The sequence below is a fragment of the Capsicum annuum genome, chromosome 3 (genome assembly GCF_002878395.1).
Source record: "Capsicum annuum cultivar UCD-10X-F1 chromosome 3, UCD10Xv1.1, whole genome shotgun sequence".
In the NCBI taxonomy this organism is placed as follows: domain Eukaryota; kingdom Viridiplantae; phylum Streptophyta; class Magnoliopsida; order Solanales; family Solanaceae; genus Capsicum; species Capsicum annuum.
The window spans coordinates 405,424-542,696 of NC_061113.1; the positions used below are offsets into that span (position 1 = coordinate 405,424).

Below are 137,273 nucleotides of genomic sequence, written 5' to 3' on the forward strand. Positions count from 1 at the left end.
TAATTTGATTTCTCATTTTACTTGTCTTTTTTTATTAATCAAGAAGAGATATTTTTTCCATATTTTACCTTTTGCATTAATTATTTTTTCTTCAAATAAAAATGTAAACATTATTTAATAGGAGTACTGTGTTAAACTAGCCATGTTATTAATTATTTTTCTTAATCAGAGTGTCATCTCAATTTGGGATGGGTAATTTAAGACAGAGGGAGTAATATCTTATATTATTTTATGGTCAAAGAGATGTAAAAAAGGACCCAAAAAAATTGTTGCAACGTAGTTAGGGGTAATTAATAGAACTCGGAACCAAAATAAGCCATAAAATTAAAAAAAAAAAAAAGTGATCAAAACAGGCCACCTATTTAAAAAGTTACAAAAATAAGCTAAATGTAATAAATTATTACGTGTTTCACTTTTTTTTCTTAACGATCAACACGGTCTGTAAAACGTAATAATTTATTACTTTTTCCACAAAAAAAAAATAGTGTGTTATCATATCTTCTTTATGTCAAATCATGTAGTTTGTAATAAATTATTACGTTTTACGAGCACTGTTTATAAAACGTAATAAATTATTACAAACTACAAACAGTGTATAGCTGCCCACATCATATCACCTTTACTTTTTCCACTTTAAAATTTAACCCACCCCACCCCCAACCCTGCCCCTTTTTTGATATTAGCTACTGATTAGTGTTTCGATTAAGATTTTGAAAAGACTTACATAGACAAATACATTTTTTATTACAATTAATGAAGTAAGAAATCACAATTTAAGTTACCGGTGTAAAAAAATCGAATCGATAAAAATGTTATTGATTTATGTTTATCGGGTTAATGATTTTTTTAAAAAATTATTGGGTTATTGATTTAGTTTTAATTTTTCTATTGAGTTATTGAATAAATCGATAATCGAATAAGATTATACGAAATTATTATGTTTTACAAATCATGTTGACCGTTAAGAAAAAAGTGAAAAACGTAATAATTTATTACATTTAACCTATTTTGGTAACTTTTAAAATAGGTGACCTATTTTGGCCACTTTTTAAATTTTAGTTCCGAGTTCTAATTAATGTTTTCATGAGTATATATGATCAAAATAAGTGAAAATAATCCCCAAGAATACTTTTCATGCTTAAATAAGAATAAATAAATCCAAATTTAATTTAATTGAAAGAAAGTTGGAGTAGACTTTTCATAGGAAGCTCCCAATGTTGAAAAATGGGACACATTTGGTAAACTTTGCAATTAAATGTTTTTTCAATCTTCTCAGCATAATTAAAAATAAATTTTTCAATGTCTTTCAATACTTAGCTTGTTCTCACATTAAATAGTTTGTGACAAGAAAGGAATTAAATAATATTCTACTATGACATAATTGAACCTCCTAAACTTTCATTAATAACAAACATATGGACTACTTCAATTGTTTTGCTGTCTTTTTTTTTTTTTTTTTTATCATAGTTGGGAAAATTTTCTTAGACAGTTGTGTTCCAAATTTTTAATTGCAAATTGGTCTTTTTATAATTAATTAAATAGTTGTAATAGTCTATTTTATTCATCTTATATGTACCAATTCCACTTCAAATAATCAATTATATTATTTTTTTATTTTGTATTGTTGATACAGATTGCATTTGTAATTAAATACCAATTTTTTATATACTTGGTAAGTACATTTAAACACTTACCTATTAACATTTGGTATCACATTCAATTGGACACCATGTTTCATTAATAATTTAGACTAAAAAATATTGGTATACTTTTATGAGAAATGGTAGCAAATCTGACTTTCCAAATGAAATATTTAATGAGATTAATCTTTTTGTGACATTTGATATAGTATAAATAGATCACCCATCTTCGTTTGTTAGTCGTAGATTTGTCAGCTAAAGCGTATTTTATATAAGACATATTAATCGAGTCAGTGAATTCTGAATACAAGAAGTTGTGTGTCGGGCATCTTCACTTTCTATCTTCTCCATTGAAATCTTTTCCATCTTCTCTTTCGGAAAGAGATTTCAATGGAGATGATGGAAGTGACAATGATAGATATGCAATGATGTTCGATCTTTGAAATTTGATGTGGTTGTTTGAATTCGATTTTGATTTGATTTGATTTTTTTTCTATTATTTAGAGAATACATAATTTCATACATCTGAAAATTAGAAAATGGATGTAGAAGAATACATTGAGAAGTCCCACATCAATAGATTCAATTAATCGAAATTAAGAAGTCCAGAAAAATTACATCTTAACATGCAAAATGCTTGTAAAATCATCATCACTTATTCTACCAAATAAATAAATAAACAGCAATAATCACAAAAAAAAAAAAAAAAGTTTTGCCTTCTATTTAGAAAACAAAATAAAGGAGTCAGAATAATAAATCAGAACAAGTACAAGAACCTTTCAGATTATTCGTATCTTTTGAAATTAGTAAAAATAATATAAATTTCGACAGTTTGAAGCATAATTATAATTTTTGTTTTGATATTTTACATAATTATTGAATTTTCAATTTTGAATTTGCTGAGATACATAATTAGCTTCCGATACATCCAATGAAGATGTATTTTTTCTTTGTAAAAATACATAATTAACTCCTGATACATTTATTTCGATGTCGGATTTATCAAGATACATAATACATCTAACAAAAATATATTTTTTGTCTTTATAAAGATACATAATTAGCTCCTGATGGGAGCGCCACCAGAATGAGTCCTGCAGTGTGCGATCCGAATTAGTCGGGGGGGAGGGGGGTCAATGAGGGTATCAAAAATTGGGTGGAAAACGAAAAAGAAAGAAAGAAAGATATATAATTAGCTTGTAATTGCTTTGTAAGGATGAAAATTTGTATAAATATAGTAAGTTAAGATGTATGTTTATGTTATTTTACTTTGAAGCTTGTTTCCAATAGCCCATTAATCTGGGCAAACCATATTTGGCCCAAAATAAATGTCCAAATGAGACAAAATCTGCACAACTTTAAGAAATAGCCACATCTCTCTCATTTGTATTATAGCCACCCGAAACAAGAAGTTTCCCTTCAAATGACCTTATAAATTGAAGGCAATTATTAGAAGTTCGTCCTTTGACTCGAACACATGAAGATATATATCTTTTTTTGTTTCCATACATTTTTAATGAGACGGAGAGTTTTACTTCAACTCTTATCTCTTTCAGTTTCATTCATAATTGCTCCTATAATTTCAAGAGCAATTCTACAACAATTCTCAAATGCACTAATATAAAGTGAAACAAATTAGATGACGAGATCATTTAAATGAATAACATACATATTGGACTTAAATATACCTCTCCTCGAAACTAGATGTTGTCGATTGATGAATCAAAAAATTTATTCATGTTTGGAAGCATTGCAATAAGGTTAAAAACTCCCCTTCGCGCTGCTTTTTCGCTATGTTTTTCTTTGAAATTGAGGACTATGTTTGAAAAAAATTACATATATCAGTATATTAGTAATTATTATACAACCCTTTTAATGAAACTCCACCACTCCTTACCAATTAAGTCCACTTGCACAACAAAAGAATTTATTGTCTTATACATAAAAGGAGATTGGTCGCTTGCATGAGACTTTAATATTCATCATTTCAAATAAAGGTGTTTAACTTATACGAAAGAATTCGAACACACAACTGAACCTTAGCATCACTCTCCATCCATAAATAGACGAACCAAGCCTAGTGCCCCATTAATACCGCTTGAGAACATGCGTGCTCGACTTTAATTAAAGACAACTAGAATGATCATTCGCCCCATCAGAATGCACTTAGAAGTTCGAACAATAACTATCACTCCACTATCAACTCGACTACATTTAAAATTCTGTACATTGAGTATTTTCATCAAACAATTGCGAATCAAATGATTTAAATTTGAATTCTTTCCGTTTTGCCCTTCTACTAAATGATTATAACTAAAATAATTTTTAATTCAATCAAATAAATAAATAAATAATAATTATTTTTTTTACTAATTTTAGCACTTTTCCGCGCATGGCACGCGGTTACTTCACTATTTCCCCATAACAACTTTGGAAAAGATTCCATATATATAATATAATAAAAATAAAATAATTTTATAGTAATAAAAAGGGATAATACTCACGAAAATAAATAACTGAACTTTGATCGAATTTTTAGGTTCTATTATCCTAAACTTTTTAAAGTGGATTTAATTCTCTCGAAACTCTATACCCAGAATCAATGCACGTGTCAAAAGTGGGTAGATATATGACATTAAAATATAAAAAATAAAATAAAATAAAATTTAAGGGTAATAAAACCCGCAAAATTCAGTATGCTCAACCGAAAATCCGATCAAAGTTGAAGTATTTTTGTGGTATTATCCCTAATAAAAATAAAATAAGGTTTTCTTTGCTTAGTCCTCGTTGTCTCCACTTTGACTCTTCCCCTATATAAAACCCACAAAAATATCACCTCAATTTCTACTATTACTATTATACTTTCTTTCTTTGTGCCTAAGCGAAAACAAACCCAAATTCCCTCTAACAATGAGTTACTACAATCAACAACAACCCCCTGTTGGTGTACCTCCACCACAAGGTAAAATAAACAAACAGTTTTTATTTTTGTTTTTGTAGCTGATTTGTTGATAATTTTTATGTTGTTTTGATTATTAGATCTGATTGAATTTTGGTGTTTATGATTTTTTTTTGTGATTTAGGGTATCCACCTGAAGGTTATCCAAAGGATGCTTACCCACCACCAGGGTACCCTCAACAAGGGTATCCACCACAAGGGTACCCTCCACAGTATGCACCTCAGTATGGTGCACCACCATCTCAACAACAGCAGCAATCTGGTAGCAGTGGATTTATGGAAGGATGGTATGATTTGATTTTAATATTGCTTAATTAGTAATTTATTAGGACTAGGTTGAGTATGATTAGTGATAATGATGTGTTGTTTATGTGTTTTTGCCAATTTGCTTGGTTTAGATCTGTGTTAATTGTTAAATTTTTTGCTATTTCCTGATTGGAAAAAATTGCAGTAGATTATTAGTTTTATTATTCAAGTATTTTGGCACCCGTGGGTGTGGTCTAGTGGTCGATGAAGTGGGTTGAGAACCTGAGGTCTTAGGTTCAAATCCCAGCGGAGACGAAAAATCGCTAGGTGATACTTCCCATCTATCCCAGCATTGGTGGGACAGAGGTAACAATGTTGGTGGAGAAAGTTACCTGGTATCTGATGAGTATCCCGTGGATTTAGTTGAGGTGAGCGAAAGTTAGCCCGGACTCCATGATTATTAAAAAAACACTAGGTGATTCTTCCCATCTGTCCCAGTGTTGGTGTGACCGAGCTAACAACCTCGGTGGACAAAGTTAACTGGTATCTGATAAGTATCCCGTGGATTTAGTTGAGGTGAGCGGAAGTTAGTCCGGACTCCATGATTATAAAAGAAACACTAGGTGATTCTTCCCATTTGTCCCAGCGTTGGTGGGTGGGACAGAGGTTGCACCCTTGGTGACAAAGTTAACTGGTATCTGCTAAGTATCTCGTGGATTTAGTTGAAGTGAGGAAAAACTAGCCTAGGCTCCACGGTTATAAAAAAAACACTAGGTGATTCTTCCCATCTATCCCAGCGTTGGTGGATGTTCTATTACGATTTTGTTTACTTTTCTTTGGTTACTATTACTTGTGGGTGTCGTATTTATGTTATGTCATCTTGTTCCATACTTTATTATGGATTTGATTATTATTCCTTGTTTTGAGCCGTGGGTCTATCAGAAACAACCTTTCTACTTCTTCGGAGGTAGTGGTATGGACTGCGTACATCTTACCCTCCCCAAACCCCACTATGTGGGAATACACTTGGCTTGTTCTTGTTGTTGTTGTTGTTGTGGGATAAAGGTAACAGAGGTAACGACCTTGGTGGACAAAGTTACCTGGTATCAGATAAGTATCCCTTGGATTTTGTTGAGGTGAGCGAAAGCTAGTCCGGACTCCACGGTTAAGTGGCATCAAATCCCAACAGAGACCAAAAAACACTAGGTTATTCTTCCTATCTGTCCCAGCGTTGGTGGGGCAGAGGTAACAACATTGGTGGACAAAGTTAATAGGTATCTGATATGATAAGTATCATGTGGATTTAGTTGAGGTGTGCGAAAGCTAGCCGGGACTCCACGGTTATTTAAAAAAATTGAAATATTGCGGCATTGTTTGCTTGCGAAGTTTTTCCAGTAGTTGAAGGATCAACTTAACCCTTAAAATGCTCGGTGTAGACTTAACATGTGTTGCTTATAGACAATAATGTCCTCTTAGCAAATAAATCAGAAGCTAAGTTTTTTGCAAAAAACCCACACTGCCACCTTAGTGGTTGCTTCCTTGTGTTTAGAACACGACCTTTGATAGGAAGTTTTGGAGTGGGAGGATTACGGTAGAATTTAGTAGGATTAGTATTGTATTCAGTATTTTTATTGTTTTAGCAGTTTACTATATTCGTAATTTTGTTATTTGTCTATTACTATTTGTTGTCTCGCTGTCCTGCGATTGCTCATGTCTTCTTTGATGATGTGTTTTTGCTTCTGGAAACAACCTCTCTACCTAACAAGGTAGAGGTAAGGTCTTACTCTACCATCTCCATACCCCACTCGTGGGACTATATTGGGTATATTGTTGTTGTTTAAAACTAGTACACCATGGAAAATATCCTATATTGATGCTCCTTTCCGTTGTAAGAAAGCAATTCAGTGATCTTGCGAAAGAAATCATGTAATCGTAATATTGATCAAACCTTACCAAGAGTTGCCGTGGTGCCTGAACCAATTAGACAATTACCCTTGAATTCGAGGTGTTCTGGCAGCAGCGTCTTTAAGTCCCTCAAATGTAGGGCACTTTTAATCACAATTGCTTGATGCAACCCTTCCTCGACAGCGAACTCTTCTCTTTCCTCCACTGTAAACTTGAGTGTGCGTTCACCATGAATATATTTGACTGGTTTTTAGTTGATTGTTTGTCATGTTTTGGACAGCTTTTTTTGGATTTAGTAACTCTGAATATGATGCTCATGGATTTAGTAAACATCCGTAGGCCGGGTAGAGATTGATGCGGCCATGACTGCCATTAATCTCCATTAGAAGTTTAGGAGAGAGAGCCGCGTAGATGTGTTCTTTTAGTTTGATTTTTCTCGGGTCTAACCACGAACAAAACAATCTGTTTATGATGTCCAATCAATCGATAGATCAACTACGACTCCAAACCCAAACTAGCTGGGAACACCTTATCATTTGTATCCAATCCATCCCACTATATTCAGATCCAATTTCGTCACTTGTAAATATCTTACATCGATCTGATAATGTATTACATCTCTCTTCCCTTTTAAGCAACTCCATTGTATTTGCACTTGCTGTATTTGTAATCGCCAACTAATTATCGGTTGTTGTATGTCTTTTCCAGTTTGGCTGCTCTGTGCTGTTGCTGTCTGTTGGATGCATGCTTTTGATTTGCTGTAAATGACCTGTGCAAGTGTTGATGGCAAGAGATGGATGATTCTTCCAATTATATCATAGTCTAGACTTTTTCTTTATGTGTTTTGTCCTTGTTGCCTATAAAGAATTTGATTTTAAGTATGATGATGCACCTTTATGTGTTGGAGTATTTTTTGTTTTGGACCTTATTATTATGTGAATGCCACCTTGATTTGATGCTTGGAGTGTCTATAACCCAAGCTTTTACTTTTGTGTTGAGAGCCCCGTTGGTTAATCATATTAATAGCTTAGCTTAGCTTGTTTGTCCAAACTTCTAAAAAGTAATTTCGGAAGGTAGCGTTAAGTGTGTGAATTACTTCTTGTCAATATTAAAACAGTACTTCCTCCGTTTCAAAATAATTGAATTGTTGGAGTATTTTTTAGTGTTTAAAATAATTGAACGGTTCAATATTCAAGATAAATGTTGAATTTTTTTTTTTTAATTTTATCCTTCATTAATTAAATTTCCAAGGTTGAGTATTAATTATCATTACTAATGTTTTGGAGTTTGAAAAGGGTAAAAATGAAAAAACATGACTAATTTATGTCTGTCTTTTTCTCTTAAGATGTGTTCTATATTTCAATAATTCAATTAGAGGAAGTAATTTATTCATGATCAAAGTTGTTGAGATGTTTTTGGTAGTGTCTTGCAGGTTGGCCCAAAAAGGTATAATTATGCCATTATTGGTATGGTGTTCAAATTTAGTGGGGGGGTGTCGTAAGAAACTTATCAAAACTTTTTGGCCAGTTTTATATAAAGGGGTGAATTTGGTGGGGGGTGTCGTAATGAACTTATCAAACTTATATTGGGCAGTTTTATACTAGAAAGGAATATATTTACTTTGAAAATGATGTATTGGGACATACTCCTCATGTCCATCTTTTACTTGTATCATCACCCTTTCGTGATAACAAATTTTACTATATCACCTTTTGACGATAATAAATTTAACGCTTTGAAAAATGTATTGGGTAATGACTATAGTTAATAACTAAAGGTAAAATGGACACAAATGAATAAAGCGAGTGTGCAAGTGCAATATAAAGGAGTAGATTTTTTGATCAAATTCGAGGGCAAAAGATAAAGACCACTTCAAAATAGGGACGTTTGTTTGTTCGATTGACCGTAGAGATTTTCTTCAATAGATGACCCATCAAGTATGTTGGTTTGGGCCTGAAGTGGACTTGGCCCTTAGAATCTACAAAATGTGTGAACCCAATTTCTGAATTTTCTTAAAAGTTTCAATACCCAAACACCGATTGTTTATTAGCTTTGGTGGTTTTGCTCTTTGCTTCCATGCTCATCAGTTTAAACTACATCATAGATCTCGTTCGAATTTCATATAAAATGATTCAATAGTCTCCACAAAATCCTGAGATAAAATGTTATTTGAACAAGTGATAGTTTTATCTTCGTAACCGTTACATATCAAAGATAGAAAGGCCGAGCTACTAGGCACGATGAGCAAACCCCATGTTGTTCAAGCAGCGCCGCTGGGTCCAATTTGCAAGTCAAATGGGCGAAACGACGCCGGAAGTTTGACAACTTTCGATGGGTGTTAGCTCATGGTTCGGGGGTGGGCTCGGGGTTTGGGCTCGAATCTAGGCGAAATCGACCGGCGGACCCCCGACGGGTTGTGAAGCGAATCTGAGTGGTTCGGCGGCGCCGCTGGGTCCATTTTGCAAGTTAAACGGGCAAACGGCACGAACGAGCCATTTTGGACGACTTTCGGTGGGTGTTAGCCCATGATTCGGGGGAAGGGCTCGGATCTATCGACCGGCGGCCCCCTAACATGTTGTGAAGCGGATCGAGGTGGTTTGGCGGGGTCGCTAATAGGAGAAACAACGCAAACGGTCTATTTTTGGCGACTTTTGGTGGTTTTAGCCCACGGTTCGAGGGTTGGGTTGAGGGCTCATGTCACGCCCCAAAATCCCATCGGGCCGGACTGGCACCCGAAGCCGAGAAGGCCCGGGAGAACCCGTTCAAATACCTGTACTTTCACTTACATGTCACCAAAAAAAATTGGACAGCACTTCGTTGCATATAGAAAGGTCTAATTACCTGTATCAGCACAACACGCGCAAATATATATATATATATATATATAATACCTGGCCGTCGGGGCCACCACATATACAGATATAACATCACTATATAAACTTCCATGACTTTACCCTTCCTTATGTCTACAAAGCCTCTAGGATATACATGACATAACTAGGGTCGGGACAAACCCCCGCCCACACGTGACTCATGTACAATAACAAAACATAAGGAACCGACTCGGAAAGCTCCGAAGCAAACTGGAGCTCACCAACAATAGCTGTATGACCTGGCTCCTACTTGTGCGGTGTATGAGTTGAGGTACCTGTGCCTGCAGCATGAAATGCAGGTCCCCCGTGAGGGACGTCAGTACGAAATATGTACTGAGTATGTAAAGCTGTAAATAATCACATATGATATAGGAGCTTAATAGAAATCAGAAACAAGTGAATAAGTTGTAATAGGAGTGGACCACACTTACTAGAACTTGTGACAACCTGTACATTGTATTTATTCAATCACTTTACCTTCGTTCTTATCGTCTTTGTAATCATTACTGTACTGTACTGTGACCATTAGGATGCCTCCAGTACATATCAACTGGGATCGACCCATGCTAGGCTTATGCCCCTGGGATACCACCCATAAACACATGAAATAGGGATCGACCCATGCTAGGCTTATGCCCCTGGGATACCACCCGATAAGAGAGAACTCCCATCACTTAGTTCAATTAATCTTTGGGATTGTTATTTCGGTCGCCTCCACATTTTTAATACTTTGAAACAATGATACATCAATAGGAACCAAGTAATAGACCTTCTATACAATAACGATGTAATAAAGACTCATTGGTACATCAACAATGTGTTTCAGAATCATCAATATCACAACAATGAAATAAGAGCCTTTTGGTATATCAATGAAACATTTTGACACTTTATAGAATGGAAACAACTTCGTTGGTAACGTAGAACAATACATGTTTTAGGACAACCTCGGAATCTTACTTGATGGAACATTGGTGTTTTCATGCCAAAGAACATTGTTAGAGTATGCTTTACATACCTCGTTGTAGATTCAGATACCAATTCAACACAACTTCCCGCCTTTACAAATCACTTATCTACAATGAAATATTTGGCATTTAATATTAGCAACCCAACACCCCAATTCTCTTCCATAATTCCATACTACCAATATTTGCAAAACATTCCAAAAACCAACTTAAACAATAGGTTTATGTGTGTATATGTATATAATCATCATTTCAATACCACATCATCAATACTACATCATCACCCCAAATTCCTTCACAATTTAACATAATCCAACCATGCACAAGAATAATCCAACACCATTTCCAATCATCTTTCAACAACAATCAAATAACATACTTCTTATGCTCACATGCATATATATATACATATCCATATAAATAACACCAACATAATTTACATCCTTACCAAAAAAATGGCCCTTTTGATTTCGAAGTCCTGTTGGCACAAATAAGGGGTGCTTCTCGAAGCCCTTGAGACGGTGAACACAACTACGGAATCAATTTGGATTTTCTACGGTTGAATCACAAGATAATTGGAGTTGAAATTTGGCTAGGGTTTCTTATTCTTCAATGATTTGGATGATAAATGGTGGATATAAGGCTAAGTATATGTATATAATGACCAATTTTCGTCCATGAGGTGATGGAAAATGACCATATTGCCCTTAAAAATTTAAGTAAATCCGAATCTGTCCATGGTGGACTGTTTTGATAGGCTAAAGTAAATCGGCCATAACTCTTTGCTCCGATATCGGATTTGGGTGAAATTGGTATCGTTAGAAAGATAATTCAAAGGTCTTTCATTTAATATAAATTAATCCACCCAGTTCGTCCTGTACAAGTAGTTATGATTGTTTGAAGTTGACCCTAAAAATCTGTTTTGAGAGGCTGAAGTAAAACGAGTATAACTCCTTACTCAGATGTTGGATTTGGATGAAACCAATTTCATTGGAAAGAAGACTCAAATATCTTTCTTTTTATATATGGTAGCTCAACCAGTTCATTATATTGAGAGAGTTATGATCGTTCAAAGTTGACCCCAAAAACTGGCAGGCCTCAGTAGTTTCCTGCACATTTTACTGTTCACATCCCGGCCACCGTTTTAAAGTTTCGAACGAGCTCGCTTATATCCGAAACTTATCCGTTTTTGGAAATATTTATATCGTTGGAAAGCTTATTCAATAACCTTCGTATGGAACCATCGACGGGAAAATTCCGATATAAATAAAGTCGATTCCTATACACCTATAATCAAACTATACACTTGAAACCATCTCAAAATAATCAATACTCATACTTAAACTCATATATACCTAACTTAGGATCAATACATATACCCCAACACATATAACAATGACTAATGCACGTAATTAAGTACGGGGTGTTACAGCTCAGGCCCGAATCTAGGTGAAAATTAATCGGCGGGCTGTGGAGAAAATCTTGGTGGTCCGACGGGGCCACTAGGTCCATTTTGTAAGTCAAACGGGCAAAATGGCGCGAACGGGCTATTTTTGGCGACTTTCGGTGGATGTTAGCCTGCGGTTCGGGGGTGGAACTGGGCCCGAATCTGGGCTTAAATTAAGGTGCAGCCTCCCAGCGGGCTGTGGAATGGATATGGATGGACCGGTGGTACTGCTAGTTCCATTTTGCAAGTCAAACGGGTGTAACAACGCAAAGGACCATTTTGGCGACTTTCGATGGGTGTTAGTCCGCGGTTCGGAAGTGGGCTCAAGGATCAGGCCCAAATCTGGGCGAAAATCCACCGGTACCCCCTTTCGATGGCCTATGGAGCGAATCTGGGTGGTCCAGCAGTGTCGTTAGGCCTATTTTACCGCAAGTCAAATGAGCAAAACAGCGCAAACACTTTATTTTTAGTGGCTTTCAGAGGGTGTTACACCATGGTTTGGGGGTGGGCCCGGGGCCCTAGTTCGAACTGGGCAAAAATCGATCGAAGGCCCCTCGACAGGCAGTGGAGCGAATATGGGTAGTTCAGCGGGGCCACTGGGTCCATTTTGCAAGTCAAACAGCCAAAACGACACGAATGGGTCATTTTTAGTGACTTCTTATGGGTGTTAACCAGCAGCTCAGGGGGTGGGCTCGGGGTCCAAGCTCGAATCTGGCAAACATAAATCGGAGGCCCTCCGGCGGGCTGCGGAGCAGATCTGGGTGGTCTAACGGGGCCGCTGGGTCCAATTCTGCAAGTCAAACGGGCGAAACGATGCGAATGTGCCATTTTTGGCAAATTTCAGTGTGTGCGAGCCCTCGATTTGTGGGATGGGTCTGGGGTTCGAGCTCAAATCTGGGCAAAAATCAATGGCGGCCTCCCGACGGATTGTGAAGCAAATTTGGGTGGTTCGACGGGGCCACTGGATCTATATTGCAAGTCAAACGGGTGAAACGACGCAAACGAATCATTTTTTGCGACTTTGAGTAGGTGTCAGCCCACAGTTCGGGGGGTGGGCCCAGGGCCTAGACCCGGATCTAGGCGAACATCGATCGGCGACCCCACGAAGGATTGTGAAGTGAATCTGGGTGGTTCGGCGGGGCCGCTGGGTCCATTTTGCATCAAACGAGCGAGACAGGCAACAACTTTTCGATGGGTGTTAGTCTATGGTTCGAGGGGTGGGCCCGGAGCCCGAGCTCGAATCTAGTTGAAAATCGAACGGTGGCCCCCTAGCGGGCTGTGGAGCGGATCTTGGTGGTCGGGCGGGGCCATTGGGTCCATTTTGCAAGTCAAACAGGTGAAACGGCGCGAACAAGCCGTTTTTGACAACTTTCGATGGGTGTTAACCCATGGTACGAGGGGCGGGCTCGGAGCCCGGACCTGAATGTGGGCAAAAATGACCTGCGCCCCCCAACTGGCTATGGAGCGGATTTGGGTGGTCCGGCGGTGCCGTTGCGTTCATTTTGCAAGTCAAATGGGTGAAACGGCACGAACGAGTCATTTTTGGTGACTATCAGTGGGTGTTAGTCCACGGTTTGAGGAAGGGGATGAGTCAGAGGCCAGGTTCAAATATGGGCAAAAATCGACCGGCGGCCCCCGACAAGCTGTTACCCCTCTAATTTTTTGTTTTAAAAAATTCCCTTTGTTAAAGGGAAGAGGACTAGTGGAACTAAAGAAAGAAACAAAAGACAATTGTCAGACATAATTCAAAGTTTCAAAAGTAAAAAGTTTCATTAATCAAAAAAGAATTAGCTAGCTATGCCAATATTGAGGGTGTCCACACATACCACAGCCAAACACAATCAGCCAAACAATAGATCAACTTAAGGCCAAAGCTAAAGTGGAAAGTGTTGGCAGCAAATATTATCAAAGATGTAGGGGTAAAGTTGGAAAGGAAAGAAGATTTCTAATTTCATATAATATGTGAATAGTTTTGAACAACAAACAAATATGTACAATGTTGGAGCTAACCATAATTAACTGACAAGAATCTAGTGGCATTAATTGTTAGATTCCCCTTTAACAAATATTTAGAATCTGTACAAAAGATTAGTTATATGTCATGATTAATAATCTAACTGTTTCAATTTAAGTGATATATAACTTGAATCAACGATAAGAAATTTAATAATAATAATAAGAAAGAAAATAGTGTCACATGTATAAACTTGAACGAAGAAAATATGCAATAAATTTATATGTATTTTTTTGCCGAACTCTATAACTTCAATTGTAGATTCGCCTGTAATTAATTAGCAAACGTTAAATATATTGTCTTTCAAACTCTAAAGAGACTCGTATATCTTGAGTATTTACAAAGAGATCAAGATATCAAATATTGTCTTTCGTAAAGAAAAATGTCGCCAGACATTCATGGTAATCAAACATATCACAAGGAGGTCCATATATATCATCTTATATATTCGAGAAATATGCTGCTAACTTCGCTCGAATCACGAAGAATATTTAGAAGAGAAGAATCAAGAAATATATGCAAATTTATTATCACAAATATTCATCAATAAAACCTTATCTAATCATATTTTTTATATATATATACCAACAATAGATATTGAGGCAAATGATGCATACCTTTCATTGATGTTGTGTGATTGTGTGGGCATATATATTGAGGTGCATGTGATGAAGTATTGTGTACATCGAAGGTGACAAAAACTCACAGATGGGAAATGAAAATGAGTCACAAGATACCCATTCTTCTTTTTTTTTTTTTTCTTTTCCATTCAGTGTCCGATACCCGTATTGAAGTCCGACTAATCCAAATTTGCACCGGGTAGGACCCATTCGGGAGGTAGCTTTTCCTACCAAAGAGTTTTCCATACCAGGGCTCGAACCCAAAACTTCTGATAAAGAGAGGAACAGTTCCATCCACTGCACCACATCCTATGGCGGTACCCATTCATCCCTTTTTTGGTTTCTCATCCGGTGGCCGATACCCGCATTAGAACCCGACTAATCCAAATTCGTGCCGGGGGTGGCACTCCCCACAAGAATTTTTTCATATCCAGGACTCGAACCCGAGGCCTCTAGTTAAGGAAAGAACAGTCTCATCCAATCCACTTCACCATATGAAGGTGCCCATTCTTCAATCTTCATCATCACCTATACATATACAACAACCAGCCATCCCTCTTAGATTCTGCATGTATTGTAAGTAGGAAACTAGGAATAATCCATTCACCAATTATAATAACCCCTCACATATATATGTCACACAATCACTAACAAAAATATTGGAATTAAACTATGAATGCTCGTAGCTAACATAATTTTGTGATAATTCATCACTAATATGTCGCTAAATAGGATTAACAACAGACTTTGCTATTTAGTTATAAAATTTATTTATTGCTAATTTCTATTTTTCTGTACTCCGTGAATAGTATAATTTTTCGATTACGAGAGTTCAATAACATTAATGTGAGATTATAAGTTTGCATGGAAATTGAGGCTAGTTTGACATAGGTGTTTTTCAAGATTAATTTAAAATTTATGAATTTTTACGACGATAATTAATAATACAATAATACATGGTAATTGTTAGCATGATTTAATAGTTATAAATATTTAATAGATTTTATTGAATAAAAAAGTTTTTAAATTTAGGTTTGAGGTTTGAACTAATGAACACATACGTGATTAGATGTGTCTCACTCTCACCGATCTGTACCTTTAAATGACAATTAAATTAAAGTAAATCATCTCTGAACATTAAAGAAAAAAACAAACAAATGTTACGTTTAAAAATAAAAAAAAATGACAATTAATTTTGATGTGATGTTTTCTCTTTAAAAAATGTAACTTTTCGACCATTATTTTATACTACAGTTATCAATATATTATAGAGTTAAATTTATGGGTTCACCTTAATTCATATACATACTTTATCAAAATAAAATAAAATTACGTAAATGGTACAAAAAAGTGTATTATAAAGCATGCACCTCTTGACTAAAACTACATATATGGTAAGATGAAAAAGGGCAAAAAAACGTATCAAATTCTTCTTCCGTTTAAATTTATTTATCTGATTTTAACTTGATGTGGAGTTTAAAAATAAAAATAAAACTTTTAAATTTTGTGATTTTAGATTAGAACCATGTGATCCTGAACAAGCCAGAAAGTTAGAATATAAAATTTTCCAAAAAAGAAAATATGCGTTCTCTTTTGAAACAAATTTAAAATTAAAACGAAGGAAATAAAAGACGTTCTTTAGATATTTCAATCAATTCGAAATTTAGGAAGATGGATTAATAATAACGATGTATACCGAGGAGTCATTTGAGATCGTTAAACAAGAGTTATAGTGAAGTCGTAGTATTCTTTCATGTTTATCCGAGGTCTTGAATTCGAGTCTAGAATATATATAAAGTGTCTTTATTATGAAGTGACGGGTTCAAGCCTCGTGCGAGTATATATATATCTAAAGTCGTCTTTATTATGGAGTTCTCTACTTTACCTTTCTTACGTAGAATATCTCAGCATAAATTCAAATTTAATCGAATTTTCATACGAATATCGAACAATATATCTAGTCTTTAGCTTCCTAATTAGAAGCAAAGTCAATAGTAATATTTTTTGAAGAACAAATTAATTAAATTACAATAATAATTTTGGAGAAGATGATAATAGCAAAAAAAAAACAAAAAATAGGACCTACCAACTTTCAGTGTCTTTCACAGTCAAAAATTTCAAGTTGCACCCGTGACCCTCATTTGTTTCTTGTGATTATGTGAAAACTATATTTTATTTTTTTAATTATATGATTTTATTTTTTAGAAAGAATAATATAAAATCTAGTAATTTCTTTATTTTCTGTTCTCACGCAAAACCAAGAGCATGTTTCACAGACCAAAATATTCTCTTTAAATAAAAAAAAATATTTTATTTAAAAGGGAGTCTTGGAGTAACTAGTAAAGTTGCTGTCATGTGACCAGCAGGTCACGGGTTCAAGCCTTGGAAACAGCCTCTGGCAGAAATGCAAGGTAAGACTGCGTACGATATACCTTTGTGGTGGGGCCTCGGACACCGCGCATAGCGATAGCTTTAGTACATTAGACTACCTTTTTTTTTTTTTTAAATTATAATTTTTTCAAACCGAGTATATATATATATATATATATACACACACACACACACTTAGCATAATATATAAAATTATAAATATACATTTAAATTTGGTCTTAACTTGCAAGTAATTAATTAGCACTTAGAGAGTGTTTTTCTAGATAGTAGTGAGTAGACACCTCAACTTGATCTTAACTAGAAACTAAACACTTTCAACTCGTCCTAACTATGTCTCGTGGGCATTCAATACTGATGTGACACATATATTTTGGAGGTGTCAAATAATCATACATAGATTCGAGTGTTCAACTGTTGTACTGGAGACGAATCGAGGGTACACATATATAAATGTAATACTCAATGTTGGAGTGGGGGTGAGACAAGTTTGAATGTATTCATATAGATGTTAATAAGTTACAAAAAGGGATGTAAGTAATTCATTTATACACATTTTTATTTAGGAAATTACTGCAATTTATTGCATAAAAAGCTAAGAATCACTTTATACATTTATTAGTATATAATTTTAATTTTGACATTTATCAATAAAGTTATTTGTTGAATTCTAATAGATGTTCAAAGGCTGATCACGACAAATAACATGTTTTAGAAAAAAGTAAAAATTGTTTATTTCATCGAAATATGCTCTAAAAGTGCAAATAATATTCAAATTTCAAATAGAATTTTCTTGGAAGTGAAACACAACAAATGAAATGACTTTGGGATTTTCCTTATTTTTGAAAATTATTCACATAGAAAATAAAATGACAAAGCAATAGATGCTCTAACAAAGGACACATGGTTGAGAAGCCCTAAAGAATAATCCAAAAAATTTCAAAATACATAAAAAAATATATATATATATATGTTTTTTTATCAAAAAAAGTAGTGAAAATCAAGGCGGACTTATAGCTAAACTTTTGGTACTCCAGCACCATTAAATTCGATGTAAATTTAGAAAAACACCCAGTAAGCCAAGAGGATAGCTGGTGCTTTAGTTTTCAGATATAACCTTAAAATTTGGACGTTAAAATATGTGTATTTGAATCTTTCGTACATTCACGATCCATAAATTCTGAATCCGCCACAAATGAAAATTACTAGGATATTGGAATTGGTGGGGGAATGTGTCAGTTGGAGTTATGTATTGGATCATTTTGTAGATTGTCTCATCATTTTTTTCACAGCTTGCTGACTTTTTTCGTACAACATTCTCCTTAGATTCCCATTTATCTTTCCTCTTTCCATTTCAAACTTTTTACCTTCTAAAAATTATTATTTGCCAATTATTACATTCTTTTTTTAGATGAGCATCCAGTATCCGTTTAAATTATGATCAAAGTTGCTACGACATATTTCAACTTTACAGGGGTCCTATTAGCCTCTGAATTTAATTTTAGCGTATTTTTATCACTCTTTTATGCTGACGTGACATCTTTATTACATAAAATGAGACACACGTCAAAGGTGTCACGTCAGCTAAAAAGATTAATAAAAATATGCTAAAATTGAGTTCGGAGGGTAATAGGACCCTCGGAAAGTTGGAAAGTGTCGTAACAAATTTGGTCATAGTTCAGGAAGTACTGAATGCTTTACTCGTTCTTTGTTGTTGTTGGTTTTCTATTCATTTTAAAGCCTTAAAATTTTGATTAATTTGAATTCGTGTCTGCATAAAATCTATTATAGACAAAAATGGTACCTGCTTTGAGGTTTCATCTACTTCAAATACACATCGTATAAGGCTCGTTATAGGGAGAAATCGGTATCGCTTTGAACAATTATTTTGAATTTGCACCACCTAAGTCCCATTACAGAAGAAATTGACAAATTTTATTTGTTTTCTCAACTCGTATCTGAAACCTTTGATTGAAGTCGGAGGAATTTTATCCATCTCACCATAACTCTAGGTGGTCCAATTACATTAATGTTCTTGTCTTAAACTATCCATAATGCAATGAGTGTGTGCATTTTCATTCTTCTCAAGTCATATTTGAAGTTTAAATTTCAAACTTCAAGTGAAAAATACAAAATTTTACTTCTTTGCAATATTTATGTGACTTTTACAAGAAGTTGCACCACTATTTAAAATATATATCTAGGCACAATACCTATATTAGTATATAGTTATATATATGATTTTTTTTTTTTTGGGTAATGATATTTGATAATTTAATCTTTCATTTCTTACCCAAAGCTAGTAAAAACAAAAACTCTATTTGAGACAGAGAAAAATAAATTGTTTTAAGTTATAATTTTGTCTGTTCCTGTTAATTGTAATTTGAAAGCTAATAATGGCTATGTAGAAATTAAACTTCTTAAGCTAATAAAGTTCAACTTGAAATAACTTATATATACATATCTACTAACATTCTTATTTTATACGGTCAACAATATATCCAGTGTAATTTCACCAGTGATGCTTGAAGAGCGTACTGTGTACGCGGCCTTAACACTCTAATAGATATAACTTACTTATTTTATACGGTCAACAATATATCCAGTGTAATCCCACAAGTAAAATTTGAAGAGTGTACTGTGTACGCGACCTTAACACTGTAATAGTAGATATAACTTACTTATTTTATACAATCAACAACATATCCCGTGTAATCCCACCAATGCGATTTGAAGAGCGTACAATGTACACAACCTTAACACTTTAATGGTAGATATAACTTACTTTCTTACTTTATATGGTGAATAATAACATAAAGCAACCTTAACACTCTAATGGTAGATATAACTTACATTCTTATTTTATATGGTCAACAAACATATTCAATGTAATTCCACAAGTGGAATTTGGTGAGCGTAGTATGTATGTAGTCTTAACACTCTAATAGTAAAAATATAACTTGCATTCTTATTTTATGCGATCAACAATATATCTAGTGTAATCTCATAAGTGGGGTTTGAAGAGCGTATTGTGTACGCGACCTTAACACTCTAAGGGGTCGTTTGGTAGAGTGAATAAGACTAATGCAAAATATGGTGTCTTAGTTAATACTTGTATTAGTAATGCTTGTGTTAGCTATGCTTGCATTAGTTATGCTTATATTTTTCTTATGCAGTGTTTGGTTTGATGTATTAAAAATAACATGAATTAAATAATTTCTAATTTTTTTTTGTTTTTTTACAAAGATACCCTCCATATATATTGTTGGAAAGGATGAGAATTTTTTTTTGAGGGATAATAGTGTCTTTAATCATGTTAATGCATGCATTGGATCCATTGCAATGCTAATACCATAGATTTTGAGGTATTAGTAATATATACGTCAATACACAATAAAGTGACATGGGGTGAAAAAGTATACCAAACAAAGTATTTAGTAGTACACATTAAACTAATGCATGAATTAACTTTCCAATACACTCTATCAAACGACCCCTAATAATAGATATAACTTACTTTTTTACTTTATATGGTCAACAATAACATAGCGCGACTTTAACACTCCAATAGTAGATATAACTTACTCATTTTATACGGTCAACAACATATTTAGTGTAATTCCTCTGGTGGGGTTTGGAGAGCGTAGTATGTACGCGGTCTTAACACTCTATAATAGTAGATATAACTTACTTATTTTGTACTGTCAACAACATATCTAGTGTAATCCTACAAATAAATTCTAAAGAAAGTAATTTATACACGGTCTTACCCCTACCTCGCAAAGTCAAAGAGAATAATCTAACCCTTACCTTACTCTCACTCCCCCTCTCTCTCTTTCCAAGAATCCAATTATAGGGGCAGGGACGGATCCACCTTTCATCTAGGGTTCATCCGAACTCACTCCGACTGAAAATTATACTATTTTTACATAGTTAAAAATATTTTTATATATATATATATAGTAGAAGTTAAACCCCCCTTCGGCTAGTTCATATTTTTCCTTTTGAACCCCTCAATAAAAATCCTGACCCCGCCACCGATAGAGGGTGGGTGGGTGGGTGGAGGACTAGAAACCAAAAAGGAAAGAGGAAAGATAGCTTTTTTGAGCACCTTTTTAACTCACAAGGACCACAACAAAACTCACAAGCCCCATCAAACTACCAGTCTTAAGTCTTTATTTTCTCTATCTATCTCATGTGAATATAGTTACTTCATTCTCCTTTCCACCTTGTACACATGAATATCTAACAATAATCCCAAACTCCTAACTATTCTAAAAAGCCTTTGTTTGCTTCTCTTGTTGTAGGAACTAAAAAACACCATCATAAAAAATGAAACTTTTTAGTCCTTTTTTAGTTTTAATACTTCATGTTGGTTTGTTGTATGGATCTTTATTTGCTGATGATACTACTATGCTGATTAATGATGATGTTTTAGGCCTCATTGTATTCAAATCAGCACTTCTTGATCCTTACTCAAAACTCTCATCATGGAATGAAGATGATAACTCTCCCTGTGCATGGGAGTTCATTCAATGCAATCCAATTGATGGTAGAGTTACTGAACTCAACTTAAATGGCTTCAGTTTATCAGGAAAGATCGGTAGGGGGCTCGAGAAGTTGCAGTCTTTAAAGGTATTATCTTTATCAAACAACAACTTCACTGGTGCAATTAGTCCTGAGTTAGCCTTGTTGACAAATCTTGAAAATCTTAATTTTAGTCATAATGGCTTATCAGGGAATATCCCTGGATCTTTTTCGAATATGACCTCTTTACAGTTTCTTGATCTGTCTGAGAATTCGTTATCTGGACCTGTCTCCGATACCATGTTTGATAACTGTGGTGATTCGCTACGCTATCTTTCTCTATCCGGGAACTCTCTTGAAGGTGCATTTCCTAAAACAGTTTCCAAATGCACTAGTTTGAATCATCTCAATCTTTCAAGAAACCATTTTTCTGGTGACCCCGGATTCTCCGAGGGTGTGTGGGGATTGACAAGGCTTAGGACATTAGATCTTTCACATAATGAACTGTCTGGATTAGTACCAATTGGTGTTTCAGTGTTACATCAGTTGAAAGAGTTTTGGTTACAAGGGAATCGTTTCAGTGGAGATTTACCAGCTGATATAGGCTTTTGTCCACACCTGAATACACTAGATTTGAGTAATAATCAATTCACTGGACAAATTCCAGTCTCACTTCAAAAGCTGAATGTTCTTTCTTTTCTCAGTTTATCAAACAATCTGATAAATGGAGATTTTCCTCAATGGTTAAGTAACATGAGCAGCTTGGAATACTTGGATTTTTCGGGTAATAGTTTAGAAGGAACATTGCCTGATTCAATAGCGGATTTGAAAATGCTGAAGTACTTAAGTTTATCTGGTAATAAGTTGAGTGGAAACATTCCAAAGTCTGTGATGTATTGTACTAGTTTATCGACTATCCGGTTAAAAGAAAATGCATTGACTGGTAGCATACCTGAAGGACTGTTTAGTATAGGATTGGAAGAAGCAGATTTTTCAAGAAATGAGTTAACTGGTTCAATCCCTCCTGGTTCAGGCAAATTGTTTGAATCACTTCAAGTTCTTGATCTATCAGGAAACAATCTTACCGGGAACATTCCGGCTGAAGTGGGACTTTTCTCCAAGTTGAGATATTTGAATCTTTCTTGGAACAATTTTCAATCAGGATTGCCTCCTGAAGTTGGATACTTTCAGAATCTAACGGTGTTGGATGTTCGACACAGTGCATTAGTTGGCTCAATTCCTGGTGATATCTGTGATTCTGGTAGCTTGGGAATTCTTCAACTTGATGGAAATTCATTCACTGGTCCTATTCCTGATGAGATTGGAAATTGTTCATCCCTCTACTTACTGTAAGTATCTTTTATTCTGATTCATCTCATTATATAGTGCAGTCTTGGAGTAACCGGTAAAGTTGCCTTCATGTGACCAGGAGGTCACGGGTTCAAGCCTTGGAAACAGCCTCTGGCAGAAATGCAAGGTAAGGCTGCGTGTAATACACCCTTGTGGTGGGGCCCTTCCGTGGACCCTGCGCGTAGCGGGAACTTTAGTGCACCGGGCTGCCCTTTTAGAGTGCAGTCAGACGACTCTATAACAATCATGTTTTCTGTGGCACCAGTCTTTCATGTTATATTATATTATACGTTCTCTGTAACAACATGGCATCACTTTTTCATTATTTGTTGTTGGATTGAATGTCAAATTTGTTAAATGCAGGAGTTTGTCACATAATAATTTAAGTGGCTCAATACCAAGGTCCCTTTCAATGTTGAAGAAGCTAAAGATTTTGAAGCTAGAGCATAACCAATTGAGTGGTGAACTACCACAAGAACTTGGCAAGTTAGAAAATCTTCTGGCTGTTAATATATCCTACAATAGGCTCGTTGGACGCCTTCCGATGAGTAGTATATTCCAGAACTTAGACCAGAGTTCATTGGAAGGAAATTTGGGTATTTGTTCACCTTTATTGAAAGGTCCTTGTAAGTTGAATGTGCCAAAGCCTTTGGTTCTTGATCCTTATGCTTATGGAAACCAGATGGGAGGTCAAAACCGGAGTGATGGAACTTCAAGAAGCAATGACAAAAGCTTCAAGCACCATAGATTCCTCAGTGTTTCATCCATTGTTGCAATCTCTGCTGCAGCTGTGATCGCGGTTGGAGTACTGATAATAACCTTACTAAATGCTTCTGTTCGAAGGAGGATAGCATTCGTTGAGAATGCGTTGGAAAGTATGTGTTCAAGTTCTTCTAAATCAGGGAGCTTAGCCACTGGAAAGCTTGTGTTATTGGACACAAAATCGTCCCCAGATTGGACTAATACCAGTCTTGACTCAGTCTTAAACAAGGCAGCTGAAATCGGTGAAGGTGCATTTGGGACTGTTTACAAGGCGCCATTGGGAGGGGAAGGAAGAATAGTCGCAATCAAGAAACTTGTGACGTCAAAGATCCTTCAATATCCTGAGGACTTCGATAGAGAAGTACGAGTTTTAGCAAAAGCAAGGCATCCAAATCTGATATCCTTAAAAGGTTATTACTGGACTCCTCAACTGCAGCTTTTAGTATCAGAATATGCACCAGAAGGAAGTTTACAAGCCATACTACACGAAAGGCCGCCTTCGTCTTCATCATCCCCTCCGCTATCTTGGTCCACTAGATTCAACATCATGCTCGGAACAGCCAAGGGACTAGCACATTTGCACCACGCGTTTAGGCCAGCAATCATACACTACAACATAAAGCCTAGCAACATCCTCCTCGATGAAAACTTTAACCCGAAAGTATCAGATTTCGGTCTGGCAAGGATCGTGACAAAGCTGGATAAGCACATGATAAGCAACAGGTTCCAGAGTGCACTAGGCTATGCAGCACCTGAATTGGCATGTCAGAGCTTAAGGGTGAACGAGAAGTGCGATGTTTATGGCTTCGGGATGTTGATTCTTGAAATTGTCACAGGGAGAAGGCCAGTGGAGTATGGAGAGGACAATGTGTTGATACTCAATGATCATGTGAGAGTTTTGCTTGAGCAAGGCAATGTGTTGGAATGTGTTGATCCAAGCATGGTTACTTATCCTGAAGAAGAAGTTTTGCCTGTTTTGAAGTTGGCATTGGTGTGCACTTCTCAAATACCATCAAGTAGGCCTTCAATGGCTGAAGTGGTTCAAATCTTGCAGGTCATCAAAACACCTGTTCCTCAAAGAATGGAAGCATACTAAAACATGTTTTACAAACTTAATGAATTTCCCTTTTCTTTTGACTTTCTATCATCATTTTGTTTCCTATAAATCTATTGTTATTATGTTAAACCTCCTAAGTTGATGTTTTTGGACTAGATAGTGATAGAGTGAGTTTGGTACTTACCTGTCATTTGATGAAATATATGGGAGGTACAATGACTTCAATCTTGTTTGTTGTTCTTTTATTTATAAAAGGACAGCCCAGTGCACTAAAGCTACCGCTATGCGCGGTGTTCGGGAAAGGGCTCCACCATAAGGGGTATTGTACGCAGTCTTACCTTGCATTTCTGCCACAGACTGTTTCCAAGGCTTGAACCCGTGACCTCCTAGTCACATATACAAATTTTTTGTCTTTGAAAGTAAAGTTAGTGGTATATACTCATGAAACATGTTACAAATTTCATGAATGTTTTGTATACGAATGTTCGTTATAACGGAGCTAGAACTTTCACATAAGGGACTCAAAATATATAAAAGTAAATAGGAAAAGACATCGTTTCCACCTCAAACTATACCCGAAAAGTCTAAGTCATATCTAAACTATATTAGTGACCTATTACACACCTTAACTATAAAAAAGTGATACTTTTTACACCCTGTCAGGCATTACACCATTTGCATGTGGTGTGGTGTTTTACATGCGCTGCTACGTCAGTGCCACATTAGCACCACGTCAGCATCTTCCGAAAAAATAATAAATTTATTATTTTCATAAATTCTTCTTTTTTCTTTCTTCTTTTTAATTTAAATCCTTTTTCTTTCTTTCTTTCTTCTTCATAATTTTTTTTATTTAAATAATTATCTTTTTTTCTTCAATATCTAAAACCATGGAAGTGTAGGTATTCTTCAGTGTTCAAAATCATCTTCTTCAATGTTCAAAATCATCTTCTTCAATGTCCAAAATCTTCTTCTTTTTCTTCAATTACCAAAAAGAAAAAAAAAAATTAACGGGATCATATTCTTAATGGGAAGATGATATAAAATCAATACACCCAAGCAACAACTACATTCAAATTCAATGTCATCTTCTTCTTCTTTTCTTCAATTTCTTCAATGTTCAAAACCATCGTCTTCTTTTTCTTCAATTTCCCAACAACCATAATGTCGTCTTCTTCTTCCATTGTTGATATAAAATCAATACACCCAAACAACAACTTCATTCAAATTCAATATCATATTCTTCTTCTTTTTCTCCAATAAGTTTTCTCCAATCTTTACAAGTCTTATCAAAAAAAAATTTTGATCGACTTTTTTTTTCAATTTCAATGATTTTAAATAAGATGAGTAAAGAATTTTGAAACTACAAGAACAGATTAATTTGAAAGTACATCAACAAGATGAATTTAATTTAGAAAACAATAGTTCGATTGCGTTCGGTGAATCTTCTTCTCACTTCAACACGCCGATTCAACTTCTCTTTTTCTCTACAAAAATTACTATGGAAAAATCATTTTCGTCAACCACAAGGAGCATGGTTGTGAATTGAAAAAAAATGAAGAAAAAGAAGATTGAGAGAGAAATAGAAAAAAAATAAAAAATGGGGTTGAAGGAGAGAGAATGTGTGGGGCTGGGTGGTGGGATGGGGGTTCTAAAAAATAATTTTGGCTTTAGACGCGTTTTTTTTTTTTAATTTAATTTTATTTCCACATCAGATCTTGGGTGTAAATAGTTTCACTTTTTTATAATTTAGGTGTATAATAAATCACTAGTATAGTTTAAGTGTGGCTTCAACTTTTCGAATATAATTTAAGATAAAAATGATGCCTTTTCCCAAAGTAAATACACGGAAAGAGTCAAAAGAATTTCAACGTTCACTATATATACATACAAGTCAGTTTGAACCCTATACATAATAAAAGTTTCCCCTACTCATTGACAGAATCACTTTATGCTTTTTTTTTTTTTTTGCTATTAGCAGCATAAAAAACATTGAGATTTTGGTGCCACATAGTCCACGATTTCGTGGGTGAGCTCGGGGTCCAGGCGTGTTGTGAACCAAAAATCGTAACACATTTGATCATATATCTTCATTCAGTTGACAATACCTTATGAAATTCTAAATAAATTTAACACTTTGAATGACAAATGATACTAATTGTGAAAATAACGTAACATTGAGATTTTGGTGTCCTAATCATCCTTTGACATGTATAATACATGCAGGTTCTATTGTCTTTTCTATGTGACACATAACTTAGTGCCAAGACATCACAATTTTGAATACAGTAATTTTTTGGCCACCTACTGCATAGTCAAAAAGGAAAAAGGTAAGGTAGTCAAAAGCACACACAGACAAACAAATTGATCAAGCCTCTTTTTTCCTCAAAAATATGTTAGACTAATGTAAGAATCTTGATGAATTTTGAATATCAAAACTTCTAAAAGTGTGCACAAACAGTCGATCATACGAGATGAAGCAAATCATTTTCACTTACTGCAACAATGAGGGTATCAGTAGATTTTCAATCTCTACTTTCAGACTATTGATCAAAAAACGATAAGATCATCGATACAGATATATATATATATTGCTCCTTTATAGAGTGGATGTAAATCTTCACATTTAGAAGTCTGACTATAATCTGGAAAACGTAAGATAATTGGCATTTAATTTCATTTCATCGGCTTGTAGGCTACACTTGATTACCAATCACAGAAGAATATCAAAGCAAAAACTAAAGAAAGAACAAGACGCCTACAAGGAAAAAGGTCATCTCCTTTCTCCATCAACTCAGTACGTGAAAGAAAAACCGGCACAAAATCTAAGGTACAGATTGCCACTCAAAACTTGCTCAGTTCTCGTGCAGAGCCTTCATCAGATATAGTCTACTGAAGCTTTGTCCCGCAACTCTGCAGAATCCACATACAAAAGTTCTTATCAGAAGAAACAAATTATTTCCCACTTTTTAAGCTAATCAACAATTGTTTGCAGTAATTTGGCTCCAGTAAGCAAACAAGACAATAACTTACCCATTAATCTGGTTGCAGTAATTTGCAATTTGATTAGTTATGAGAAAGCTATCCAACCGCGAGGGCTCTGGGAGTGGCTTAAAGATGGGATTAGAGGGATCCTCTTCCGGCAGTGGCTCCTCTCCTGCAGCTTTACGGTTCATGTTCTCACTCCTGTAAAGGATAGAACCCAGATTAAAGGGATATCAATTAGATGTGAACAATGGAGGACCTCTAACTATACAAACTTCACTGGAGCATAGCTCAGCAAAAGATTCAAGCTTGACTACAAGATAGATTAAAAACATCTAAGGATCTAAATAACAAATCCCAATATCAAATTGTACCGATTGGTAAAGGCCTCTCTTCCTATCCCTATAAAATCTGTCTGCTAAACTTGACCACTAATATTTGCTAAGTAAATAAATGTCTTTTTTGAGAATGGTAACAGACCTAAGTAACTAAATATTCCACCTCAAGAAGTGTCAAATCTTCTTAACCATTGGCTGCATATGATACCAAAGTGGATGACTAACTCATTCCTAGGAGCTCTCTTGATGAGAGACTAGATCATCGACAGAGTCCACTAAGCTTAGCAAAATTGCTGTAACCCTCTTCTTTATAACCCAAAACTTCTGTAACCCTTCTTGCAAAATGTCCTAGAAAAATGACCTACTACTCGAATATGCCAAAATCAAAAAGATACCTCCTCTTTTGAAGCCAGGCTTGTTGCTGAGCTTGTTGACGAGAAAGATTCCGGTAATAGAATTGGAACTGCAAATGAAGTGTTAATCTTAGCAAACCACCACACTTTTGTGTACACAAGAAAAGGAAAGATTTGACCAGGAAGAGGAAAGACAAACCTTTTGTTGTTCCATTGACAAGTCATCCATGCATTCAATCAAAAATTCCACATTCCTTTCCAAATACGGATTGGTTGATAACTGTAGGCGTTCATAGTCACACTGATACAAGAAGGGGAGAAAATATCTGGGTTACAATTTAGCAACTTATATGGATATCCAGTATTCGGACAAACTTCAGTTACATTACCTGAGTTACAGGTGTATCTGGTTCCAGTTCAGTCATGAACGCACTAATGAGCGCGGAATTTGAAACTTTTATCTGTCAAAAAATAGGAAATTAACTTACTGCAATAAAATTGAAGACTTTTGCTGAATTCCTGACCTAGGAACTATGTACCTATACTAACTGCAGGAGGCATGATCTTTACATGATATTACTCAAAACAATGTGCAATTCCAAGAATTAGCGTGGCAGCAATGCAAATGTCAAATCTAACTTTTAGGAGGAGGACGACGTTTTTGAATATCACAGAAAGGGGAAAATGGTTCCCTTGGGAAAAATGGCTAATAGACCAGAACTTTATTTCTATATCTCATACAACTTATCATCAATACACTGTATTTGACATGCAAGACAGTAACAGGCTATGAAGCAGATAATGTGCTTGACAAAAAAACTAGCACAAAAAGAATCTACATACGATGACATAAGTGCCACAGAGTAAACAGGACAAGAAAGGTTAGAAGCATACTGGTATTTCTTCAAAGATATCAACCCATGAAAGATTCTTTTCTCTCAGCCTATAACAAAAAGAATTATCAGGAATTAAAACAAGTTTACTTTTATTTAAACTAGTACCGTAACCACTATCTTGAGAGGGAAAGTAGAAAAGGATCAACTCAAGAATAAACATACTTCTCTCCTGTAAAGTTGTTGCTCTTGTACAGTTCCATGAAAGAGTCAGAAAGCTTCAAAGCTTTCAAAGCTAAGACACCTTGGTTGGATCTCGAAGGATCATAGATTATGCAGACACAGCGTTTGATATTCTCCTGTAATCACAACAACAGAGTCTGAGTATAATGAATTGTTCACATCAATAGCAACTAATGAGAAAATTAGAAGCACCTAATCAAAGTCAACATTTAAGAGAACATATTAAGAAGAATATCAGCAAGGAAACTTATTTCTTTATAATAACAAGTGTTTCATATTTCAAATAATCAAGAAATGACAAAACGCTAGTATGTTCGCCATGCAAAAGATAATACATAATTAAAGCAAGAACTAACAAGTAACAACTTGTGCTGTTTGACACGAAAATCATCTTCATGGATGTTCATAACTCAAGTAATTGATCAGGAGTTGACTTCCAGTATCACTTTGGTCTCCTTGACTTCCTAAATATGTTACATTTATCACGTTTTCTTTAAATAAGGGACTCAGGAGGGTAATAGGGTACGCAGACCTTACCCCTACCTTGGGAGGCCGAGAAGTTGTTTCCAATAGACCCTCACCCTCAGCTCAAGAAAAAGTACTTCAAAGCAAATTGAAGAAAAGAAGAAATTCTGCGGATACCCACACTCTAGTTATCAACAGAGAAACAGAACAGAAGCAAGAATAACTTCACTGCTGAAACAAAGAAGCTCAGAATCCAACAACGAGAGCTGAAAAAGGATACCTGGTAATTCATGAAGGTTTCTATCAGTTCCACAGTCTGAAAAGAACCAAACAAAGTTGATTGATACCTGGAAAAAAACCACCAATGAGATTCCATATTAGGACAAATTAGTAAGGAAGTACAAGTTAAAGAGGACAATAATGTATTGGAAAGAGGAGGCATAGAGCAAGTTTTTCATGTCTTTTTTCAATATTGTGTATCATGTAAGACAGTTTCTTTTACTGTTAACATGTGCCTCTTACTCCCTTATTTGATATTAACTTTCTCTTCACTCCCCTGGAACTGACAAACATTAAAAGACTGTAATTTAAACAGCAAAAATGCAATTAGACCATCATATCTTGTACATTACCACTTCTCAATTCCAGGTTAAAGATATAAATATTCTAAGGATTCAAAAAGGATTTTTATGAAAAAAAATCAAATGTAAGTAACACATTGGTGGAAAAGAAAATTTAAATCACACAGTACCATCTTATGCTGCCTATAGCAATAAAGTCTTTCCTTTTACGAATCGAAGGAAAAACAACCGACGGAAAAAACAAGCAAGGGGGATGTGAGACTCAGCAGTAAATTTAATGGAGCAACTAAGCCAAATACAAATTTGGTGGCAACACAACCATTTTTTGAAACCAGTCCAGAAAGATCGGGCAACCGGGTTTACTTACAGCCTGGGCATGGGAATCACTATGGCTGATAAATCAACCCTTCCCATTTCCCATACCTGTTACCATAGTCCTAACAATAAAACCAAAATCATTGACCCTTACAGCTTTACCAGCAGCCTGGACACATGAAATCTTATCTGTGAATAATTCTTTAAGCAACAAAACCTAGTTAGACTAAGAGTTACACCCTTATGTTATCATCCTTACTTAATTTGATCCACCAATAACTTTAGAATCGTGCTGATAAGTGTAGTGAACATTAGAACAATCCTTTGAAAATCACATCATCATATCCATGAAATCACATGTCAGAGGAGCTTGAGTTCCTTGCATAACAGTCATCACCAGATAAAACTCAAGCGGGGAGGGGGACAGAAAAGATGGGGTGTCTTAACAATTACAATTAAAAACCATGCACATTTTCATCATAGCAGGTGCAACATACATACAACATAAACATAAAACAACCAGCCCAATGTAAGAATGTTTTCTTGAAAATAGACTCATTTTCATTGAGAACAAAGAAAAAGCAAAACTGGTTCTTGCTACTTCGTTAATTAAAGGCAACGGGAGTATTAAAGAGAACTAGCCCAAAAAAACACATTTTCTTACTTAGAAATAAGGAACCTCATAGTTCTGCCCATGTTACATAATGTCCTAATATTCAAAAAGCTCTCTTACCAACCAACGGTGTTGTTGTCAACATTAACCTCCCTCAAGCATCGCATCATTTCAAGCTGATAATTAGCTCCCTCGGCTTCAATCTCCTCATCTTCCTCCCGAGCCTGAGAAAATGGATGTGAAAAAAAATGTTAAAAATAATTTCCAAAAACATTTCCGTATAAATAAGAAGAAAGAGAGAACAGAATTCACCTACCGGAAAGGGAAAACAGTTGGTCACTTCAAGAACACTCCCAACATCCAACCCAAGGAGTTGCCCAGTGACCAAAGCCGGTGAAAACTCCTGGCAATGCTTAATTATTTTCAAAATAACCTGTAGCACAGAGTTCACTTCAGAAAACTGCACATGAAAAGGCAGACTATAGATGCAGATATACTACAACAAAAAAGGTGAACAAATCACTTTTTCCCCACCCATCTTTCGCTGTGTGCTTCACAGCTCTTGGAACATTGTAATACAACATAAGGGTATGCATACAAAAATACACATATCAAGGAGGGTATACATAAAGATAATGTTTATGAATCCTTTCTACACGTCCTGCTATCCCCAAAGTAGTGTCCACTGATACAAAAGGAAAAGATTTGATGCTCCACCTCTCTCAATTGAAGAAGATGCAAAAGCCTAACATCAGTAGAAGGGAGAATTTCTCATGCACAGGAGACTCCTGAAGTTCTACTAGGCTACAAACTTTCACAATGATGTTAAAAACCATATCTTAGACAAGTAACGTCTAGTAATTGCAACAGAGTTAATACCCACGACCTTGTTCCTTACATGAGTTGGATTTTTCACCTTGATTTTGTTTTGTGAGCCTCTTGTACACCTCTAACTGTGTTTGGGATGACTACCATTCGACCAACTATGTGGGTGCAACGTATGCGTGCAAGGTATGACTTGTTTGATGATGCTTCCAAAGAAATTATCTAAATTCTTTGGAAGGAGAACATCGAGGTTTAAGGTAAGGCAGCAATTGATATTGAGTATTAATTGCACAACTCACGTTGAGACGGAAACTATTCTTGCCAAAGGGCAAACAATAAGAGAGGGTATTGATGCGTACAAAACTGGCCCACAAAATTTTAGGCAGATGTAAACAATTCACCTAGCAATCTTTGTTCTGGGATTTGACACTTGGTTCCCAAGGGGATTCCAAGAGATCACTCAGTTCTTTTCCTTTTGTTCTCAGTTCTTTTCATTTCGTTTCTACTGTTGAGTTGGATTTCTGGGATTGTCACTGAACTCAACTATGAAGCTCTTGAGCTTCAATTGAGCTCTTGACTTCTTTATCTATGATTTCACAGGCTAATTATACATAAAACAGAAACAAATAAAAAGAGAGATAGTGCACCTATAGGTGAAATCTAGTGATCAATAAAGTGTGTTGGGAACTACCAGGTCTAAGGTTCAACTCTCGAAACAAAAACTCTTAAGTGGTAGGATGCATTACAGAAAACCAAGCATGCATCTTCAACTTTCGAAACAAAAACTCCAAGTGGTAGGATGCATTAGAGAAAACAACGCATGCATCAGCTTTGTGTATTACTAATATCTTGTTTGGTACACTTTTTTCAACCTATGCAAAACTTAGGTATTATGTTATGTATAACTACCACATGGAAAACCATGGTACTAGCAATGCAAGGACTTCTAATACATGCATTAGCATTATTAAAGGCACAAGTGCCTCTCAAAATCTTCTCCACATCATATCCACGGTATTTGTGGAGGGTATTTTTGTTAAAAAATAATCTTTTTAGAAATTATGCAATGCATTTTATTTTTAATACATCAAAACCAAACAATGCATAAGTAATAATCTTATACTTAATCTCACCATAACTAACACCTACATAACTAATACCAACATTATTAATGTCAGCATTACTAATACACCCTATTCAACTCTATTCTTATATACCCTACCAAACAACCACATAATGATCCTTTCAATTTTGACCACATCGTATCCACGGTATTTCTAGAGGGTATTTCTTGTTAACCAATCATTTTTTCACAAATTATGCAACGCGCTTTATTTTTAATACGTCAAACCAAAAAGTGCATAAGAAACAATTTCATTATAACTAATACCAACATTACCAATGTCAACATTACTAATACACCCTATCAGTGGCGGACCCAGGATTTAAGGGCCGTGGTGCTCTCGAGGTTCAAACACATATTAACACCCAAAGTTTTAATGTTCCACCCGGAAATCAAAACACCAATCTATCTTCTTGGTTTCATGGGTGCTTTTTTCCATCTTATACCAATTTTTATACATTTACTTATATAATTATACCTATTCTGCATCAGGTTTAACGGGTGCCAGAGCACCACATTTTTTAACCTAGGTTCTCCCCTGCACCCTATTTAGCACTAGTCTTATACGCCCCACCAAAACAACCCCTTAAGTGATCAATACAACCTTAGAAGAACCACACCTCAAACACTAGCTATAGGAGAACCGATGTGCTACTTCCTGCAATAGGATCATAAAATTGATAGACCAAGTTACCCGCAGGAGCTAGCAGGTATCCCGCCAATAGAATCACATGTAAACTGACCCGGACAACAGGAATATACATTTAAAACACACACACACATACCCCAACAGAATCACATGTAAGCTGACGCGGACAACACAATTATACATTTAAAACACACACACACACACACACACACACACACATATACACACACACACGCAACAGAATCACACGTACGCTGACCCGGAAAATACGATTATACATTTAAAACAAACACACACACACATATGTCAATAGAATCACATGTAAGCTGATCCGGACAACACGATTATACATTTAAAACACACACACACACACACACACACGCCAATAGAATCACATGTAAGCTGACCCAGACAACACGAATATACATTTAAAGCACACACACAAAAAAAAAAAAAACACATATGTATAGTAAATAATACCAGTCCTTCAATCTGAACAACTCTGAGTGGCGGCGCAACAGCTTCCTCTGTAGCTGCAACTTGCAAAAACGACCTTCCTGTTGCTGCATCATTCAAATTTAACCTCTAAATTCCTAAGACACACATACTACACCCAAAAAAAAATAAAAAAAAAATAATAATAACTCGGAAATCATCAAAAGGGAAATTATACGTACGATTTGCCATGATAATGAGATGAATTAAGCTGAAAATTGACTGAATCCGAAGCTTGTTAATCGGCTTCGGAGCAATAAGAGAAAAAATATTTTGATAAACAAAACCCTAATTTTGATGGAGGAATTTGTGGAGGAGAGAGAGCGGTAATTATTGTTAAATGGGCCGGCCCAGTTCTAGTTGTACAAGGATTGGATTTGTTTGGGTATAAAAGACACTATCATTTAATTTGTAGGAATATTTTACATTTTTAAAAGGAAAAATATTGGATTTTTAGGGCAAAATTCAGAAATAGCAAACTTATCCCCTTAATTATAAGTTTCATAGCAACAGTTTCATAATTATATAATATAGCAAGTTGTATTTTGTATTTTTACAAATTGTTGCTACAAAAATACAAATACATATGATTTTTACTGCTCTTATGATCGATATGTATTTTGTATTTTTGCAAACTGTTGTTACAAAAATACAAATACATACAAATACATATGCTGCAAAATTTAATTTGATAAAGTGTTGTTATTTTTTGTAATTTAATAATTAAGTATGTTACTTTATGTATTTTTTCCAAAATAAATATGAACATACACCTTAACTTATTATATAAATACAAATTTTCATCCTTACAAAGTAATTATAAAATTCTTAGCTAATTATTCATCTCGTTGGATGTATCGGAAGCTAATTATGTATCATGACAGACTCAAAATTGAAAAAAATGTATCGGAAGCTAATTATATATCTTTATAGTTTTGTTGGATGTATTATGTATCTCAATAGACCCAAAATCAAAAAAATGTATCGGGAGCTAATTATGTATCCTTATAAAGAAAAAAATGTATCTTAATTGGATGTATCAGGAGCTAATTATGTATCTCGGCAGCTTCAAAATTGAGATTTTCAGTAATTATCTAAGATGTTAGATTTTTTTGTGATTAAGCTTTAAACTATTGGGATTTATGTTGTTTGCCCTTTTAAAAAAGGAAAAACTGGACAAATATCGGTGTCTAATCTATATAGCCACACCTAATTTTTTTTTTAAAAAAATATTATATAACAACGCGTATTTTTATATGTACGGATATGTGTAACGATAAATATTCCTTTTTTTTTTTTTCTTGTGTAGAACGTGTATACGAGGATACATGATCTAAGCTGATGTATCTGAGATACATGACAGAAACTGTAATTTTTTGAAACTTATGTTGCGCTCTTTAATTGTAGTCTAAAGCTACTACATTTTTGTGATTTGGCATTTGAAAAATCAGTACAAAATAACCAAACAAAACATGTGTTGCGTACTCATTTTATGAAAAGTGAATTTAAATTTGAAGACATTGGTAAATTATTGTTGTTGTTAAATGGTATTGTTAGATGTGTTATTGTCTTCATAAATTGATGATTGATGTTTGTTCTTTATAATATTTTAGAATTTGTGCTTTAAATTTAAGTATGCTTGATTGTTTTAAATTTGAATACCAAGGTATTGTTTCTATCCATAAATGTCTATACTTCAATCCATATGTGGTTGACGTTTGTGAAACAATAAGGGGTGGGCATGCTACTGTATGTATCCAATCGAAATTTTTGATACCTTGATTTTATTACTATGGTATTTGATATGATATATGACACGGTATTTATAAATGACATATCGAACTATCAAATACCATACTGAAGTATATAGTTAGATAAATAACTTCTCTCTATATATAATAAAATATTAACAAATATACTACTTAGTATTAGTATAAAAATATTTAGACATTGGAACTTTCATAACTCTATCTTGATTGTAATGTCTTTTTTGTGTAATTGACTAACAAAAGTAGTTATTTGTACTTCTTTTTGAATATTTCTACATGTGTAATGTGTATTTACGATATAATTGAGACGTGCTTTTGAAAAGTCGAAGTAATAATACTCTATTATACGAGTATATATTGTCAAAGCTGAACAAATTATAGGTACCGATTACCATACAGCAAAATATCGAAATCGAACATCAAAATACCGAACCACACCGAATAAATATGGTATGGTAATAAGAATATAATATAATGTTTTTAAAAACCGAATACCGAAATTACCATATCGAAGTTTCAAATACCGTACCGTACCATACCATGCCCACCCCTAGAAACGATGGTGATTATAGAACTTCTCAATCAATATACTTTTTTTTTTTTTTTTTGGTTTTTCATCCGGTGTTCGGTGCCCGCATTGGAGCCTCGACTAATTCGGATCGCGCGTTGCAGGGCCCATTAAGGTGGCAGCGCTCCGAATAGAGTTTTCTCAATCAATATACTTACTTAAATACAAACATATAATTTGCAATTACAAGTATGTTACATAAAAATATTAGTCAATATTTAGCTAGCTTATATCTAAGCTAGGAATATAACACAAATGAAAACTTACTATATACTATTTGCTTTGTGTAATCAAAATATATGCTTCAATATTCATTATAGATTGAAGACTTAAAAAGAGAAGCAAAATTATAGTTCATTATGAACATCATATTCTTCAATTTTCTTGTCATTTGAGTTTAGACATTCTGCTTCTGGATGAACATAACCAGCTATAACGCCCGTCGCGGAGTTGCAGTATACCTCAGCAGTGCCATCTCGAGCAACCAAGTTGACATTGTCCAGCGTAATGTCTCTGCAAGGCACGGTGTCACTACACGCGAATTTCATCGCCTTTTGGCTCTTCGATGTCCCAGTAACATTGCGATAGAGTACTTGACTTATTTCGACTGCAGATGTCTGTAGCGTGAAAAGAAACAAAACACATACTATGTCATACTTACATGTTATGTATCCCCTCTGTTCAGTTTCTTTGTCTGGTTTTAAAAAAGTAAAGAAGACTTCTGAAATCTTGTGGTCTTAAACTAAATATATGTCGAATGTATCAAAATGTGTAACACCCCAACGTAGGATAAGGAGTCCACATCGGCAAAACACAGGAAGAATGTTGGGTATATAAGTAAGGAAGTCTTACTCCCTAGTGACGTGTTTTAAAACCGTGAGGGTCTGGGTCCAGAGCAGTGGCGAATCTACACTCAAGTTAGGGGGTTCATCTGAACCCCCTTCGGCGGAAAATTATGCTATATATACATGGTTGAAATTATTTTTTATGTATATATATATTAGATATTGAACCCCCTCGATTAGTTTTTATATTCATTTATGAACCCCTTAATGAAAATCCTAGTTCCGGCACTGGTCCAGAGCGGACAATATCACTACTGGACGGGCTAAGGGGGGTCTCTCGGGGCCTTCATGGCTCGGGATGCCCGTCGCAACGGCTTGGGTCGTGACAAAATGCCCTCTAATCTTGTGGTGTTACACGTGTCATGTGTCAAGAGTTGCCAAACGGAGGGAGTACCGTTATCAACAACATAAGCACACAGAAGTTAACCTGAGAATTATGTAATGTATACTCCTTCTGTTTCTATTTGTTTTCAAGTTTTGAGTCTCACGGAGTTTAAGAAAGTAAAAAGGACTTTTGAATCTCGTGGAATGTATCAAAATATCCTTTAATCTTGTGGTTTTAAACATGTCACACGGAATGTTAAGAGTTACATATTCGCCAGAAAAGGAGAGTGACATTCTTCTTGGAACGGACTAAAAAGGAAGTAATACAAACAAACTGAAACAGACGGAATACCTGATTTTGGCAAGGTTTTTGTGAGTCGCAATAGAATTGATCGATGATGATTGGGTTCGAAACATCATCCATTTGAACATTTTGGAATCGGACTGTTCGGACATAGCCTGATCCTCCCTATGAACATTAAGGACTTCAACATGAGTCTCTTTCAAACTAAATGCAACATGAACAAGACAGTTAAGTCTTTTTTGAGTAGTTACCTGCCATGTTTTGATTCTGAGGCCATTTGAGGTACCTTTGATGAATGCTGTATCCAGTACAACTCTATTCACTATACCGATAGAATCGTCCTTACCAAGGCTCCCAATGCTAACAGAAATAGTATAGAGAACATAAGTTTGAATAATACTTCATCGAATTCTTTCAAAATTTCTCAGTATTGATAGACTTTTAGTAGAATCAACACGCGATTGTGTTTTCTTTAGACTATAGATGATTTGCTACCATGTGACCAGGAGGAGGTCACAGGTTCAAGCCTTGGAAACAACCTCCGGCAGAAATGCAAGGTAAGATTGCTTAAATTGCAGTCATGTGGCCAGAAGGTCACAGGTTCAAGCCTTGGAAACAGCCTCCGACAGAAATGCAAGGTAAAACTACTTAAATTGTTGTCATGTGGCCATGAGGTCACAGTTTCATGCCTTGAAAACAGTCTTCGATAGAAATACAAGATAAGGCTGCGTACAATGCACCCTTGTCGTGGGGTCCTTCCCCGAACCCTGCGCATTGCGGGAACTTTAGTGCACCGGGCTGCCCTTTATATATGAGTATTCTTAAACGAGATGGCCTAAAGGGAGATAGCTATGTGTTTCTCTTTAGAGCCTCTTCTCTTATCAGTTCATTCAGTCAGTTCCTTTTCGATTAACTACTTAGGATGAATCACACAGAAGGCGATCTTGAACGTGCTTTACTGAGATTATATTAAGTAGATGAATACACGAACACATGCATAATCGACTACCTGATTCCATGGCCAGGACCACAGTAGATTGACTTCATCTTGATATTGGAACTAGCATTGACAATTGATATACAATCATCACCTGCATAAATCACAAAAAAAGTTAACCATATTCATTTACTGGGATCACACAGGCTATGTTGCTCGTACTCTTCAAAAATGTTGTTGCACCCTGTCAGATCAACCAAAATGCACTACTTTCGGAGGATTCAAGTCGCATCTAACACGACATTTTTGAAGAGTTCGAGCAACATAGCATGAAGAGGAAGATTCACAAAAACCTGTCCCAATTTTGCAGTCTTGGAGTACAACATTTGTTGATTCACTTATATGGATTCCATCAGTATTAGGACTATCTCCTGGAGAAGAAACCTTAACACCATTTACGCGTACAGAGTCCGATCGCGATATTACAAAATGCATCTGTTGGCTATTTTGGAATGTAAGGCCCTTCACCCTTATACGTGAGCTTGAGTCTATGGTTAATGCCTGCAATTCCAAGTTAATTTTCTCATTATAGGCTGGCTAAGAGTAATAATAAAAGAAACAGTACTAAAAGACTACAGCAGTATTGTGCTTACTCTTGGTGCTGACTTGCAAGCCTGTTATCAACATACAAACAAAAATAAAACAAAGAAAAGACAGTTAGAACATCACCTAAAAATAGTTTTGTCGATCGACAGAGGCGGATCTAGGAGCTGGAGTTAGTGAATTCAGAATCTTGGCCTACGTCATCCCTTCTTGAAATTATATGTATATATATATATACATAGTCGAGCTTAAATCAATGAGTACTTCAGTTGAACATGCAGAACCAACCCTAGATTCGCCTCTATCAGTAATAAATTAAAAGAAAAATAGTTTTGTCTATCAGCAGAAGCGAATCTAGGAGCTAGAGTCATTGAATTCAGAATCTAGGCTTACGTCATCCCTTCTTAACATTATACGTATTTGTATATATATATATATATATATAGTCGAGCAGAAATCAATGAGTACTACAGTTGAACATGCAGAACCAATCCTAGATCCTCCTCTGTCGGTGATAAATTAAAAGAAAAATAGTTTTGTCTATCAGCAGAGGCGAATCTAGGAGCTAGAGTCATTGAATTCAGAATCGAGGTTTACGTCATCCCTTCTTAACATTATACGTATATACATACAACTAGTGGAGCAGAAATCGATGAGTACTTTAGTCGATCATGCAGAACCAGCCCTAGATTCACCTCTGTCAGTAATAAATTTAAAGAAAAATAGTTTTGTCTATCAACAGAAGCGAATCTAGGAGCTAGAGTCATTGAATTCAGAATCTAGGCCTACGTCATCCCTTCTTAACATTATACGTATATACATACACCTAGTGGAGCAGAAGTCGATGAGTACTTCAGTTGAACCAGCCCTAGATCCGCCTCTGTCGGTAATAAATTTTTAAAAAATAGTTTTGTTAGGTAGCATTTTATTATGTATGTTACATTGGACTTATTCTTTTTGCATGATGCTGCCCACCATTTACTGCCTGATCCATCAATAATTCCATTTCCTTGGAATGTAACTGCAGTCAAATTGGAAAACACAAGCCAAGCCTTTGGACTCTTTGGATCCCAATCCTCTGGATCACTTGGTGCTACAATGGTTCCATCAACCTGTTAACAAAATAAATTACTTTTTCAAATTTATAACAAAGATAATTTATAAGTGAGTAAAGCATCTAGTACACACTTGAATTATGATCAAATTTGTTGCGACACACTCCAATTTCACAAAGATTTTATTACTCCTGAACTAAATTTTAGCGTATTTTTATCGACCTTTTCAGCTGATGTGGCACCTTTTGTCTTATGTAATAAAGGTGGCACTTCAGTGCAAAAGGGTGACAAAAATATGCTAAAGTTGAGTTCAGGAGGGTAGTAGGACTCTGTGAAGTTGGGATGTGTGGTAACAACATTGGTCATAGTTCGAATCGACACTGGATACTTATCACTTTATAAGCAAGAACATCTGGTAAAATGTAAAAGCTATAGTAGGTAAATGCTGTCGTTTTTCTCATGTCAATATGATGAAAAAAATACTAGTCAAAGTTCACATAATTTAAATCTCAAGAAGAGGAAAAGATAGATAATTTGGGACGGAGAAAATAATAACTTTTGTTGCTTTACATACACAATAATAGCGGGAGTTCATTCCTAAAATCAATTCTTTACAGCTCAAGTTTGTCCAGCTGACCATCGCGTGAATACACGCACACCGAACGCGTAAGGATCTGAAGTGGTTCATCTGGAAATAATCTAGGAAGGTCAAAGACCCATGCAAAGTTGAGGCGTGCTACAAGAAATTTCGCTGAAGTTATTTACGACTCCTTTTCCTATTTATTTATTTATTTCTTATTAATGCTAATTAACACAGTTCTAGTCGTTTAACATGGCATATAAATGTAGTTTTGTGAGTTTAATTTTTTTTGGTTTCCAAAGTATCCCCACAGCCAGCAGTCGTAAGACTAATCCTTTGTTTTTCTGTCAGCGCACTAAGCGGTAGGAACTGACCACAGAGTTTGCTCCATTAGGCAGGGATCGAACCCCCGACCTCTATTGTTATAGTAAATAAAATTGAGTGATCACACGACAAATTAACCCGATACTAACCTGGATGGTCAATCCATTGGCACAAGGTCCATCAAACTTGGTTGCATTTATTAGATAAGTTCGTCCTGAAGGAACCATAAAAACTGATCTTCGAGTTGAACAAGCTTGTTTCCATGCGTCTTCAAATGCCTAAAAATTCCGACAGTTTGGAATTTAATTAAAGAAAATTTTGATATTTTGCATAATTATTGAAAATTTTAATTTTGGGTCTTGTCGAGATCCATAATTAGCTCCTGATGCATCCAACGAGGATACATAATACACAATTAATTTTTGATACATTTTTTTGAATTTCGGGTCTGTCGAGATACAAAATTAGATAGTTGTAATTACTTTGTAAAGATGGAAATTTGTGCAAAGATGATAAGTTAAGATGTATGTTTATGTTATTTTTTCTAATAATAATACTAATTTTAGAAATTGAAATAAGGGCACGACTTATATTGCTCGGATCCTAAAAAATACGTCTGAATCCTTCAAAAATGGAATATTTTTTAAAAAGATACACTATGAGTGCCGCGAAATTTTTGAGGGATCGGAGCAACATAGACCACAAATACATGATAGATATTAGAGTGTATATATATATATATATTGGCATTTGTACTACAAAAATTAGAAAATGAAGTGTTATATCAATTTGTAAGTATATTTAATCGTTAGATTATCTAGTTCGTAATAAATATTGACCAATCACATTTTTTAATTTCATGTATAATACTTCAGAAGATCCCAAAAAATGCTCAATTAGATTCTTATCATTGAACTCATTGTATTTACCTACTATTATTACAATTTTAGTAAATTTTTATGCATAAATTTATATTTTATGTCGAAAATACTAGAGTATGTGAATCCAATACCATAAATTAAACCACATGACTATAAATTATCGCTGATCAAAGCATATGCTACCTACTAAGGGTTGGCATGGTATGTATATGATATGGTATAGTATTTGAAGCTTCGGTATTTGGTTTTTAAAAATATTATATCATTATCATTATCATATCATATTAATTGGTATGGTTTGGTATTTTGATGTTCGATTTCGGTATTTTATGGTATGGTAATCGTCAACCATAATTTGTTCAACTTCGACAATATATACTGGTATAATAGAGTATTCTTACTTCGACTTATCAAAAGCGCGTCTCAATTATATCGTAATTACACATTACACATTAAAAAAAATTCAAACAAAAGTACAAACAACTCTTTTTGTTAGTCAATTACAAAAAAGGACATTACAATCATGATAGAGTAGTCAAAGTTTCAATGTCTTAACATTTTAATACTAATACTAAGTTGTATATTTGTTTTATATATATATATATATATATATATATGCAACTATATACTTCGGTATGGTATTCAGTATTTTGGTATGTCATTTATAAATATCGAATATCGTATCATATACCAAAAAAATTTAAAATGTATACCACATACCATATCAAATATCATAATACCAAAACCATTGTATCAAAAAATTCAGTTTGGTATAGTAATTTGGTGTATACTATACCATACCTATCCCTACTACCTACTATATATAACATGTTAAAAATTCTTTATATCGTCGATGAATAAAATAATATTAATTGATTACCTTAGTGTCATCTGTAGTTCCATCACCAGCTGCACCACATGTATCTACATTAACAAGATTTTTATTGCCTCTACCATTATTTCTCCATACATCAAATATTTCATCTTCATCTTCATTATAAACATCATCAAAATCATCGAACTCTGAAAAATATATTTCTTCAAGAATATTTTTGTCATCATCATATGCACTTCCAAGAGACTCCAATAGAAAAACAAGAAACAAAATGAAGATTATCTTTGTCTTAACCATTATGATATTTAGTATTATTTGTGTTTTTTTTTTGTATGAGTGTGTGTGTTTTTTTTTGTCTATGATTTTGGATAAATCAAGTGAAAACCATGGTATTAATATTTATATGAGGTGTATTTAGTGGTGAAAATTGGAGGATTTAGTGGAGGTATTATATTGCTTGGCTTGAAAGTTGATAAATGTTGTTGCAATTTTTCTACATATCCCTACTTTAAGTGTAAGATTAAACTCTCTCTTTCTTTTTTTTTTTTTTTGGATATCTTTGCTTTACTTCTCAGAATACATACATAATCCACTTTGGTATTCATTATTAGTAAAAGTGGTTAGTTCCCAAAAAAAATGTTTGAATGATTAGTCTTGAAAACAGTGGCGAAGCCATGATTTTTACGAAAGGAATTCACAAGTGAATATACTAACTAACCAAAGGGGATTCGACATCTATTATATATACATAAAAAATAATTTTAACCATGTATATATAATATAATTTTTCATCGAAGGGGGTCCCTATCCAAAGTGTAGCTTCGCCCCTGCTTGAAATTAAAGTTGACACGGTTCAAAGATCCATTTAATATCGAAAAGTTCTCTTATTATATACTGGTATATATTAAATTGTTTGGTTAGATTATATGTAGTAACGAAGACAAACATTCTCCTGGTTGCATAAGTAATGACCTGTATGAATGGTGTAACGACTCCCTTGTTTTTGAAATGGATCTAGCTAAATTAATTTTTTAGTGAAAATGTGAAATGCTAACGACTAGACGATAGATTTGATGCACGTTAACTATAGCTTCACAGTGATAACCTACGTGTAGGATAGGTGCGACTTGGGAGGTGATAGATTAATGGATTTAACTTAAACGTGAAGAGAAAGATATACGGTGTTTTTTCATGCAAAAATTAATATTTCATTACACTTCTTATAAATTATAATGCTATATATAAGTTTCATTTTGTTGCAAATTGAGTTTTCAACTTTCGGTTGCCTTTCTATTAAATATTGACTTTTAAACAGTGCACATAATAACTTAATTTTAAATAGTGTGCAAAAAAAAAAAAAAAAAAACTTCCTAGCAATGTTAACTTTGTTGCTATTGCATTTGATTTCCATACTTATTTTTTGATATGTATTCCTTGAATTGAGAATTTATTAAAAATACTCTGCTTTCATAAGGTGGAAATAATACGATTCCAGATGAGTAAACATTCTCTTGCAAAAATACAAATAAGATTGTGTATAACAGATTCTTGTGAGTCAACACTCCACACATAGCGATAGCTTTTGTGCACCGAATTATCCTTCAAAGTAGAGCATAGATTCTTGTGAGTCAACGCTCCACATGCAACGATAGCTTTTGTGCACCGAGTTGTCTTTTAGAGTAGAGGTACAAGGTTGATCTTGGAACCAAGTACCTTTTCCCTCTAAAAATTTAATGAAACATTAGATCAAATGTTTGAATACGATCGTTAAAAGACACATGACAACTTAATTTTCCCATAAATTTTAGTCATATAGCAATTGACTCATTAATTTAAAAACATCTTGATAAATAGTGAGTAAAAGTTCAGGAAAAGAAAAAATGCAAACACCTAATAGTAGGAAACTCGCAAAAACTTTTAAGTATGCTTTTGACCATTATCTTTTTAAAAAAAAATAAAAAATCCAACTAATTCCTTTAATTATCGCGTGAAGTGCCATTAGGCACATTTTTTTTAAAAGAGAGATATTACACCATGCACCGTGAAATACTAATCGTGGCGTGGTTTTATAAAGGCATAGTAATAAACATGTCCTTTTTAACTTTTAACTTGACCTCGATGGACAACTATGCCCTCCAACTTTAGACGTACACAAATACGCAGTTAAACTTGAATAGAAATAAATAGACACAAACATTCTACGTGGTATAGTACATGTCGGATATGAACCACCGCATAGGACAAATATCAACTGATTCAACTTTATATTTTTTCATATCTAATTGAACAGACCCAAAGTTGGCAGGCACAGATGCTATAGCTGAAACCAAGCTAGAGGACACGTTTCTATATCATGCCATTCACCAAAAAGTGGTACTTCCAAAGGTGTTTTGACCATTATCTCTTCAACAAATCAACTGATATTAGCTATCCAATCTTCTGGTATTAATAGCATGCTACTTTAATTACAGTACTCAAACTAAAAGCTAAATAACTAGGAGCAAACATATTGTATCTACTAGACAACACATTTCAACACACACATTTACATAATCATGTTTCACTGATATTCTGAATGTGAGAAATAAGATGAACAGAAGAGTATACTGAGAGTTGGAAACGAAGAACAATATCTTATGCTTGAATCATTTTCGATACACGTGGTTTTGTTTCCCAATGTGGGATACTAATACACACTAATCCTATATTACATCAATGTGTAATCAATCTACTTACAGAATCAACACTCTCAAATTGATGGATATTGGTGTGTGTGATATCCAGGAACATATGAATGATATTGTCTCCATGAGCAAATTCATCTTTCCTCTAACGTTCTTCGAGTCGCCATACAAACTGAAGAAGTTAACATTGTCAAATACAAGGTTTGGTTGGAGTTGGACAAATAAATCATGCACTTGAGGTCCAAAAGCTGAAACGAAATGCATTTGACAGAATGGGGATTTAGATCTTCAATTTCAAAGACAGTACAATTAAAGTGATATATGTAGTCTTCAAGAGATGATGTTAGAGAACATAATTAAGGCGATGAACTATACAAAAGCAATCTAAATGAGAAGCAAAGGATATGCATCAAGAATGCATACAAAAAGCAGAAGAAATATTGTTCCACAGATACTGAAGACAAGTTAAAAAAGACTCGAGATCTATAGGGTTTAGCAAAAGTGTTTCTTGAGCCAACGGTCTATCGGAAATAGTTTTCACTATGTTTCTCTCCAAGTGTTTCTCGAGTCAGGAGTCAGGAGTCCATCGGAAATAGTATTTCTACCTCCCACAAAAGTAGGAGTAAGCTCTATGAGCACCCACCCTCCACAAACCTGTAAAGAATGGAATCTTAGGCGTAACTCAAACACTCATGAGGGAATGATTGTCCAAATTCATAAAGAACACCAAATGCCCATCCCTTTTTCGATGTGGGGCTCTTAACACTTCCCTGCACATTAAGACGTCGTTAAGTGGAGCGTGAACATATAATATAGGGCCCAACATCAGGAACAAAGAATTGGGACAAACACGGCTCTAATATTATGTCAAGAAATGATCTTGAGCCTAACTCAACTCCAAAAGCCAGCTCATGAGGGGAGGATTATCTAAAGTCTACATAAGGAGACCAATTTTTGTTTTTGATAGCCGTGGTGTCTGGGTCAGCTTGCGCGCACCTCGACTAATTCCACGGGATACCTGCCACCTCCCAACAACAACAGGTATCAGGTAACTATGTGCAATCCCCCATGTTTTCAGCTCTATACCCTCGAAAATATAGACAATCGAGTAAGCTTTCCAACACTAGTCTCACCCTTATTCGAGGTCAGGGTAAAAAGTTATGGGCAAATTAGTGAAGTGCTGTCAAAGCTACCAGTGATAACGACCCTAATAACGACTCGTTCTCAGACATAATGAGTCGACAGAGGAAGTCGTTGATAGTGAAGAAACCAAATTTTGATCACTTGACGAGTCCAGGGTACAACTCATTGTGTGACATAATGAGTCGTTATGAGGGACTCGTCACAACAGAAGTTGCCAAAGATTTCAAGCCCTGACCACAATCACGACTCATTGTCAGTGTCACGAGTCGTTATGAAGACCCATTGTCATAACAGGGAAGGAGCCGGTCATGGACCCTCATGTCATGACTACAGGCCACGACTCGTGGCGAGACGTAACGAGTCGTAGCCTGAGTCATTATGACTGATACCAAAAAATTCTTGCGTGTTTAAAATAAAGGTTTTTCGGTTTTTTCTTCTCTTTAAACTCCCTATCCACAACTTAAATCATCAAATAGGCATAATTTGCCCTTTCTTAGTCAGTTACCAAACTATTCCACTCTTCACTCCCAAGAGATAAAGAGGTAGGGTTTCTTCCAAGAATTCACGTCCCAAGGCTCCAAATCCAAGCTTACACCAAGAAGTAAAGAAATTCAGGTATATGGGGATTGAGGATACTCTTTCATCCTTGTGCCCCAAAGTTAAATTTTTTATCGGATTTTAAATCAAGTGATTTACTAGTGTTGGATATCCATTTTCCTATGCTTTCAAATATTGATGTTTACTAAAAGGATAGCCCGGTGCGCTAAAGCTACCGCTATGTGCGGTGTCCGGGGAAGGGCCCACCATAAGGGTGTATGGTGTATAGTACGCAGCCTTACCCTGCATTTCTGCCAAAGGCTGTTTCCAAGGCTTGAACCCGTGATCTCCTGGTCACATGGCAGCAACTTTACCAGTTACTCCAAGGCTCCCCTTCTAATTGATGTTTACTCATGAATAGAATATTACTTTGCATATGAGTTCATGTTTACTTATGTTTTGAACCCATGAAAGTGATCTTGAGTATTGAGCTTGATATTTACCATGAGATAATGAATGATTTCAAGTTTTAAGTACAAGTTATGAAGTTACAAGACGTTTAAGCTTATATGTTCAAATTACAAGCATTACGATATGATTAAGGTTCAATTTTGATCTTATGATCTCAGATAAGACAGGAAATCCATAATTTTTCCTCATGAATACAGTTTTAAGTAAGAGAAGCACAGTTGATTTTCAATTTACAAACCCTAATGCTATTTTAAGGTGGATTTCATAAGTATGAGTATAGAAGTATATGATTTGGGAGTAGTATTTAACACCGAAAAGGGAATGTAGGTTTAGTTCATCCTATTTTCCAGAAACTACGTGCCCCCATAGGTTTAAGGGACCTCGCTTGAGAGTGCCTCCTTGCCCCACTTGAGAGTTAAGTATAGTGATCGCTTGAAGTTAAAGTTCTATTACGATGGAAAGGATAGAACAACCTTTCCCAACGTGGGTAAGACATTGGACTCCATGATAGCTCACATGGTTTATGTCGGGTAGAAGAATCTCCCACAAAGAAAGATAAGAGTAAAGATTTTAGAAACTAAGTGTAATGACTCACTAAGCTTACCAAATTATGCTTTATTGTTCATGTTTTATGTTATTTCAGCTTCCAGTTTTACCATAAACAAGGTGAGTCTATCTACCCTCAGCATGCATATTTTTTATTTTTTTTTGAGATTTCACATTAATCAAGTTTTACCTATGCATTCAACCCCATATACACTGTGGATTCCAGAAGTATTGACCCACATATATGTCTATGTGCTACATCGTTTCATAATGTAGGTTCTGGTGTTCGTCCCCACGATTAACCCCCGACACCATTTCCCACATCCAAACAGTTGGTGAGTCCTCATAGTTTGAGGGCCAAGTTTATGATGTTTTCAAATGTTCAGTACTGTTATGCTAGTTAATTAGTTTTCAGTCCGGGTCAGCTGGGGTCTGTCCTAGTGACTCTTCAATCATCAGAGTAAAGGCTTGCCAAGACTAGTTGAGCGGTGTTTCTTTTAGTACTCCAACGATTTGGAGATTTCTAATCTACAAAGTTTTAGTTGAGATTATGCATTTTGTTTGCTTTTGCTTAAAGTTTCGTTTATGTTTTGAGTTTATATTTATGAGAGTTCAGTGCCGAGTAGATATCATGGAATAGCTTGGGATTATTCGTAGTCTTAGGCACCGTGTGACATCCCGCGGGTATTCTCGGGGTGTTACAAACTTGGTATCAGAGCCTAAGGTTTTAAAGAGAACTAGGGAGTGACAAGCCGTGTTACGTAAAGTCTTGCTCATGAGTGTGAAGCGCCACACTTATGAGAAAGAGGCCACAAGACACATTAGGAAACATCCCTTCTTTTGTGATCTCTATCGTGCATGAAGTTATCTCCATCTACCCTAATTCGTGATTTGTGCTTTCAAGTGATAGAAAATGCCTCCTCGTCAAGTTCACATACGTAAAAATAGGGATCAGCCACCACCACCACGTACTGATTTTCGGGTTGCCTTCCAAGTTCTAGCTCAGGCTGTGAATGCGGAGCTATGAATGCAAACATTCAGGAAACCAGCCAGCAACCGTCCCACTCCATCAAAATGATTATTTAACTGCAGCCAGAATTCGGGACTGTATGAGGATGAACCCACCTGAATTCTTTGGGTCAAAGGTGGATCCTCAGTTCTTCATTGATATAAAGTGAAAAAGATTACACAGATTATGCATGTTACTGAAGCAGAAAGTGTGGAACTAGTGTCTTACCAATTGAAGGATGTTGGTTATGATTGAGTTACTATGTGGAAGGTTGGTATAGGTGAGAATGCGGCTCTTATGAGTTGGGATGTGTTTCAAACTACTTTTCTGGATAGGTTCTTTCCTCGTGAGATGAGGGAGACCAAGAAAAAGGAGTTCATGAACTTGAGGCAGGGCTCTATGTCAGTGAAGGAGTACTACCTTAAGTTTACCCAACTAGATAAGGATACCCCAGGGTTGTTACCGGACTCTAGAGCCCGCATGAGTAAGTTTGTCACTGGAGTGTCTGATTTGGTGGTCAAGAAGTGTAGGACTGCCATGTTGATCAGGGATATGGATATTGCTCGGTTGATGACTCATGCTCGGTAGATTGAGGCGAAGAAGTTAAAAAGGCGAGAGAGGCGAAACAAGAGGGCTAAGACTAGGAGTAGACAGTTTGAGTGCAGTCAGCAGAGATCAGCAGAGATCAGGAAGGGGAAATGGTTCTCAGTTACAGGGTTACCATCCAATGCCTCTGCACCCAGAAACCAAGCAAGGGTAGTGGGGCAGAGCTCCGAATTCGAGATCTCAGGGTAGTGTTGCCGAAAGGCCCACTTATCTGGCCTGCGCAAAGTGTGGTAGGACCATCCGGGCAAGTGTTTAATGGATAAAAAGGGTTGCTATGGTTGTGGTAAGACGACCCACATGAGTAAGGAATGTCCGTATGCAAATCAAGGAAGTAGAGATGTTCGTCCTCAGACTCTGTCCACAAATTCAGCAGCTCATCCTGACCGCTGGCCGCCCAGCTCCTCCGCAGGGTGCATCATCTAGCACCGATGGCGGTCAACATCAGAATTGATTTTATGCTTTACCATCTCGTCAGGAGCAAGAGAGCTCTCCCAAATGTTGCCGCTTGTATGCTACGTGCCTTTCACCTTAATATGTATGTGTTGTTAGACCCGAGATTAAACCCTTTTTTGAGACCCCGTTTGTTGCTGTAAATTTTGGAGTAAGCCATGAAAATCTTTCTCAACCCTTCTGAGTCTCTACCCTAGTGAGTGAGTCAGTTATTGCTAGACGATTTTATAGGAAGTGCCCTATTACCATCCTCCATAAGGTCACTTTAGCATATTTAATAGAGTTAGAGATGATAGATTTTGATGTTATTCTGGGAAAGAACTCGCTCCATTAATGTTATGCATCAATCAATTGTCGCACCCGTATGGTGAAGTTTCAGTTTTCTAATGAGTCGGTCCTTGAGCGAGAGGGTAGTTCAATATCTCCCAAAGGTCACTTTCTCTCTTATCTTAAAGCAGAAAGTTAATATCAAAAGGGTGTATCAGGGTAAAGGCTTGTCAAGACTAGTTGAGTGGTGTTTCTTTCAATTCTCCAAAGATTTGAAGATTTCTAAGCTGCAAAGTTTTAGTTGAGATTATGCATTTTGTATGGTTTCCCCTTAAAGTTTTGTTTATGTTTTGAGATTACATTTATAAGAGTCTAGTGCAAAGTAGATATCATGGGTTAGCTTGGGACTATTGGTAGTCTTAGGCACCGAGTGACGTCCTGGGATACTCTCGGGGCATTACACTATGTCCAAGGCTAGAACAGATGGAAAAGAAATCACCTAGTGTTTGCCTATTGGAAATTTCGGTTGATCTCAAGGTGCTTGATTCATTGAACCACTAGACCACACCCTTTAAGTGTCATATAAGAAGACTAATTGTCCATCCATTTCTCAATGTAGGAATCTTAACAAGACCCTACTTGTGAAACCAACCTGGGTATTATGATATTTTGTTTTACACCAAGTAAGATATATTACTAGTAAAGATTAAAAAGTGGAAAAGCAAGAAGTGTTAGGCACCTGAACTCAAACTAAGGTTCGTTGTGACTATTACCATAGGCCATTCATAATTTAAAAAGTGTAAAATCAGAGAACGCGTTAATGCCCGATAATAGTGATGCAGGTCTCCACTTAGTATGTTCCTTATGAGTTAAAAATCAATGGGGTCAAAACTATGTGACCAAAAAGTTGAGGTAATCGAGCGAAGTTGTGGCAAACAGAACAACATATCATGGTGGCTTGGGCCATTCATTTATCATGTTAAACATGGGTTAACATGAAATGTAAGGGCCAAAAACATTGAGGTAGCCTAGAGGAGTTGAGCCAAATCGGCCACCGACTATCAAGTATAACCATCGGCCAATCACTACCACACTAACCAACTCCATCATTAATATAATTAAATCCTATGCCGCCACCAATCCGGCTAATCCCTACTACTACCCACTTCTATTATTTCAACTAGCACCACTGACAACTACCATTAATTCCATTATAAACCACCAACACCAACACAATCAACTACTAACATCAATCAAACCCACCACTATCAATTGTCGTCATCGCGCTAGCCACTACATCACCAACCATCTCCACCATCACAACTATCACTACCACCATTATTAGCCATTAGCTCAACCATCTCCACTAGCAAACATATATATTTCAAGTTTTAATCAAATAATAATTTTATTTTATTAAACTCATAAGTTCTTTAATATTTAATTATTTTTTTATTAGAATTGCATTTTAGTATGTTTTAAAATAGAGTAAGTACATAATTACCCCACTGATGTTGGCCGAGATTTGCAAAAAGACACCTAAACTTTGAATTCGACCTATTACCCCACGATTCTTAATCCATTTCAAATACACCATTTTTCGCTGAATCTCATTCACAAAAAAGAGAGTGGATGCACGCACCAATTAGATGTTGCCACGTGTTAAATAATTTAATTTCATATTTTATTTATATTTTTTAATAAAGTTTTCCCTTTTAATTTATTTATCACCCCAGCCCCTCTCCCCCACCCCCACGCAACATCTCCCTCCCCCATTCCCCCCGCCCAGCAGGTTCCCCCCACCCCATCAGTTTCATATATTCTTCCCCCCACCCCATCAGTTTCATATATTCTTCTTACTCTTTGGATTTCAATGTTAGTTTTTGTGGTTTCCAATTTCATGTTTATTTTAATTTTGTATTGCTTCCTAATTTTGTACCATCAAAACTTCATTAAAATGGAGCTTTATAGTTCTTAAGATATATATTGGGTTTTATAAAATTGTTCAAAATGTAAGAAAAAAACTGAAATAAGAAGTTGAAAATTGAAGAAAGTAAACATGGTGTTGGTAAAAAGTGAGTAGAATTATGGTGATGATTGAGAGGATTGAAGAGAAAGAGAGTTATGGTGATGATGATGTTGTTGTTGTTGCTCTAATTGATGTTGTTATTGTTGTAAATGATGATGTTGTTGATGTAATTGATGTTTTTGTTAAGTTACGGTGATGAAGAAGAAGACAATGGGGAAGAAGACAATGGTGGGTAAGGGGTTGCGGGGTGGGGTGGGGTGGGGGTGGTGTATGAAATAAATTTTAAAAATAAATAAATATTGATTTAAAAAAAAAAGTCAAATTTGAGCCCTTTCAAGTGTCTATTGGTTCAAAATAGTGTATTTGTAACGGAATAAAGAAGAATCGTGGGGTAATAGGTCGAATTCAAAGATTAGGTGTCTTTAAAAATCTCGACCAACATCAAGGGGTAATTATGTATTTACTCTTTAAAATAAATAAATAAATAAATAAATAATGCATGTTTAGATGTCAAAATACAAACCATTCAAATGTGTATTCAGATTCAGATGTCTCAATCTTAATAAAAACAAATGCGGCTTAACCAATCCTCCCAAATCCCAATTATCTCGTGGTACAAAATGCAAGACGAAAAGTCTATAGCTTGATAATGGAATTCATGAAAACTATATAACCTTGAAGAACAAAATAATTGTGAAGGAGACAAACATGCATATTCTACCCAACAAAACACACAAATCATATAGATACAGATGCAATCACTTTCTGTCATGGCTTTAGTTCAACATGACTTGTATTGTACCATTCTTGGCCACCTAACACTTCCTTCGAAAAATCCTATATGAGATCAGCCTAAGACTATTGTCATAGTGAATCACTTTGGGTTCAGGTGCAACACCCATTGGCTATGAATATGGACATACATGTGAGAAACATAATGATCTAAAATCACGTCAAGGGGGCACAATAAACTGAGCTTAAATTTGAAACACTTCAAGAGCTTACCTCTCATTTTCTCATCTTCGATTATTATTCCAAATTTGCTCTTGATATATGTTCTTGGTGCATCTCTTGCTTTCGAGGGGAGGGGTGTGCAGGTCTAGAGGTCGGATATTTCATGATCTCAACTTTAAGATTCGTAGATGTGGATCTAGATATGGATACTTGTGCTAGGATTCGGCTAAAATAATTCAAATATTTAAAAATCGAATTAAAATACCTAAATTATGAGATATGATGTGGAAAATTGGAGAAATATTGATCAAGAAGAAAATCTAAAGAGATGAAAAGAAAGGCGGTAACATAAAATTTCTATATAGAAGGTATTCCATTTTCTTCGGTTTTACTTAGCTTTTATTTTGATTACTGAAATCATTAAATCTGTCAGGACTTTACATGTCGATTTTGGTCAAATTATCCAAAATTGATTGACTAGATCGGGTACAGACCCCACACTCACACCCATGTCGTGTCGACACGGGTGCGGCATCAAAAGTGGAGAGTTCATGTAACTTACTATTTGATTGCTTTGTTTGTGTTGTCCAATGTTATCACGTGCAAGCTACGCATGTCAACCGACTCAATTGGCACATCCCCACACCGATCGCAACATTTAAAAAGGTACTCAAGTTTTTGAAATTGAAGATTGGTAACGTTCTAAGATTTTAGGTTAGCCTTTCAATCCACAACACTTTGAGTTGGTTAAATCTCCCATCTTCGGATCCCAGTCTATTTGTGACTAGACCCGACAATTCTGTTCCTGAGACTACTGTAAGTTGGTTTATTAACGCTCCGTGGGATAGTCATAGGTACACAGTTGTCCGCGCAACTCGAAACTTACAATCAGACCTAGACAAAGAAATATTGATCGAGAATTGATGGGATGAGCACACAACTGGATAAACTACCATAGATTCTAACAACTTCACCTTCTAAAGTCATATGGATCAAAGTTTACGCTTCTACCAAGACAAGGGAGCGTTTTAGATCCTAAAAGATAATAGTCAGTTATTGCTAAGTTGAATTACCTCACAATGACTAGACCTAACATATCTTGTACCATGTAAGTTGATTTATAGACGATCCATGTGATAATCATCAAGATGCCTTCATCAGCATTCTTCAATACTTTCAGTCAACTGCAAGCAAAGGACTATTGTTCGAAGATCGAGGCAATACAAAGATCGTTCAACATGCAAACACTATTTCGACAACTTCAACCACGCGATAGACGTTCTACGTCTAGAGAGAGTTAAATAGGAGGTAATTTGGAGTCTTGAAAAAGCATGAAATCGAGAAAAATTGTTTAATCTAGTGCAAAAACAAAATATAGAACAGTGCCTAAGGCAACATGTAAGCTAGTTTGGATCAAAAATTGTTAAGAGATTTGAAATTTAGAGAAATCAATCAGGTGGAACTTGTGAGGGATAATCAAGTTGTCATTCATATATAGCATCAAATCTGAAGGACTGGACACATTGAATTGTAATGACCCTATAGGTCATTTTTCATATTTATGCTTATTTTCGCCGTTAGAGCTTCTCTCTAGCTGCCCCGAGTCATTTATGACTAGCTGGAACTGACAATACGGTTACCAGACAGTTCATTTGGTTTTTAAAAGTCATTTTCCTGTTTTGAAGTCTTCACTGGTTCCAAACGGTCACCGAGCGAAAACTTCAGTTAAACAACCTCAAATGCAAATTTTGACTGTTCCAGCAGCTCCAAAATATCGATTTTAGGCTAGGAGGACTCTTGATTCGAGTCCCGAGGCACCCGGGCTCATTTTGACCTATTGGTCGAAGAGTTAAGAAATTGAAAATTGGGTGTGGGACCCACATTTCATCTAAACGACCTCATATGAAAATGTCGACTGCGCCATTGAGTTCGGAACGTCGAATTTGGTATGGTTACATAATTCGTTGCGTATATGGGATTTTGGATGAATCCCTAGTGGTTGGCGGAGACTTGAAAAATTCCAAGTCTTAGTTGTGATTTGGTGCACCTGCGATCACAGCCTTTGGATCGTGATCACGATCTGGAAACACCACCAAGTGCCGTGAACGTGACTCCTTTGGTAATCGACCAAAACCCCAATCGTGAAGGTAAATGTCGCAATCGCGACTTCTGAGTCTGATGACCTGTATCGCAATAACAATGGTCGATTCGCGATGGCAACTCCCGAGAACCTGGTATGGGTATAAATACCCCCATTTTTACCCGACTTTGCCATTCTTCACTCATTTTCTTGAGAGTTAAACCCCAAATAGTGAGATAACTAGGGATTGAAGCTTGTGGGTGATTTGGGAAGCTTGATTAATGATTATTTCTCGATTTCCCTTTAGATTTGAGGTAAGATTCCTTTAATTTCATGATAGATTTTCCCATTTCTTGTTCAAAAATTCCAAAACCTTGAGGGCTTGATTCTAACCCCAAATTAGCTCGAATTTCACCCATTCTTGAGAGTAATGATTCCTTGAGCATGTGGGAACGTTAGGTCGGTGTCGGAAACATGATTTTTCCGTAAGTGGAACCTATATGAATTTTTTTGTGATTTTTGGACCCAAAGCACAATAGTGCAATATGGGTATCATCATTCTTGTATTGATGAGTAAAATGTGATTTTGATAGCTTAGCATCTAGCGGAAACTTCTCGAAAGGGAAAGCGTTGATTATCGAATCGTTGAGCTTTCTTCAACGTCCAGGTAGGTTAGGTTTTACCCCTTGTTAGATTAAGTTAGTTCATAGTATGTTTATAATATTGTGTTAGATTTAGGATGGGCTTTACGTGTTGGTGTGATAAATTGAAATACTTGGGATTAGTTGGATCATTGGCATGATTAGCCTAGCTATTCCTATCTTATGTGCAATTGACCTTGCAGGCTCTAGTTAGGATGGAATTACCTTAGTTACTCGATAAATGAAGAGATTTCTTTAGGCGCCATCATGACACATAAGTCGAATCGTGACAAATTGAATTGACTATCACTTCGTCAGAGAGAAGATATTCTCAGGAGATGTTACAAAGTTGGTGAAATCAAATGATCAGCTTGCATATATTTTCACCAAGTTTTCCATTGATTCTCGTATTAGTTACATCTGTAATAAGCGCAGTACATATGACTTAAATACACCAATTTGAGGGCGGGCAGGTGTTGTATACTGATGTATAGACCATCCACAAGATAAGAATTATTATGTATTCTAGAGTTTAACTATAAATAGGCCTTGTTGTAATTACATAGACAAACATGCTCATAATATTTTTCTTTCAGCACTAGTTGCAAAGTAATCTACTCCAATTGAGCCAAGAAGCACAACAACATTCAACAAGAGAAGGTGACATCATGTTTAATGCGATAGGCATGATATATTGAAAAGTCGCAAACTATACCATGCATGTAGATGTGTGACTACTCCAACAAAAATGCAACTTCGCAGCATATAGAAAACAAAAGAAGGAACAAATCAATGTGCATCAAGCAAATTTTCACCAAATTTTAATGCCATATAGAAAACAAGAGAAGGAACAAATCAAGTGAATGCATGAAAAAATTGTCTTACATTGCAATCTCCTACTTTTTCATGTATTTAGTACGTTAATTTTGAATCTATTAGAATATGAGTAGGAATAGTATAACATATGGAATCCTATTTGATATTTAGAAAAGATTAGAATGTAGTGTCTATAAATAGGGTCTCAGAGTGATAATGTACGTGCAACAATTCAATAATATTCTTCACCTACATTTCTCACAGCGGGTGGCTATAACCCATATATGTCGCTCATCTGGCCAATGATCATGTTGACAAAAAATTAGGTCATCGTGCTTTTTTTCGATGACTACTTTCTCATATCTTTGGATAGCATCGTGCATCTTTTCAGAATGCTTTCTCATATCTGAGTTGCATAGCACCGTGCGTCTTTCCGGTGACTTCTCAGATCTAATTTGCGTAGTTCTGTACGTCTTTTCGGTGACTCCTCAGATCTGATTTATGCAATCATTCCGACCCGACCAATATTATTTTCTTTTTCAGTTGGCTCATGTCGTTGGATTTTAATCGTGCTATCATCTGACCCTACCCATATAATTTTCCCAGATTGTGACCACTTTTCAGCTAATAAATCTTATAATCCAGTGCATGAGCATGTTTCGACCCATTTTTCGATGACTTTCTTGTTCATGATCTACTCATCTCTTGATTTCGAGATCACTCATATATTTTATACCAGTTTCCAGCAACTTTTCAATAGCTAATAGACTCTCCGGCAATGTTTACTACTTTTTCGACCACTTTTTTGTTCCTTTTCAACTGAAGTCTCCCAAGCGTCTAAAGCAGTCCTTATCAATTCTCTTGCAGATATCTTCGCCAAGTTCCTTACTGAACCTCGTATTAATTACATCTAATAAACTTGGTACATACCTTTATATGCACCAACTTGAGGGGGAGTGTGTTAAAATATAAATATAAATAGCATATAGAATACTACTTGAAAAAGGATTAGAATGTAGTATCATATGTGTAAAGATTTAAAATGTAGTGTCTATATATAGGTCTTAGGGGTCGTTTGGTGTGACGAGCTAAAGCGAATAATCCCGGGATAAAATAATAATCACGGGATAAAAAATTTTAATGCATATTTGGTTGGCAATATTCGGGATAACTTATCCCGGGACTAATAAATAGTACCAAGATAAGTTATCCACTCAATTGGTGGGATAACAATCCCACCATAATTTATCCTTAAATACCCTCAAACCCTATGATTTTCATTTCACACACATATATTTTATTTATGAATACATTATACGTTAAACTTATTTGAATAATTATTATGTTTATTTATATATTTTAATTTCTCTAAAAAATAATAAAAATTTCGACTCCGTTGTTGAATTACATATTTTAAATTAAATAATTTTTTATTCACTTGAAAATTGATATTGTATAAATCAATTAAAATGAATTTTAATATTCTTTATTATATGAGTGATATGTGTTTAAATGAAGTGACATAAACAACAAATCATCTTTTACTTTAACAAACTTAAGTTGGAAGTTTTTATTTCAAACTAAATAAGATGTAGTAGGATTTTTTTCTAAACACAAGGCATAATCATAGGAAGACACACGCAAAAAAATTAAAGCTAAATAAGATATAAGTTTTATTTTTACATACGATATAATAATGAAAATGCACACAAAAAAAAAAATTAAGCTAAATAAGATGAAAAATTTATTTTTAGAATAAATATTTAAAGCTTGAAGAAATATATAGAAAAGAAGTTAATAAGATGGAGGGTATTTTGACAAGCAATTAATTTATTCCAAGAAACTATACCATGCATATTACTCTGAATATGACAAACCAAACACTCAATAAAAAATAAACCCAACATAACTACAACAACAACAACAACAAACCCAGCATAACTAATTTCAGTATAACTTATCTCATCATAACTTATCCCAGCATAACTAATCTTAGCATAACTACATTCCCAACCAAACGACCCCTTAGTGTAATAACATAATTAAATCTTACAACAATATTCTTCACCTATATTTCTCACAAAACCTATTGCTCAACTAGGAATATTTAATTTAACCTTATCATCATAGATTTATATGCGAGTAAAAATACAAAAAGCTCCCAATGTTGTTATTATTTTATCTAAATTTAACCTATTTCTCACTTTTATTTTTATTTGATATGATGATGACATGAGTGGAGCTTAAATGGAAAAATATAGCTGATGAAGATTACTACAGCCATCTCCAACTTTTTTCCGACAGGCTTAATAATTGTAGTGATTAAATAAGCTACTTAGACACACTTTTCAATACTACATGCATGTCTAATCGATTTACACAAATTTGTGATAATTCACCTGAGTATATGAACAGATTTGAGACACCCATGCTAGAGTCATTTGGTTCAGATTCACCTTGTGGCTTAAATCATGGATGTTCTTGAGGCTGCATCAGGAGTTTGATCCTAATCAGAACAAAGAAAAAGATAGAAATATGCGAAGAGAGCAAATTAAAACCCAAGTTAAAATTTAAATAACAAAGAATGCAGCTATTAAAAATTGTTGTGAATAATAACCATGGGGATTTTGGATCCTAGGTGGTCAATAATCCAATCAAAACCTACTTTATTCAGTAACTAATACATCTTTAGGTGACTTCAGAAGTGACCCGGAAAATCAAATTACTTTAGCAAATTGGGCTTTGGGAGAAAATAAAATTGCACACATGGAAATATTGACCATAGTTGAACATAATAGAGAAGTCATAAAAGGGAACATGCTCATAAATACATTACTTCTGCCATTTCAAATTGAATTTAGTTGAGATCTTGTAGAGCATGCTATTAGATTAAATGAAGAATAACATCAACAACAACATAGACAGTGTATTCCCACAAAGTGGGGTGGGGTCTGGAGAGGGTAAAAAGTGCACGCAATCCATACCACTATCTCAGATAAAGTAGAGACTGTTTTCGGTAGATCCCCGTCTCAGGACAGATAACAAATACAATAAACAAAAAACATAAAAGCAAACAACAAGGGATATCACACCGCTAGATAGTAAAGGAAACAAGACACCCACAAAGTAATATTATAAACTAGCTATACGAAATCGTAGACATCACCAAACAACATGAACAAGAGGCTACAAGACCCTGCAGGCACAGATACAAACAGAACACTCTTTCCTACTATTACGAACATACTCCTGCCTACTAACCCTTTACCCTAATCAGCGTCTTCCACATCTTCCTATCAAGGGTCATGTCTACCTAATCACCTCCCTCCAATATTTCTTCGACCTACCTCTACCCCGCGTAAAGCTATCTATAGTCAGCCTCTCATACCTCTGAACTGGAGCATCTGTCCCTCCTCATCACATGTCCGAACCAACGCAACCTCACTTCTCGCATCTTGTCTTCCACCGAAGTCACTCCCACCTCCCGAATAGACTCATTTCTAACTCTATCCCTCCTGTAAGTCCACACATCCATCGCAACATCCTCATCTCCGCTACCTTCAACTTTTGGATATGGAAGTTCTTAACTGACCAACACTCCGCTCCATACAACATAGCCGGTCGGATAGCATAGCCACTCTGTAAAACTTACCTTTAAGCTTAGGAAGCACCTTCTTATACACAAGACTCCTGAGGCGAGCCTTCATTTCAACCATGGTAGGTCCTGAAGAGCGGAATAGTACACCAAGCAAAGAATTTAATGTTCATATTATCTGCCAAACTAATGAATGAAAACAGAAGCATAAAGTTTGATGGGGAGTTGAAATAAAGATAAAATTGTCGGCAACATCAACAGTCTAGATAAAACAAATGTTCTGAAACTCGGGTGGAAAATTCAATAAGATTTTTGACAGTGTCAAGATACTCCTTCAACATTTAAATTAGTAGTCCAAAACATACTTACTGAAGTCTTTTTAAAAAAAATAAAAATAAAGTTTTCATTAATAATAACAAGGCTGGTCATATACAAGTGGTATACCAAAAAATGAGAAACCTACAGCATATGGTTCTCTGGAAATGACACCCAATCCTCTATAAGAGATTGGAGACTACCCCAAAGTTGAGCGAAGCTCATCTCCACTCCTTCAAAAGCTCTCCTAGTTTTCTCTTTCTAAATGACCCAAACTACAGCAAGAGGAATAGCACTCCAAGCCTTAGGCCTTCTTCTCCTAGCTCAACTCTTCCAGCTGAACATAAACTACTTTACGGATCTTAGCATTACCCAGAATTCTTCTCCTAGCTCCACTCTTCCAGCTGAAGATCAACTACTTCACGGATCTTAGCATTACCCAAGAAACTACAAACCATCTACAGATATCCCCCATAACCACGTAGCTAATTTGCAATGTGATAAAATCTGGTCCACGTGCTCACCCGCCTACTTACAGAGGAAATACCAGCTCATGCCTGGTGAAATCGTATCTAGGATATATAAGATCACCTACATTTTTACTTTTATGCACTTCCTGAAACAAAAACATTACAAAATTTAAAACCTCTTGCTAGGGTAAGTTTTTGATACTCCACTCTAAACCATTGATGAGTACTTCATGATCATTGCGGTCTTGGTGTATCACAATACCTTATCATCCTATTCTTCAATCTCCCAGTCCAACTCCACCTAATGTCTACACCAAGATATAGGCTTCAATTAAAAAAGGAAGGTCGCAAAGTACAGTTTTTAAATGACACAACAAGACAAGATGTCCAGATGGCAGTTTCCACACTACATTTTTCTTTTTTGGAGAATGAGATGGCAGTTTACACACTACATAGAAACAACAAATCCAGCTTCTGAAGATAGGTCCTGCTCGATCAAGGAAATGACTAGACTTACATGCAAGTGTGATAGTCCAATCAACAAAATAACAGAACTATGGTGAAAGCACTTTATATCAAACACATATGCTGCAAGCATTGCGCTCTTAGCATTCCGAAAACACGTCTATTGATAACCACAGACATGCTATTAGCATGTTAACCCTAATGAGCCGTTTCTAAGAGTACTTCCTAATTCATAGTTCCTCACTACATAATTAAAATTAGCATCTGAACCTATCGCTATTGAAACATCAAGATTGTGGTTTAAGCTAATGAAAAACAATTGAGAACAATGATTATAGATTATTGCCTGAAAGGAAGAAGTTGAAATCACGTCATACGAACACCAGAAATTGCATAAAATAAGAAAATTAAAATAAAACATCAACCAGATAATGTGTAGAACTAGAAGGAATCTCTCTTATGTCCAAACAACCTAAGTATCCGGTTTCACTGGGTCCAAGGTTAACCGAAATCTTGATGGATGCAAATATGATAAAATTTTGGAAGGATTTGTGCTTCAAACAGGGGTAGCATTACAAGGTTGCAAGAGGTACCCCTCACACCGAGAAGCTATTTCAAGGAGGAGATTTTAATGGTCACATAAGGACCACTTCAAGGGGCTATGATGATGGATGGTTTCGGCTTTGGGGATAGATGAAGGAGCAGTTTCACTTTTAGATTTCGCTAAAGCTTTCGATTTGGTTATTGCTAACTCAAGCTTCCTGAAGAGGGAGGAGCACTTAGTGACCTACCATAGTGTGGTGTCTAAGACTGAGATAGATTACATACTCAATAGGAAGGGTAATAGAAGTTTATGCAAGGATTGTAAAGTTATCTTGAGCGAGAATCTTACAACCCAACATAAGGTCATAGTTATGGATTTGGATATCAAGCGGAGGAGGAAGAAGAGGGCTATCACCGGTCAAGGATTAAATGGGGAGGTTTGACTAAAGCCAAAGCTCAAAGCTCAGGAGCTTTTTTTCTTAATGAAGTAAGCAATTCCATTTAACAAAACACAGTCGTATACCAAAAAGTAAAACAACAACAACAACATACCCAGTACATTACCACATCGTGGGGTCTGGGGAGGGTAAGGTGTACGCAGTCCATACCACTACCTCTAAAGAAGTAGAGAGGTTGTTTCCGATAGACCCCGGGCTCAAGACAAAGGACAGTATATAAAACATCCAAATCATGGAACATGATAAAATATCATAGATACGATATCCATACAAATATTGAACAGCAAAAAAGACACCAAGGCCCTCCTACCTGCTGACTACGACTCATCCACCCACCTTAGCCCTCTATCCTAATGTTTTTCCTCCATACCTTCCCATCCAGGGTCATGTCCTCGTAGCTGCTCCATATCACGTTTAATCACTTCCCTCCAGTATTTCTTCGGTCTACCCCTACCCGCTTGAAACCATCCAAGGCCAACCTCTCACACCTTCAAACAGGGCTATCCGTGCCCCTCCACATCACATGGACAAACCATCTCAACCTCACTTCCCGCATTTTGTCTTCCACCGACACCACTCCCACCTTCTCCCGAATAATCTCATTCGTAAGCCTGTCAGCCCTTGTAAGACCACACATCCAATGCAACATCCTCATTTTCACCACCTTCAACTTTTGAATATGAGAATTCTTAACCGACCAACACTCCGCTCCATATAACATAGCCGGCCGGACTACAACTCTAGAGAATTTGCCTTTTAGCTTGGGGGCACCTTTTTATCGCATAAAATTCTCGAAGCGAGCCTCCATTTACCAAAAAGTAAAAACCTACAAAAAAAAAAAAATTCTCGACAAAAGACCCTCAATCCGCTATACCATCACGAGACTACATTGGTGCACCAAACTAAACAAGATATTGAAGACTACTACTCAATTACCCAAAACTCTTTTCGACCCCTTCAAAATCTCTCTTATTTCCCCCTCTAACCAAATGTTTCAGATTAGAGGAATAACATTCCATGACATGCTCATTCTCATATTGCTTCCAACTTTCCAACAGAAAAAATCTTTCACAGATCGCGGAATCACCAAAGACATACCAAACTAACTGAACAAATCCCACCACACCTAGTCAGGGTGCAATGAAGTAGAAGATGATCAACATCATCGCCCGTCTCCTTGCATCTCAAGAGCTTACAGAGAGGTCGGTGACTTGAGGGAGTAGCGGGGACGAAAATAGTATATAGACTGAGACAAAAGGTCAAAGAAGCAGCTAGAGAGGTGTTAGGAGTCTCACGAGGAAACGTAGGTGGACACAAAAGGGACCGGAGATGGAATGGGGGTTAAGGAAAAAATGGAAGCCAAGAAGGTTGTCTATTCAATGTTATTGGAAAGCATAGATGAGTAAGACAAGCGGAAGAAAGGGAGTAGTATAAGACAACGAAGAAGGAAATAATGTTAACGGCGCGACAGTTAAAACGACACTGTTTGAGCACTTGTACAAATAGCTCAAGGGAAAATGTGGGAATAAAGAGTTGCATAGGCTCCCAAAAATGAGAGAAAGGAGGACGTGTGACCTAGAACAAGTGAAGCACATCAAGGACGAGAAGGGATAAATATTGGGAGAAGAGACACACATTAGACAAAGATGCCAAATGTAAGTACATTCATAAGCTCAAAGAAGCAGACAGGATATTGTGTTGGGGGAGTTAGACCGGTCCAAGAGTCCTAAGGATTTTCTATATCGCAAGTGTATGAAGTCTGCACAGGTTAATGGGCCAATTCGTAGGGTGAGAAAGGGTTGGAACGATCAGGAAAGACAAGTTTGCAATGGAATTTTGGAAGAACGCAGGCAAAGTAGGCATGGAGTGGCTAACTAGGTTTTTTAGTATGAGAACAACGATGACATTCATAATTGCAGCAACTATAGAGGAGAAGTTTGGGAGAGAGTGGTCGAGATGAGGGTCAAAAGAAGTGTGCCTATCACGGAAAACCAATTCGCACACATGCTAGGGTGATCAATTATAATAGTCATACATTTTGTAAGGAGATTGTTGTAGTAGTATAGGGATATGAAAAGAGACTTACATACAGTATAAAAAGTATATAATGAAGTTCCTACGGAGATTCTATAGAGATGTTCGGAGTCGGGTTGGGTCGAATTTGGGCAGGTCAAAACGGGTTACAACCCAACCTGCCCAATTCTTACTAAGTTTTAATTGCTTTATTTAACCCCTTCTAAAATATTTTGACAAAATTTCTCAAAAATTAATTCGGGTTCATATCAACCGAATTTTTAACAAGTCGAAACAAGTTGGATTAACATGGGTTGAGCATAAATGGACGAGTCAATAACCAACCCAAACTTGAACGGGTTGGGCAGGTTGGGTTTGATTTTGTCACCTCTATGTACATGTTGCTTATGTTAGGCAATTAAGGACATGTACAATGAAGCCAAGACTCGGGTAAGATCAGTGAAAGGTGACTTAGAACATTTTGCACAATGAATCAGCCTTAGCCCGTTTCTGTTTGCTTTAGTGATCAACGAGACATGCAACGAAGTTAACAATAGGCTGGATTTTGGAGACAAACACAAGAATCCAAAAGTTTCAAGTTATGCAAGATAAAAATAAATTACATTAAATGCAAGTCTAGCAATGTAATGCATGAAGCAAAGATGGATAAGAAGATCAATACACAAGTCATACCCAAGAGAGGTAGTTTCAAGCATCTTGGGTCTTATAATCTATAAGGAGGGAAATGATGATGATGTAGTCATACATACTGTTGTGAAAAGCGCTCAATTTATTGCTTAAAGTGAAAAGCGAAGCGAAGCGAGAAGATGTCGATCTAGCCTTGAGGCGACGCAGTGATGAAAAAGCACATGCTTCTGGGCCTAAAGCGAGAAACGTCACTAGATAAAAGAAACTATGCACATTTAAAAATTTTAAATTTTGTACCACTAAATAGCGCTTTAATTGAAAAAAATGTGTGCTTCGAATCAGGCTTCACGCTTCGGTGATGCGAGCCCTCTTTGCTTTTTTCTGATTCTCACTTTCCAAAACACTGGTTGTACATCAAAATGGAGCGGAGTGGGAGAAATAAGGTTCGCGTCTGGGTACTATATGATAGAAATATTTCACCAAAACTTAAAAGGTAGGTGTGGTTAGACCTACATTATCGTATAAATAAGAGTGTTAGACAGTAAAGAATGAGAACATTCAAAAAATAGAAGGTCAAGGAGATGAGACAGTTAGATAAATGTGTGAACATACGAGGAAAGATAGGATTAGAACGAAGTAAACAAAATGAGGAAGACAAGGTTGAGAAGGCTCAGGCATGTGAAGAGGTATAAAGGGGTGAGGATACCCCGATAAGGAGGCGTAAGAAGTTGGTTATATAATGTTTTTGAAAAAGTAGAGGTAGGCCGAAGAAGAACTAGTAAAGGTGCTTAAACGGAACATGGCACATCCTTCGTTTACTAAAACTCACCCTAGATAGGAAGGTATAAAGGTCGAGAACTATCATACTTTTATGTGGTAGAGGAAGAGGGCTAGTCAGCACCCAAGGGTGTTGGCCTAGTGGTTGGTCAATCAAGTAAGTGTCTCAGATTCAAATCTAGTGAAAACAAAAAATAGATGATTTCTTCACATCTATCCTAACCTTGGTAGATAGTGTTACCTGCTACTCATAGCTGGTGGAAAGTGGCAGGTATCCAGTGAAATTAATTTAGATGCGTACAAGCTGGCACGGACAACACGATTATCCCAAAAAAAAGGCTAGTCCCATCTTTCTTTTATTTAGTATATTATTAGGATTCCTAGTATCTTGTTCTGTTCCACAATATTTACTATTATATGTTGCTTTATTTGTTTTGTTTATCCTATTATTTATTGTCACAATTTGGCTTTGATTACTAGGCATATCAGAGAAACCTCTATACTCCAGAAAGGTAAGGGGTAAGATATATGCATATATATATACAGAAACACATCTTGTCAGTTAATTATTACGTACACAACAACATACCTAGTGTTGTAAGGGGCAGAGTGTTAGCTAGTTAAGAACTCTCACATTCAAAAAATGAAGGTGGTGGAGATGAAAAAGCTATGATGAATGTGTGGACTTGGAAAGATAAGATTAAAAATGAGGTTATTCCAGATAAGGTAGGAGTGGCATCGGTAGAAGTCACAATGCAGGAAGCGAAGTTGAGATGGGTCAGACATGAGATAAGGAGGTCCATGGATGCCCCAGTGCAGAGGTGTGAGAGGTTGGCTAGGGATGAATTCAAGCAAGGTAGAGGTAGATTGAAGATATAATAGAGATAGGTAATTAGACATGACATAGAGCAGTTTCAGCTTAACAAGGACATTACCCTAAATAGGAAGGAGTTTGTCCTTGTCAATGGGTAGGACTTTGTTTTGTTATACGTGCTAGTAGTCATAGTGCTAGTCTTGTTTCGAAGTGTGTTATTAGTTGTCCTATTACTCTTCTTTATGTTATTATTTGGTGTGTAATACCTATTGTTTCTTATTTCTTTTTAAGATTATTTTTGTCTTGAGTCGGGGGTCTATCAAAAACAACCTCTCAATCTCACCTCTGAGGTAATAGTATGGATTGTGTACACTTAATCACCAGACCCCAATTTGTGGGAATATAATAAGTATGTTGTTAATGTTACTTTTAACAACATACCTAGTGTAGTCCCACGAGGTTTTGGGAAGAGAGAGTATACAAGACCTTACCAATACCTTAAAGGTAGAAAGACTATTTTCAATAGACACTCCGCTAAACAAAAAACACTCCAAAGCAATTCCAAACAAAAAAGTAGCAAGAGTACAAAAAACAAAATATAATAACAAAAATAACAATTACTAACAAAACGGAAACTCTAACAAAACACTATAAGAATTGAGGTACAAGAAACAACAGATACTCTTTATCAAAAAAAAAAAAAAAGATAATAACAGAAATCAAAGGACAAGAAACAACAAGAGCAATACTACAACAACTAATGAGAACGAATATCAAGACAATGCCACCCACTAACCTTCCACACAAATTCATGTCTTACATACCTCCTAGGAGGGAAGCTAAGGAGGAGTACAAGTTAGCTAGGAAAGAAGCTAAGCTGGCGATTACAGCAGCTAAGAAGCAGTTTTTGAGAGCTTGTATACGAGATTAGAGAAGAGAGAAGAGGATAAGAGGTTGTATAGGCTTGCTAACACTAGAGAGCGGAAGGCCCGTAATGGCAAATTATTGGTGGAGGACATTCACATTAAGAGGAGGGGCAGTCGTATTTTCATAAGACTCTTCAATGACGAGGGGGACAAAGACATTGTGTTAGGAGTGTTGGAGCACTCAGAGAGGTGTCATGATTTCGATTATTGTAGACGTATAAAGGTTGAGGTTGTCATCTTTGAGACTACTCATAGGATGTGTAAGGGTAGGGCGACGGGGCCGGACAAAATCCCGATGGAGTTTTGAAAGTTTACGGGCAGGGCAAGTTTGAGGTAGTTGACCGACTTGTTTAATGGCATTTTCAGGACTAGGAAGATGCCCGAGGCTTGGAGATAGAGTACGATGAATTCTTTTTACAAGAAGAAGGGTGACATTCAGAATGCAACAACAACAAGGGCATTAAGTTGTTGAGTCACACTATGAGATTTGGAAGAGAGTGGTCGAGCGGAGGTTGGGGAAGATCGTGTCTATTTTGGAGAATCAGTTTGAATTTATGCCAGGTCGCTCGACAACAAAGGCGTACGACAAAGTTCCTAGAAAGGTTCTTTGGAGATGCTTAGAGGCTAAAGGGTTCCAGTGGCGTACATCAGAGCGACTAAGGACGTGTATGATGGAGCGAAGACTCGAGTGAGGACAGTGGGAGGGGATTCAGAGCATTTCCCTGTTTTGATAGGGTTGCACCAGGGATCAACTCTTAGTCCGTTTCTTAGTGATGGATGTTTTGACATAGCATATTAGAGGAGAGATGCCTTGGTGCATGCTATTTGTTAATGATGTAGTTTTGATTAATGAGACTCGAGGAGGTGTTAATGATAAATTGGAGGTTTGGAGACAAACCCTGGAGTCTAAAAGGTTCAGGTTGAGTAGGACCAAGATGAAATACTTGAAATGCAAGTTCAGTGACGCGACTCATAAGGACGAGGTGGTAGTGAAGTTGGATTCTCAGGTTATTTGTAAGTATCTTAGGTCTATGCCTCAGGGGAATGGAGAGATTGATGAGGATGTCACGCACTGTATAGGGGTGGGGCGGAAGAAATGGAGGCTCGCGTCAAGAGTTTTGTGTGATAAGAAGGCATCTCCCAAGCTTAAAAGGCAAATTCTATAGTGGCGGTTTGTCTGGCCATGATGCATGGAGCGGAGTGTTGGCCATCAAGAACTCCTACATCCAAAATTTGAAGGTGGCGGAAATAAGAATATTGTAGTGAATGTGTGGACTTACTAGGGGTGATAGGGTTAGGAATGAGACTATTCTAGCAAAGATGTAGTGACCTCGATGGAGGACAAGATACGAGAAGTGAAGCTGAGATGGTTTGGACATAGGATGAGAAGGGGCACAAATGCCCAGTTCAAAGGTGAGAGAGATTAGCTTTGGATGGTTTCAGGGGGTAGAAATGGGCTGAAGAAGTACTGGAGGAAGGTGATTAGACATAACATGGTGCATTTACAGCTTACTGAGGACATGACCCTAGATAGGAAGGCATAGAGAACGCGAATTAGGGTAGAAGGTTAGTGCATACGGTGAGTCGTAGCTTGTAGTTAGGTGTGCTTTGGGGTAACCTTGCCAGTAGTCGTAGCACTTTGCAAATAGGGTGGAGTTTCTAGTTAGAGGGTTGGGGGAAGTAGGGGCTTACGATTTATTAGTATATCGTACTACTTTGTGGGCGTTGTATGTTTGTTATTTATCTTGTCTCATGTTTTATTACGACTTTATTTACAATCTTTTTTACTTGAGTCGGGGGTCTATCGAAAACCACCTCTCTACTTCTTTGGAGGTGGTGGTACGGATTGCGTACATTTTACCCTCCCCAGACCCACTAGATGGGAATACATTGGGTATGTTGTTATACATACCTCCTATCTAAGGTCATGTCCTCAGTAAGCTGAAATTGAATCATGTCTTGTCTAATCACCTCTCTCCAGTACTTTTTGAGTCTACTTCTACCTCTATCCCTTTTGAAACCATCCATAGTGAACCTCACACTCCTCCACACCGAGTGTCCGTGCATCTCCTCTTCACATGGCTAAACCATCTTGATTTGCTTTATGAACCTTGTCCCTCAATAAAGCCACTCCAACTCTATCATAAATATCATCATTTTTAATCCAACATCTCTTTATATGACCACACATTTATCGCACATTCTAATTAATAATTAAACATGCATTTGTTAATTTGTATTGATATATTTAGTTAGTTCATCATATAGCTAATTGTTAATGAGAGGATTATTATAATTAATTTTATAATTATGTCTTTTATTGCTAGTAAAATAATTATATATGTATTTGTTTATGGGGAAAAGGCTCCAAAATGCGATCGAACTATTGAAAATGACTCATCTACGTCATTTGTTATAAGTTTGGTTTATCTATGTGATCTCCTTTACAAGTTTGGCTCATCTATGCCACTACTATTACAAAAAAGTTCATTTGTGCCATTATTTTGCAATAGTAATTTTTACAAAACCATTTTTGCCGTGTGGCCTCTTATTAGAGGTCCACATTATCAAATTCAAATCAACCAATATTACTTAGAATAAAAAAGTAAAAATCGAACCCATTAAAATAAGATTTGATCCACACAGTTAAAATAAAAATTGGACTTATTAAAAATAAATACCAGACTAATTAATTGTGTTGGATTTTATTTAAATGGGTATTGACTTTTTATTTTGATTTAAGTAATATTGGTTGATTTAGATTTGGTGACGTGAACTAATAAGAGGTCATGTGGCAAAAATAGTTTTGCAAAATCATTATTGCGAAATAATGACAAATAAACTTTTCTGTAATGGCAGTGGCATAGATGAGTAACTTTTAAAGGCGACGGCATAGGTGAACCAAACTTATAACGGATGGCATAGATGAGTTATTGTCAATAACTTGATGGAATTTTGAACTTTTTCCCTTGTTAATTTGTATATATTCATTTAGTTGATTGTTATTTAGCTAATTGAAGATAAGTTAATTGTGTGTTAATTAATTTTTAATAAACCAATTATTTCGTTAGTTCATCATGGGTTCAAGCCTTGAAAACAACCTCTGGTAGAAATGCAAGGTAAGGTTGCGTACGATACACCCTTGTGGCAGGCCCTTCCACGTATACCGCGCATAGCGATAGCATTAGTGTACCGGGCTGCCCTTTTTTATCATTTAGCTATTTGTTAATCAGAGGACTATTACACATAATGTTAAGAATTTATTTGTTGTTAAGCCCTTTATTGTTAGTTAATGATTAAGTATTTATTTGTTAATTTACAATTATATTTTAAAAAAATAATAATACGTATAACATAACCTGGCTAATCCACAACCTAGCATAACATACATTGTGAATCGCCATGTAAATGCAACGCAACACGTGTTATACAAGTTTAAGTGACAACCTATGCACAGTCAAAGCTGGAGAACATAGATGTCATCTGAGGCCAAGTTAAAGGACACATTTATGTATTACGCCAAAAGTATACGAACAATAAATTTACCACGAACATAATATATTTAAGTATCTCTGGTCTATGATTCAGGGGAATGGAGAGATAGATGACGATGCCTCTCACTGTATTGGGGCTGGTTGGATGAAATGGAGGCTCGCTTCAAGTATTTTATGCGATAAGAAGGTGCCCCACAAGCTAAAAGGCAAATTCTATAAAATTGGAAACCGACCTTCTATGAAGTGTTGGCCGGTTAAGAACTCTCATATCCAGAGGTTGAAAGTGGTGACAATGAGGATGTTGCGTTGGATGTGTGGTTTCACAAGGGTTGACAGGGTTAGGAATGATATTATTCGGGAGAAGGTGGGAGTGGTATCTGTGGAGGAAAAAATGCGGGAAATGAGGTTGAGATAGTTTGTTCGTGTGATGAGGAAGGGTACAGATGCCCCAGTTCGTAGGTGTGAGAGGTTGGCCTTGGAAGGTTTCAAGCGGGGTAGGGGTAGACCGAAGAAATGCTGGAGTGAAGTGATTAAGCGTGACATGTAGCAGTTACAGTTGACTAAGGACATGACCTTGGATAGGAAGGTAGGGAGGAAAAACATTACGATAGAGGGGTAAGGGTGTGGATAAGTCGTAGCCAGTAATTAGGTGGACTTTGGTGTTCTTTGTTTGGCAATGTACAATCTTTTGTGGATGTCGTACCTATGTTATTTTATCATGTTACTTGCTTTTGATGCTTTTATATACTGTCTTTAATCTTGAGTCGGGGATCTATCGGAAACAGCCTCTCTACCTCTTTAGAGTTAGTGGTATGGACTGCGTACACTCTACCCTCCCCATACCCTACTTTATGGGAATATACTGGGTTTTTTGTTGTTGTTGTTGTTGAACAAATACATTTCTAAATTGTTTTTTGTCTTGAGTCGTAGGTCAATCGAGAACAACTTCTCTACCTCAACTCTGAGATAGTGGTACGGACTACGTACACTATCACCACCAGACCCCATATTGTGGGAATACACGAGGTATGTTGGCATTGTTGTCTTTACAAATACGTACTATTGATCTTCCCTTTCACCCTGGCCCATAATATTTGATGTGCTTGGTCTCCAAGCCATCCATGGGTTTTTGCTAATGTGACGGGGGCAGACGGGAGCAACTAAGATGATGCATCAACATCGTGCCAACGATGCTTAGGAGTTTAAGTGTCAACTTGTGCACACCCAAAGTTGGAGAACATAGAGGTCATCTAAGGTCAAGTTAAAGGCCACATTTATGTATTATGCCAAAAGTATATGAACAACAAATTTAACACAAACATAACATATTTTTTACATTGTTATACAAATACATTCTAAACTTTTTTTTGTCTTGAGTCGTGGGTCAATCGAGAACAACCTCTCTACCTCAACTCCAAGATAGAGGTACGGATTACGTACACTCTATCCCCACCCCATATTGTGGGAATACACGAGGTATGTTGTTGTTGTCGTCTTTACAAAACCGTACTACTATGGATCTTCCCGTTTACCTGGCCCACAATATATGATGCTTGGGAGATTAATCACATATGCCCCCCACCCCAATCATGCAGCGTAAAGCGTTTTGAGTGCGATTGGCATTAATCACATTGTTAGGGTTGGTTGACTACAATTTGATTGGGTGTTTATGTCGATCATGCTAAAGCACAAGAAGCCGAAGGCCATTTACCATCTTTGTGTCAGTTAGAACACCGAGATCCAGTACCCATTTAGGCAGGTGGTGGTAAGTGGATTTATCCATTCACGCACTTGGAGATGTTGTGATCTATTATCGATGACGTTAATGATGCGATGATTTACGGATTGTCTATCTGTTGATGATATTTATGGCCATCATGTTCCCAAGCACGTTCGGAAGTCTCAAGTATCAGGAGCCAGATATCAAAGATTTGTGGGTTGCCTACACAAGTTAGCAGAGTACAACTAAGGTGTTGTCCATGACACTCTCCTACAAATCGTTCATCATGCATCTATTGGCAACATGGGCGGTATCGATAGATTTCTTCCACTTCTCTGAATAATATAGAGTGTTTTCAATTTCTAAATTTTGTTTGAAATAACAATCGATAAACATTAATTTTTATGGCACTTTCAAGTATTTACTTGGGAGAGAGACTTGCCTTTTTAGCAAATACCTGTCCTCCGGACACATATAAGCCACAAGAGGATGGAAAAGGGAGGGTCGACCTAGAAAAGAGGTGTAACGTATTCTTAAATTATACATGCATCAACTCAATAAAATGGTTGTTGGTCAAGTAAATTTCATATTTACTTCTTCACTTCAATGGTTAAGATTCATCATTTCTTTATCTAATTACTTAATTTCATTTTGTAACAGTTTGTATAGGTGTCGTATGCTCTGATCATTGCTCGTATTGCTTGGTTGGTCTGGTATGTTTATGTCATATGTCTCGCTCCTACGTCTGGACATTGTGGAAGAGCTCACAATTGATCGTGTCTTGCGACAGTTTCAATTGTGTAACATGTACGGTGTAACTAATCCTATTAGTTTGTTGACCACGCACCATGAACGGGACAACCAATCAAAAGTCGATGAATTTTTTGGTTGGTGGAGATGTAGATCTTAAATAGGATACAACACTCGAAAGGATCTCGTAGGTTGTAAGCATGTATGCATTATGGTTAATGATGACAATAACATGAAGTGATATCGTCATATCACACATTGATTGTCAATCACATAGATGGGAGTCGTTATGGGCTCATCGCATAGTCTTAGTATTTACTGCTCTTAGCAAATTTTCACTTTGTATTTACGAGTTTTCGAATATAAATTTCCTTGAAAATTCCTAATTAATAATTAAAATTCATGCATGCTAGAGGGTATGTTGTTGTTGTTGCATGCTAGGGTGCTAAACTACGTGTACCTGATGGGGTTAGATGCGCAAGTGTTGCAAGTAGATGGTGCAGTAGATGTTCGAAGTTTTAAATACCGTACCATACCATACCATGCCAACCATTAGAAGTCGAGCGCAAACATGGTGGCGGATGTGACCATATCATAGGTTCGATCAAAATGGCAAACGCCTGATAGATGAGGTAGATGAGGCTAATGATGTGCTCGTTACTCCCACTGAACCATCTACTTCAACACGTCTCGCGAATTTGTCGACTCCATGCTCATGTTTGGGTCTACCGCAGCCTTCCTCCCAATCAAGCAATCCTTCTTCAAATCTTTCTTCTATTCATTCTAGGACGCCTACTCCAACATTGATGGCTTCTTTCAACACAGATATTGCTAGACTATCCTGTACTGCAAAATGAACGACCAACATGACATATATAGGGTAGCAGATGGCTGAGCTTCATTGGTGCGGGCTGCTTTGTAGATTATCAAGCTGAGACATTAATTAGTCTTTAAAGACAAATACTTCTTAATATTGTATTATTTAATACCAAAAACTAATTATTTTATATTTCTTGCATACATTAGGGCTCATCGATTTTCATCTATTGGGCAGTTTCAACCCATCCGGCCAGGACCCTAATTGAGACACCGGTTCAACTTTTAATACTCCTTCCATCCCATTTTATGTGTCGTCATTTTCTTTTTGGTCCGTCCCAAAAAGAATGTCACATTTCCTTATTTGATAACTATTTAAAGACACAATACCACTTCTACCCTTATTGATCCCACTTATAAGAACCTACTTCATTAAAGATAGTAGTATATTTTTTAACAACGGACAATTTGGTAAACATCACCAAGTCTTTCCTTATTTCTTAAACTTTGTGCCCGGTCAAAATATGCCGCATAAAATGGGGCGGAAGGAGTAATTGTTAATGCATTTAATATGTGTTCAACATTAGCTAAACTTAGTAATTTTTTTTTAACTGAGATTTTGTAGCTTCCGTCAGACCCCGCCCAGGACTCAACCTAGACACATGTTAGGGGTAACGTTTGTGTACACCGCACACTCCCAAACCCCACTTGGGGGAACATACTGGCTTGTTCTTTTCACTTCATTCTTCCGCACATGCAGGCTGTTTTTCAAATCAAACTAGCCAGATGATGTCATTAATCTCAAGGATGTCGATAGATTTCTTGTGACACTACAATCCTAATCTAATTAGCAAGCAGCACGTTCCAACCAAACCAAAGAAAAGACGCAATCCAATCAATGTGTTGAAGACCCCATTCAGACACCGGTTAGACTTTTAATAATATTTAATTCATTCAATATATGTTCAACATTAGCTTAACTTAGTAATTATTTTTAACTGAGATTTTGCAGCTTCTTTCGGACACCACTCAGGACTTAACCTAGACATATGCTAGGGGTAAAGTTTGTTCACACGACACCCTCCCAGACCCCACTTGTGGGACCATACTGGGCTTGTTCTTGTTGCGTTATTCTTCCATGCATGCAGGCTCGTTTTCAAATAAGCTAGATGATGTCATTAATCTCGAGGATGCCCACAGATTTCTTGTGACACTACAACCCTAGTCTAGCTAGCAAGAAGCATAGTTCCAGCCAATGCAAAGAAAGGGAGCAATCTAATCAATGTAAGGAAGGGGTGGAAGGGATATGCTTGACTCAATAGGCTAATGCATAAGTGTTGTGGCAGATACTAATAGTTGTATAAATATAACTATTTTGTATATTTTAAAGTAAATATTACTCCCTTCATCCCAATTTATGTGGCACCAACTTAGCACAAAGTTAAAGAAAAAAGGTAGACTATTGAAATTTGTGGTCTAAACATTGACCATTTGTATGGTTATAAATCATTCATTTAGGTAAAAAAAAAGAAGGTTATGTTGTTTCTAATTATAGAAAGATGACATTGTTTTTGGAACAGACTAAAAAAGAAAGTATACCACATAAAATGGGCCAGAGAGAGTATTTTTTGCTCACTTATTTCTTAATGACAAATATCTTCTCCGAAGTTCTTGTCATTTTCTTGGAAAATGAAAAAAGCAAAAAAAAAAAAAAAGTCAAGAAATACATGTAATATGTTATGCAGTTCCCAAATAAAAGCTAATGTTGGACGTTTCACAAGTTCATAAATCATTATATAAACTACTAACAAACAACAAACTAAGTAACTAATCAATATTAGAAAGATAACAAAAACAATTAAGAAAAAAACACTAATAGTCTAACAAAAAAAATACATGTGAAAATCAGGAAAAAAAATTTAAAAGGAACTAATGAGTGGTTTAACTATTGGTCGTCTGGCCATTAGTCAAATTCCATGTCGCGCATCTATTTCATGTGCTATAGGAAGTTTGGGAATAGTTGTGCTTTTTGTGCACCTTACTTCGGTCCATTTGGACTGTTCACTTATTTAGGTTCAGAACTCTGTCTCATAGAGGAGCGATTGTAAGATGGTGTATTAAACTATTTAAGGTCATTTTAAGAAGTGGTGGCCGATGAGTGGAGGAAAAGTACATTGATTCCAATATATATGATGGAGAAGCTCAAATCTATGCATACAATGGTGGCACTTAACTTATTGAGTCACGAGATTTTGGGAAAAAAGAGTGTAGACATGGAGAGCAAATTGCTAAGGTTCTACATGTTGTTACAATTGATAGTAATGCCAGACTATATAAATTGCAATAAACTTGGATGAAACATGTTCTTCATCAATTAGGCAACAGGTGGCAGGTATCCCATGGATTTAGTAGAGGTGCGCCAAAGCTGACCCGAACACCACAGTTATCAAAAATAATAATGGCAAGAGGGCAAAATTCTTCATAGTCCAACTATTGACTAGCCTAAAGCTTAACGTATTCAAGCACCAAATTCCTAAATAAATATCTGTCAGGTGCCTTCAGACTGTCAATCAAACTACTAAATCTCCATCAACTGAATACCCAACCAAATGGCAGGTCCTAATAAATATCCTTAAGTTTTATTAACTTAGCACAAAAACATAGTAGAGAGGAATGGGCTAAGGAAGCATAATTTCCAACTGCCCAACTATAGTTACAAACAGTCACATACCAAACTTCCTTCACAAAATACATTCAGCAGACAAATCAAAATAGTACTATGCAAAAGCAATTAACTGATAGATTCTAACAAACGACTTCTACCCATTGATCACCTGAAATCTATATTCCATCATCGCCATCAAAAAAACGCAAGGCACTATTATCCTTCAAAATGTCGTCGTCTTAACCTAAAATGTGCTATTGTTGGTTTAACATGCACGTTGCATGTTTACTTATGAAGAATGCTTTAGACACTGAATAATAGCATAACTATAGTCCAAGCAAAGCTCGTTACCTTCTAACTTCTCATCAGAATTACATCTCTGAGAGGAGAGGCGATTATTCAAGGAACTATGAGCTAAAGAAAACGCATTTCCTTCAGCCAGTCTTTTCCCCTCTATGAGGAGGCCTTTACTCCTGGATGTTGAAGAAAATTAAGGCTTAAAATCGTACACATGGTTGATGAACACTTGCAAAAAAAAGGGCTTGAGATTCAGCAAATGGCATCGCCGTTGAATTGGTAGTATGTCAATTTTCTACAGATTGGGTACTAACTATGGAAGACACGAATAATAAGAAAGTTTAGACATACTAATTTGGCAATTCTGTACAGAGATATTCATGATCAGAATGAGAAGCGGGGAAGAAATAAGCCCGCAAAGAAGTTCCAGAGCAACTCTCGTCTTGGTGCAAAAGGCAGAAGAAAATTGCAAGGCCTGGAGCAAAAGGACATCTGAGCCAGGTAGAAGTAGTCAAGCCGCAAGGAGGAGCAAGCAACCAAAGCCACGTCACTTCGAAGGAAAGGATTTCTGCACAGAAGTAAAGTGTTATTAGTATATGGAAAAAACAACGATGATAATATGAATGAAAAGCAAGATAAAAGATGAAGAATGAGGCTACTTTAAGCAACCAGCATTTTGTAAACACATGGATTGATGTGTTAGACGAACCAGAATATGAGTCCGGGAAGGACAGTGAAAATTGAGAGAATGAAACTAAGAAGAGACCAAAAACCAGTATACAAAAGGTGGAAAAGCGAAAACTCTCACTAATGTTCCAGCATATGGTAGCATATGGTTCCATGTACAGAAGGGTCAATGGACAGGTGGTTCTCATCAGGCTCAGAATTCACAAAATGCTAACTCACCATTTTTATATTGTTAGAAATTGATTCTTACCTGAGGAGGATAACATGATCTTCAAATAAAAAAGGGTGCTTCTGAACCTTCTTGGTACTGTGTCAATAAAACTTTACCTTATCAAAAAAAAAAAAAAAAAGATTTGTGCTCTTAAGGCTTCCAGTAATACTCTAATTACAAAGTTTCCGTTGTTACTTCAATTATATTAATTCAGGATACAATGTATTCCTAACTTGTCACAGGTACCTCTATTAACAAATTATTTCCAGTCCACAAATACACCACCTACCTACCTATATATACTTTGTCCAAACTTTTTTCATTGCATGAGCGGGGATCTACTTAGCCTAGCACTCTTGCTCTTTAGAGTAGTTTTCCATGCTTCAAGCTCTTTGGTTGACACTTCTGATAGCTCTGTAAACTAACTGAACATTGACTGCAAATAGTATATACCATAGGGACCGTTATCCTATACGATGTTAGATAGCTCATGAATAACAAGGGTAAACAAGTACAAAGCCAATACCAAACTTTGGTGAACCCACCAGAGCGGAAAATTCTTTTGGTGTCCCGTTACTCCCACACTAGTGACAGTTCCCTGATATATAGCATTACGGCATTGATATATCAAATATGAATTCCCTATGTTTTTCTACACGCAATTGTCTAAAGGTAAGAGTGTACTGAGTTGTCTGTGAGGTAGAGAATAGAATGAGCTGAACCAATAAATCTCAAAATCCTTCTCAAAGAGTTGCAATGGAACAGCTTGATATTTCATGCTAATAACTTTGTATATTATTACTAGGCAGAATTAACATACATGTTAAACAATAGAAGAAACATAACAAATTAATAACCACCATCATACAGAATAATCTGTATTCATGGATGATAAATAAAAAAAGCAGAAGATCAAGAGATTTACAAAGCTCTTTTATTCTCCTTCCCAGTCTATTAACTTATTGCGCGGCGCATACAGCTTTGACATTCTTTCCTCAGCTTCAGTGTCATTTACTACACCTCGGCATCTTCGGGACCCACAACAACATGCCAGCTGTACATCAATAGAGAAGAATCTGCAACATGAACAAATAAAATTTAGCACAAAACAGATGGAGTGAGAAAATACTAGACTAAGATGAGGGAAAAAACCTGTAATCATATGTCAGTTCTTCCCACTGTTTAATATCACGTTTGGCAAATATGATGATATGTGGATTGTTGTTGACACTGATAACTCTGGAGTAACAATTCGGCTGCACAAAAAGTGAAGGTTGTGACTTGTAACTCAATGTCAATTATAGAATGTCTTCTTAAGAATAAACAACCAAAAACACCAATACATCTCCATTGTAGCATTATTTCTAGATAACTTCATTGACTAGCCAGTGAAACATACATTTGGATCTCGGCGAGGAATCTCTATGTGTTTACCCATAAGACATATTATACTTAGATCCCACTCCATAACATATCGTACGCTCTTCGTCCCAATTTACATGAAGGTGTTCGACTGTGGCATGGATATTTCGAATGGAGAGAAGACTTGAATCTTGTGGTCTAAAAGCCAATAGATATTTTCGTTGGCTATTAAGGTATTAACCACTTTAGAAACTGTTTTTTTTTTTTTTGAAACTATTAAATCATTTTGTTAAGGATAATATAGGAAGTGTAAAGTAAAACTGTTACTAGATATAGAAAAGTGTCATTCTTAGGGACGGACTAAAAAAAAGATTGTCACATAAAAAGGGATGAAGAGAGTAATAACTTTTGACATGTCAGACAAAGATTTATGCATCAGCCCATTTGGCATTCTCATGCCATCTTAAAAGTCCTATTAAGAATGCTAAAATCGATGAAGTAGTGAAACAACTTCAACTTCAATGGATGAACTTGTTTGTTCCTCCCCGAAAAACACAAGAGGAAAGCTTAGCTTAACAGATAAATGCTATTCCCCAATATAATCAAAGTCAACCTTTCAAAAGAAAATATTCTATCCCTCTCAGGGATCCAAGGTGACAGCAAATCCTGTAAACATTAAAAGATCGGACTGAATTTTAATGTTAAGTATGGAGACCTAACATGTGCAGTTATCTTGCTCGTGATAAGCCCAATGAGATTTTTAAACTTCGCTTATGCATATGCATATGCACGTATGTAATCACACAATAATATTTTCAAGAACAGATGCAAACACAACATAACCAGTGTAGTCCCACAAATTGAATCTGGATCAAGAACGGAAAAATTAAAGCATATATTAATAAAGTTGTTTCAATAATACAGCAACAATAATTTGTCAACTCAATTGAAAAAGACCAGTTCAACAAGTCTGTTTTCAGGCCCATGTTTATGGCAGAAAATAAATGATCGTGTCTTTGTTCAACTAAAGCGGGTGTTATCCATCTAGTGCAGACACAAGTTTACTCCATGAGAATAAAACCATCAAAGGAATAGGAAAATAGGTAAAGAAGGATTTTACATACTTCACATGAATGGTTGATCAAATGTGCAATGCTTCCAGCCCTTGTGGCGTCTATAACACGCTCATCATCAATTCGAAACATGTATGTTCCAGCACCCTGAGAGTAAAAACCATTTTGTATATGGTGAAATGATATATTTTCTACCAAATCACCAAGTGGAGCCTTTTAGATCCTTCACCAAAAAGGGCACCCCGATGCAGCAAAGCTCCCGCTATGAATGGGGTCCACCGGAGGGCCGGACCACAAGGGTCTATTGTTCGCAACCTTACCTTGCATTTCTGCCGGAGGCTGTTTCCTCGGCTTGAACACGTGACCTCCAGGTACGAGTTACTCCAAGGCCTCCCCTTCTAGATCCCTCATCAAGCTAGTGAAAAAAAAAAATGGGACGACCAAAATCGAAAAAGGATGCTAATGAAGGTGTACTTTTCATAAAATGAAGCACATAGGTGTCTAACTTCTTTCAATAAACCTCAAGTGAGTGTAGATGTTCCTCGTGTCCAAGTAAAAGGAGGAAATAAGATTGGCCATGTAAACACAAGAGAAAAAGACTAGTGAAATTGTAACCTATTTGTGGTTAAAGATATGGAGAAGATGCAATTTTAGAGGTTCACCGTCATCAATTGTACTTCCACTAATAACTCCCAATGCCAGCCCACTAACACTGAGAGTGCTGGGAATCCCGGTATTGGAGTTGGGAAGATGTATGTGGGGCACATATGGGATTTCTGGCTTACACTTTTTGGAAGTGATAAAAATAATTTCTCTCCGACCAGTGTTCAAAACCATATCTTCAATGAAAAAACAAATAAACTGCTACCATGGAAATCAAAATCATAAGCCAGAATATTGTTCTTACCACTAGTGAGTTGTAACTTAGGTGCTCCCGTCGGTCAGCAATAGGAGGTCTAACAAGATCTCCAATGTACTCAATTACCTATTAAGCAAAAGAATTGTTAGTGGTCTACTGGTCTTGAGACTCTCAAACAAAAGAATATAAACATGAATATAGTTACTTGCACACAAGTGCTAAAAAGGGGTAAGGCTGCATACACACCACCCTTCCCAAAACCCACTTGGGGAATACACGGAATATATTGTTGCTGTTGCGCACAAATCATATCTCCGTAATAATAAGAAAAAGGGACAAATTACCATGTCTCCCGCTTCATGAGGGAGCTTCGCAAAGATGCCAAATCCATGTATTCCAGATTTCCCTAAAGGCAATGACAACGTCAAAATTAAAGTATAACTTGCAAGAGCGAGGGAATAGTGGTGATACCAAGATCACAAAGGAGGCTCAAAGTAGAATCAGCTAGCAAAATAATTAGTGAATATTTAAATGGATCTACTTCGAGCATTTATTTAATAAGTTACTCTATTTCCACCATGAGCAATAACACGACGGAACTCGCAAAAACTGAAAAGCACTATTACAGGATAACAATAACATTGTAGGTGTAAACAGGACACGTCCATATAAGACAATTTCATTTTGCTCCAGATAGTGAAGGCATCGAAAATATTTAGCTTACCAAATGCCAGTCTTTTTCTAAAGGTTTCTTTCATGTAGTTGTATTTCTCAGGCATGGAAAGGATGCTCCTTGACATATCAAGCTGTGAACACCTTAGCTTTTGAAGGTCAACGGTGAATCTAGAAGCAGCAAATGAGGAAGACAATTTGCCGCTCGATTGATCATGTTGACTATGGCCACCAACCAAATATGGTCTATTTTCTACATACAAGCGCTTCAACGACGCAGCTGTACAGACTTCAGGTTCTTTTCTTCCTCTTCTTCCAGAATAATTGTAAGGCTCTATTAAATGATAACCAGAAATCAGGAATCATAAAACGGTTTGCTCCACAGTTGAACACAGAAAAGAGTACCAAAAGATGCCATCTATATAGAGCACTAACCAAAATCATTCATGAAATTACAGATGATAGAAAACAATAACTGATTAATACTAATGAAGAATAAGAAAGTATAGCACACCAGTGCGAGCACATCCAGAAGGATTCGGTGGAGGAGTATAGTCTGAACATTCGCAAGTTCTTTGCCCAACACACTCATCAACAGAAGGACGCTCGTTAGATACATCTCTATGCTTCTTGCAGAAAGAAAGCAACCGAATGCACTGACCCTCTTCATCGTCATCCATAGGGATTAAATGCAATCTGTCTTCATCCTCAAGCTATAAAATGTCAACATCAACAAAAGATAGGTTAGCATAACAACAGGAGAAAAGTTAACACAAAGAGTTCATACATACATAAAAATCTCTCAAGCACTATATTAAGAAGAAATTACCTCAACACAGTAGCCAGCAGCACGTGCACAAAGAGGATGATAAGCCACCCGACACGAATGGTTAGAACACTACATCACAAGATAACGAGGGTAACAGATTATCAACTAGCTGGGTAAGCATATGGCGAGTAGTACTCAATTATTGTGGTATGGATACCAGTGCCTCCCCCAAAAGGTCAAACAAATAGTGTACAGAAAGGAAGGAAAGAAGAGAATAAATAAAGAAAGAAAAGAAGATGAAAGATAGTGTGAGAGAGAAAGAGAGAAGGCAGAACCTTAAAACAAGATGCAGAACAAAAAAAGGAGATTCCATTTCAATAAGGATAGAGGATCAGCCAATGACTATCGAATAAAAGCTAAATATTATATAATATGCACAATTAAAAGAAGTTTTTCCATTGATCAAATAACAGTAGTAAGGATATTTTTGCTGTTTTGAAAACTAGACCTCTTTCAGAGGCAGAGCAGAGGGTGATACAACTCATCCAACCACAATTCCAGTTCTGGACAGTTCGTGCACTACCAATTTGCATTTTCGTTCTCTAATATTTGGTCACAGTTATTAAAAGATGTTCATGAAGAAACAAACCAGAGAATAAAAAATTAAAGCTATACTTGTAATATACAAATAAATTGACATGGGGTTAGGATGAAAAGTAACTACAAGATTACCTGAATGCAAGCTCCATAAGGAACACCACAGATACTACATAAGAGCCTCCAGCGGTCCTTAACGAAATAATAAGAGAAGAGAAGAGAAGAGACTATCAGAAGAAATTGCGGCAAACCCTATCTACGTGGATGCCTTCCACAAAAAGAGACTTTTTTTCTTTTGATAATCAAGCAATAAAAACTAATTGTATAAATCAGCAAGATCTTAAATAATGACAGGTAGAAGTAATTCTGGTAGACAGTCTAGAAGTAATTCTGGTAGACAGTCTGGAAGTCCTGTTAGGAAAATCAATTGAGCCTTCTACATGTATAGCTAAGAATTGAAAGAGAAAATGGCTTATTATCTCAAGAAAATCATTAAAGTAGCAACAGAACAAAATTGCTAAAAATAGGAAAGTAGGGTATACCGCAGTATTCACGGTAATAATAACATAGGGACAATTGTAGGTACATAATTATGAGACACAAACGAAGTTATTCTATGGGGTTTGGCCATTATTCGTAGTATAGCCACATAATATAAGAAGCTTGCTCAATCAAGAGGGAAGTCATATTCATGCATCAACATTGAGTCATACAAATTATGACTTGATTTCAGAACAAATCATGGTTGGGCATCTTTAAAAGTGCAAACAACAACGGAGGACAATAATGAGGGGTGTTTAGACAATGATGTAAGTGAAATAAAACTGGAATAGTACCTTGCTGATCCTGCTCAAACCATCAATTGGCTCCATTTTCTTTATATCAGATAAGCAAGTTTCTGAATCATTGTTAGAGATACTCATTTAACTTCACCCCTCTAGAAAAATAACAAGTCAACAATGTGACAAAAAGAAATATAATAATAACCTGGTATCCAAATGGCACAAGCAAGATGAGCCCAACGTCCATTAGTTGTAGGCTTCATAGCACCACCTGTATAACATTAAAAATTAAGCCATACAAGCAGGAAACGAGCAGGGTAAATGGAGTGAAAACTGCAAGCAAAAGAAAGTACCAACAACAGGGCACAGGCAACAAATGGGAGACACTACTGGAGCCCCTGGACGACACAAATTGCATAACCAAAGTACTCCATCCATTGGCTCCCGCTCCCCATAGCATCTAGCGTGAACCTGAACAAGTCATCAACAGCAAAGAATTTTAACCCAGAATAATGGAATTAAATATTCAATCCCAATTAAGAACACAAACAGTATCACTCTAATATCAAAAGTAAAAGAGAACATCAACCAGCATAGAAATTGTAACAAGTTCTAGCAGCCACAGGGAGGAACAACATAGTCAAATTTAAATGATAGATAATGTTATCAAGATCACTCCACCAAATATTTTATGATCGCCAAGTGCACGTGCCAAAATGCACAAATATGTATAGAAGCCTTTCAAAGGTAAAAGAAGGGTTTAATGTCTGGAAAATTCTCACCAAGCATCAAAAGTCATTTTTAACATGATATGTAAAGAGTCATTTTGATCAATAACAAGTAAAATGAAAATTTTATGCAGAGCTAACTGAAAACAGACAGCGAAAACATCCCGCACAATAGATGTGGGGATAAGAGAAATAACAAGCTGGAAACTCCCAGATACTAAAGAGGAAAGGGAAAAGATACTACTATCCTTTGGTCCCAAAAGGAAGGAGAGACAGAGATGAGTGCACTCACCATCATTCGGCATTTATCGCACTGCAAAAACAAATTATTCTCATACTCCTGTTAAAAAAAAAACCTATATCAGCATGATCTGAAATAACTACTTTGTAGTTACTACTCAATTAGGCAAAGTCAAAAAGATATGTGGATCATCCAGGTGCAACTGCATTAGTTGTAGAACAAGAACACCAAAATAGGCAAAAGAGTCTTCTCAAAAATAAAACATTAGCTGAACGAAGAAAGAACATAAGAAGTGTCGCAGTTTCTAACCTCATCCATATGGCAAACGTTGCATTTGTCCAGATCTTTCCATTTAATGCGGACAGGCCTATATCCAGCAGGCAGGTCTTGAGTTTCCAAAGACGCCGATTTCAAGGATTTCGCAAGAAGCCTGGAGTTTGACAATTCCTGACATATAATATATCCAATCAAGTTGATGTCAGTTAAATGGATCAGATTGTGCTCCATACACACAAGACACATTTAAGATAAACTCGACATTGAAAGAACAGAATCACCATAAAGACAAAGTTGAGCTGAAGTAAAACTAACAATACCTTTATAAGTTGAAATATTTCAGGATGTGAAAAGCCAAACATATGGGATCCTGATCCAAAGCTTGTTTCACTTTCACAGCCAGTTATTGATTCATCAAAATTGTTGACTTGAGTCTTCCTCATCCATTTATAAACCTTACTCCAACAGCCAGATGGTGTAGACCCCTTAAACTATAAAACAAGAGCACCAAAGTTACTATCATTAGCACTTCTTTGAACATTGTTAGAGTGAGTAAAAGTCTCACATTGGTTGGAGAATGGACTGGCAGTTTGCTTATATAGACTTGGGTAATCCTCACCTCTTGAGCTAGCTTTTAAGGGTGAGTTAGGCCCACGATCCGTTCTTTACATGGTATCAGAGTCATGTCCATCCTCGTTTGGGCTCCCGATCCACGCGCCAGTTGGGTCCTGGGCGTGAAGGGGGTGGTTAGAGTGGGTAAAAATCCCACATTAGTGGTTAATGAGATGAGTGGCCTCTTTATAAGGCTTGGGCAATCCTCCTTCCTTTGAGCTAGCCTTTGGGGCGTGAGTTAGATTTAAGACCTAATTTTACATGGTATCATAGACAGGTCCATCCCCGTTTGGGCTCCCAGTCCACGCGTCAGTTGGGCCATAGGCGTGAAGGGGGTGTTAGAGTGGGTAAAAGTCCCACATTGGTTGGGGAATGAACTGGTAGTTTGCTTATATGGACTTGGGTAATCCACACCTCTTGAGCTAGCTTTTGAGGTTGAGTTAGGTCCGCAATCCATTCTTTACAAACATCAATAGGCTAAACATTAATGCCTAATTGATAGCAATAAGAAATGACAAATAAGAAAAGCAGAAACCAGATCAACCACGTTTTCCAAGATTGTCAGATACCCCCCCCTAAAGACAGAAAATAGTAACACCTGCGGCTGTAGGGACCATTATATGTATTTTATGAGCTAGACACTAATGTGTCAAATTAACCCATATTAGGAAGAAGAGCAGAACACATCCGAGCCAAGAAGTGGAAATACAACAGCATAGATACTCGACAATTCATCAGAGGTTCAACCGTTTACAAGCCAATAGTTATAAAAATAAGGATGACGGAAGATAGCACCTTCAACAATTTAGCTGGTAATAGCGTTTCAAAGCTTGAGATAAGACACTTTACACACCCAAGTCAAACCAAATAAGAGCATGCCATTCCAAAAAACCTAAGATGCTTTGCAAGAACGATTTGTCTTGTTTGTAGGTCTTCTGAAAAGTACTCACCTAGTGGATTTGTACCTAAGACCTCATGGAAATTATAAAAAAAAAACTATTCACTTGTATCTTGCGGCCATAGACAATATTATTGATCAAAATTCAAAAGGAAGAATGGAAGTACCAATCAAGAGCGCACCATTCTCCATTGCCACATTCTATATGTTACAAGCACCTCATTCTATATGTTACAAGCACCTGCCATTGTTATAGGTAAATTGGACAGAGTTCAAAGAAACTGCCTATGGAAGTCTACATATAGTGCTAAGAAGCTGCACTTGGTTGATGGGAGACTATTACGGCCCTAAAGAGTTGGACAATCTGAGAATGAAAGATCTTTGGGTTATTAACAAGACCCTATCAAGAAAATGGACGCCAAGATTTGAATAGAGCATCACGGTCTAGGTGCTAGAAGAAAAATATAGGGTTGTGGAAAGGGGCTAGAGGACTAAATACATCACACTCCCCTTCTCGAGCAGCCTCTAGAGGAATATTTTGAAATGGTGGAAAGAGTCTTGTGACAGCATTACTTTTAAGGCAGGGGAAGGGGGCAGGGGAAGTTTTTGAGGAACAGATGGTGTGGGATACATGCATTTTGATTCACGTCTCCCAAAATCCTTCTTTTTTTTGGATAAGTTTCGCATATACCGAATATATTGCTAGATTGGAGTATAACACAGCAAGTAGTTCAGCGGTTACGTGAAAGAGAGATCCAACAAGGGTTAAGATCAGAAGAATCTTCAATGTTGGGAGGTAGCCGACTACTGGAATTTCAAAGTTCGGTTGATTGCTCCACAAACAAAATTCCTAGCATGACAACTGGGATTCTTGTAGGTGAGGGTGAGCTGCAGAAGGTTGTTTTCAGTAAAATCCTATATCTCATATTCTTAATCAGATACGAGTCAGCCTTGCCCCATCCACCAATTTGGATTCCAAGGCTCTAAGACGTGTGTTTCAGAAGTTGGTTGCCAACAAGGTCAATGATTCTGACAATTTAGCAGGAGCTATGTTTTTCCATACATTCTTCCATATCCTTGAGCCATCCTCTTGAGTAATAGTGATTTCCCTTTTATATGTTTTGATCACTCAGAATCTACCATCCATGAGTGTCTCCATCTCAGTATATCAGGTTCCGTAGTGGTACCAAAAAATGATTCCACTTCATTTAGTAAACTGACCATCCTCTCCACTTCCCATTCATTAAGGTGTCTTCACAAGTTGAGGTTCCATCCTTGAATAGATCAACAATCAGAAATAGTTACATCAGGGTTACTGCACAACATCATAAGATTCAGATACACCACTGCAGTGGTGTTTGACCTATCCAATTGTCCTTCCAAAACTTAGTTTTGATGTCATTCCCTACCTTGATACTGGAATTTTCCAGTAGCTTTTCCCATAGAGCTAGGCTGACCGAACTTGTGAATAATGGCTTCCTTCCACAGAGTTGTTTCATCTTCACTAAACCTCCTGACCATTTCATCAGAAGGAAGGCAACTATTCTGGATAACCATTTCATCAGAAGGCAACTATTCTGGACCTTCAGGTTTTTGATTCCAAGTCCTCCCTGGCTTTTGCTCAATTGTGCCACCTCCCATTTCACTAAATTGTATCCCCCTCCTTCCTTATTGCTCTTCCACAAAAAATCTCTCCTCAATTAGTTCAACTTTTTCAGCACACTAGCAAGGATAGGAAACAGAGATATTTCAAAGGTGGGTAAGGTATCCAATACAGAGTTCATCAAAGTAACCCTTCCCCCTAATGAAATGTATTGTGCTTTCCAGTGGGCTAACCTTTTCTCTGTTTTCTCTATCATGTTATCCCAAATCTCCACATCCTTGTAAGTTTTGCATACAATGTACATCCCACCCTCCCCAGACTTCATTTGTGGGATTACATTGTTTATGTTGTTGTTGCTGCTGCAATTCATCTGGTCTTCTCCTCCATCTTATAGTGCTTCACTAAAATCTTTTTACTTCAACTATGGTGTCCGGACCAGCCAGTGCCCACTCCTTTATTTCAATCTTAAAAGTGTGGTTGACCTTATTTTGCTCTTTAGATATATATCTCATGACACATAAATGTTTTCTTTTTTATCTAGCTAACAAACATAATGAGCACATCATAGTTCAATGCAATTTACCGGTTTCTGTGACCACCCTGAAAACCTTAGCCTGATTTTTGATTTATCCTTTCTTTTATAAGTAATTACGATTTACTTTGGGTATCCATCTATTTCATTCGACAGAATAGTATAGTGTCATTCTCATCTAGCTGGAAAACCTAATGAGCTACAATAGTTCAGTTAGTTCTTTATTACATCTTAGGATAAGCTTTATCCAATGCTTAAAGTTCACAAGCACTAGTGTGTTTAACACAACATTTCTCAGCAAAAGAGTGAAAAAGAAAAATTACTCTCATAAGCTATGGAGCATATGATTTTCAACAGAATTTCATGAAAGGATATCCAGAACCTGACAAAGAACCAACTTTTTCAGAAGTGTTCTACAATATTAAATGTGAAAATATAATATTCAGTGCCTTCATAAGTTAGATAGGAGACCATAGAACCTGACAGCAATTCAAAAACTTAATAAGGATCGAAGGAGTATATAGCATACAAGTGAGACTGAAATAGTTAAAGAGAAAAATAAAAACTTGATTTGATAGAATACCTGCTCTCCACTGTCCAATGTAACTCTAAATAAAGGACGTGCCCCGAAATCAGGATCTCTCAGTACCTCCATCTTATATGAGACACGCACACCGGGATCTGGCCCAACAGGGTAGTAGAAGAAATTTTCAATTTTATACCATAAAACTCAAATGAAGGCACAGCAGAACAGCTGCTGGAGATGGAGATATGAACAGTTACCTGTTACTGACGGGAACTTCCTCTCAGCAGTATAACCTTCTGGCCAGATAAACCTCTCATCTTGAAAGAGCTCCGAATCTTCTACTATATTTCCTGAATAGGACATTTGCACATTGTAGAATTGATATATATCAGTTAGTCATTAAGTGAAGAGAAAACATCAGCTTAACTTATGAGAATAGGAAATGGTTACTCCTCAAAATAGAAAAAAAATGAAGACCACAGTTTAATGTATAATATGTTAAAAAGTTGGCTTTCATTAGACAAATTTCTTAAAAAAATTAAATGGCCGTAAGAGGCCAGTCTTACATTGGACAAATTGCTGATTAACTTATATCAAAAAATTAGATTAAACCAATCAATCAACTGTCAGACTATGATATGCTTTAGTATTAGAATCATTTCGGAGCAATTCAGATTACCTAATTGGAGATCAAACTCTCATGATGTAAAAAGGCAAAGAGTGAGGGGAATGGCAAAGGTTTCTAATACATCTAGAAGAATATCAAACTCAAAACATATTAAACACACGCAATTCAATAAAATATTATTGCAATTCTTTTGCTCTTTAATCAGTGTGCAGCGTAGATTTGAAAAAAGAAAGTACCAAGGCTAACTATTTTCAAGTCCCCCAATTCAAATGGGCAACTTCTGACTTCCTCAAGCTTTCTCCTCAACCCTTCATCCTCTGAATCAGAACCACCTTCATCTTCTCCATTTTCAATATTCTTATCTGCATTGATACGATTCTGCAACCGCAGCATCCTCTTTGAGAGCTTCTGTTCACAAAGATACCTGATCAAGAAAGTAAGAAGTATGAGCAACCAAGTTAATATTAGGTCGGAATACAGCCAAATACACAACATACAAATAAAAGCAGCATCACCATATATACAGAGAAAAGGGAACTTCTCAATAAAAAAAAAAAAACTTCTAGCTTTTATAACTGTGATGTATGAGCCAGCTTGTGCACACCTTGACTGATTCCACGAGGTACCTGTTATCCCCACCAACACAAATTCCAGGTAATTTTGTCCATCAAGGCTTGAACAAAATGAGAAGAAAGCACCTATTGTTTTTGCCGCTGCTAGGAAAGGACTCTTCTTTGCAATCAGAAGAAAGAAAAAGGCAGAACAATCTCTAAACTACAAATTCACGACTTTGATTTAAAAGACAGCGTGTTTCTTGAAGGACAAAGAGAACCCTTGAACTCCATAATCTGAGGAAAATAATGACTCTAGAGTAGGATGGGTATGACATATCTAACTTTGCAATAGAATTTTAGGAGATGGAAAAGAATACTAATGTGGTTAACAAACAGGAAAGAGTTTTTCTTGCCAGGGTACTGATTAAATAGGAATGCTCGGGAGGCGTAATTTAAGGTAAATTAGTTTTTTTATGAAGAGTTGTTAAACTTAAATTAGTAAGGTGCAAGCATTTGCACTGACTGGTTTATCAAAAGAGCTGTAGTCCAACGTTGAAGAGCCAACCAGAACCTGAGAGGTCAAACATGTGGCCTCCAAGAAATTGATATAGCAGCAAGCTACGTACCACATACTGACACTTCAATGAATTTGGGGATTGCTTCAGTAAACCATCATGGTGACCAGAAATGTATGACACTGAGCCTAGTCAATCTTAATATTTTTAGAAATCTAGAATAGAATGTCAAAAAATGCAGGTGTTATTACATTTTGTTCTTCCAAGTACAATGCACATGATTATAATGTTTTGGCTGGAATTTTTTTGACTTCTTAAGGACAGAAGCAAGTTATATAACACGAGCATCTAAAAATTGGTAGAAGTGGGTTACTATGTTGAGCTCTTGGGCTGAGGGCCTATGAGAAACAGCTCCTCTATCTGTGTATGCCCTACCCTCCCCATGCCCAGAGCCCAATTGTGGGATTACACTGGGTATGTTGTTGTTTTGAGTTGGTATTTTGAGTTGAGATAAAGATTGAACTAAGACCAAAGGCCTATACTAACACCTAACTATTCTAGCAAGAAACATAATGAATTATTTTGCTTCACTTGATTTAAAAAATGATAGCGGCGATGTACCAATGAGACACATTAAGATCTAAGCTCATGTTGAATAGTGTATTATGTGGTCATAAAGTTCAATGCATGTGAGAAAGAAGGATCAAAAATGCAAAAAATACAACTACTGCTACCACGGCTATAATAATGCAAAAAATACAACTACTGCTACCACTGTTATAATCATCAAAGCCTTCACAAAAAAGGAATAGAATCTATGTATGGAGAGAGTTATTTCTACTAGTTTTTCCCCAAATCAAGTATTGACAGTAATAAAATGGGAAGACCAACAAAATCTGGCAAAGGGCCAGAAAGAGGGAAAACTACTAACATAGGATATGAGAAATATTTGATCACAGTGATGTACTAAAGAAATGACCCCCCAAAAAAAAATAACTAAGACCGATAAGGCTCACATGTTTGCTTCCTCCAGAGCTTGAACAAACTTTGGTTTTTTGCACTTGAGGTGAAAGGAAGAAAGAAGACCTCGTAGGAAAGATATAACTTGCTTGAACTTGACCCTGAAATCAAATAACAAAGTTTCATACGCCCAAAATGCAAAACTGAGCATATTACTGCCTAAATGGTAAATAGAACTCCAGTTAGATTCACAATTAACTTCGAAATAGCACACCTAGCAAAATCATGGGTTCCAAAGAACTGCACAAGAACTGATTTTTCCCCTGAAACTTTGTTTAAACCTTTACACCCGTCAGCAAGAGATTCATCTAGAACAATGGCAGGCCACATGGCATAACCTGTATTGGCAAATAAAACCAATGAAAAAACAGATAGTTGCTACATTTGAGAGATTTTGATCTCACATTTGTCCTAGGAAGTAACAAGCATACGTAATTAAGTTGGTAACAAGGTGTTATCTTTGTTATTAGTTCTACTTTGAGAGATCCTAGCTGCTAAATAACCGTGTACAACCATGAATGGATGTGATGAAGTTGCCAAACCAGACCAAAAATTGACAATTTACTGAGAAATGTTCAGAAGAGTGAATGTGATAAAGTCGCAAGTAGAACAAAAGTTATCAAAAGCTGCAAAATTGTCAGAAGTAGAAAAGGAACGCCATAATTTACCAGTCAGCTTTGCCCATAAAATATCTCCGGGCTCGTGACATTCACAGTCCTCCGAACCAGCATCGGCAGCTAAAACAATTAACTCATCAATATCGATTCCATGAGTTTCAGGACACGTATCGCTGGGTGTCAACTTCAAACGATTCATCTCCTCAAGTGAAACAAAAAACTTGATCCTTTCATTTGATAAAAGCACTTCTTCATTATCCCCGTCTGTATATGTCACCTGCATTGGACTCAAACATGTTTCATACACTTGGCCCCCAAAAGATCAAACATAATTTATACAAAAAGGAAGCAGAAAATCAATTACATGATGCCGTGCAGTCTCCGAGTCGTACCCACTTATGTGACCAACGTACCATTCAGCATCTAATGGCCAATACGCCTGTGACATAGACTCTCCAATTAGTTATTTAAACTGATAATAACATATGTATGCAGTACATTCAAATTAATCCAAGTTTAATCATGTCACACCTTACACTTTAGTCCAATAAATTTCTTGGGATCAACTCCTTCACAATGCAGCCTGCAATGGACACAAACTCAAAACACTTTTATTCATGATAGCACACAGATACACAAAAAAAATAAATTGAACAAGGGGAAAAAAGGTACCAAACCCATTTCTTGGTCCGAATTGACCCTGAGCTTTTGTTATTCGAGTGATTTTCCAAAATACAATTTTCTTTTCGCTTCTTGATGTTACCCGTTGAATTAATGTCTTTGCAATTGTTACCACTGCGATTGGTATCAATTTTATTTTTACCAGCACTGTTTCGAGTTTTTCCCGAGCAAGACTCATTCAACAGATTACTTACATTACCATCAACCCCCAAATCTTCCAGGTCCGAATTAACCATCTTCCTCTTCTTCTTAATATGTTTCACACCAGCTACTCCATCAGCTTCTCCCTCATCATCCCTCTCACTCTTGACACACAAATTCACTACTTCAAAATTTCCCACCTGTCTCTTTCCCTTATTCTTTGCAACCACATTCTCTTCTTCGACCTCAATCTCCCCCTTGCCGACTCTCTTGCCTCTGGAAGAATTGGATAATTTCACAGAATGAGAAGCTAGCTTCATATCATCCACATTCCTCTTCTTCTTATCCTTACTCCTAACAATCTTTGAATTGCCCACTTTTTGCTTCTGCTTCCCCTTACTCTTCTCAGACATTTCATCATCTTTGCCTTCATCTCCTTCATTTCCATTCTTCAAAATGGACAAATTCACATGCTTTGAATTGCCAATTTTTCTCTTCTGTTTCCCCTTATTCTTTATAACCATTTCATCAGCTCTGGCCTCGTCTTTTCCATTTCCATTCGCTAAAGCCACAAGCTTCGAATTAACCGCCTTCCTTTTCATCTTCTCCTTAAACTTCACACCCACTTCCTCTTCTCTCCCCACATCAACCTGACTTCCTCTATCCCCATTACAACTAGCTAATCGAAAAACTACCTTCAAATTACCAACCTTCCTCTTCTCCTTTTCCCCGTCAATTCCACCATTTTCTCTAGCTAATTTCACCGATCTAGAAACTAACGAATCATAAAACGATTCCTCCTGCCGCTTCCTCTTTCTCCTCCGAGTATAAAATTGAGTAATTGGAAGTCTCCGAATCTCTAAATGCTTCCGATCATCATCGGATTCCAAATGTGATACAATTTTCCTAGCAGCTTTAACTTTTTTCGAACCAGTAGCACCACCAACATACGGAGAAGTAGCGGAATACACATCGCACAACGGCACATACTTTAACGGCGTAATTCCTTCTCTCTCATCTTCCTCTTCACCAACAGCGGGCCGTTTCGGGCGTTCTTCGTTAGGCGGAACAGTAGATTCAGTTGAAGGTAACGCCATTGAATTGATAGTTAGTAAGAAAATCGAATCGAATTTTGCGTAAAATTGAGATTTTTCAACTGAATTAGAACTGAAATTTGGGGATTTCTAGGGTTCCGGTAAAGGGCATTAAGGGAATATGGAGGTTTTGGAGAAAAAAGGTATGGTTTCCCGCCGCAGTGGTGATACATGGGGCATTTTTATGGAGGAGAAAGAAAGGTGTTTTTGTTGCTTCTATTCGTATAATTTCATCTTATTTTTCACTTGGTGTTCGATACAATCCCCAAAAAATGCACAAACACAAAGAAAGTGCTTTTAAAGAAGAGTAATTTCATAATCATGACTCAAACAAAAAAAAATTACTAAGACTTATCACTCTATGACATACAAACTTTCTGCTATAAAAATTGTAATGAAAGAATTGACAAGTATTACTATAGACGTCAGTAGTGATATATGATTTTGAGAAAAAATTATTATATAAAGTAGTTGGTGTTGAGCATCAAGACTATTCATCGAGGTTTCAAATTGGCTACTGCAGATAAACTTTTGCTTATCGAGAATGAGTGACAATTGTAGAATTTTATCTTGTTTTTTGCTTGGTGTTCGATAAAATTCCAAAAAAGTACATGAACACAAAGAAAGTGTTTTTGAAAAAGTGATTTCGAAATCATGACTCGAACAGGAAATTTTATTAAGAGTTATCAATCCATGACGTACGAACTTTCTGTAGTAAAAATTGTAATGGAAGAATTGACGAGTATCGTTAAAAATGTTTGTGGTGATATATGATTCTAAAAAGGAATTATTGAGTGCAAGTGGTTGGTGTTGAGTTCAAGGCTATTCATCGAGGTCACGAATTGGCTACTGCAAATCAACTTTTGCTTATCGAGAATGAAATTAGTTTTACAAAAGTATTGTGACAGTTGCAGATTTTTATCTTGTTTTTCACTCGGTGTTCGATAAAATTCCAAAAAAGTATACGAACACAAAGAAAGTGTTTTGGAGAAGAGTAATTTCTTAATCATGACTCAAACGTGAAACTTTTATTAAGACTTATCAGTTTATGGCATACGAACTTTCTGTAGTAAAAATTGTAATGGAAGAATTGACGGATATTATTACAAATGTTATTGGTGATATAGGATTTTGGGAAGGAATTATAGTGTGTAAATAGTTTGTGTTGATCTCAAAACTATTCATCGAGGTCTCAGATTGGCTACTGCAGATCAACTTTTGCTTTTCGAGAATGAAATTAGTTTTACAAAAGCATTATAATAGTTGCAATATTTATATTCCGTTCCATCAATTATCATTAATGAATGTAAGTGTCTAAAGAGGTTGAGGAATTTATGGTGATTGAGCAGAAGATCTAATGACAATTGGATTATAGGATTCTGAAAAAAATTAGTGCATGTAACTATCTAGTTGTTGAGCTCAAGTTCATTCCTTAATTTTTCGAATTGAATAGTGCATATAAACTCCAACCTATTAAGATCGAACTAATGTTACAAAGATATTACAATTACTGCAACATTCGCCCTGTTTATTAATTTGTCACTAATGAGTGTAGATTGGTGCAGTGTGATCTCAGCGAATATATATTTATATTGATGATAATAGAATGATCCATGCTTTCAGTATGTAACCGACTATATAGTATGACATCTCTCATTTTCAACGAAAAATCAATCAAAAAGATAAAAATTAGCGTAATATAGTATAATTTGGATATGTTAATAGTCATATTGTGATGTTATAATCCATTAAAGTTTGATCATGTTATTAGTAAAACAGTGTTAAGAAACTCAGAATGATACCACTTGTACTATCTTCTACATTTAAAAGTTCGTTATTTGAAATTTGAAAGTTCGTTAAAGTTTAAAAATTCGTTAAAGTAGATTTCAAAAGTTCGTTATTTCTCCATTTTAAAAGATTTAGATTTATTCAACGTGGCCTTATTCAAATGAAATTTGAAAGTTTGTTAAAGTTTAAAAGTTCGTTAAAGTAGATTTCAAAAGTTCGTTATTTCCCCGTTTAAAAAGATTTAGATTTATTCAACGTGTCCTTATTCGAAATAAAAAAAATATTATATATTAAATTCATATAATTTCAAAAGTTCGTTATTTCTCCGTTTAAAAATATTTAGATTTATTCAACGTGTCCTTATTCGAAACTAAAAATTTATTATATATTTAATTCGTATATTTTTATAATTAAAAAATTACTATATATTACACTTATTATTCTCTAAATATAAATATCTATTAAAGTATACTCCAATAAAGTTTAAATGTTCATTAAAAGTAGATTTCAAAAGTTCGTTATTTTTCCGTTTAAAAAAATAATTTATTCAATGTGTCCTTATTCAAAATTAAAAAATTATTAGATATTAAATCATATATTTTCTAAATTAAAAAAAATATATTGTATGTTACCGTTATTATTCTCTAAATCTAAATATCTATTAAAGTATACTTCCTCTGGTTCAAAATAAATTATTTTTTGAGCTATTTTTTAATGTCTAAAATAAGTAAATTAATCATTGTTCAAAAGGCATATTGAAAGTTTCTTCTAATTTTATCTTCTATTTACACTTATTAGGTTATGAATTTCAAGAGATTTAATTTACTTTATTTTAATGTGGTCGAAATTTCACGAGTAACAAACAAAAAACATAAAAGTAAACAAAAAATGAGATACCACAATACTAGATAATAAAAGAAACAATATAACCGTAGAAAAATACTATAAACTATCTATCTGAAATCAAAAGGGGAGCCTTGGGTAACTGAAAAAAGTTGTTGATATGTGACTAAGAAGCCATAAGTTCAAGTTTTGGAAACACCCTCCGACAGAACTGTAAGGTAAGATTGCGTACAATAGATCCTTGTGGTCAGGGCCTTCTTGGACCCTACGTATAGCAGGCACTTTCATGCACCGAACTACAAGATACACACAAAGCATTCCTCCTTCCTAATAAGGATGCACTCCTACCCACTAACCGTCTACCCTATTTTGTATCCCGTACGCCTTCCTATCAACGGTCATGTATTCCGTAAGCCAAAACTACTCCATATCATGCTTAATCACCTTTCTTTAATATTTTTTTGAACTATCTCCACCCCAACTAAAATCGTCTATAATACATTAGCCTCTCACACTTCCACATTGGGACACCTGTGGACCTCCTTTTCACATGCTCGAACCATCTTAATCTTACTTATTTTCTAACTAGCTACCAAACGTTATATAACTTATACATAAATTAATTCATTAGTAAGTAACTTTCTTTTATCTACCAAACAACACCTAAGTTATTTGACACGAGGTATGGAATAAACAAGACTCGTGTTGGAATAAACAAGAATAACCCATGAATTTAGGTATTTCATGGGATTATTCTATATTATTCTATCTCGCCTTCCATATTAGATAATAATCACACTATAAATAAAATAATTCTAGAATTAGCCAATATCTTTAATCAAACATAAAATAAAATTAATCTCAATTTTATCTCAGGATTATTATTTTTATCCCATATAACAAACAACACTTGATTGTTTGGCTTGATTGTTTGGTATGAGAGGTGATATAGACGTTTGTTATCTCTTGCACTGAAATGTCCTATATAATTAGTCATCTCTAAATTAATTATATCATTATCATTATATATATAGGATAATTTTTTTTATTCTTATAATACAAATAGTAACATAAATTGCTTTTAAAAAAATAATTAATATTTGAAAACAACCTCTCTGCTTCTGTGGAGGTAGTGGTATGGACTGCATACATCTTACCTTCCCCAAACCTCACTTTATGGGTATACACTGAAATTATTGTTGCTGTAAAAAGTAATTAATATTACTAATCTAATACAAATTTAAAATTGTTTTTTTTTATCCCTCCTACCAAAAATCCATAAACATCAGAAATATTAACGGCAGACAAAAGTCCAAAACTCAAATACAAAGGGCAAAATCCATCATTGAGAAATGAGTCCTCACAAATCTCAATTCCCATGTTGTAGGACCCAAAGCTCACCTAAAACTACTTGATGATTCCTATAACCATTTGCGTGACTCCACGCGCTGCCGACCAATCATTTTTTTTTTATTTGTCGTTTTATATTTACGACGAGTAGTAAAATTAGATCATGAAAACATGACTCAATTATTTATTAAGTTAGTTTATTTTAATTAAAAGACAAATGAATTTGAAGGACGTGTATTAGGACAGGACTGTTCACGTATTTTTTAAGGGGATAGACTTCTAAATATTTATTGTTGTACTAGTCAACAGATATTAAAACACTCCCAGTACTTGTTATAGTAGTCATACTATTGGTGTATTTTTCAAGAGGGTAGACTTCTGGGAACTTATTGTTGTATTAATCATATTTTTTTTTTAATAATCATGATATTTAAGTCATTCAAGGGGATAGACTTGTAGGTACTTATTGTTGTATTAGTCGTGTTTTTTTAATAATCGTGGTATTTAGGTCATTTTTTGCTCACCTCAACTAAATACATAGGATACATGTCATCTCGCACTAACAACAGATACCAAGACACTTCTAGGTACTTATTGTACTAGTCGTACGTGTCACCTCCTACGTGTATTACGATAGAATTATCGACGTGCTTTTCAAGGGGGGACACGCTTTTCAAGAGGATAGACTTCTAGGTACTTGTTGTACGTTGTACTAGTCGTATTTTTTTTTTAATAATCGTGGTATTCAGGTCAGTTTTAACACACCTCGACTAAATACACGAGATACGTGCCACCTTCCACTGGCTACGACTTCCAGGACACTTCTAGGTACTTGTTGTTGTACTTGTCGTTGTCGTACATGCCACCTTATACTGGCAACAGATATCATGTCACTTTATTCATCAAAAAAATTATTTAGTATTTTTTTCTCTGCTGGAATTTGAATCTGAGACCTTAGACTCTCAACTTACTTCATTGACCACTAGGTCATACCCTTGGTTGTTGTACTAGTCACGAGGTCATACCCTTGGATGTTGTACTAGTCACTAGGTCATACCCTTGGCTATTGTACTAGTTATATTATCGTAGTCCTTGCTTGTGATACCTATCATAATCTATTGTTTATTGTGTTTTATTTATCACATTATTTTGTTGCTGCGCTTGTTTCTTCCTTTTGAAAACTTTTCACGATTTCCTTCTTGATAGTTTCATTTTCTTTATTGTTTTCTTTTCTTTTGTAATTGGAATTGTTGCAATTGTTTCTTCCTTCTGCATTGTGTTGTGCAACAAAAAATTCCCAAGTACAATCGTTATTAGCAATATTCAAAACCTGCTTCTCGTCCAAAATTTGAGGAACAAGTTTTGAACTGTTAAAAGAATTTCAGCGATCTATTTTAGATAAAATTTTAATTTCAAATCAACTTGATTTCAAATCGTTCGAACCCTAAAATCACTTTACTTTTTCCACAAAAAATAAAATAAGAGAACACGCACCTAGAGGTATGGCCTAGTGATCAATGCAATAGGTTGAAAATCATGAGGTTCCATGTTCAAAGCTAAACAAAGGCAGAAAAATTGGATTATTTCTTTCCATTCGATCCGTATTTCATTTATAAGGTTAACTTATGACGTCTCATATATGAAGATACACAAATTAATTTCTGGTCTGTTCTTTCATCTCGACCAATGAATCGTTGTAATTTTTTTTTCAATAAAATCTTTACGTTCATGAGTTCCATCGTCTCAACTAATAAATCATTAAGATCCATTTTTCAATAGAATCTTTGGATTCCTAAGTTTCGTGGTCTGCCCATTTTTGATGGAAGTCAAGCCCTAGTCAAAACATCACAATTATAAATAAATAAATAAACACCTAATTATTTCAATTTCTTTCCTATTATGTTCCCCTATTGTTTTTACAATTTCCCTTTCCTTATTTCCATAAACAAAATTTCCTCTTTATTTCCTTTCCAATTTAGTCTAGGTGTCTTGAAAAATAGTTGAACTATGGTCCACATATTATGGGTAAAAAAAAGTTTAAAATAAAGGTACACACCACCTAATTATTTCAATTTCATTCCTATTATGTTCCTAATTATTTCAATTTATTTCCTATTATGTTCTCCCCATTTTCTATTTTTCATACAAGGAAGTCGTTTAGTCTATTGAATGAGATAAGTAGAAATATTTCATGAGTTTGGATATTTTACGAGATTATTTTATACCATCCTCTAGATGGTATATATAGTAATCACACTATTTTAAAATAAATGATGAGATAAAATAATTTTAAAACTAGTTAATGTCAAATATAGAATAAAATTAGTCTCAAACTTTATCTCAGGACTATTTTTCTTATCCGGTACACAAAATAACCCTCTAAAACGCTCAGACAAAATAAGTCCAGAAATAATTAATACCAAATATGAAATAAAATGAATCTCAAATTTTTTCTAGAAATTGCTTTTCTTACCCGAGGTACCAAACAACGCCTTAAAAGTTTTCTTTCCAAACAACAATAACACTAAAAAAATAAATTTAAAAATAGTAAATTAGTTAAACTACTCTATCTCAATGGGTAAAACTTATCCATAGTCTACATAGAATAAAATTATTCTCAAAGTTTACCTCAAGATTGTTTTCTTTATTCGATGTACCAGACGACCTTCAAAATTTTCTTTTCTTTCCATTTCCTTACCTTTCCAAATAACAGTAATAAAACTAAAAGTGGAAAAAAAATAATAAATTACTTAAACTACTCTACCCAAACGGGTAAAGCTTACCCATGCGGCCACACATACATACATAGAATAAAATTAATCTCAAACTTTACCTCAAAGCTGTTTTCCTTATTCGATGTACCAAATGACACCCTAAAATTTTCCTTTAGTTACCTTTCCAAACAAAAATAAAACTAAAAAAAAAAAAGGTAAATTAGTTAAACTACTCTACCCCAAGGGGTAAAACTTACCCGCACATACATAAAATAAAACTAATCTCAAATTTTACCTCGAGACTATTTTTTTATTCAATGCATCAAACGACCTCTTAAAAGTTTCCTTTTCAAACAACAATAAAACGAAAAAAAAAGAATAAAACTGATAAATCAAACCGATGATACAAATCGACTGATACACATCCCTATCAATACATACATAGAATAAAACTAATCCCAATCTTTACCACGAGACTATTTTCGTTATCCAATATACGAAACATCCCCTAAAAAGTTTCCTTTCCAAACAACAATAAATCAATAAATCAAATCGATAATACAATTCTATCGATACACACCCCTATCCATATAAATATAGAATAAAATTAATCTCAAACTTTACCTCGAGGCTATTTTCCTCATCCTAATACACCAAACACCCCCTAAAAAGTTTCCTTTTCATTTCCTTTCTTTACCTTTCCAATCAAAAAATAAAAATAAAAAATAGTAAATTAGTTAAACCACTCTACCCCCAACACCAACTAAACCCTAATGATTTAAACGCCCACCAACACACACATTTCTCTCCAGCACACACACATACACACACACTCCAATTCTTCGCTGTCTCCTTCATCATCTATAAACCCTAGAAGAAGTTAGAGGGGGAATTTCCCTTCCTTATCTTTTCTAGGGTTTATATACACTTAAATACATACAATTTTCACTCATTCGTCGGTATTGTGCAAGTGATAATGGATCTTCAGAACCTTGCTATTATTCTTCGTGGTGCACTTAGTCCTAATCCTGATGAACGTAAAGCTGCTGAAAACAGTCTTAATCAGGTTTGTTTTTGCTTATAAATAGCATTTTGTATTGAATTTTTGATGAAAGTTGCTTGAGAATAAGCTCAGTTTGATCGGATTTGCTGTTATGATTTGAATTGTGATTTTTTTAGAAGTTGCTTGAACTTCAGTTTAATCGGATTTGTTGATATGACTAGATTATGAAGTTTAATATTTATGCTTAAAATTAGCATTTGTATTGAATTTTTTTTGGAAGTTGCTTCAGAGTAAGCTCAGTTTGATCGGATTTGCTGTTATGGTTTGAATTGTGATTAAATCTAGTGTTTCAAGTTGCTTGAGAATAAGCTCAATTTGATCGGGTTTGCTGTTATGATTGAATTATGCAGTTAACTGTTTTTGCTTAAAATTAGCATCTGTATTGAATTTTTGCTTCAAGTTGCTTGAGAATAAGTTAAATTTGATCGGATTTGTTGTTATAGTTGAATTATGATTTCTTTTAGAAGTTGCTTGAACTTCAGTTTAATCGGATTTGCTGTTATGATTTGAATTATGATTTTCTTAAAAGTTGCTTGAACTTCAGTTTAATCGGATTTGCTGTTATGATTTGAATTATGATTTATATGAAAGTTGCTTGAACTTCAGTGTAATCGGATTTGTTGTTGTGATTTAAATTATGATTTTCTTAAAAGTTGCTAGAACTTCAGTTTAATCGGATTTGCTGTTATGATTTAAATTATGATTTTCTTAAAAGTTGCTTGAACTTCAGTTTAATCGGATTTGCTGTTATGATTTGAATTATGATTTTCTTAAAAGTTGCTTGAATTTCAGTTTAATCGGATTTGCTGTTATGATTTGAATTATGATTTTCTTAAAAGTTGCTTGAACTTCAGTTTAATCGGATTTGTTATTATGATTGGATTATGCAGTTTACTATTTTTGCTTAAAATTAGCATTGTATTGAACTGTTGTTTCAGGTTGCTTGAGAATAAGCTCAATTTGATCGGATTTGTGATTAAATCTAGTGTTGCAATTTGCTTGAGAATAAGCTCAATTGATCGGATTTGATGTTATTATTTGAATTGTGATTAAATCTAGTGTTTCAAGTTGCTTGAGAATAAGCTCAAGCTGTCCGGGTTTGCTGTTATAATTGAATTATGATTTCTTTTTAAAAGTTGCTTGAACTTCAGTTTAATGAGATTAGTTGTTATGATTGAATTATGATGAAATCGATGTTGTTTATTTCATTTGTGTATGTATGTGAAGTTGCTGAAAATAGTCTCAATCAGGTTTATTGAATTTTTGCTAAAGTTGATTGAAAACAAGCTCAAGTTGATCGGATTTGTTATTATGATTGAATTATGTAGTTTACTATTTTTGCTTAAAATTAGCATTTGTATTGAGTTTTTGGCTCGATTTGATTGGATTTGTAGTTATGATTGTATTGTGATTAAGTCGAACATACTTGTCATATTTTTGGTAGTTTTAGACCTGAAATGTTGATGAACTTAAAGATGCTGAAAACAGTCTTAATCAGTTTTACAAATAGTATTAGGATTGATCTTTTTGTTTAAAGTTGGTTGAAATTAAACTCAATTTTGATTGGATTTGTTGTTTTGGTTCAATTGTGATTAAATCTGTGTTTACTTATTTTGCATCAAACATACGTATAGCTTCTGAAAACAGTGTCAATCAGGTTTAATTTGCTTATTTGGATTCTAGTTGGTTGAGAATAAGCTTAATTTGATTGGATTTGTTGTTATGATTGAATTATGTTGAAATCTACCTAAAAACAGTCTCAATCAGGTTTACTTTTTGATTAGTTGTAAAAATATGAATCCATAGTGTTGAATTTTTCATGTTGCTCGAGAATAAACTCCAATTTAATTGGATTTGTTGTTGTGATTGAATTATGATGAAATCTCTGTGTTTACTTATTTATCAAACATACTGATTAGGGATGAACACAATGCTGCTGAAAATAGTTTCAATCAGGTTTATTTTTTGCTTAAAAATAGCAGTAACCCCAGGCCTGTGTCCTTGAGTAGGAGCCTTTAGCCAGCTGAGTTCGGGTGGGGTGGGTAAGTGGGTGTCCTAGTTCTTATTTCTTATTTCGTATTGCTCGTATTTCTATTTATTTCTATTATTTCTTATGTCTGCATGCCAACCTTTCCTGTTACACGTTCCTTTACGATCTTGGTGTATTATTCGAGATTCTGAGCCGGGGTCTATCGGAAACAGCCTCTCTACTTCTTCGGAGATAGTGGTATGGACTGCGTACATCTTACCCTCCCCAGACCTCACTTTGTGGGAATACACTAGTCCTGTTGTTGTTGTTGTTAAAAATAGCATTAGTATTGTTTTTTACTAAAAATTGCTCGAGAATAAGCTCAATTTGATCCGATTTATGATACGTGAAAACATTCTCAATCAGGTTTAATTTGCTTATTTGTTGCTTTACTGATGAATTTTTCAAGTGGATCAAGTATAAAGCTCAATTTAATTAGATTTGTTGTTATGATTGAATTGAGACTAAATCTATGTTTTTACTTATTTTGCATCAAACATTAAAGCTGCTGAAAACAGTTTCAATCAGCTCCTCTTTTGCAAATAGCATCAGTATTAAATCTTTACCGAAAGTTGCTTGAGAATAAACTCAATTTGATTGGTGTTGTTATTATGATTGAATTATGATTAAATCTACCTGAAAAAGGTCTTAAATCGGGTTTGCTTTGATAGTTGTAACAGCACTGGTGTTTAGTTTTTCTAGTTGCTCGAGACTAAGCTCCCGTTTAAGCGCATTTATTGTTATGATTGACTTATGATTAAATCCATGTATTATTTTGAACATAAAGCTGCTGAAAAAAATTTAATGAGGTTTAATTTGCTTCTTTGAAAAAATATTTGTGTTGATTTTTCCAAGTTGCTTGAGAATAAGCTCAATTTGATCAGATTTGTTGTTGTCATTGAATTATGATTAAATCTATATGGTTATTTAATTTGCATCAAACATACTTATCATATTTTGGTAGTTCTAGACCTGAATATCCAGATGAACTGTTGAAAACAGTTTTGGTTTTTCAAGTTTCAATCAGAAATGAATGTAAAGCTGCTGGAAAGAGTTTCAATCAGCTATAATTTGCTTAGAAAAAACTTTAGTATTGAATTTTTGTTTCAAGATGAATAAGAATAACCTCTTTATGTTTGGATTTGTTGTTATGATTGAATTATAAATAAATCTGCGTGAAAAAAGTCTCAAATCAGGTATAGTTTGAGTAGTTGTAAGCGCATTGGTGTTGATTTTTTTCAAGTTGCTCAAGAATAAGCTTAATTTTATCTGAGTTGCTGTTATGATAGAATGATGATTAAATCTACGTGGTTGTTTGAGTTGCATCAAACATACTGATCAGAGAGTTATGGTATAATTAGTATTTTGGTATTAGACCTGAATTATGTATTTTATCATTTTGTTATTGTTAGATGTAATTGGATTGGATTTGGTATTAGACCTGAATTATATATTTTATTCGATTGAATAGACTATTTCATTATTGGCAATCATATTGCAGGTTTCAAGTTGGCTTTGTTACTTTTGACACAGGTGTTCTCCTTATGTTTGATATTTAACCAAGATATGTCTTTGAATTCTCCATTTATCAATAATCGTAAAATAAACTGAGATTCTTAATTGTGCTGATTGTGAATTGTTTTACGTTTTGTGCTCTGAAATGTTTTTGTATAGGATGTGACTTTTAATTTTGAGTGTTCATCTAAGATTGTGGTGCTTATTTTGGCTATTTATGACGACATTATAGGATGTTCTCCAAACTTTAATTCTGGGGAATAAATTTGTGGAGGTTGTGTTCTTTTTAATTTTGTATACTCCTGACTGCACCTATGTTTGCAGTTTCAGCATACCCCACAGCATCTTGTGAGATTGCTGCAAATCATTGTAGATGGGTCTTGCGACATGGCAGTCCGACAGGTGGCTAGCATTCATTTCAAGAACTTTGTTGCAAAGAATTGGTCCCCTCACGATCCCGGTAAAGACCTTATTATATACCCCCACTAACGAGAAAAAGAGAACAAAGATTTTTTACGTGGACTAAAATGTCTAAATGTATGTTCATGATATCCTCATTAGTAGTTGGGTAAATTTGGTATTTACGGAGAATTTGCTGTTGATGTAGCTGAGCAATCAAAAATTATGCCAAGTGACAAGGAATTGGTGAGGCAAAATATTCTCATATTTGTTGCACAAGTTCCTTCATTGCTGAGGTATGATTTCTCATCTGTACACGTTTTAATGTGTTTCCTATGGAAATCCTAATTGATAAAACAGAATGTTGATAAGTCATTTTCTTTTACTACTTTTAACATTGGAATCTCATATAAGTAGAGGAGTTTGTTAATGTGAACAGGGTACAGCTGGGTGAATGCATTAAGACAATGATACACGCAGACTACCCAGAGCAGTGGCCAACTCTTCTGCCCTGGGTAAAGCATAATCTGCAGGACCAGCAAGTTTATGGTGCTTTGTTTGTTCTGAGAATTCTCTCTAGGAAATATGAGTAAGTTGTTGATTTAGAATGGTGTTCTTCTTGACAATCTGTATTTTCGTTATTTTGGCTACTCTAGAATTGTTTCTACATGCCGTGCTTACGTTCCTCTGCTGATTCATGACTAGTGAATTGAGCTACAGGAAACACTTGTCATGTACTTGAACTCTTGAGTTTGTACTTCAGGTGTTCCTGAAATAATGTGTCTTATCAACACCAAAAAGGATATAATGTATATATGTTAATGCATCTTCAAAATCCCCCCCCTCCCAAAAAAAATAAAAAAAATAAAAATAAAACAGGACATGCCTCAAATAAATACTTCTTCTTACAGCACTCGAATATAATTAACCTGCTCGTTCATTAAATATTTACTAGTTGGTGCCGCTGACTGACTTAATAAAATAGGCCTTTAAGTTTTGAGTATAATGAGTGTATCAGAGGTTCATATTGCTCAATCCCTTAGTACTTTTCGCGAAGTCAAAACACGGTGTGAGAGGTTGGAATCTTATCCAACATCCTTTTTTCCCCTTTTGATTGTGCTGGGAGGAGGGCGGTCTTCGAATCCAGACCCCAACCAGGGTGAGAGAGATAGGAGAGTAGGGATTCTTAGCATTACCGGTTTGATTTCAAAATGTTTTTATTACATTGTAATCAACTTATCTTTGCGGGCCCTTTATAAGCCCCAAGTTTTACATGTGTATGTACTATACAGTTTCTCCCGCCCCAGGGGTTTGGTTTAGCGGTAAGATAGTAACTTGTCATGTGCGGCTTAGCAAACATTATGGATCTGATATGGTTGCATACAAGAGATTGATATTTAAGTCGAAAAAAGTAGAGGGCTGGGCCAGTAGGGATTCTTAACATTTCCGGTTTAATTTCGAAAATGTTTTTATTACAGTTTAAGCAACTTATCTTTGCGGGCCCTTTATAAGCCCCAAGTCTTACATGTGTATGTACTATCCAGTTTCTCCCGCCCCCGGGGGCTTGGTTTAGCGGTAAGATCATAACTTGTCATGTGTGGCTTAGCACACATTATGGGTCTGATATGGTTGCATACAAGAGACTGGTATTTAAGTAGAAAAAAGTAGAGGGCTAGGCCCATTATTCGAGTTCCTAATTGTGCGCTACTGGTTCTCAACGATTTCTGAGATACACTGAAGTGCAGGAATATTCTTCCATCTGTTTTGAGATGAGAAAACGCTTTTGAGTGGCTTTGTTATCTATGAATCTTCATTCTTTGCGCTAGATCACCTGGATGGTGAAATTCCACTATAACTTCTCTGTCTGCATGTCTTTTTTCTATCTTCCAGATTCAAATCAGATGAGGAGAGAGCGCCTGTGTATCACGTCGTTGAGGAAACTTTTCCGCATCTTCTCAACATATTCAACAGACTTGTTCAGATAGCAAACCCATCAATTGAAGTAGCAGACTTGATCAAACTCATTTGCAAAATATTCTGGTCTTCCATTTATGTATGTTTTCTTTGAATGTTTTTATTTTGTTTATCTTATAAGGCTGTATCAGACCCCACTTTGTGAGACTCTACTGGGAGTAATGTTGTTGTATCTTATAAGGTTATATGTATGGATGGAGTTGTTGTTTTTAATTATTTAACTCTAAACCCTTTGAAGCAGCGTTTGGTGTGTGTAGCGAGTTATCTTTCTGTTTGCCTTTTCATTTTCTGTTAGTGTTTCAAATATTCTTTATCTGGCAAATAATCATAGAATTGTTGGGGATGGCAAATAGTCCTCGATCTGGCAAATAATTATGGATAAAAGCTGTCCCTCCTGCTCTTCAATTTTAGTGCTGATAGTATAGCTGCTTATAAAAAAAGCTGCTGACATCACCTTAATTGTATGCTACTCCTTAACCTTTTCCATGTCAAAACTCTTTTCCAGTTAGAGATTCCGAAGCAGCTGTTTGATCCAAATGTGTTCAATGCCTGGATGGTTCTTTTCTTGAACATGTTGGAGAGGCCTGTCCCGGTGGAAGGCCAACCAGCTGATCCAGAGCTAAGGAAATCTTGGGGATGGTGGAAGGTGAAAAAGTGGACAATCCATATACTAAATCGACTTTACACCCGGTAAATTGGATAAGCTTATGTTTATTTTGTTCACGCCAAATTTAGCTTGCTTCTAGTTTTGATCCTTATTCCTTTTATGGATTTCCAGGTTTGGAGATCTCAAACTTCAAAACCCAGACAACAAGGCTTTTGCTCAAATGTTTCAGAAGGGTTATGCTGGGAAAATTTTGGAATGCCACCTTAATCTATTGAATGTTATACGTGCTGGTGGTTACTTGCCAGATAGGGTGATCAACCTCATTTTGCAATACCTAAGCAATAGGTTTGTGGAACAACTTTGTTTACGAACTTGAGAAAGTATGTGACATATATTATCTGTAACTACTACCTGAATTATCTGCTATTATCTGTAACTACTACCTGAATTATCTGCTTTGGAAAATCTGCTTATACGTATTAGGCAGACTTTTTGGACTTTTTAGTTGTGAGTTGTATAAATATCTTTACAATACTGCTATTTTTTTAGTGGATTAAAGTTGGATGCTCTAATGTGGAGATTTAATGAGATCAAAAGTAAGGTACTGTGATAAAGTGCTGCTCATTTGTAATTGAGAAAAGACTTCTCTTTCGCTCTTCCATTGGTGGCCAGAGAGTGAGTTCTTGGTCAGTGAGAATGCGGTTGAAATGGGTAAAGCATTATAAAGGACTTCTGTGCCCTCATTTTCTGTCTCTGAAATATCCATGAAGTAGTAGTAGGCCTATGCAATGATGCTGTAGGTTAATAGCATAAAAGTGAGTACTTGCCATGAAAATCAACAAATTTTAGACTTCTCATCTTTCTAATAGAGTGGATGGCTCATCAGTGATTTTCAACAGTTCATAAAGAAAGTAGACAACAATCTTTGGACACCTCAGTTTTGAGTGAGCTTGTTGAGTATGGTGTGGCTTATAGTTTCTGAGTGGAGACACCGAAGGGTGTGTCTTAGTGGTTCAATGAAGTTGGGTTCAGCACCATGAGGTTTTAGGTTCAATTCCCAACAGAGACAAGCGCTAGGTGATATCTTCCCAGACAAGCGCTAGGTGATATCTTCCAAGACAAGCACTAGGTGATATCTTCCATCTGTTCTAGCCAGCCTTGGTGCATAGAGTTACCTGGTACTTGTTGCTGGTGGGAGGTGGCAGGTATCCCATGGAATTAGTCGAGGTACGCGCAAGCTGGCCCGGAAACCACGGTTATCAAAAGAAAAAAAAGTTTTTGAGTGGAGACGAACATCAGTCTCGCTCTTCTATGAAGAAAAATGACTGGACTTTGAGGCCTTACTTTTTAGATAGTTCTAATTTTTTCTCCTAGGCTACTTTACTTCCTCTGCTATTTTGCTATGTTCTCTAGGTTTCTTCTATCGGTAGATTTGTAATAAGCGTGTAATGAGTGATACTAGACCTTTGTTTTGATTTCAGCAGGTTAATTTACTGCAATACATGTCACTTAGCTTTTTCTGCTTCTCTATTTTGTCTATATCAGCCACTATGGGCCAGATCTTTTTCCTTCTCCAAGTTTCTAGATTGACCGTTTGGCAACTGAAATGCACTCTATGATTTCTATATTTTTCTGTCTCCTTAGTTACTCTTCTTTGTATTGTGCAGTATCTCAAAGAGCAACATGTACAGCTTGTTGCAACCCAGACTTGATACCGTACTTTTCGAAATCATCTTTCCGCTTATGTGCTTCAGTGATAATGATCAAAAGCTTTGGGAGGAGGATCCTCATGAATATGTGAGGAAGGGTTATGGTAACTGCTGATATGTCATTCACTGTTATGTATATTGCTGTCCCTCCACTCATCTGCGTTCAGCAATTTAAGATTGACACTCTTTATAATTCTGCAGATATAATTGAGGACTTATATAGTCCCAGAACTGCTGCAATGGATTTTGTGAGCGAGTTAGTAAGAAAGCGTGGTAAAGAGAACCTTCAAAAATTTATACTCTTCATTGTCGAGATTTTTAAGAGGTATCTGTCAACGCTACTTCACGTGGTAACACTCATGTCAAGCTCGTTTCATCTTGATAAAATTCTTGTGTTTGCGTTTTGTATTTTACTTTCTTAGATATGAGGAGGCAGCCCCAGAATACAAGCCCTACAGGCAGAAAGATGGTGCTCTTCTTGCTATTGGAGCTCTATGCGATAAATTGAAACAAACTGAACCATACAAATCAGAGCTTGAACGTATGCTTGTGCAACATGTTTTCCCTGAATTTAGCAGTCCTGTGGGTCATCTTCGAGCCAAGGTGTGTTGGACTGTGTTGTTGATCTTTGTCAATCTGCATTTTATATGCTCTCTTAATGACTACTGGTTTATTCTGTCTAATGATCTCCTTTGGGTTTGATTTTAGTGAAATTGCTATTTTAGGAAGCTTCCTGGCTCATTGAACTTTCATGGATTTGTCAATCCAGTCTAAATGATCTGATTGCTGTTTGTTTGATATTGTTAAAGCGATATGTTCTCACTAATCTTTTACCAGTAACTCGAGGAAGATTGCTGCTTACTCATTCCCGTTTCTGAAATAAGTTATCTCTCCTGTGCAACTGTGGAGGTTTTCTTTTTTTTCCCCCTTAGATCCTTACTGATCCTTGACACAATCTTCAAACACTGCATGCATTCCATTCTTTATTCCTGTTGTTTTTTTCATTGTTTAGCTATTGTTGCAGTGAACGATGTTTTCCATTACCCATAATGGGGAGCACAGTTTGTCGGGGCCTCTTTGCTTTTTTCTGTTTATCATAACTTCTGGATCTTCAAACTTAATCTGATACAGGCTCATCATTGTTAATGTTTTATCTTTTTGTCATAACAGGCGGCATGGGTTGCTGGACAGTATGCCCATATTAACTTTTCAGATCCAAACAACTTCCGCAAGGCATTACACAGTGTTGTGAATGGAATGCGTGATCCTGACCTACCTGTTCGTGTTGATTCTGTTTTCGCTTTACGTTCGTTTGTTGAAGCCTGCAAAGGTAGGCATATACTTGACATTTTGGTATCTTCATATAGGTAAATCCTGCTTACACTTCTCATCTGTTTGTATGTGCAGATTTGAATGAAGTCCGGCCAATTCTTCCCCAATTACTCGATGGTACTTGCAAGAACCTTTCTGCTTTGTATTGTTAGTGAGCATCAACTGATGATGTTATTTTGTTTAACAATCCTTTTCATATCAATTGCTTTCAGAATTTTTCAAACTTATGAATGAAGTCGAGAATGAAGATCTTGTGTTTACACTTGAGACTATCGTGGACAAGTTTGGTGAGGAGATGGCTCCTTATGCTATTGGGTTATGCCAGAATTTGGTGAGAATATTTGTTTTAGAGCTCTTTTGAATTTAAGGAATATCTGCGCCACTAAAATCTAGTGAGTTGCTTTTTAGGCTGCTGCATTTTGGAAATGCATTAACTCGTCGGAGGCAGAGGAAGAAGCGGATGATGCTGGAGCTCTTGCTGCAGTTGGTTGTTTACGAGCCATAAGCACAATACTTGAGTCAGTGAACCGGCTTCCACACCTTTTCATGCACATTGAGCCAACACTCCTGCCAATAATGCGTAGGATGTTGACTACAGATGGACAAGGTGCTTTTTTGATCAGAAAAAGATTCTTTATTTAGACACTAGGTGTTTTATTCTTCACCTATCCAAAAAAAAAGTTTGATTTATTCTTCTGTTAGCTTGTTACGTTTTTGTTAGTAGGACAATCATTTAGTTGAAGTTTGAAGTTACTCAACCTGTGTAGTATCGAATTGAGTGACACTTCTTACGTGGTATAAACTATTATGCACCCTGTTCGTCTGCCTTGAAATACATTGTTGCATTATCCAGTTCTCATCATCCAAATTTCATGCTTTCTTGTGAAACAGTAGGAGTATAATGTAATATAGGCAAGTGAAACAGAGTAGAAGGTTTTAAGGAGTTCATTAGTTTCCTTTGTTTGAGGAATGCAAAGAGTAGATGAAGATGCCATATGCGTTTATGTTGTTTTTAATTAGATAATATGCCAAGATGAGAATGATTGCTCCTTTCATTTTTTTGAATTCTTTCCTCTTCTATACAACAAATTATAGAAAACTAAGGGGTTTCCTTTCATGTGATTCGCCTTAGTGTTAACCTGCAAAAGACTGGGTGGATCATTTTAAAGTAATTTGTCATAGTCCGCTTCAATATGTGATGTTTGGAAAAAGCTGCTAGTTCCTAATATGGTCGGTAAGCTTGTTGTGGTTATCGTAAAATATTAGCGAGCTGTTTTTCCTAGTGTATCTATTTGGACCGAAGCAGTTTATCATTTGTTATTTCCATCTGTATTCGTTGAAGTATTTTAAAAAATATTTCTTTAAATCAAGCTTGAATGCGTTGCATATTTCTTGGAAATCAATGTGCATCTCTTTTCTAACCAGTTGATCTTCCTGCAGAGGTCTTTGAAGAGGTTTTGGAGATAGTTTCATATATGACATTTTTCTCGCCAACAATATCCGTGGACATGTGGAGTCTCTGGCCATTGATGATGGAGGCACTTGCTGATTGGGCCATTGACTTCTTTCCAAGTATGTGTATACATTTGTTGCTGTGGGAAAATCCCTTTTTCCGAACGGGGTTGGTTTGTATTTTTTTGTCTGTTACTTCTAATGCCTTCCTGTTTGATAAGCACATTTGCTGTGTGTTAGGTTTTGGAGGTCCAGTAATTATCTAAAAACTTAGTTTCGAAGAAGTAATTATCTAAGAACTCATGATATGCGCATCTTAGTTTCACGAGTTTAACTTGATCATTTTGAATTATGGAGTAAAAAATACTCACTGTGTCCGGGTTGAGATTGGTGGATAAAAGTTTCACGCCCCAAACAGTTTTTTCTTTTGTATCTAGAATTACTCTTTTCCCTTGCTACGTTTGGCTTTTTCTTTACTTTCCTCTTCATCTTTTTGGGAGGTGCGGTGATCGTAAAGAGTAAGCTGCAAATCAATCTAAATGGTTGGATTCCATTTCATCCTTCTTAAGACTTGGCCATGCTTGGTGAAACGATTTTATGATGCGGTTATATTGCCTATAGTAATAGGCTTGTTGCCTTTGAGAGATATAATCTGTTAAACTGATGCTACGTGCTGCAGAAAGCAGCATATATCTTTGTTTTGCCAGTGGGCAGTAGATGTTTTATCATTCATATGCAACTAAAAATTACAGGTCTGCTCAGTACCTGATCTGGTTCCCTTTTTTGTTGGTTTTGATTTATGGTTTTGCAGATATACTGGTTCCTTTAGACAACTATATATCCAGGAGTACTGCCCACTTCCTCACTTGCAAGGATCCAGACTACCAACAAAGCCTTTGGAATATGATATCATCTGTAAGTCTAATATTGCCACCGAATTTTAACTTGTGATCATTTTGCTTTAGATTAAATTGTGGAATACTTAAAACATTTCTTGTCAGGTTATGGGAGATAAAAATTTGGAGGATAGTGACATTGAGTCAGCACCTAAGCTTATTCAAGTTGTATTCCAGCATTGCAAGGGACAAGTGGATCAGTGGGTTGAGCCGTACATCCGAATCACAATTGAACGTCTCCGTCGAACTGAGAAACCATATCTTAAGTGTCTCTTGGTCCAAGTGGTAATTTACATTATGTTCAAACTTACTTTTGTGTATGTTTCTCCAGTAACTGTGTACTCTGGTTGGGATGTGGTAAATGGTTGCTTCCTGGAACAGTAACACAAGAGAGTGCTAGTTATCTTGCTTCAACCACTCCCTTTATGTGTCCTTTATTTCTGTTTGGCTGACCATTGATCTGGGAAATGTATAGTCTGTGATTGTCATTTGAAGTATGGCAGATGGATGTCCTCTTTACTGCACCAACTTGCACATTCTTCATTTGTATGAAAGCAATATTTAGATGAAATTAATCCCCAGCTGCTTTGTGGTTGTTCTTATGAATCCTATGTATCAATTCTAGTGCATTTGGAACTATTTCTTTGTAATACTCAAATTTCTCTTCCGCACAAATACTGTGGTTCTCTAACACTAGAGTTCTCTACATTTTACTCTTATCATTCTGCTGGCTTACATACTTGTTAATTCTTCTTGTTTTATTGTCAGACTGCACTATATACAGCAACCTTGCATTTTAATTTAATATCTGGTGCATCTGTCGAGTGAAGACACTTTAAGGGCCATGTGCTATTTTCCCATCTCCCTTCTAACTGAACATCAAATTTGTTGGTATAATGCTTTGGTTTTTATACATGTGAATAAATTGTTGTCGTTTCTATGTGCTTTAAATATCGGTACCCAGAGTGCTGATAGTTTATTTTTTTTTTTTATAGATTTTGTTTCACAGGTTGCTGATGTTTCTATTGTTTGATAATTTTCCTTTTGGCAGATAGCTGATGCTCTTTTCTACAATGCACCCCTGACATTGAACATCCTTCAAAAGCTTGGCGTTGCTACGGAGGTGTTTAATCTCTGGTTCCAGATGTTGGGAGAAACAAAAAAGAGCGGAACGCGGGCTAACTTTAAAAGGTAAGAACCTGTTACTTTCGCTTTTTTTAAATGAAAATGAGAAGTTAAAACAACTTTGAACGAATTGGCAGGTAAACAGTCCTACTAATGTTATGTTCCTTGTATTTTTTTGCAGGGAACAGGACAAAAAGGTTTGCTGCTTGGGTTTGACATCTTTGCTCCCTCTTCCTGTGGATCAATTGCCAGGGGAAGCCTTAGAGCGTGTTTTCAAAGCAACTCTAGATCTGCTTGTTGCCTACAAGGATCAAGTAGCAGGTTAAACTTTTTTTTGCATTTCCTCATTTTCTGGTGCATTATTACATATTTAATCATCTAATATGTTTATCATCGTGTTTAGAAGCGGCTAAGGAGGATGAGGCAGAAGATGATGACGATATGAATGGATTGCAAACTGATGAGGATGATGACGAGGATGATGGGTCTGACAAAGAAATGGGGGATGATGCTGAGGAGGGGGATGAAGCTGACAGCACTAGGCTTCAAAAATTGGCTGCCCAGGTGATTACTTTGAATTGTGCTTTAAATTATGTGTGTAGTCAGCTATTGGTATCTGTGCTTCTGATGCTCCATTCTGTGTGTATAATTTGTGGTAGAGTAGGGTCATTTGTTACTTGCTGCTTTGTTGTAAACTGAATGAGGAATCAGAAGACAACCTCTCTACCTGTACAAGGTAGGGGTAAGGCCTGCGTAAACATCACCCTCCCCAGACCCCCCTTTGTGGGATTACACGGGGTATGTTATTGTTGTTAGAGTAGTCAGAAGACATTTATAATTTTCCTATAGAGTTAGCAGCTTGAGGTGGATCTGGGTTTCCATCCTTTATATGATGCACATGATCTTTATTTGAATGAGGTTGAAGAAGAGAATACCCAGGGTTTCTTTTATTAGTATTATATGATAAATCAAGAACTCTGTTATAAGTACTTAATGATGTGAGCCTGGTCTTGACAGTTTTCGTGTTCTGAGAACATGAAGGAATTTGAAGTACCTTCCGTAGATTACCTTTGGATGGCTTCTCCTAGTAGAATTTATTACAGATTGTGGCAAAGAGTGACACCTTAGAGTTGGCATCTCTAAAAGCTTTGACATCTTATGCTACTTTTGCAGGCAAAGGCTTTCCGTTCACATGACGAGGACGAGGACGACGACTCTGATGATGATTTTAGTGATGATGAGGAGGAGTTGCAATCACCCCTCGATGAGGTGGACCCATTCATTTTCTTTGTGGAAACAATCAAAGGTATGATGCTGCTTATTTTGTTTTCAAAACTGGTTTTTTGCTTGGTGTTAAGCAGTGGGCTCACTTATTTCTTCCCCTGTATCATTGGATTTTTGGATCCAGCTTTGCAAGCATCTGATCCATTGAGGTTCCAGAGCCTTACCCAGACTCTGGACTTCCATTATCAAGCATTGGCAAATGGTGTTGCTCAGCATGCTGAGCAAAGAAAAGTGGAGATAGAGAAGGAAAAAATGGAAAAGGCGTCAGCAGCAGCAGCAGCAGCTGCTGCTTCATGATGTTGGTCGACCTGTTTGCTTTTGGCCCAAACTCAATTTGGTCCGAGTACTTCGGTCTCTCCCTTTCATTCAATAATATGATTTGAGAAAGAATTAAATTTCTAAGTTCAAAGGTTTTGATGGGTCCGCTGGTTCTGGAAATGTGCGAGTCTTGATGAGTAATCACATCCAAATATGTACGTTGGTTACTGAGGAGCAGAAGATGAAGCTGCAACTTGGCCTGCTCTCTTTCTTTTGCTGTGTGGTCTTGATGAGTCCCCATGAAGTGTGCTATTCTATGTCAGAAGACGCCTCTTTGCTGGATGTCATTGCCTTTTTTTTCGAGTGTCTTGTAGTTGTTCATTTTTATACAGATGAAAACATTAGGATTATTCATTGGTGGCCTTTCTAATTTGGTTTAGGAGGGTGTGGAGGTTGAGGCATGGGGGTAAATGCACACAGCATTTATCCATGTATTATATTGATTCGGGTACCAGATGATGCATATACTGTCTGAATTTGGGTGAATTAAATGCCCTAAAAGTTTTGTAAGTCACGGTTGTAGTTTATGTTCAGTATTTTTATACATCATTGGTTTATTTTTGGGTCGAAAAATGTTTCTCATTGCAAGTGGTCACACAATTAGCTTCACTGCTGATTGTATAACATTTCGTATTCCTTTTGTGGAATGTCATAATTCTATTTGTTCTTATTCCTTAATGGTTCTTTGAATATACATGAAATCACATGGGCATAGTTAAGCAAAGGCCAAATACATCGTCAGGTACCTAAACTTGCACAAAACTCTTTTCTTTAATATTGTCTAAATGTTTTTTAATTTCTTTTAAATATTCACATTATGTATCTCCGACTGTCGTCGTTATTATAGAATACTACAATATCATAATTGTCAACTAAAATCTACATGTCAATTTTTATGCATAAAATTTTATTTGTGCCGAGTATATTATTTTTTTTTTACGTATATATTGAATATTTAAGATAAAGGAGGTCAATAGAGAAGGAGGTTAATAGAGAAGGTGATGTGGCATCTCTTCATGGCCTTCATTTTCATTTATCTTTTTTCTTCATTTTTTGGCCTTTTTCACTTATTTTAATTAATTATTATAATAAGAAAATCCAATTGATTCTATTCGTATCCCTCACTGATGCTCTTTTAATGGTGGCTGTTACAAGTGTATATTCATTATACAATTAAGCTTTAGAAATGAATAGGCAAAATCTATGTATATATAGACAGGATGAATCTTAATATTATAGCATTTTTTTGTAGTTACTGACAAAATATCAAAAACTTACAAAACTCTTATCTATTAATTGTAGAATTTGAAGGGGCTCTGCACAATTAATAGTAACTTTAACATCGTTATATATATAAGTGTTGATGAGTGTGGTCTTGATGAATATTGTTGGTTGCTAGGCTTATGTGAATTGAATGGTGAGTGAGTGTTACATTGGTAGACTTATGATAGATTATGTGCGACAAGATGAAGTTTTCAGTATTGGCTTTAGTATTCTCCAAAGTGATTGGGTTACTAATTTGAACTCCATTTCATGTAAGATTTTCTAGCCATTTTTCTTATTCTCAGATAACAATGTTGTGGTATTTCTTTATTTATCATCCACCTTCTTCCTATTTGAGTGATTTTTGTTAATGCAAAATCTTATATATTCATTATATCAACAACAACAACAAAAAAGAACCTACAAAATAAAACAAATTTGGTACAGATCAGAGAAAATCGTTCCCAAATTTCAATTCACTGGACAAATGACAATGCTATCTTCAAGTAATATAGAATCCATTGATGCAAAAATAACATGCAGCGACAAACGAAAAAAATTTACTTTCTCCATGTAGTAATGTTGAGCACATTGCCTTGAAGGGTTTTAAGGTTGGGTCCATGATACATGAACTAATATACACGCGGACGTAAAATTTGGTGAAACGTGAAGATAATTTCTCAAGAGAGTATAAAATTCTTCATTTCTTTCCTATTTATGTGCCGTATAAACTTGCAGACTTATTACTTATTTGTGGTCGAAATTAAATGGGTAAATGTTAAAGAGTTATTCTTTAATTTGGCTTTTTGATTTAGTTTGTGGAACTTTAATTTAATTTTAGAAAAGTTTCTTTGATATGAATTTAATAAACATGTTTGTTTAGACCATTTTCCCAAAGAAAATCAAAAGATTAAAACAATGTACTTTGTGACATCAATTGATCAATCTTTTGAATTTTTAATATTATGAGTATTAAAAGAAGGCTATTTCATAAAATGAGTAAAAGCTTATATAACCGCGTGAGGCGCGACAAATTCACTAGTAAATAAGACAAGGATGATGTAACACCTCTCTATGACCACTATTCCTATTTATTTTTTTTCTCCTTTTTTTGAATTTTTTTCACAATATATTCCAACAAAATGTAATATTTGTTACTTAGTTATGTTCTCTTAATTACTCACTTCTTTTCAGTTTCTTTTACGGTTAATAGCCCAAAAGCCTTTGTCATTAATCTAATGAGTTGTTGGTAATAATTTATAATGTAAAATGAAAATACATGCATGTAACATGTATCCTCCTCTTGCGGAGTTCATTTTTATAAAAATCTCAAATAATCACACCTCTTAGGCTCTTTATTACTCCTCATCTATTTCCTCTTTTTTTGAACATTTAAGAGGCATGTTTTTTCATGATCTCTCTTATAGTAACGGATGTTTTGGATATCAATATATGATCTCTCAATCTCAACGTCTATGGATAGCAGTATAAGCATGTTTTGCTTCTTTCTTCTTCTATTTTACTTTTGTTTTATTTGTAACAAAATTTTGAATACATAGCCATGTACTTTATAGCTACAATCTTTTTGTTGTCATAGTAGTAAGATCGACTGCAATCCATTTTTCTAATGAGTTGTTTTATAGTAATCATTTTATTTGGTGAATGATTAGCTTACAAGGATCAAGAAAATTCTTCTTTATATATAAAGATCGGAGGCATTTTATTGATGAGAACTTTTTACAAAGTTTGAATAATTTTTCTCTTGATCTCTTTAATTGCTTATATATGATTTGGTTAGTATAAATGTATGGATGCCCAAATACGCATGAACAACACATGGAAGCTCAAAGTGGAAGTAGCTATTCGCAAGAACTTTTGTGAGTTTTATAGAAATATATGTCTAGTTCTTAAATTTTTAAATACTTGAGTTCTGAATATATCATTTTTATTATTATGAGCAGTATGAACTGAATAAAAAATTATAGCAATTTAAAAATATAAAGATTGCGACAAAGGCGGTGCATGTAGGAGTTTTTGAAGTAGCACTGCATGTAGGGGTGTGCAAAAATTGAATTGAAAAAATATTATCGATTTATTTTGATTAAATTTTTAGGTTAACGATTTGTAATTGATTTTATAAAAAAATATTATCGGATTAGCGACTCGATTTTAATTTTTAATAGTATTGAGTTATTGGATTAACTGATAATCGATTAAGACAATTTTTATTTTACCCCTACTGATATATTAAAATAATATATAAGTGACTTTGTATTAGCTTATTATTTGACTTAATATTGCAACATATACTTTTCTACTTTTGTATTTTTATTATATTGAAACTTAATTTTTATAAACAAACACACAAACCTTTAAAATAAATTGAGTGACAAACCTTCACATTCAATTTTAAATAAAATAAGAACGTGACATACATTTTCCTAATATCATTAGTGCCTTCACAGACCACACTTCACATTTTACAAAACCATCTTAATTTCTCTCTACCATAATTCAAATTGCTAGAGAAGTCATATATTAGTTTTATCGACATTTTATTATTGGTTAAATCGAAAATCGAATCATTAAAGATCAAAATCGATAAATTAAAAATAAAAAATATCTTCTTGATTTGGCTATTGATTTACCACATTTAAAATTGTAAAATTGATAAACCAAATTTATAATACATAAAATCAAATCGAACCGACCGATGCACGTGATCAAAAATGCTATTTGTCCTTTTCTTTTTATTTTTTTTGACCCTTTTATTTCTATGAAATGATGATATCTTTTAATATTTGAATGTTTTCTCATATATATATATATATATATATATATATATATATATATATATATATATATATATATATATATTATTTTTAATAAAATAATTACTAATAACTCTCGTTCATTTATACTCTTAATAATGTCCACAATTCTCATAAAAAATTTCATTCAAAATTATTGTTTCTCTTCTCTATCAATATAGCCTCCTAACAAACTGTGAAAAAATAAAGACAACACAAAAAGTCAAGAAAAAGATTGTTCTTTCTTTTCATCTTTTATGTATGAATGATCTCATTGTTTTTTAAACATATATAATGATTAATAGTCATATAATGACATAATTTAGTGTTTTACGTTATAATCCTACAAATAGAAGCCACGACTTTTTAGAAATGATCGATTACATTAGCTTTTTAAGTTATGTTTTATGCGCTTATTATATTCATGTTTTAGTTTAATTTGAAGAATAAGATGAAGTCTGTTGAATAGTGATCGATTTGTGGGAATGAATGTCGACGAGGGTTTAGAATATTGTACGTTGTTTCCTTCAAGAATAATATTGCATTATTTATTTATTTATTTATTTATTTTTTTCTATTATCTCTATGATTTTTCTTTATGTTGTATTTTATATGAATTTTTTATTTTCATAAGTTAATACTTTTTTTGGAAACTAATTTGGTATACAACTACTAACCCAATATTTTTATTTATGAAATAAGTTAAACCAATAAAATAATTAATATTTTATTATTTTTTATAATCGCGCGAAGTGCGGACAAGGATGATGTGACACCTCTCTATGGCTACCATTCCAATTTATCCTTTTTCTCATTTTTTTGAAATTTTACTTCAATTTTTTATACATTATTTGTTAACTAAATGACTCTAAAAAACTCCAAATAATCAAGGTCATTAAGAAAAAGCATTGAAGACCAAATGACCTTATTTCATTGTCATCCCATTATGCCTTTTCATTAAGTAAAAGCAATAGCCAAATGGCTTTTCAAATCATTTCCTATACGGTTATCATCATTACATGTAATTAATGGGTTTAATGTGTATTAACTTTTGATCAACTGTTTTAACTTTGTGCCTTTTCATAGTCTATAATTTATCTATATAAATTGAAAGTGAATCTTTTCCATATTATAATTTGCTTAGTTTGTTTTAGAATTTTAGAATGATATATTTTCTTTTAATTTCAGAGTTGATTTCGGATGTAGTATGTGATAAAATCCAACAAAAACAATGACTTGGATCAATCTGGATACTATTTATATTAATAAAAAGGTATTTAATTACATGATTTTTTATATAATTACGTGATGTGTGTATGTGTGTGTAGTGTGCAATAAAGAGATTGAAAGTGATATATATATATATATATATTTTTCATATAACTTGCTTAGTCTATTTTACTTGAATTTGCTTTTGCGTACAACACATTTTTTCTTTTAGGATTGTTCAAAACTAATTTTATTTCAAGGTAGAATCAGGATCTGCATACACTCTACGTTCTTCATACCCTCAACTAATTAAATTTCACTTTATATATATATATATATATATACACTCCAACTAAAAATTAGTTCTATGATTAGCGTTCTTGAATTTGTTTGAAATTTTTTACTGATTTGAGTGTGATTTTACTTATTGGTGTATATTTCGAAAGAATGTAATTTGGCAGGACGTATATATATATATATATGTATTCAAGAAGAATGTTAAATTGAGTTTTACTTTTCCTTTACCTCGATTTAGTTGTCGTTTACTTATCTCATAATTAAAATTAATATGCACTAATTTTTTTTGGCCTTTGTAAATTGATGAAGATCTGAATTATTTACAATATATGTTAATTACTTTAAGAGAAAATTTTATCATAATATTAGTTTTGTTCTTCTATTAGTTTGTTTATTAATAGTTTAATGGTACTTAAATCATTGCAGAATGGTGGTATACGTCGAGAAAAAACAAAAGTATCAAAAGAGAAATATGTTTTAAGAACGAATTTGCAGACCTTATCTTATATCTTACATCAACTAAAAGAATTAATTATTCTTAAAATTTGTTTTATCAAAGTCGTTGAGCATGCGTTTTACTATTTTTCAATTGCAATTGAGTTTTAATTTTTATTTAGAAAAGAATATTAAGATAAAAGTCAAAATTTAATTTCTTCAACTTGATCAATTCAACATAAAGTACAAGTAAAGCGAATGTTCTATTCTTACTTACATGAAATGTGGGTCTCATAAAGAATTAAACTATGTAGATAATAAGTTCCTTTTACAATAAAAGAACATAATTTTTTTTTTTTTAGAAACTGCTTATGCAGAGATGGGAAACACTTTACAGAAAATTTCAATTTCTCCGATACCTCATTCTTCAGAGCTAAAAATTTCAATATAAACCCATAATGAGTTTCCCAACCCAAATTAATTATTGAGGGATAATTAATAGTTCGGACCCAATTTCTAGATAAATGGATAAGTTAAATAGTTTCTTGTTTTCCGTTGGTGGTGCTTCCAGAATGGTGAAGAGATTATAGGTAGTGATTATTTTCAGCAAAAATAACAACAGTCAGCGTATCATCATCAGGCCAGAATTCTTGACAGAGAAGGGAATGGTTTCGGTGAGAATTTTGTAACCCACAATGAATCATCGAATTTTGATTCGGATTCTACGTTTACGACTTTGTTGAACAACAGTGAAATCTTTGTTGGGGGGGGGGGGGGTATTTGGAGAAGATGATGTGGGGTATTTATTTATTTATTGATTAATTTTTTATTTAAGTTAATTATTTAAAAATTAATTTTTTGAATTATAATTTATTTAAAATTATTGTTTTACACAAAAACGCCCCATGATTTTTGTTAATTGGTCATATGCCATGTCAGCAACGTGTGTAGTGCACACACTTGATAAAATCAGTTGATTGTAAAAAAAGTGTTAAAATGACACAGTTAATACCTACTTGAACTGATAGACACTGAACATGATTAACTGAACTGAGTTCATGGAGTTCCATTGACTGACGGAATACTACTGAGATTACTGAGAGTTTTCCTGAGTCATAAGACTGACTGAATCATGGCTTGACTGTGAGTATCTTGAAAACATGACACTGACTCTAGGCACACAACTATATTTTTCGGGTACACGTACTCCTATGACTCGATGGAAAGAAACTGACATAACTTGATACTTCTTGAGCATATGACCACTATCAACAATCCATGATATCATAAGTTGGGGATTTCATGAAGCACATAGTTATCATAGTTCTTGTACATGAATAGAAAGACATATAATCATGTTATAATTACATACTCTAATATCATGGACATTCCAACAATATATACATTTCACAACATTAGCCTGAAAACCTTTTGAACATAAGAGGATAGCATGCATCTATCATTTAGTTCATACTTGAGCTATAATGCATGACTTTTGTTCCTTTAGACATTTTATGAAACACCTTGTATGCACCAACTAGGGCATAGGCATAATTTTCAATTTAGGCTTAAAAACACCATAATTCAACCCAATTCTACAAGTTTCAATCCACCTACTATCATGGTTTCATAAAAAACACATAATGATTTTAACTTGGGAATCATACATCATCAACAAGATGAACATAATCAAGCCACAACATAAATATCAAAAATTTATAATTTAAAAAAGGATTCTTGAGCTTCATGGATGAAAGGAATCCATGAATGAACACATTCCATACCTTAGTTCTTGGATATACGAAGATTGACGGAAAAATCCTTGACTTTGAGCTTTGAATTTAGATCCCCTATTAAAACTCTAAGCTTATTCTTGAGAGTATTTTTTATGAAAGTGACTCGTGTTTGTGACTTATATAAGGGTAGAAAATTGACCAAATTATCCTTGAATACGTGGAGGTGTAATGCAGGAAATTTTGGAAAAAAGCTATAGCCTTGGTTCTCCCTGGGGAATAGCAGGGCGGCTCCTTGCTTGGAGCCTTGGCCAACCTGGGCGGCGCCTCACCAGCTCCTTTAGCTACTAGTTCGGGCAACCAAACTTGCCCTTACGCTATTTCAAAACTCACCTGAGATGTACTGTTGCCTTGCCCCATCGCAACTTGAAAATAAAAAAATTGAGGTCGGGAAGATCGTCAAATAATTTTCCAAAGTTTGGAGGCTTAAAATGAGACTAAGTCTTAAACACTTAGCTAAATATTCTAAGTATTGGAGCTTTTAAAGAGCTTTAAGAATCTGATTTTTGACACGTGAATTTGCGGGATCTTATAGGAACAAAGCCATATGTGTTGGTCTGAAGTATGATATATTACATACAATAACACTTGTTTGCATTAGACCAAAAATTATGATTAATACTTCCCTCTCAATAGGTTCAAGGTCAGGAATCAATTATTCCATCTAGTAATTTTGATATGTAGTATTTGATAAATGAATATACCATAATACATAATGATGGGTTCCCCAAAGAAGATGGTGGATATATGTTAGTTTTTCTAACATAGGGGAGAGATTATAAGCAGTTATAAAGTATGTTAGGAATTATCATCAGATCTTCATTCAAAAGATAATTCAATTCAAATATCGAAAGTATTTCATATTAAGCTGCAAGTGCTCCTATTTTGTGTCCCTAAAGGATAAATTTTATGCATGTGTGAAGCGTGGTAGACCAATCGATTTCAAATGAAATAATCCTTGAAAAGGATAAGGAGCAAATGATCATAATAAGAAGACAATCTAATCTTGAATAGCCTACGGCATAACACTTCATGAAACCTTATGAGAGGTTCAGGTACCTAAAAATAATAAAGTGATGAAATCTTAAAATGTTATGCCGCATTGTAAATTGATACAAAATGATATATCATTGCTAATATCTTTGATACAATAGCGCAATATTGTAAAAGATTGCGAGATCTGAATTCTACGTTTATTGAAGCATGCTGACGTTGAAAATATTTATCAAGTGACATGAAAAGATGCATCTTGGTAAACATAAAAAACTTATTTAATTGTAGTCCAAACACTTGAAAATGTCCCACATGAAATGATGAATATTGTCACGTGACAAAATTTATATGAAAACTTTTTAAGGAATCAAAATGTTTGAAGCATATAAAAGTTTCTGGGAAACTTATTTATAATCCTTATATGAAAATTGTTGGAACTCTTGGAGAGTTTTCAAAGCAATAGATTATTTGCTGAAATGAGAAATATATCAATTTGAATTGGTTATGAAGTATCATATCTTACATTAATTGGTACACTCATGTATCTTGCAAATAATACAAGGCCCGATATACTATTTTCGGTTAATTTGTTAGCAAGGTATGGTTCTACTCCTACTAGGAGACATTAAAATGAGATCAAACATATGATCTTATTTTATTCTAAAGGTTGCAGTCCTGATCTTATTGATTATGCTGATGCTGGGTATTTTTTTAGCCCGCATAAATATCGGTCTCAAACATGCAATGTGTTCACATATGGGGACACTGTCATATCTTGGAGATATACAAAGTAGTTTATCTAGACACTTTATTAAAACATGCTGAGATAATAGTTATTTATGAAGCTAGCCAAGAATGTGTATGGTGGAGGTTCATGATACTTCTCACTTGAGAAAAATATGATTTGAAATGTGATAAAGTACCTATGATTTTTATAAAGATAATGCAGCATGAATAGCACAACTTAATGGAGGACTCATAAAGGAGATAGAATGAATTATGTTTCGTCAAAGCTTTTTTATTCACATGATCTCCAAAAGAATGATGATATTAACGTGCAACAAATTAGTTCAAGTGTCAATGTGACTGATTTATTCACCAAGTCTCCTCCAATTGCAACTTTTGAGAAGATGGTGCACAATATTGGGATGCAAAGGTTCAAGGATGTTCTCATTAGGGGGAGTTAATATGCATTGTACTCTTTTTCTCTTATCAGATTTTGTCCCACTGAATTTTCCTTGTCAGGTTTTTAATGAGACAACTTATATGCGTATTGTTAGAGATGTGTACTCTTTTTTCTTCACTAGATTTTTTTCCCTGGGTTTTATCTAGTAAAGTTTTAAGGAGACACATTATCTATCAATTAGACATTCAAGGGGGAGTGTTATAAATATATTACTCCCTCTATTTAAAAAAGAATGACCTACTTTTCTTTTTAGTCCGTTTAAAAAAGAATGACCTCTTTCCATTTTTAGCAACTTTTTACTTTTAACTTTCCACGTGGCATACTTAAGACCACAGGATTAAAGTATCTTTTATTTAAGACCACAAGATTTAAAAGTCTTCTTTATTTTCTTAAACTCCGTGCCAAGTCAAACCAGGTTATTCTTTTTGAAACAGAGGTAGTACCATATATAGTGAATGTCTACTTTACCATATATAGCGGATGTCTACTTTACCATATATAGTGAATGTCTACTTATGGAAAAGTTAGAAACCCAAGGTTAGTTTTATCCTATAAATAAAGGGTTCTCCTTCATTGTAATTGACCTCATCAAGAAAATTTCTCAAGAGAAATAATAATCGCTCTCTCTTCTCTTCTCTATTCTTCTTCTTTGCTTTATATTTCATAACACTAGTCATTTTTTTTAGCTTCTTTTATTTTTCTACTCTTTCAAAATTATTCTTTCAATTTTTACATTTTTTTTACAATAAAATATAATTTTGTAATGTTGCAACTACTGCTCTTCTTAATACAATATTTGATACCAAATATATGTACTTTTGGAATCAAAATACATATACATATTTTATACAATAATTATATATTTTCTGTACATATACATATTTCATACAGATAATGATACAATTTTTATTCACAATTTGCAAGTTGTGATACATCTTAGTGGCCCCTGGATGAATAAAGTATCACGCACCATGCACTTCTGAAAGAATTCCCTGCCTTAAGCCATCTATATATGGGACACAGAGACGACCCTGACAACGCAACACACCATCTCCCCCTTGGGAGAAAACCTCTACTTTTTGATCTCTGATTGACTGTTTTAACTTAACAAGGCTGGGATCTCTATCTTGATTTTCTTTTACCTCAAAAACTAGAGATGATTCTGAACTACTCTGAACACATACACCACCCTCTAAAGAATCGACTAAGAGGACGCCTAGTCGGGCAAGCTGATGAACTTCCTGAGCTAATTTCTTCTTATCTACCTCAAAATAAGAAACACTACCCATAGACAGTCTACTGAGAGCGTCAGCCACTACATTGGCTTTTGATATGTGAGTAGATGCTAACATATTTGAGGCTTTTAGCTCTAAATAATTGTGAAGTCTTAAGCAACTTTTGTTGTTTTTGATTACTTTACTTTGATATTGTAGTAAAAATCATGATTCAAGGCAATCTGAGGAAATAGAAGCAAAAGAGTTGAAATCTGACGCAAAGGAACTGAAAGTGTGGTTGATGACATTTTTGATAAGTCGTCAACCCTGTAATAAGTTATCAGAAATTGCATCAGGTGTTCCAGTTGGAAGAATTGAAGTGAAAATATGACGACATTTCTGATATGTCATCACAAATGTGATAAGGCGTCATAGTCCCCGTCAGCCTAAGACAGGAGCTGAAGATGAACTGGAAAAAGTGATGAGATTTTTGATAAGCCGTCAAATGTGTGATAAGCCATCGAGAATGTCGTCATCCCTATGCAGAACCTGATGAATTCAAGTGTAAATGTGACGATATTCTTGATAGGCCGTCACATTTCTGACAAACCGTCAGAATTTATCGTCAACTTAGACAGAAGATGCCAAAGTGCTGGAAGACCTGACGACATTTTTGATAAGTCGTCAGGAGATTGACAAGCCATCAGAAATGGCGTCACCTTTCTGAGTCAATTACTGCACCTTGTGATTTTGTTTCTATATTTAGGCTAGCTATTTAAAGCATTGTTTAGAGTTTTCTTAATTATCATTCGACAGAATCATTGAACTGAATTATTCATTATTCAGCATTCAGCATCTTTGAGACTATTTTTCTGTCTCTAGTTTTTGAACACACTTTGATCTTTAACTTTGGAGATTATTATCATTGATATTTTTTGGCTTTCTATTGTGATTCAATTCAAGCAACACTTTTTAATTATCATCTTTGTTGTAAGTTAATCTTCTCAATTATGAATTCAACCTGTGAACTTTTCTTTATAGCACGAGTGGCTAAACCCTTTAGCCCGAGTTATTGGATCTTTAGGTAAGGTTTTGTACTGATGCTAGGTGGTTAAAGATTTGAAAGGTGGTAGGAACTTCTTGTTAATTCTGTTGTTTTAAACTTAATCTGTTGGTTGCAAACAATAGATCCCGCCTTAGGTTTATTTTCTCTAATCGAGAAATTAACTAAAGGTAGCGAATTAACAGCGGGATTTGGAAAGGTTAAGCTCTCATCTAATGATTAATGCCGTAACAGGATTAATCAAACCTGAGGTAACATCCTGCTATGAAATATTAGCTCCCTAAGTTCGAGAGAAATAGGTAATAAATTGTCTGAATAGGTCGAGAGACATTTAGATATATCTCTGATAAGGATAATCTGTTCTTCCTACCTACCACAAGAGTCTTGAATTACTAGTATCTGTCAAATACCAACACCCATAGTTAACATAACTCTGGTTCCTCATAACATCTTGATTACCACCATTTAAACTAAAGTGACAATTGTTCGTTAAAACTCCAAACTTCCAATTTACAGGAAATGACCAACTACCAGTTAATTAACTAGCAGACAACTTAATTTCACAAGAGTATTCCCTATGGGATTCGATCCTAACCTAATTGGGTTTTATATTGAAAATGATCGCTTACATTCTCATGCGAGAGGTGTAATTTGAGCGTTATCAAAAATGGCGCCGTTGCCGGGGAATACGACTGAAATTTAATTTGTGTGTGCTAATTAGCTGTTAGTTTAGTTTCTTGATTTTAAATTTATTTGTTGTTTTTTTTTATTGCAGGACTTTCTTTTAGTGTATACCAAGAACCAGAAGTTTCGGAGAACCATTGTTACCCCTTAATCCGAAATCTCAATTAATAGAAAGAATGACAAACCCCATTGAGGCTGAAAGTTTGATAGCCTTAGATCAAGCTCAAGATCAGCATTACAAGTATAATGATTTAACTCCTTAATCTTAAGGGGTTGTTTGGTGGCCTGCCTGGTGATGATCCCAACATGCATTTGGTGAAATTTGCCACCATCTGCAAATCTTTTGATAACCCAGGTGTGGGCCAAAATGTTATACGGTTGCGGTTGTTCCCATTGTCTCTGTTTGGGAGGCAACTATATGGTTAAGTGAGTTGACACCTGACTCCATAACCCACTGGAGGCAGGTAAAAGAGGCATTCCTAGAATGGTTCTTTCCGCCTTCCAGGAGGGTATAGCTGAGAGATGAGATTAGTAATTTTAGCCAGCTCCCTACAGAAGTTTTGTATGAAACCTGGGGCAGATTTAAGAAGAAGCTGATGCAGTGTCCAAACCATAACATGACGGATGTACACTTAATGGAGACTTTGTAGAGGGCTCTCAACAATGTAACAAAGCCAATTGTTTATAATACTTCTGGAGGTGCATTTGTTAACCTTAATTTCTCAGAAGATTCTGAGATGTTGGATTGGATGACTAAACAGAGTCAGGCTTGGCATACCAGGGATTCTAAGGTAGTAAGCCCCACTGTTTCTGTTGGTCTTACTGTTGAACAGCGGAGGAGAGATAAAGAAAGAGATTAGAACCTGGCCCATTTAAAAACATAGATGGACTTGCTGACAAAGCACTTGCTTTCAGGAAAGACTGAGAAATTAAAGGCCATGTGTTCCCAGAGCAAGGCTAATTTCGACATAGAGAAGGAGGCAAACTATCTGAGTAATCAGGGGGGTTTCCGAGGCTATGGCCAAGGAAATCAAGGTCGGACTTATTATGATAATCCTGGTTACAAGAATTGAGATCAAGACAATTGGAGAAGCAATAATGATAGGAGTGGTTTGTATGTTCCTCCTGGAAATCAAGAGACTGCTCCATCTAGCTCGAGAAATATGTCCATGGAGGACATAATGGCTAAATTATTGAAGGAAGTTGAGGAGACTAACTCTGGGGTGAATACTATGAAAGCTGAGTTTTTATCCATGAGTTAGCTGGTGTCCTCACACTCTGATTCCATTAAGAAGTTGGAGCAGCAAATGAGTCAACTTTCCGCAATACTGAACCAGAGAAAGAACGGTATTTTGCCTAGTAATATGATTCAGAACCCGCAAAAGGATGGCTCATGTATGGAAATTACCACTAGGAGTGGTAAGGTATTACCTAGCCCGTTTGTGGGCAAAAGTGTAATTGATGAAGAGATTGTTGATGAAACTGCGAAAAGTGATCCAGTGGAGTCTGAGAAGCTGGAAAGTTCTGCTGATACTGAAGTGAAGAGAAGAAGAAGGAGGTAGTGGTCACTCCCTTTCCAAGACCACCACCTCCCTTTCCTTAATGACTGGAGAAGAAGGTTGAGGATGCAAATAGCAAGTTCCTAGCAATGCTAAAGCAACTGACCATGAATGTGCCATTAGTGGAGGCACTTGAGCAAGTGCCAGGTTTCACAAAGTTTATGAAGGATCTGCTGATGAAGAAAAGGGCAGTAAGTTGTGAGACGGTAGACAAACTCCACCACTGTAGTGATATTTCTTCATGATCCTTAGTGCAGAAAAAGCCTGACCCAGGAGCGTTCACTATACCATGCACAGTTGGGTCTATGGAGTTCGCCAAGGCCATATGTGATCTGGAAGCAAGCATCAATATGATGCCGCTATCTATTTACAAGAAACTTGGTTTGGGCGCTCCCACACCGACCAACATGCAACTAGTGATGGTAGATAGGTCAGTCAAACGACCTGATGGTATTCTGCATGATGTACTAGTAAAGGTGTTCGACTTTATTCTTCCCGTTGATTTTGTAGTCCTTGATTGTGATGTGGACTTCGATGTGCCCATTATCTTGGGTAGGGAATTCTTAGCAATAATAAGAGTAATAGTTGATATAGAGCTCAATAAGCTCAAGTTCAGGGTCGGTGAAAAGACGATAAAATTTGAAATACACTCATCCATGGTAAAACTAAAGGAGATGAGTGTCTTCTCAATCATGGATGTGTTCCATGAGGATGATAAGAGGTATCAGCACGGTGTCTTGATGAAGTCTGAGTAGTCAAGATAACTGAGTCAGGTCGCGATACTAAATCAGGTGCTATTGGGAGGCAACCCAAAGTTTTTAATTTTCATGTAAAAGTGTTTTTTCTTTTATTTTTTTTTAGTTAGGTTTCAGTATAAGGGAGGTGAACTTGATGTAGTCAGCTAAATAGTCCTGACGACATTTATAATAAGCCGTCACAACTATGATAAGCTATCAAAATTGTCGTCAGAGAAACCAAGCCTGAGACATGATCTGTTATGGCTGACGATATTTGTGATAGGCTACCAGACATCTGATAAGCCGTCAGAAAATTTAAAAGAAGGAAATTCTCTGCCTAATGCTGACGACATATCTGACGGGTTGTCACAACCCTGACGACATTCGATAATTCCATCAGACAACTTTGGGCCCAGTTTTAAAAATCCGCCCGGCCCATACTATCATCTTTTCTCCTTCCCGTTTGATTTTATTCTTTTTCTTCAAAAGTTTTATTTCTTTCCTTTTTAGAAAATTACCTTTCTTAGTCAAACTTTCTCCCAAATAGAATTAAAGAAAAATTCTTTTGTGGGTGTGAACTTGACTTAAAACCAAACCTCTTCTTGTACTCATTGCTCTTTCTCTTCTCGTATAAGCTTAAGTGAATCAAGTTGACATTGCCTACCAGGTATGATTTTAACTTAGTATTTTTTTTCTTTGGTAGGTATAGAAAATAACTTCAACTTCAATTGCAAGGGTGTGAACTACATTTTTGGCAAAATAATGTGCAACCTTGACATTAGGGTTTGCGGTACTGCATTGTATGAAAAAGCCTAAATCACAACTCAAGAACACAACTGAACTTGAAATTGAAAAGAAATATGGATCAAAAATCAAAGAAAATAGAGTTTGAAGTTGTGTTCTGAGCTGACGACATAGCTGATAAGTTATCATGATTGTGATGGCTTGTCAAAAATGTCATCACAAGTTAAGAAAAAAATGTTGGTTCTGATTAAGGCTGACGACATATCTGACACATCGTCACAATTGTGACGGCCTATCATAAATATCGTCAAAATTTGAGAAAATTCTGTGGACTCTGTATAAGGTTGATGACATTCATGATAAGTTATCACAAGTGTGACGACTTATCAGAAATGTTGTCACACCTTTGAACTGAAGCATTAATAAACCCTTTTCAGGGATGTGAAGCATGGATGATCTATTTTCTTTACTTATGTGATCTTTGGTACTAACTAAGGATTTTATTTTGCTACAGGACTGATCATGGCACCCAAATCAAAGAGTCCTAAGGCACCAAAGAAAGCGACTAAGGAGAGTGTACCCCAGAGACTCTTCAATGAGGAGTCTGACTATGAAGATGAGGTGCCACTGCTCAAATGGCAAAGAAAAAAGAGAAGTCCAAAAACTCCCCCTCCACCAAAACTAATTGAGGTAGAGGAGAGTGAGGATACAGAGACTGAAATAACAACACCATCTGAGCAAGCTTATGAGAAGCCTAAATCTGAGCACACTGAGCATGAGTCTGAGGAGGAAGAGCCTGAGTCTGAACATGAAGGGTCTGAATGACCTGAATCTAAGACACCATCAACTGAGTCACCATCCGCAGAGCAACAAGATAATAAAAATTCTTATGTACGTGGAACTTTGGTGAAATATAAGAACCCTGAGGTTAGGGGAAATTCTAGGTGGCACATTCTACGGGTAAAAAATCTTTCTTGATGGACTTCTCAGAACTCAGAGAAGATATGTTAAGAGACCAATTTTTGAGGAAAAGAAGATCATCACAAAAGGGTTGATCAGATACCCTGAAGTGATGTAAAAATTTCAATAGTATGCCTTGAATGGACCACCAGAGGAGGAGATTCTTATTGCCCTTCGCTAGTCCGAGAGTTCTATGCGAACTACCAGGCTACGTTGGAAAACATGTGCAAGGAGGGACATAGGACATCAGATCAACCTTTGTTAGAGAGAGTTGTAGTACGGGGGGTGATGGTGGATGTTTTAGAGACAACAATAAACAAGTTTCTTCATGGTCCGAATTTCACTCCTCAGGCCACTTCACCCACATTCTATGTCCGGTTGAAGCATCGAGCAAATCAGCGAAAGTGGTTAGCCACCCTCATAGCAGATGGAGAACTTGAGTGGCTGACCAACCTGAACGATAGGATATACAAAGGCTCCCTGACTCTAGAGGTGAGATTTTGGTGGGGTATTATAACACCCCGTATTCAAGTACGTATATTGGTGTGTTCAAGTACGTGTATTGGTCTTATTTATATAGAATTAATTTTTTTATTTTATTTATACCGGAATTTGGCCGTCGATGGTTCCATGCGAAGGTTATTGAATAATATTTCCAACGATATAAAGATTTCCAAAAATGGATAGGTTTGGGATATAATAGAGCACGTTCGAAACTATAAAATGGTGACCGGGATATTTGGGAATAGTAAATGTGCAGGAAAATTTCCTGCACACAAACTACTGAGGCTAGCCGAATTTTTGGGTCAACTTCAAACGACCACAACTCCCTTAATATAATTAAATGGGAGAGATGCAACCTATTAAAAGAAATATATTTGAGTCTTCTTTTCAATGCAATTTGTTTCGTCCAAATCCAACGTCTGAGTAAGGAGTTATACTCATTTTACTTAAGCCTAGCAAAATAGATTTTTAGGGTCAACTTCAAACGACCATAACTCCTTGTACAGGACGAACTGGGTGGCCTACTTTATATGAAATGAAAGCCCTTTGAATTATCCTTCCAAATACCAATTTCACCCAAATCCGATATCGGAGCAAAGAGTTATTTTGGATCTACTTTAGCTTATAAAAAAAGTCCACCAAAGGACAAATTTGACATTATTTAAATTTTAAAGGCATTTTGGTCATTTTGCTATTATATTATGGATGGGAATATATGTATATATACATGTATATGAGTTCAAAAACTCATTTTCATCATCAATCATTGAGGAAGAACAAACCCTAGCCAAATTTGACCTTTAAATTACTTTTGATTCAACCGTAGAAATTCCAAAGTAATCCGATAACTGTGTTTGTCATCTCGAGAGCTTCGAACGGCACCTATTATTTGTGGAAACAGGATTGCATAATCAAGAGGTGAATTCTAAGGTATGAATATTGTTTGTACTTGTTCTTTTCCATATGTATATGTGTGATAGAGGATTATATGTATTGGTTGTTATTGAAAGGTGATGGAAATCGGGTTATGGACTATTTTGCATGGTTTGGTTGTATCGAATTGTGGAAGGTGGATATGGTAATTGAGTTATGGAAGGTGGATATGGTGATATACTATTGAATTGATGATTATTTATGTCTATGGCTCAATT

General features: G+C 35.6%; 7 protein-coding genes across 16 annotated transcripts; 4 read left to right on the forward strand and 3 right to left on the reverse strand.

Moving 5' to 3' along the window:
• The first annotated feature begins 4,341 nt into the window (after positions 1-4,341).
• LOC107864426 (cysteine-rich and transmembrane domain-containing protein WIH2) lies at positions 4,342-7,736 on the forward strand. The gene is made up of 3 exons (XM_016710783.2): positions 4,342-4,602; positions 4,724-4,886; positions 7,459-7,736. The coding sequence occupies exons 1-3, from the start codon at positions 4,551-4,553 to the stop codon at positions 7,502-7,504; spliced, it is 261 nt and encodes an 86-aa protein (XP_016566269.2). The 5' UTR covers positions 4,342-4,550; the 3' UTR covers positions 7,505-7,736.
• A 13,468-nt stretch (positions 7,737-21,204) lies between these two features.
• Positions 21,205-24,981, forward strand: LOC107864427 (probably inactive leucine-rich repeat receptor-like protein kinase At3g28040). The gene is made up of 2 exons (XM_016710784.2): positions 21,205-22,936; positions 23,301-24,981. Exons 1-2 carry the CDS (start codon positions 21,393-21,395, stop codon positions 24,793-24,795), a joined length of 3,039 nt encoding a protein of 1,012 aa, XP_016566270.2. The 5' UTR covers positions 21,205-21,392; the 3' UTR covers positions 24,796-24,981.
• Positions 24,982-27,394: 2,413 nt separating this feature from the next.
• On the reverse strand, positions 27,395-34,949 carry LOC107864428 (eukaryotic translation initiation factor 3 subunit H). Its single transcript, XM_016710785.2, has 12 exons — positions 34,754-34,949; positions 34,557-34,639; positions 31,796-31,912; positions 31,600-31,703; positions 30,251-30,317; positions 29,488-29,621; positions 29,324-29,372; positions 28,819-28,890; positions 28,629-28,730; positions 28,472-28,539; positions 27,787-27,939; positions 27,395-27,666 (listed from the first exon to the last, which is right to left on the reverse strand). Exons 1-12 carry the CDS (start codon positions 34,761-34,763, stop codon positions 27,609-27,611), a joined length of 1,017 nt encoding a protein of 338 aa, XP_016566271.1. The 5' UTR covers positions 34,764-34,949; the 3' UTR covers positions 27,395-27,608.
• Positions 34,950-37,102: 2,153 nt separating this feature from the next.
• On the reverse strand, positions 37,103-44,042 carry LOC107866544 (probable polygalacturonase At1g80170). The gene is made up of 9 exons (XM_016712580.2): positions 43,642-44,042; positions 42,030-42,158; positions 40,863-41,033; positions 39,972-39,992; positions 39,672-39,879; positions 39,391-39,472; positions 38,633-38,741; positions 38,430-38,546; positions 37,103-37,525 (listed from the first exon to the last, which is right to left on the reverse strand). Exons 1-9 carry the CDS (start codon positions 43,891-43,893, stop codon positions 37,256-37,258), a joined length of 1,359 nt encoding a protein of 452 aa, XP_016568066.1. The 5' UTR covers positions 43,894-44,042; the 3' UTR covers positions 37,103-37,255.
• Positions 44,043-46,108: 2,066 nt separating this feature from the next.
• LOC107864429 (histone-lysine N-methyltransferase ATX2-like) lies at positions 46,109-96,556 on the reverse strand. 10 transcript variants are annotated; one of them, XM_047408840.1, is made up of 29 exons: positions 95,030-96,556; positions 94,889-94,940; positions 94,722-94,796; positions 94,409-94,634; positions 93,955-94,078; positions 93,737-93,841; positions 91,888-92,075; positions 91,281-91,373; positions 91,081-91,178; positions 87,173-87,343; positions 86,886-87,023; positions 86,628-86,675; positions 85,961-86,078; positions 85,813-85,878; positions 85,662-85,723; positions 84,961-85,017; positions 84,289-84,357; positions 83,974-84,172; positions 83,512-83,793; positions 83,132-83,193; positions 82,836-82,913; positions 81,980-82,075; positions 80,646-80,749; positions 80,419-80,569; positions 79,533-79,589; positions 78,947-79,163; positions 78,650-78,771; positions 60,229-60,335; positions 46,109-46,528 (listed from the first exon to the last, which is right to left on the reverse strand). In XM_047408840.1, the coding sequence occupies exons 1-24, from the start codon at positions 96,274-96,276 to the stop codon at positions 80,428-80,430; spliced, it is 3,900 nt and encodes a 1,299-aa protein (XP_047264796.1). In that variant the 5' UTR covers positions 96,277-96,556; the 3' UTR covers positions 46,109-46,528; positions 60,229-60,335; positions 78,650-78,771; positions 78,947-79,163; positions 79,533-79,589; positions 80,419-80,427. The 10 variants fall into 10 exon arrangements, with proteins under 10 accessions (XP_047264796.1, XP_047264790.1, XP_047264788.1 ...); XM_047408834.1 differs by lacking the exon at positions 79,533-79,589 and having other exon boundaries at positions 46,109-46,452; positions 60,229-60,316; XM_047408832.1 differs by lacking the exon at positions 79,533-79,589 and having other exon boundaries at positions 60,229-60,316.
• A 7,156-nt stretch (positions 96,557-103,712) lies between these two features.
• On the forward strand, positions 103,713-119,244 carry LOC107864430 (importin beta-like SAD2). Its single transcript, XM_016710787.2, has 22 exons — positions 103,713-104,034; positions 107,900-108,035; positions 108,183-108,270; positions 108,414-108,563; positions 109,865-110,027; positions 110,454-110,638; positions 110,727-110,900; positions 112,223-112,368; positions 112,466-112,589; positions 112,687-112,867; positions 113,435-113,594; positions 113,672-113,713; positions 113,809-113,927; positions 114,005-114,203; positions 115,037-115,168; positions 115,860-115,963; positions 116,050-116,229; positions 116,996-117,135; positions 117,251-117,390; positions 117,473-117,633; positions 118,243-118,375; positions 118,478-119,244. The coding sequence occupies exons 1-22, from the start codon at positions 103,945-103,947 to the stop codon at positions 118,648-118,650; spliced, it is 3,120 nt and encodes a 1,039-aa protein (XP_016566273.1). The 5' UTR covers positions 103,713-103,944; the 3' UTR covers positions 118,651-119,244.
• Positions 119,245-133,266: 14,022 nt separating this feature from the next.
• On the forward strand, positions 133,267-133,932 carry LOC124897305. Its single transcript, XM_047410276.1, has 2 exons — positions 133,267-133,368; positions 133,435-133,932. The coding sequence occupies exons 1-2, from the start codon at positions 133,267-133,269 to the stop codon at positions 133,930-133,932; spliced, it is 600 nt and encodes a 199-aa protein (XP_047266232.1).
• Positions 133,933-137,273: the final 3,341 nt, after the last annotated feature.

Coding starts and splice junctions, on each gene's coding strand:
- LOC107864426 (XM_016710783.2), top strand. CDS start 4,551: ATGAGTTACTACAATCAACAACAACCCCCTGTTGGTGTACCTCCACCA. Junction 4,603..4,723: donor TGGTGTACCTCCACCACAAG/GTAAAATAAACA, acceptor TTTGTGATTTAG/GGTATCCACCTGAAGGTTAT. Junction 4,887..7,458: donor AGTGGATTTATGGAAGGATG/GTATGATTTGAT, acceptor TGTCTTTTCCAG/TTTGGCTGCTCTGTGCTGTT.
- LOC107864430 (XM_016710787.2), top strand. CDS start 103,945: ATGGATCTTCAGAACCTTGCTATTATTCTTCGTGGTGCACTTAGTCCT. Junction 112,590..112,686: donor ATTGTCGAGATTTTTAAGAG/GTATCTGTCAAC, acceptor TTACTTTCTTAG/ATATGAGGAGGCAGCCCCAG. Junction 112,868..113,434: donor TGGGTCATCTTCGAGCCAAG/GTGTGTTGGACT, acceptor TTGTCATAACAG/GCGGCATGGGTTGCTGGACA.
- LOC124897305 (XM_047410276.1), top strand. CDS start 133,267: ATGCTAAAGCAACTGACCATGAATGTGCCATTAGTGGAGGCACTTGAG. Junction 133,369..133,434: donor TGCTGATGAAGAAAAGGGCA/GTAAGTTGTGAG, acceptor TCCTTAGTGCAG/AAAAAGCCTGACCCAGGAGC.
- LOC107864427 (XM_016710784.2), top strand. CDS start 21,393: ATGAAACTTTTTAGTCCTTTTTTAGTTTTAATACTTCATGTTGGTTTG. Junction 22,937..23,300: donor TGTTCATCCCTCTACTTACT/GTAAGTATCTTT, acceptor TGTTAAATGCAG/GAGTTTGTCACATAATAATT.
- LOC107864429 (XM_047408839.1), bottom strand. CDS start 96,276: ATGGCGTTACCTTCAACTGAATCTACTGTTCCGCCTAACGAAGAACGC. Junction 85,879..85,960: donor TTGCCTGTGCCCTGTTGTTG/GTACTTTCTTTT, acceptor AATGTTATACAG/GTGGTGCTATGAAGCCTACA. Junction 83,194..83,511: donor TAGAAAAAGACTGGCATTTG/GTAAGCTAAATA, acceptor CATTGCCTTTAG/GGAAATCTGGAATACATGGA.
- LOC107866544 (XM_016712580.2), bottom strand. CDS start 43,893: ATGGTTAAGACAAAGATAATCTTCATTTTGTTTCTTGTTTTTCTATTG. Junction 42,159..43,641: donor GAACTACAGATGACACTAAG/GTAATCAATTAA, acceptor CGGAATTTTTAG/GCATTTGAAGACGCATGGAA. Junction 37,526..38,429: donor AAAAACCTTGCCAAAATCAG/GTATTCCGTCTG, acceptor TTCACGCTACAG/ACATCTGCAGTCGAAATAAG.
- LOC107864428 (XM_016710785.2), bottom strand. Junction 31,913..34,556: donor TTGTTCAGATTGAAGGACTG/GTATTATTTACT, acceptor TCTGTGCTACAG/GTTATTTTGAAAATAATTAA. Junction 27,667..27,786: donor TACTGCAACCAGATTAATGG/GTAAGTTATTGT, acceptor TGGATTCTGCAG/AGTTGCGGGACAAAGCTTCA.